We start from the raw sequence: 144179 nt of genomic DNA, 5'->3' as shown, positions 1-144179 counted from the left end.
GACTTCGTGACTTGAGTTTGTAAAGCCAACTCGGGGTCTGGAAATGTCTTGAATATGTGAACAGGCTCATGTATCGTCGGATAGCAACATCTCTGTGAATAGTTAAAGTGAGGTGAATTTTATCTTCATGAGTCCATTTCGACAGATACTTTCGCAAAAATGATTCGTCTACAAACTGAGGCATTTCGTCCATAGAAAAAGTCACATAGCACATTCGTCCACAGAAAAAATTGCACAATAAATTCGTCCATAGAAAAAACATTGAGCAAATTCGTAAATAGAAAAACTATAAAACGAATCCGTCCGTTTACTGAAACATTCACACAACAAATGGTCCACAGACACAACATTCACACAACAAAATCGTCCACGGCTGAAACATCCACTCAAAACTTGCCCGCCAACTGCCATTCGCGTTATTTGGTGTCAACAAGCTTAACTTTCCAGAAGACTTGATTCTGCCATACTTTTGGGTGGTTTGCAGTCGCGCCCTAGTGAAAGTTGAATCAGTTAACTGAAAGGTGTCTGATAACCAATCAACAGTTAACTTCATAAATGTTAAAAAAAGATATGAACATGAGTCTTACATTTACATATTTACATCGATATTTGCAATTTTCAGAAATGCTGTGTATATTGCATTACAACAAGACTGTATATATAAACACACTGTAAGCACATACAAACAAGAACACTGCCTCCAAACGACATTTTGTATTATCAAGGCCCAATCAAAATATCAGGAGACCTCTTCACCAATCCACAGTACCACTTCTGCGAGAGAACGTTATTTTTTCGGGATTATACAGTTTTAAATTATCATGTATTAAATTTTGTCGGTTTGGAGTACTTGGTGTAATTACGTAACATAACACACGTAACTGACCAATTCATCTGGATCACAATCAAGATTTCAATCTGGATCACAAAGGACACCCCAGGTGTATAAACGTCACAACTTTGGAGGTACAATGACTCATACTTTGACGATTCTAACATCACACATCTCTTGCCTGAAAATTATTTGAACAGTGTTACAACATTCAAGGCCTCAGAATAGCTTTCTAAAGTATATAACTATATCTATATATTTGAACTTTTTTGTGGTGTGTTATGCCGAGTGTAGCAGTCTCATACATCTCTTGCCTGAAAATTATTTGACCAGGGTTAGAAAATACAAGTCTTCAGAAACGCTTCCTATATTATAGATCTACATGATCATTGTATATTTTTATGGTAAACTTATGGAGGACAATTCCAAAATCTGATGCATCAATAGCAAAAATACAGCTTCATATTCTGATTGTGCCGTATAAAGTACATATTCACATGGCATTGAACTGATGTTCCAACACACGTCATGCTTACTGTTTCTACTGTGAAATACGTAACTGACATTCCATGAATTAATGTAACCATGTGATGACTTTGTGAAAGACCCCATCTGGTTTACTAGGCATTTCGACTCATAAGTATTATGAATAAAGTATAATGAACTTCCCTCATCAATGCCAGTGACAACCCTGCCTCGATTATCCGAGGAAGCACATTTCATTTGGCGTGGAAGGCCAAACAGGGGAGAAAAATATGAAATGGATAATTGAAAATAAGTAATGACACCAGGTTTCTACGAAAATGGTAAGACATTGTTGTGCTGTTCTAATAAACAAAACGTTTGTCTTCTTTTGTCACGGAAAGTGTTTCCTGTGACCTGATATTTGTAACACTCGTGATGAAAATATGAAGTTGTCCCTTCACACGATTAGAAAAGCATGTTCTCTCACATTTCCAAGTTACCAGCCCTGATGTCTTGCTTGATCTGGGGCTTGTTTCAGGATATCCTTGGTACTGATGTCCACTTGACAACAACCTTTCGTGCGGGATAAGAGGATGCGTAGCTTTTTAGTTGTACATACTGTTATGTAATAAATATAATTCCAGTTCCACGCTGTTCTGACATTACATTTATCATACATCGGTTGTTACATGCTTTATTACATTCTGTAAGTGTCAGCGTGTTCTGACATTACATTTATCATACATCAGTTATTACATGCTTTCTTACATTGTGTAAGTGTCGGTGTGTGTTCTGACATTACATTTATCATACATCAGTTGTTACATGCTTTATTACATTGTGTAAGTGTCAGCGTGTTCTCACATTACATTTATCATACATCAGTTATTACATGCTTTATTACATTGTGTAAGTGTCGGTGTGTTCTGACATTACATTTATCATACATCAGTTATTACATGCTTTCTTACATTGTGTAAGTGTCGGTGTGTGTTCTGACATTACATTTATCATACATCAGTTGTTACATGCTTTATTACATTGTGTAAGTGTAAGCGTGTTCTGACATTACATTTATCATACATCAGTTGTTACATGCTTTATTACATTGTGTAAGTGTAAGCGTGTTCTGACATTACATTTATCATACATCAGTTGTTACATGCTTTATTACATTGTGTAAGTGTCAGCGTGTTCTCACATTACATTTATCATACATCAGTTATTACATGCTTTATTACATTGTGTAAGTGTCGGTGTGTTCTGACATTACATTTATCATACATCAGTTATTACATGCTTTCTTACATTGTGTAAGTGTCAGCGTAACCAGGAAGACCATGTAATATTTTGTATTGGGCTTGAGGGTGACAATGGGTGAGGTGCCCGTATTTCTTGCCCACACATCGTCGGAACATCTAGCGTGTCCATTGTGCGATTTATTGATTATTTTCTAAAGCCCGGGTTTGATCAAAGGGGTAATTGTCTTAGACCTTTATCTGCGTCAGGTGACTCAAATATGATGGGGAAAGTTATATTCCTTGGGCGAACCAGAATAATGACCATGGGTTCGATCCAAAGACTCGGAATTGCGGGCTCGCGAGTTTCGCAAGTTGTTAATGTCTAAGACATGTATCATATTCATTTACATTTGGGAGAACCTGCCCCCATCGTCATGGAAATATAAAGAAATACATGTATATTTTATAATGGAAAAGGACATTTTGTCTACATGTACTACTGATAAAATTGAAGGACGGCTAAGGGAGATGCCATTTATATCTGAAGGTTTTTAACTTATTACTCATGCATGAAATAACAGACACCAGACCATTAACTGTTGTTATAAGACTGTAGGCGAAATGGGATGTAGGCGGAATGGGAACATGTCCATCATCGTTATATTGTCATATGCAGCTGGAAGGAGATCAGGAACTCACGCTTACTGATTTGGAACATTCCTTGTCATCGTACACCTGCGTTGTGTGATGCTGTTTACCATATCAACCACTGGTGTATGTCTGGTAGAGATTCAAGTATATATGTTTACAAGTCTTTCCTATATTGCTGAATGCATTCACTTAGATATAATTATTTCAAAGCTTCCAGATGAACAGTCAGCATACCGAAACAAACAAAATTAATAATTAGAAAAATATATAATAAATGCAAATCTGTCCAACTGTTCCTGAGAACACGGGAAATTGCGGTATGGTCATCTTAACAAAGAGCGGAAGTGTTCCAAATATGAATGAATGACCGAGTTTCGTTTAGAATATATTCACAGCCATTTGTACACGTGTCAGGCCACATTTACGTTGTGGGCGTTATCTGAAACTCGGCCCGGAGGAGTTACTTCAAAGTGATGATGAACAGTACCCATGGAGTAGCGGACTGAGCGTTAACCCGGAAAGCTGATGGTAGGTGGTTCCATGTTTGGTTGCGCCATTCCAAGAGCCGTTGCGACGTTGCAAGAAGCTACATAATGCAGCAGTGCCTGAGACTCATTAAAATGTTAAAACCTGTTGGTGTGGCTGAATTTGGTATATGAGGATGGCGGCATGGAGGGTTAGCAATGAGAAAATCCCAGGTAAACTTCTCACTAGTACACGTACACGCACGTGTATGTGTAATATTCTTCAAATGAGTCTTCACTCCAGCTCAATGACGTATATGGTGTTTCTGTCCGAGGTACCAATGGGAATACCACAACGCGATCTATAGAAAATGAAAATAATTTTTTTAAATGAAATGTTTGTTACCCAGTAAAATCAAATATCCATCACAGTAGAACCGGCCAGCATTATCTACTCATGTCAGCATTACCTATTAGACACCTTTTTTCAAATGTACTACAGAGATGTAAAAATACGGAAGGCAAAAAGAAAACGAATAGAGTTAAACATAGAGGAGTGAGTGAATGATCGAATCTCGACCAGATAATCCAGTGATCAACATAAACAGAACGGAATGTATAAGCAGCAAAATAGTGAAACAATAAGATACCATCCACGGTTATCCAGTGCTTTACTACTTTAATCTGTTGAGATTCACATCCTTGACTCGATCGGTCCTATAGATTTGTTTCGCTTTGAACAGTCGTGGGTGAGAACAGGTTCGGTGTAATTGCACGTAACAGAAGGGAGATATATTCATATTCAGTTTGTACTGAACTGAGAAACCCGCACAGCGTTGTAACCGAAAACCGGTGTAAGTGCATGAGCTGTGGTAACGTCCGCAGTGGCTGATATGACAGTTACATCCCGGTTGGTTCACACATCCGGTTATCCCAAAGTTTAGTACAGTCCCATTCATACAGTGGGACAAACAGGGTTGGAAGTAAGTCTTCCCTGATTGTCGCCCTCTCCACACTGTATGTGATGTGTACATCTCTTCATACATGCAGAGCCTTCAGCAACCCATGCTTGCCATAAAAGGTGACTATGCTTGTCGTAAGAGGCGACTAACGGGATCGGGTGGTCAGACTAGCTGACTTGGTTGACACATGTCATCGGTTCCCCATTGCGAAGATCGATGCTCATGTTGTTGATCACTGGATTGTCTGGTCCAGACTCGATTATTTACAGACCGTCGCCATATAGCTGGAATATTGCTAAGTGCGACGTAAAACTAAACTCACTCACTCACTCATACATGCAGAGACTCTAGCCATGTGACCATCTAGTAGCATCTAAAGCGGTTCGTACGTACCATGTAGCGGCGGGTAGAAGACGTAAATTAGTTGTTGTAGTTCATGCTGCCGTTTCACAGTAGCCTTCCTTTATGCACTTGATATGCAGGTAATACGGACATACACATAGTATGTGGACACGCGACAAGTTTCACATCATTTGGGCAAATACCTGGGGCCATCACTAATTCCTCGACGCATGCTCATGAAATGGTCGGAATTGTACAGTCGACTCTTCTTTCGGCTGAGATTTCTTATGAAAAGGTTTTCTTGGGTTTTTTTTTGACAGTCCATAACATCTAATATGAAGGAATGACATTAAACTCTCATAACCTAACTACAAACAAGTCATCGGTATTTCTGTCTGTGCATATACAGCTACATACCCTATTTTATCCTGCAATAATGTCAGTATCAGAAATGTTCAATGTTCACATGTTAAACCCAGGGATGTGATACGCTTTACAATGACATCATAAATTGAAGCTACAATGTGAATAACGGATTGCGTAATTTTGAATTTGGTGTTTTGAATTTTTGCTTTGAAGTAATAATGTGGTGAATATATTTCTTTTCAAAATAAAACTAAAGTACTTTGTACTTGAAATGTGTATGAAATGAGACCTGATGTCGTCACTGTGTGGCTGGAATGATGCCGATGTAAAACCCAACTCAACTCAACTCAACTCAGCTCAACTGCCTCAGCTTTGCATTGTTATATTTCTATTAGTCATTTCACAATTTCTGTTCCCTGAATTAACCTCTCAAGATGGCACACTGTGAAATACGAACTGTCATGTAATTGAACAAAATGAAGCACAACATTACAAAATTAATCAATGTTGAAATCCTGTGATACAATTTAAATGATGGAAAAAGTCCGTGGATTATGTATACAGAACTTTTTGCTCACTTTTTAAATGCTACAAAAATTGTTAAAATATCCTTTTAATGTCAATGATAAAATGAGTGTATATTGTTATATTTGAGATACACTTACTTAGTAAAGAACAGATTCTAGTACTATTGTTGGCTTTAATCCCATCCGGGATTCGAACCCACATCCTCAGCATCTAATCGACAGCACACAAAGATGATTATTAACCGAGCGTGGTAATGTTAACATGTATTGAAACAGTATTTGTACCAATGTTTGTGGTTTGAAAAGAATACGCTAAACTGATCCCGAATCTGACAGTACAGGCCGTGGTATTGTAACACGTTTAGATGTCACAGCGGCACGTGAAAGGGACATTTCTTTGGATATTCTTTTGGTGCAAACGGTTGAGATGCGTTTTCGCGGACACCTTGTATCCTCATTGCTTGATAGTAAATCGGAAACATACACTCGTGATGTAACGGAATCGTACAAATGGCACTTCTTTTGTGAAAATGAAAATGGTTTGGTACTTGTCATATATGAATTGGACACCACTCCAATTGTTAATGTAAGTAAAACGTAAGTATCAATCAGTTGGCACCAGCGACATAAAAGCTGATTGTACAAATTATTGACACACAGTTCGTTAGTGAGAACGTCGACAACAGAATTGTACATTGCTGTGGGTATTTATATATGACACTGATCCATTGTTAATGTCCAAGATACCACCAAGACCTCAATCGTGGTTGGTATAAGAACATTCTTCCAGTACCGAGTCACACCATATATTGCAAGTAGAGTCGACAAAGCTCTTTCCACATCCATGGGACACCTCAAATTGTGCAATTCTGACTATATAATAAGTAAGTTTGTTTCAGCAGTTTTCGATGTTATTAGACATCGAACTAGTCTGGACCAGACAATCCAGTGACTGTCACAATGCGATACGATGACAGAACAATGAATCAACGAAACCAATGGTAAAGTAAGTCACATATCGATTGCGGCACCTCATTAGATAATCGATTTTGTCTTCTTTATTTCAACTGAACTAAATCATTATGTAAACATTGATTTTTATTTTAAAACAAAAACAAAACAAAAACAGAAACAAGAGGAAACGATGAAGAAAATGACTATTTTAAAAAAGGAAATACATAAGTACATGGTGTTTTGACTTAGGCGAAATGTGCACACAACTTTAACGCCAATCATAAAATCAGAGTTGTGTATTATCATTAGAGATATCTTTCAGCAGTCTAGGTGCCATTACCGTTCTAACGTCGCTTTATCTTCATTCATCAAAATAGAGAAAAATACAGGCATGAACGCTCCAGCAGTACACAAGCCCTACATCCTGATCCAACTCATAACAGTCTTCTTCAGGCTTGTTTTAATATTTAATTCTTGTCGTATATAACCGAAGTAAAGTAATATTAACCTTATGGACAATACCTGCCATTGAAGCAATATCAGTTCAGTTGCAGATGAGACAGTTCCTTAACCCTTTAATCAGCGCACCTTGCAGAGTTCTATTGAGATTTATGACAATATTCTAGGGTTTACAAAGACAACAATTCAACTACTGTCATCGAGAGGCATACACTTGTTTAACGTGTCTTTAACATGTTAAACATTTACTACCAAAGGGCAGCTGTCAGTTTGCAGACGAGAGTAAAATCTAATTTCCAGCATCGCGATACAACGCCCAACAGCCAATGAAAAATATATTCCTTGAGGGAGGCGGGCACACCGCTCAAGTGGGTTGAGTACAATTGCCGATAGGTGTCGCTGGAAACAGTAGCAGACGTCTCTCTCTGACAGCGATACAATGTGTTGTGTTCTGAGCTCTACCAATGACGGGGCCATGTCAACTAAGGAATAACGCTTTTAATAGCTGTTTGTGAAATAATTAGTGACGATCGTATCGATCATGGGTCATGAGTGGTTTAATCGCACTAGCCCAAGCAAGTAGTGTGTGATACTCTCGTGGTAGCAGACAGTTGCAGTTTGTGTACACTTTCCAACTTTTAAAACTTTTACTTCGCTGTGTCGAATTCAACTTGACCATGAATGAACAGTCATATTTCCACTGGGAGTTGCTACGACAACCAATCCAGGCACCTGCTTTCGGGATGGGCTCTGGCTTTTTCGACGTTGGGAGGTGAGTTAATATACCATTCGTCCAAATTAACCTGGTACAACATGCCAATTGCTGTTCACAGGCGTTATATCCACAGAATAATGACAGACAAGAAACTAGAACACCGTTTTTACTGAAAACAACCTATGGTAGAAAACACATTTATCAAAACTGTTCTTTACTAAAAGAAAATTTCAGTATGTCATATGTAAATAAATATCTAGACTATTTAGCCCTGTATTAATAAGACAAGACACTGGTCGGTGTTTAATTTTTCGCTGAGAGATCGTCGTTAACACCAACAGAACCATTCTACTTGGGACGTTTGTCATAACTTTTCACAGTATATAGCTTCATACTAACTACTTGATGGGAGTTGTTTCATGTGAGACGTTTGAAAGACGGTTGACAGAAAACAAAACCATTGCGTGAAGCAATCACCTGTATATCGTTCTGTCATAACTGTCCTCTGGATGAATGGAACATGAAAAGCGCTGTATGTCACAATTAACCGATTAGAATACCTTTGATGTAATTGAATTCTTTAGCTACGTTTCAAAATTAAACATTTGTTATATTTTTCGTTGAATTTAATAGCATTAATTAATCATGTATTTATGTTAGTTAGCATATCAGTAATGTTTAATAATGAACCTTTTAACAACCCGGCTGAATACAATCGCTTGGGGGCAAAAGTGATATATTATCTTGAATAATGAGGACTCTTTTGATGTAGAAAGTGCCAGTTTCCGAGATTGTCAGCACATGTATGTTACTTATAACAATGTAGACACCCTAGGGCGAAGTTTGCTGACGTTTTAATATCTTTAACATCCAGGGAAATTCTCTCTGAAAGTCTATGTAAGTAAAACATTGCTGCCGTACAACCCCTAAATTATCATTACAGGAACATTTCCAGTGAAATATCTCCATAGACAAATATCTATACGGCCCAAGCATGATCGAGAAAGACACCAATGTATCGTCAAACTTTTTTGGGTGTCCCAGTATTCTCTTCATTATTTCTAAAATCCTAATACCACAGAAATATATCGCTTCTGAAGATGTCAAATATGTTCCAGATTCAACATGGATGTTTTTCTTAGATTTGGTATGAGACGAAATGATATAAAAACATCCAAAATAAAAATGACAGCGTGTTATTTTCTAATGTAAATTTCATCGTTGCCTGGGGTCAAACTATGAAATAAATATCATTTTAATGCATTTTTCTCTTAAAACAATGATGATGTGTCGACACCCCTGTGGTCCTGTGTAGTGATAGATGTAAACATAATGTTAATTATGACTACATGATGAATTCGTTCACATGCACATGGGAACACATGTGGGACTTCACACTTTCTTTGTCTATTTTGGGCAAGTATACGTGGACACTAATAGTCGTAACGTAGCAAATTCACAAAATGGTAAAATTTACGAACCTAGTGACATATAACACCATAAATTGTCACATTTCAACAAAATTATGCACCTGCATTTAAATGTGAAGAAGTGTGAAGGTAGATTTGACTTAGTTCCCCCCTGGGATAACAAAGGCGGTGTGAACGTCACATCACAAGGTAACATGTAGCGGAGACTTAGGGAGGAGGTGACACAGGGGAGAATCCGAGAAAGACCTCAAGTCTCCTTACATATATTCTCATACATGCGACAAATTGCCACTGTGCTGTCGCGACGCCTGTAACTGTTGAAACCTTAAAAGAAGGGAACGCGCTACTTTTGTCTCTTATAAATTATCAACCACGCAGAGATGATAGTTCTTTACTATTATCTAGGTATCTGAATCTGAGATAGGGTATAAATATTTTAACAAAATGTTTTGTGAATATGTTTATATAAACATAAACATGTTTCACTCACATAGATCATATTCAGGCAAAACCAATTGCATTCAAATTTATTTATGATATTCCACAGAATATACATGCAGGTAAAAAACCGTTGCTGTATGGGTATGAATAAAATTGTCAGTGTCAGACTATATGCAAATCAATAACCTTTTCCCGATTGTTTCTAAGTTCCGCTTCTAGCTAAAGATACATTTTGTGAGGACACAAAATATTACCTAAGTAATTTGTAACACTCTCACTCTGTTCAAAATAAAATGATACAATATGAACAACACACTTGTTGTTTACTATAATTATATGAGAACCGCCCTGAGGGGTTAAACGTTGAAGTATAAAATGAGAGCTCCAAGAAAATTTATCACCTGTTTCACTGGCGTATCTTAACATGTTAAATGGTTTCGTTTTGAAAAGAAATGAATCACTTGGTTTTAGATGTGGTATTAGGAACTGGCACAAGCGACATGGCCGCAGTTGTGTTATGTGTAATCTCTCAGGCTAATTCATTCAAATTAACTCAGATCTCAATTGGACAATTAATCCAGTGTTTGATCCTTAAATTTAATAATCTCCCGACTTGAATTAATTCCAGCTAGTAATTTGACAGTGTGTCATTTTCAGTATACGATGTCAATACTTTACACGCAAATCTAGAAATGGACTTTTATTATTTTGATAAACTATCCTATAAGTATCTGTTTAGGAAACAAACTACAAGTTTTAATTTATGACTTTCTGTGTAGAAAAGAATGACAAAGCGCTTCCGCAGGAGGTAACAAGATGATATATGATAGTACAGTTACGGAAGGACAATTGTTTCTACGGTAACCAAGTTGTGACATTGTGTACCCCTTAACATGAAGATAACTAGTTTAGTATATGATGCCTTTATTTGGGACTGTATGTGAATAAATTTGAAAGCTGTACATTTATATAAACGATTATCTATCAATAAAGATATACCATCATATTTCGTTACCTGTGATATTATCGAATAGGTTCTAGAAAATTGGCCATATCTGTCTCATCTTGTAAACGTGCGAAACGTTGTGATATATATTTATATATGTTACACACCAACACTATTTATATAAATCTAACTTATTGATACCAATTACACAAATATGAAGGCAGATAACGTCCCTACTTTCAGGAGTATATCCCACGGCGTGGTTCTTGACAAATCACTTGCATTATCACACGTGCCCCTGAACGTTATATAAGGAAACCTTTTATTTACAAAGAAAGAACAGTTTTGAGATGTTATTTTTGATTGATTACAGTGTCAGACCAGATGGCATGTAATGTTGTTCCGTTAAATATATGATAATGTATAACCTATAATTTGTCACATTCCATCAGATAGAAAACGCGTCAAAAACACTATGAGTAACGTATGCAAAAACTCAGGAGCTTGGGAGTTTCCAAATAGTCAACCTATTCCGATGTGGAGTTTGGAGTATAAAATGCGAAACTTTGTGTTTACTGAGCGCGGGTTTGCAAATAGTGTCGTGATTCCGTGAGCGGTTGACATGTCTGCGTTGAGCTCTCTCTCAGTCAGGCTCCGTCCCCGCTCTCCGTGGAGGGACGGCGAGGGATTCAGACGCCTTTGGCTTTAAGACGCTTGGTTGTCCAGCGTCCGCTCTGTCTCTCCCCTTCTCTCTCTCTCTCTCCCTCTCTCCTTCCCTATTCCTCGCTGGTGGTGTTATCCTAGAGGCCTCATTACCTTACAGGCATCATAGCTTGTCGAAGAACTAATGGAATTAGGGAAAGAAATTCGGAAAAGTGAGGAGGCGTATTTGTTTGAAGGGGGAAAATTGTAATTTAAATTTGCATTTTTATGAGATAAAGTGAATGTCGGGCTGTTATTTCAGTTAAAAAGTATTATTGTATTAAACATTATTTAAAAAAGGATCAAAACATCTTCATTTTTATTTGATATAATTTCACAGCAACAAAAATACACACACACACACACACACACACGCACGCACGCACGCACGCACACACACTCACATTTGCGTTATGTTTTATCTTATGAAGCATTAGCAAGCACAACATTTCTCATATCATCACCAAGTGTTTCCTAAAAATATCTCTTTTTTTTAAAAAAAACCCGGCTTGATATATGTTGAGTAGCATGTTCTAGGAGAATATTTTAGTCATATAATTTGTTATAAGATGTATACCATGATTAGAAATGTATCAAATCATCAGAAAAACACACACTGTGGACCGATACGGCCTATTCGCCTACACATATGTCAGCAGAGTTCCTAAAGCTAGGACAACCTGGTTATTATATAGTATTCAGAAAATGCTAATCTCTCGTGCCTCTTGTCTTTGTGTCCGTCCGACCTTCCCACTGTCCCTTGTCACGCCTGACATACAATGTGTGTCCTTCCACCGAGATAAATAGTCCCATCAGTAGATTTTATTGCCGTCCATGTCGACGGTGGTGGCTTCAAAACGCGGCATCTGCCTCGATGAAACACTGGCTATCTGTCTGAGAGCAGCGTCATGGCCCATTTAGACTGCTTCGTTGATACCTGCGCTCACAGAGACCTCACAAGTGCTGTGAGATACGGCCGCTCTGCCTAAATAAAATCTTCAGCCTCGACTGCAATTCTTTTTTTCCTGGATTAAAATAGTAGGAATTAATTTTCTCAAATCACATGTCAGTGTAGATAATGAACGGGTTAGTTACCATGTTGAGGGTCGCCCTTACTGGCTCGCCCACTCAGTTTTGCCATATACACAATCCACAACACAAATTTAAATGTGTATATTGATATTACGTACGACCAATGGACATTCATACCTTGCTATATACTATATATGATCTGTGGCATTTTTATGTTTAAGACTTCTGCGTGGCCATACTTTGTTTACGTAACCATTTTGTAAACATTAATTGTTCTATGAATACAAAGTGCCTCTTAAACAGACAAACTATAAACGTACTTCGTCTCAAAACTTCACAGCGAACAGATGGCCAATCTTCCTAAATAACATATCACATCGAATCGACTCAATGGTATTTAAAATCAGGCTTTCATGGTGTAGTGAGTGAGTTTGGTTTTACGCCGCTTTTAGCAATATTCTATCATGATCACGGCGGGAGACACCCGATATGGGCTTCACATATTTTACTCACGTGGGGAATCGAACCCCTGTCTTTGGAGTAACGCGCGAACGCTTTAACCACTGTGCTACAACACCGCCAATCCTTCATGATGTGCCAATTGCTGGTTGTTTCAGCTGCAGAGAGGCCATTGTTGAGTAGGTTCTGTTGAATACAATAACCCTCTGAAGGTTAATGTCTGTGGATGGTTTGATTTAAACTCATTTGAATTCCATGTGATATCTCCCCCAAGTGAAGAAGAAAGATAGACAAGTGATGCGATATGCCACTTATATGCACTACTTGTAGGGCGAGGTGAAATGGGATTTAACGCTACGTTCGAGATTTCTCAACTTACACAGCCACATGCATACACGTGCTTGTTTGTGCCGGTGTGGTCTTATGTCGGTTTAATTATGCGAGAAGACTGAGATACAATGCCCCAGTTAGACATTGATCTCTTACTAAGACATGGCCAACCCCTTAATGACAGGCAAGGTAACAACAAGTGCCATCTTTTACGTCATTAACGTCATTTGGTATGACGTTGACAGGAGCTATATCATGTAACCCTAACTGGTATCGCTTGTCTGAACTGGTGTTCATCGACGTATGCTGTCTTTAGAGGCGACTAGTGAGTGAGTTAGTTTTACGCCGCACTCAGAAATATTCCAGCATTGGTTTTGGTGCTATGACATGTTCTGTCTTAAAATAATGGCGTAATGATAGTAATTATTTTAAAACAAAACTCTTTTGGACCTTGGACTTAAAATGGTAATGAATGCAAACATAATCTCGTCACAATATGGATGGAATAATGCTGACGTTACCTAAAGCCCAGCTCAACTCAATATTCAAGCTACATAAGCTCGGAAATAATTGAGTCTGGACCACACAATCCAGTGATCAACATCTTGAGCACCGATCTACGCAACAGGGATACGATTACAGCATTCAACCAAGTCAGCGAGCCTGGCCACTCGATCTCGTTAGTCGCCTCTTGTACGACAGGCATGGGTTACTGAAGATCAATCTAACCCCGATCTTTATGGGTTAGAGGTGACTAAGTGAATGGCGATGTATCGTACCCGACACCGAACTCATGATAACCATTACTGAATGGTCTGGTCTTGCCGCTTTCGCTTTTAGGCAACGACAAACAAATATCACACCCACTTACACCCACCCATGCCATTGTCTCCGTTGTTGTCACGTCAAACGTTTTCGCGGTAATTTATGAAGATAAGCAAAAACTTAAAACAACTCCCTCAGAATTCTTGCACATTTATCATGGTGACACTAGAAGTTTAAAGCTGTGGGAATATGCTATGTTGGTAGCATTAAATGGATTTATTGCCTTAAAAAGAATCAGTTGCTTCCGACTGTCATGGGGCGGTGGGGTAGCTTAATGGTTAAAGCGTCCGCTCTTCACGACGAAGACCAGGGTTCGGTTCGATATTTTTACAACGTGTGAGCCCGATTTCTGGTGTCCCCCGCCGTGATATTTCTGGAATGTAGCTAAAAGCGGTTTAAAACTAAATTCACACAATCGCATTTGTTCGTGAGTACTGCCGCGATGAACAACCTTTTAGTACTTTCACGGCTTGTCGATTTGTGTGAATAAAACCTGAAGAGATATTTGTCTTAGACGTTTTCAACTCTTGTGAAACCCACCAGCACGGATCCTAGAAGACAGAGCACGTCTCTTTATCAGGGCGAATGCGGGTTTTGCATCTTGTCCTGTCACAGAATTCTGGCGTTCTGAAGGGACGCAACCCTGTATTGCAAACTTGTCGCGTCTAAGCGACTTCGCCACCCTTGTCTCAGACACCTACAATGAGTCATGTCAACGGTGTTCATTTAATCGGTGGAAATTTAAAACACACGATAGAGTTATTTTAGAGGCACACCCTCAACCTACTTTTAATCATCAATATTTCATTGCAATTTGAAGGTAAAGCACGTTCTATTTTCACTTGTTGTATACAAATTGGTAATTGTATATTCCATATGCGTCTGGTCGGGTTTTCTATATGACTTTGCTGTCAGAATACCAATACGGTCGTATTATCGTTGAAGCAAGCACAGTGAAACAATGACAAACTTCACGTTCTATTCTTCTATTTAGAACTAACACAAGGACATCCAACACCAAATCTTAGAGTTATAAAGCACACGGTGCTGTATATGAATAATATCAAATATGATAAAAATAATTATATACAATGAAAAATTGTTGTTGTGATTGGGCTATGCGTTTTCAGTGTCATGTTGTTTTTGCTCTTCATTGTATCGTCAGAGTGAGGAGACATGCCTTGAGGATCGGTAACTTTCCTCATACAGTTTCATTCAGTGTTGTTGTTTTTGGTTTTCGTTATGTCGTCACATAGAGGAGACATGTCTTTGGGATCAATAACTTTCCTCAACAGAAAATATACACACAGTGGTAACATTTTACATCGTTTCACTTGGCTGATATCTTGCATGGCTGCCCCATTAGTTACTGCTCTTGGACACTTTCTCTTCTTGAACTTCTCAATGTATGTATGTATGTATGTATGTATGTATGTATGTATGTATGTATGTATGCATGTATGTATGTATGTATGCATGCATGTAAGGTATCCCTACTAAGTGTTCCGTTATATGAATATGAATACACACACACACACACACACACACACACACACACACACACACACACACACACACACACACACACACACACACACACACACGCACACACACACACACACATACATACACACATATACGTGTTCAGTTATAATAATTCTACTTTATCGCAAATATATATTATTTGTCATCTGTGTTATGTGGTGATGTTAACACGTGTTCTTTAAAGGTGAGCGAGTTATGTACCATTAATCGCAGCAGTCAGAAACACAGGCAGAGGCAAGTCAACCATTCACCTGATGTTAATGTCCTACGTCTTCAGCGGGATTATACATCATAACCATATATGTATTATATAATGATATTAACGATATGGGTGTTAACGTTCTAGGCATTATTACAGCATATACACTTTGTCAACGTCATCTACATTGTCCATTACGGCCACGTTCGTGTAGGTTACACTTCAGCAATGAGTGAATGCTGTTTTGAAGGTAATATCACGCACTGCTACACCATTAACAGACTCGTAGCACGATGTGATTTTAGTGAAATCACGATTATATTGAAGTTATGTAATCCTGACATATATACATTTGTTGAATCAACTACTTCAACAGAATATTTTATCATGAGAAACGGGCTCATAGTTTGAATGACTGGTGAAATGCTAACAATTCCGATATATTTGACAATGAATATTTTTGTAAATGTAAACCAAACTCTTAAAATATATGACAAACGTCCACACCAGAGTATAATGTGTCGAAATAAGTTCCGTTTGACATAGAAGGGTTAAAACAGGTAAAAATAACATGAATTGCTCATTACAAATCACTAACTCTCTAATTCACTAAGAGGGTGAGGGTAACTATAGGTAAATATTGCTCTATCCGTTGTAACCGCATGTAAATAGTAACATTTAGTAAAATAGTAATTGTGACAGAAAACAGATAATCAGATGATGGATTATATATGTCATGTTCATAATGACATGCATGTTATTAAGTACAATGATTAAGTAAAGAAACGTTGAGGAAATATGCTGCTAACCTGATATTTGGATGCGGTATCGTAAATCAGTTTTAAATGTATTAACAAATCGCGAAGAAAATACAATGCCAAGACGAGTATGGTATTTTCATAACTATATTTCTCTACGCGGAAAAGTGACACAATCCAAAACGTAATCCGAAGATCCCCAATCCACTAAAATTGAATCTATTATATCATTCCGCCTGTACCGTACATATCATAACAGTCCACGTATATTGCAGATCCCTGAATGCGTTTAGTTATCACCATCAAACAATTATGGTGACTTCGCGGAAATGTGAGCGGATCCTGTCACGCCGATAGCACCTGTCTGTGACACTTACTAAAACATGCATGCCAGGCCAGCTGTTCTCGAAACATCCCTAACCTTACGAACTTCTTAAGCCCATTCTCAACACATTGGCTACGATCAAGGTTACGAATCCTTAGAGCTACGAACGTTTCGAGAATAAGAGCCCAGTGTATGTAAGACATGATGTGTTCTGAAAGTGTTTAACAGTAAATGTGATTCACTGTTCTGTATCTGTCCTGCCCAGTATTATCAATTTCCCAACGAAATCAATATGCGTTCAACGCCAACGTCAAAATTATTTATTCCATGCAGCAAAACTGGTATCGCCTGGTAAGTGTTTGTGATATATGTGCCATCGGTGTGACAGGATCCGCTCGCCTGTCCGCTGACTGTTTACTGTCATTATTCGATGTGGGGCGGTGTTTACTGTCGTTGTTTGTGGGGTGGTGAGGCAGTCTTGTGGTTAAGACAATGGCTCGTCACGCCGAAAACCCGGGTTCGATTCATCACATGGGTACAATATTTGAAGCCCATTTCTGGTGTTCCCCGCCGTGACATAGCTAACATATTGCTTAGTGTGGCGTAGAATCATACGAACTCACTCAGTAATTGTTTGTTGGTGATAAATGAACACATATTTTTGGCCAGCGGGAATAATACAATAGGCTCAGACTCCACTGAACGTAAAAGGAAAGATTAGCGTGAATGAAAGGATCACTAAAATCACTATTCTCAAAAAGGGTAAACATATCACCTCATCACTATGTTACCACCACACGAGTTGCATTGTAAAGTGGAACTGTTTCAGGACGTTAACCACAAACCTGTTCTGCCAAAAGCGGTAGGTTCGATATTAACAGTACTACGCCTGCTTATAAACATAACACTGCAATATCGATCAACGTTTAGATTGCGATATATTGTAAAGAAAAAGACAGCTTATATCTATACTATGGCATTATTTGAGGTCTAGTTTAGTCTGCAATTACCATTCGAAACGAGGAAAACATGACACATCCCATCCATATACTGTCTTCTGATGTGCAAGTGATTCAAACTGCATCTGCGACTTCCAAGGTAGGCAAGATGGATGTTTGACGGTTTTCTGTTCTTAAACTGTTGTGCCTTGTAAAGATTATTTCAAGGAATGATTAAAGCGTTCTTGGTGAGATCGTGGAAGTGAAGGCAGGAAGTTTTCGTTGGGTTGGTTGGTTTATTGTTTTACGAGTCTATCCAGTGATCAGCAGCATGAATCGGCGTTCGAAATACCTGTGTGACCGACCACCCGAAACGGGTTATTTTCAACACGGACTGCCAGATTCTCAAATTCACACGCCCGACAGGGGGTTAAAATTTAGACATGTATGTACGGAGATATTGTATGTTTCATGATTACAGGGCATGAGGGGTAGTCTAGGGTTTAAGGTGTTCGCTCGTCACGCTGAAGACCCTGGTTCGATTCTCCACGTGGGCAAAACTGTGTGAAGCTCATTTCTGATGTCCCTCGCCCTGATATTGCAGGAATATTGGTAAAAGCGGCGTAAACGTAAACTCACTCACTCACTCCATAATTACAAGATACAAGTCAAAGCCCTCTGCTCGTCACATTCAGTAGGTATGGCAATATCTGAAACATCCTGATCGATACAAAATGACGAGCCCATATCTCTAATCTGGTTATCCTTAACTTCATTTCGGTAGTATACGAGTTCAAAGGATGATAAGGACATTTTGGACATATACAACGTCAACATAGACAGATTTCATTAGGCTTACGGGGCAAAATTCATCTGAGGATTATTGAAATGGATCGCTGAAGATGCATTTTCAATATTCAACACACATGGAAAACGTTTCAAATCAATAAGATCACTAGATATGATTGTGTGCATGATGACTGGAGTTAATTTTATTTCAACGACACTATATGGATAGGTATGGCTAAAACATGTCCAAAAGAACGTTTTCAGAATTTTTCGGAAAAGGTTTTCGTAATATTTGAACTTGATCTCTTCTTTGACCCAAGCTGCTGACAAAAGCACCGTGGTAAAATGGTGAACCGGGACCACTCACTTAAAGTTTGATTCAACCAAGGAATTTTATTATACCATAGCTACGTATATAATCAAATAGCACGTTCAGTGTGTGTAGTTGCAATAAAAAATTGCAAATATTTAACAGCACGTGTGTTGACAGTGTGAAAGGACTGAAATGGAAACGCTATCAAAGATGGCGTCATCGGTTGACGTAATCAAAGTTAAACCCCTCCAAACCGGACTGTATCATCCTTCCAAGTGAAGTCATTTCGGGCATGGCGTCATACTGTAATTGAACAAGAAAGTTATTCGACATTTAATACATTCTGAAACTGATCATGACTGTATACTCGTAGTAGGTCAGAGTTCATACATATATTTAGTACCTACCCGTTACCATTAAAAATGCGTGCTTGTTCACAGTCTAATTAATAAACACGTAGTAAATATGACCAGTTATTACCTATATAATTTTATGCAAGGCTTGTGTAAAAGGCTTGTGCCAAGACCATGTATTGTCAATGGATTCAGTGCATTTCAAGTGGACTGTTTATTTTTTGTACCAAATGTTTCGTTTCTCGATGAAGCAAGTACAAGGTTCTGTTTACATGAGATGTATATTCTCAATGGTGTCAAACGCTTTTGAAACACGGAAACATTATTGCAAATGCCCACGACGCAAAGTTATGTTACGTACACCTTTGCGGAACAAAGTAGGTTAGATAAAAACAAAAACGGCATTTCTTAAAGTACTAGTGCTATCTTGTGGTATGCATATAAGGCGTAAACCCGGAACAACAAGTATACAACGAGGATACTTAAACAGCATCTCCACTCGGTTCGCAGATTTGGCAGTACGTAGTAAACATGTGCTGTGAGTGAGAGCATATGTGTCAACAGTTTAGACTAGCATGTAGTCTCTGAAATGGACATATTTTACGGTTCATAAATTACAGTCATAATATTTTCAGAAATTGAGGACTTCTAGATTTGCCACATATTTAAAACTTGCATGGTTATTCTTGGATATATATCATTAAGAAATTAGGGGATATTCCATTTTGCGAGCATACCACTAGCCAATGGCAATGCATATGAGAAAAAGGAATACATATCCATACACATGAATCATTTTCAAAGGAATGGAATAAATTGAGACGTTTTCCTTTAACTTCTCTTCATCATCTGTTTCTTTCTTGGCTTCATCATTTGCATTTTATCAGTCTTATAAATACTTTTTTAAAATAGAAACAGAAAAGATTTATTTCCGTATACGACTAGTGTTGGTGGGCTGGTCCCGGCTACAACTCTACATGTGTGTTTCCTTATGAACTTGAGCGTTTTAACATCTGCGGTTACCTCATTTCTAGCAACCTAGGTTGACTGAAGGTAACCATTGTTAATGAAGCCTATCTCAGGGCAGAACCTGAAATAGAACATACAAAACGCAGACTTCGACAGAATACCAAATGGCTGCCAGAAGCTGAACGTCTACAGCTACAGTCTGACCCCATTATCTCGAATGCGCCCACATCTCGATCTTTCTTTGAGGTCTCACCCACCTCACTATATTGACGCACTCATTATCGCGTACATCTGTATATATTGCTACAGCTGGAGGTTAACCAGTGTTTTATTGCTTAATAACATTACCATTATACCGTTTCTCAGTAATGAACTAAATACGGAATAAATACTCTTAAAACAAAAATCAACATCAATGTTGAATTGTTCATCCTGCATTTAAGAATTTACGTCAACAATCGAATGTCACACTTTGGGGACTCCTATCAAAATACATGAGTGTAATGCACACGATTTTATTGTGTACGTGGTTGAAGTGCGTCTGTTTACGATTGAAATCATTTATATTCAACAAAAAATGAAGAGTTAAAAACACCCCAATATTCAATAATCAGGTATTAAATGGATCATAATATAAACTACCGAATATTGAAATATTAAATATTGAAGATTGGGATGGTCCTGAACTTTTTTGCTGAGTGTGTAAAGGTAACGACAAAGGCAATGACAAGAGTGATGACCCCAAGAGAAGGGCAGTGTTTGTCCGCAGGGTTGTTCATAGTTGAAAAGAAACAGTAAGGGTTGACTTTCCTTTGCATGTGTTTGTTAAATTCCCACGAAAATGGATCAGGACACACTCATCTTAACTAATCGACTCCACTGTTTCCTTACCCTGTTTTACCGCACAAGATCTTTAGCTCAAGTAGTTGCTCTTAGATTTACAAACTTTCTTAATATTTCTCCAAAGTAAAGGATAAATGGATAAACTTGTGAAATCTCCTGTGTCTATGTTCTCTGCTGTGTTATTATTTATATGCATAGGAGGCTGCTTGGTAATAACTCCCTGTTGTGCCTAAATAATGCCTGTTCTCTACAATGAGGGTCGCACACAGTTTCCTAACTTGATAAATCTGTATTAGTGGTTACAACAACCGGTACGAAATGAATATCAGAACATGTGCTCTCATGTACTAACTTTTGAATTACTGTCCATAGTGGGACAACCTTTAGCTTGAAATACAATATTCATAACCTGAGAATGTAATTGAGTGAGTTTAATTTTACGCCGCTTTTAGCAATATTCCTGCAATATCACGGCGGGGGACACCAGAAAATGGACTTCACTCATTGTACCCATGTGGGGAATCGAACCCGGGTCTTCGGCATGACGAGCGAACGCTTTAACCAATAGGCTACCCCACCGCCCCTAAGAATGTAAGATCAGTTTCATTACAACATCTAATTTTAACTTATACGCCTCCATTCACATGCACTTAGTCGTGAACATGTCTAGTTAGGTGGTACATGTATTTAGGTTGAAAAATGCCAATTTCCTGAGTGGTAACGAAAGCGTATATAGAAAGAACGATAAAAATGATAGTTCGGTTAGGAATAATACACGTGGATAAACATGCTTTTTATGGGTTTACATTGCTGTTATTTGCGAATATATTTAACAGATACTTAAAACTGTCTTCCAATTCAGTAGTTTCGTTGCTGTCAAAATATTCACACAGACAAAAATGTACGAAGTGCTGACAATCAGTCAGCCTGGAATACACGAGGGTACCGTTGCATAGCGTGACGGTGTCGCTATGCTCTCGGGAACGTGGCACGATCGCTGTGTGGAGTTTCTCGCCCTTCGTGCGCATGATGGACTCGCGGAGATCCGTTAGCGCGACCAAATGAGCAATGGTGCTTAGCGTAACACTCTGTGGTCTCTTTGACAATTGCCTAAACAGTTCCGAAGCGGCCTTATAAATAACAGATCCTTCATTCCGAATCACTTTCTGTTAGAACAGACAGAGATGCAACATATCGATGTTCAGAGATCCAATTTGAGTGGGTTTCGAAAATGACTGTGTGCAGAGACGACCCACTTAGTATTAGCTGCGTTTTTCACAACACGCATAATTTGAAATATGTTGTTATTGACACCATTTCTGAAAAGAATGCTGATGCTGATATTTTAGTCTCTTCTATCCACCTCGTCTTGCTCCGAGTACCTTAATTCACCATTAAATGAATTTGTGTGAGTTTACTTTGTCACCGCTTTGAACAATATTCCAGCAATATCACGGCAGGGGCTACTAAAAATAAACTTCAGAAATACAATGTGAAATACGCTTGAAAGCTGAACAAACCTGTTCATCTCCTTTGTCCCACAATTCTGACATGTGTTTAACAGTTGAACGTGTTTTCGTTCTAAATGTAGTATTTTTTTTTTTGAAATGGCGATATCAATGTGCTGTGTTTCGGCGACTCGTTCAAACCTAGTAACTTTTTTGTATTGTCATTTTCAAATATGATCAGTCTTCAGTTGTATGTTTTCCTTTGCAAGGCAGTTTATGTGCCGTTATGTTGATATACGTACAGTGAACGTTGTAAACCCGTAGCCTAGATCCCGAAAGGTGTTGGAAATCGATGCAGTTAACCTTGATCTTATTCCAGTGTGTTGGACCCAAGAAGATCCGGGGTTAGAAGTGGTCTTCAGTAACTAATGCTTGTCGTTAAGGGTGACTAACGGGATCGGGTGGTCAGGCTTGCTGACATACATCGTAACACAATTGCGTAGATGGATGTTCGTACTATTGATCACTGGGTGTCTGGTTCAGACTCGATTATTTACAGACCGACGTTATGTAGCTGGACTATAGCTGAGTCGGCGTAAACAAACCAATATTGTGTGTGACGGGCACATGCAATACCAGGCAGTAGCGCACTCCATGTCACCCCCAACTGACGTATGATTACGTTTCAAATAATCGATTTTGAGATGGCACTGATTAGTAGTAAAAGTATGTCCGACGCCATAGGTTACGATGGTATTTATTTATTTATTTATTTATTTATTTTCCTTTAGGCCGTAATCAGGAATATTCCAGTTAATAGATAGCGGCCTGCATAAATAATCGGGTTTGGACAAACCGGTGATTAATATTCCAACGGCATGAGAATAAGGTAATATACATTCAGCGAGGTCATCTAAGCTGATCAGCCTATCCTTTTACGAGCCAGAGTTGTTGTAAATATACATATATATACAGGGAGTGTTTATTGTACAGTGATCATTAGCCATGTGATAAATGTGTGTAATGTAATCCCTTACATGACATACGCTCTTTTAATGGTATAAACCATCATAACTACAGAATGCTAAATGAGAATATAACTCCACAAAACATCGTTGCAAAAATAGAACTATTCTATCATTTTATGATCAAAACTAAGTTTCGCAGAATTTCATGTGCATTTGATGATAAAAGTCAAGATTGTTTATTGTTTAATAAATTTGTGTATGTATGTCGATGTTCATAAAATAGTCTATGTATTCGTTCCGTTTTACTCATCTATTGATGAGCTTGTGAACACAACTATGCATATACCTGCATATATCTGACATCACCTTTGGCTAATGGAATCAAAGGATTTAAGAACACGACAGAGCATAGCTGTCAATGAGGGGGACACGGACACCAGTTCATTGGAATGTGGTGTGTGTGACTCCAAGTCGCAGTGACACGATGTGTGGGACCAAATGTTTACACTTTCATTTCTCAAGCATCTAGTTAAATAAATGCGGCAAAACCCCATCCATAATCACAAAAAAATGTCACAAACCCATGAAAATTCAAATACATTTTCGCCTGAAAAAGTATTGAAACATATGGTACAGATAAAATTGGGGGAAAATCATAATAGTACATATTCCAAGGCGTTTGCACTAACAATACTACAAATGTGACTGCGGTTACTGACTAATAATATAGACCCACAAGTCCACACTGTTAACAACGACATGCTGATAATGCTGTGGGCGACAGTAGTCACCAGGCACGAACATGTTCAACGCGTTGTTTTACATCTGAAGCTGCAACATAATAATGCATCTGCTATAATTAATACCAGCAATATACTCTAACTTGCTCTCGGAGAACAGATGATGTAAATAGCAAACTGAGGTTGAAATCTATAAGCAATCACCAATCACACGCCGTGTTAAAACACCCCTAACTACCATGAATTATCATCATATCTACATCAAACCTATCGTCACACATTATGAACATTATACCCTATGTGATAACCTATGTACTACATATAACACTTCCAGGTTGCCACGGTATTGTAACGAGCCAATTAGTTGGTGCACTCTTTGTGTTGACAACTCGCATACACACACGCTTTAATGTCTCCTCACCATATTTGTAAGGCTGACATTAAGTGTTGACGAAACCACTCAGTCTGAGCAAAAAAATCTCCACCAATTCATTACTCCACAAATTTCTTAAACCTCAACTCTCGCCACATCGAGGATATAACACTTTGACAACCCCCGTATACGCTACAGATTTGTTGTTTCCCATAAATCTAACCAATATTAGCCAATATTCATAACGTAGCCTGCACAAAAGGTGGTTTGATTCACGGCCTACATGTTTACTCCTAGCAATCTGTTCAAGCACGGAGATCCCTTAAAAAACTACTGTTCTTACTATTGTTAACGCAGCTCTTGTGTTGAAGTATAAACAAGAAACATACATGTTTCATTTAGGTAGAATTCTTAAGATTCGTTTCACTTCAAGCTCTAGTAGTAATACATATAGAATTACTAACCGACAACTATTTTCAATAGTAACATGGCTGACGTTGTGACTGTTTAAGTATGTGCAAAGCATGATATACGATAAAAGTTACATGTAATATGAAAAACGTCTTTGTGTAACTGTTTAACGGTCTAATGAACCTCACTGGACTGAAATAAAACATACGATCGTATATAAAATCATCTGACATTTTGGTTCTACTCATGATATTACCCTTAGTGAACGTCAAACGTCCCCGTGTAAGGTACTGCACCTGAAAGCTAGCGCTGTTTTGGTCTAGTCTAGTTGTTTGTTCCTAGTTGACGACCCTGTGATACATGACAAAAAAAATATTTTTCGAAATGAATTTTGATCCTATCGCATTGTAAACCTGAAAGAATGTATTATACTTAGAGAAGATTAAATGACCGGTGTAACTAAACTATAAAGATCAGAACACAGTAAGATCGACTGGTGGTTGTAATTTGTTATTATATTTATAGAAATTAAATGACAGATATAACTGTTATACACGGTACAAATAAGACAACCGTAAGATCAATTCCTGTTCGTAATTTGGCATTTTATTTCTCGAAAAATAAACTATGTGTATAGCTGTAATAAAGGATAAAAATAAGACCACCGTAAGATCGATTCGTGTTTGTATTTTGATATATTATCACAGAAAATTGTATGATATATATAAAGGATAAAAATATGAACACTGCAAGATGAATTCGTGGTTGTGTTTTCCTATTCGATGCATGTAGAAGATGGTACGTGTCTAAAATTCAATGAAGGATTATGCACTACGTCATGGGATATCGCTAAAGCACAAAGTCGCGCCTTAGCCTCAGCTACATACATAACATTTACCTGAACAAAGTGCAGTCTAAATGAATAAACTGCGTTAAATACAAGACTATATTCGTGGCAAGTCCGGGATGAGATGGTTTTACATAAAACATGCTAGAAAACCCACAAAGTCTGTTTAGTATTAAATATTGAGAAAACGAGTAACAATTTATCTTAAAATCGGGCTTAAACATACAGTTTCATCCATTTCATTGTTGATTGCTGTACCGCGTGAACCCACCGTAGTCCTGTTGTATTGACTCAGGTGGAATAAGACTACTTTTAACTCGAGGTCCGCGAATTCTAATTAGCTAGATTCGCGCAGATTTACACCTCTCAGTCTCTCTGATGTGCTGACGATTTCGCTCGATTGTGCAATTTATTTGCCGTCCCCACTAAATCCGAGTCCATCAGCTGAGGCTGATGCATACACCAACAGCTGCACGTGCATATACGACGCCGGAGAATTTGGAGATGGGAAGGGCTGCCATTGAGATATAATCCCCTGGAAACTGGTTCATATACTGTCGATAGAACTGTAAAACCGATTTAGCTATTCGCTCCATTATAACGCACTCAGGGGATCCCTTGAAATTCCCCATTTAACCAATTCCAAGATTCTATAATATTCGGCTATAAGGACACCAAGGGGTTTTGGTATTCGGTTATAACGAACTGGAAGTTCTGAGAGTTCTGAAATTCATAACTCCACATTTGAACTCAGTTCAGTGTTAATGAGAAAGTATTGCTTCAGTGCCACTGCCAAAAGACATGAACATGTTCGGCAATTTTTCGTGTTCTTCATGAAATGCATGGTGTGTTTTTTCCTATATTTTCTGAGACTAATTATGCTTTGTTTTGTTTTAAATCCCACTTCCATGGAATATCCCTAAGGAAAAGGGGTTGTATAATAACATATACAGTCGAACCCCGTTTACCCGGACGTTTTGGTTTCACTCGAAAATCGTCCGGATAGCGAGACGTCCGGTTAACTGGATCACACATATAAACACATTCAAAGAAATACCTATTTGTCAGAGTACATATATGTGCACTCATAAACAAATATGCGTCATCGGTATTAATGCTTATTTTCCCTTGGACCATCTTTAGAATGCTCTATAGTGTAACATTAAGTGCATGCTTATATAAATAACCCGCCCTCCATACTGGCAGTAACATAATAGATCTCCAGATGAAGCAGGTACAAAAAATGACGCAGCATTTCAACAGGCTGTGATATATAGCGTTGTTACACAGGATGACGATGAATAACAGACACCGGTATCAATATGTGCGTACTTTTCTTCTTTGTTGAATTTCCTTCTCTATAGCAACAAGAACATTTGTTCGATTATGTTCTCAGTGTTTTGCAGCATGAGACGCTACGAGAAAGGTACAAGGTGTGAATATAGTTCGATTATCTGACGAAACAGATTCTGGGGCGTTAAAGGCAAAAGAGCTGGGACTTGATATGAACAGATCATTGAAACAAACTGTATTTCTGGAGCATGTCTTTTGTTTTTTTGTTTTTTTTTGTTTGTTTTTTCTTATTGACATTATTTTGCATGTTTTCTATATTTTCCCAAACAAAAGTGCAAACAATCAACTGGTCACACATTGATCTCAGCTTTTCTCTCATTGTGTCAGTTGTCAAGCAAGGATGATAGTGACTGCTTCATGGCACGTGGAAAATTTAGAAATGATTTTTTATTGGCAGCGAAAATGACCTTCGCTCCGGATTTAAGTGGACGCGCTGGTGCGTCTAAACAAAGTGCTTCCATAGCATCTTACAGTATATCTATTTAATGTTGTCGCGGCCTATAAATGAATTAGTTGCATCATAAGAGGCTTCTAGTGGTATCGCTTCACACTTTTCTCATACTGAAAGGTTGAACCGTGGCCTACTTAAAATACAAGCTTTAACCACAGGTTTACCTACCCCGGATTGCATGAGAAACCAAAAAGCTTTGAGGTAATGCGTCAAACAGTCTGCCAACCAAAACCTTCACTTTAGCATAATGTTGGTAGATGCAGTCAAACATTATCTTACATTGTGCATAACTCCCAATATATGGCTTATTCTCCAACTGAGGCCCGACAATACCATTGGCACCCCGAACGCAAAGGGCTGTCTTACAACCACAAACAGTCTCCGTCTACCAATTCTGTGATATCGTCATATTCCCACGGTTCCGTGAAGGTGTTTTCCTCGTAGATATAACCGTTAGCGACCAACCAGCGAATAACAGTAGGTGTATATATACCTTTATCGAGCTACATGTATGTTGACATCAGTTTCGAATCGGACTTAAAATGCCCTCAGCTGGTATATTACAGAGCATCGATAAGCCGCGTGTACGGAATCACTGTACAGTCATGCGTCTCTGGGTGACAGAGATCAGAGTGATAGCGACAGCGTTGGACAGTATAGGAGATGAGGCGCTACATTCCCATGTAATATGGAGGAAGTGTTTTAACTTGTAAGAAAACGGACATTAAACAAATATCAGTTTGTCAGTTCTCTACATACACTCACACTCACATACACAGTAGGTAACCGGCAGCAGCACATGCATACACATCACACGTAGTGAGCATACACACACGCGCGTTTCATGTAGTTCAACACGTGCACACACGCCGTAGATAACGCTGGACTAATGCACACACGTTTCATGTAGTTCAACATGTGCACACACGCCGTAGATGACGCTGGACTAATGCACACACGTTTCATGTAGTTCAACACGTGCACACACGCCGTAGATGACGCTGGACTAATGCACACACGTTTCATGTAGTTCAACACGTGCACACACGCCGTAGATGACGCTGGACTAATGCACACACGTTTCATGTAGTTCAACACGTGCACACACGCCGTAGATGACGCTGGACTAATGCACACACGTTTCATGTAGTTCAACACGTGCACACACGCCGTAGATGACGCTGGATTAATGCACACACGTTTCATCACTTGTTTGACAGCGACATTAGAATCCATGTCGAAACGTCGACTTTCACAATGAAGAAGTTGTATATAAATAAGACGTTTCATCATCCTTCATCACATCACCTACGAAAATGCCCATCAAGGAAGAAACACGTTGAGTGTAGTTCGATACATGCACACACGTTAAACGCAGTTCGACACAGCCACTTTGTTTCGCAGTTGTTATGTTAGTTTAGTTTATTATTACCGTAGTTAACTGAAATTTAGTTACACCAATAACTTTGACTAAAATATACAGCTAGTGACAGGGACCAAACAAACAGTTATATATCCGCCATTTCTTTATAAGCGTTTCTATGCTTAATGTGCGTTGAGCATAATGTCCCGACATAACATCACCATACTGGATATTCCTCTGATGAATACTGTCACGGGTCAATGAATCAATGCAGTGATAACAATACCTATCACTGAACTAGCTACGACTTAACACTGAACTATCTGTGAACAGACTATAGATGTAACATAGTGGGTGGATTTACCGCTATATACATTTTCCAGTTCATGTATACTTATTACCATGATAATAACCCACACGCGCCATGACGTCATGCTCAAAGCAATGGATTGTGTAATGACGCACGTGCATGCGAACCGTCGACAGAGAGTTTTCGTGTAACGGTGTTTAACGGCGTTGGTAGACTAACAACACCTCTTCGAAATGAACATATTTTATAGAAAATATAATAAGAAGCCCGAGACTTTCTTCATTTTCAGATCTAGACTTGCGTTGGATTTCGTGGATATATTTGTTTCGGGATCTGTATGACAGACTACGGTGTTGGTGGTGATGGCATTTCATGTTGAATACGAACATCTGCATGCGGTGATAAGTCAGATAGATATTTATAGTACGACCTGGGTTGTGTAGACACTTTGACACTAAGCTGCATTGTCAAATATCTGAATATGACGCATACAAATAGTACATTTTCTTTATCAGTTGTCGATGCGCAATATAAGCATAAGGAAAAAAAACTCGAAAATCCTTTCAGAAAGACGGCATTCACAGTTGGTAATAATCTTTTACATTTTTACTGTGACAAAAATATTCAGGACAACATGACTCTGATGTTTAAATCTCTATTCTGTTTCCCCAACTTATGCGTATGATGACATATTCATGAGGGGATATCAATTGTCCAAACTCCACCTTCGCAGAACACCAGGGGTCGAGTTGCCACATTGATTGGTGGTCAATATCATGTTTTGTACACAACAAAGAAGGGACCCAACTCGTGTAATGTTGACTACACAGTGTTGAAAGAAATGATCAAGTGTAGTCTATGATGAATATGCAACTACCAAGGAACCGTGTATATTTTATGATGATTGAAAAGCATTAAAGAAACCGATCACGTGTTATGATGAATAATACCTAACAATGAAGGAATCGAGCACGTGTTACGATGAACACCTAGCACCGAAGAACCCGATCATAGTTTATGATGAATACACAACATAAAAGAAACGGATCACATGTTTTCATAAATACCTACCACTGAAGGAACCGAGCACGTGTTATGACAAATACTTAACACTGAAGAAACCGTGAACCCTTTGTTCAATTTTAATCATGAAGGTGACTTTTAGAATGTTTTCTTACCTTATAATATAAAAGTGGGCGTTAGTATTCTCCTTTAGCACTGAAGCAACCTATCGCATATAACGATAAACACAAAGGCTGCACTTTCCATGGGCATACGATATGTCACGGGGCAGAATTTAAAACTGTATTGTAGTTTCACAACGAATATTAATATCATTATTGTTATCTGGATTAAGAGACAATTTCATATGATTATCGTCTTGCCATAATTTCGTTTTGTGACCGTCGGTAATGATTCAATGTAAAGACTTGTTATCTCGTAGTTCTTGGTTGGCATTTTCTGACCAAAGGGACATGTGCTGATGTACCAATTTCGCTTTTAATTAACCAGGACCTAGGTGGCAAATCTAATGAAGAATCGAACAGGCCCCTAGTAAGCAAACGAAGTTGGTAGAAAAAGTCCGACCGTTAACTTTGAAGTTAGGAATGGGATTGGAGCGGCCTAGGGTCCGGTATTGACACGCACCTTACACCACACGTGAACAAAGCGAGAAAATAAGCTGGGCAATTTTCTACCGTGTGCCTTCGCATTCCAAAGTAGTCCATCTAATCAGGGCTTTTAATCCGCGTATCAGCATCAGAAATGATGCAAAACTGTGTAGATACAATCTGGGAGCCGTGTGCAAATTCTGGGAGAGATGTTTGGGAATTAAACTGAGATGTGTGGTATGTGTCCACGACTTGTTAAATTGTTTTAGAAATTTACTAACACGTCCATTTGATTTCGATTTTCTTTGAAATGAAAACTGTCTGAGACAGCTGGCGTTGAATGCCAATGCGCGGCAGTACCTGTTGGAGCGGGCCGCCCTCTCGAGATCAGTCACAGGTGGAAACGACCGAACACACCTACAACACTAGGATACCTCGCAAAACAAACTAAACAATTAGTCGCTAGAAGGACTCGCAGTTAAGTAGGATAGGAAACAACTCTGTAGCGTTGTAGTGACAGTATTACCTCGGGTAGTAAACTTTGTCAGCTGTTTTTAACAGTATGAGTAATTCTTCTGAGACTGACATGTTCAAGTCATTCCCACCGTGTACTGTCTACAGTTACGGATTAACACTAAACACGTGTTATGTATTTTTCTGGTACTTCTCCAAGAGGCATTCCGTTTATGTGTTTATTATGCGGTATCACATCATGGTCAAGGATATAAATCACGAATAACCTGATAGGAAGCAATTTAACACCAAATAGAAGATTTAGTTGTATTACCTTTACACTCATGTGAGACGTAATGGCATAATGTGTAAGATAGGATAACGTAAACACTTTAATGATTCTGTTGTCTAGGCTTTGGTTGAACACTTTCACGTAATTTTAATTTCATATACAGAATGTGAATTTTATAGCCTAAGGAGTGTAGAACCTATATGTTAATATGCAGGCAATAAGTAGCTATAACACATTTATTACTGTGAATATGTGTATGTACTTGACCGCTCAAACAGGTACCACGTTTTCACAGGGCTGTCCAATAATGTTATGCATTGTTCCTTGGCCTCTTAGTTTGAATAATTTGCCATGTTAAAGTCTACATCCACAGCGATTATGTTATATACCGTAGAGAAATGTGATTGGATATTAGGATTGCAGTGAACCACGATAGACGTGGTATATATGCCTGTAATTACCATATGGTGATATTGTCAAACAAACCAAACTCGACTGATTACAGGATCTGATAAAAAATATGATTGTGCAATAAATATTAAAATGTTTTTCGTTGTTCTTACTTGTACATATATATGCTCTCTGTTTCAAAGCATTCTTCTGATGAAGGATTACGGGTATACAGCGAAACGTTGTGTTCCTCATATTATAGAAATTGACGTCAATAAAATTCTCATACTTATGACAAAGGTTGAACGCTTGCTGAGAATGAAGGCAGAATATTAAACTACTCTTGTTAAAGCACATTGTCAAGGCGAACAAATAAGACGTCAGCAGGCAGAAGATACATGTTGACTGAAATTAATCGCCGGAACAAAGTCTGTCTGTGTACATAGTGGTATGTATTGTATATTAAATACCAAGCAAGGAAGTGAATAGATATATATCGTGCAATAAACCTTACCCAACATATCGTAAAGTATATATGTTATAACCCATGAAAATCGATAGAGCCTCATAAGCCCCATACTTGACGGTGCAATGTGTATTCGGCCCTTCAGTTTATGCAGACTAATTACTTACTGAAGACCCAATGCTTCCGTATCGTGTGAAAAGGAGGACATGTTCTGATGACTTTGAAACTGCCAGCGTGCAATATCGTGTAATGATACGTTACCCTTACCGAACACAATGCTCACGAGCTCTCACCTGCTATTGAACTAAACGTGGTGCTCACCACTCGGAAATTTAAGATGTCGTTATTCCCTGAAATCTGCGTCACGGACACCAAATTCACTCGCCAAAGGTTTGTAAATGATCTTTGGGAAGAAGGGGACAAGGAGTTTGATGAGGTGACTGGTGAACATATGCGCACGGCATGTCTCGTAAATCTTAAAATGCGTCTTGAACATTTTGTGTTATAAGGTAATGCTTACATACTGATAACATATAACGCTGATTTACCATTACGGACCAAAACAGTTAAATGGCCATTAAAGCATTAAAGTAGAATGATTGCTCACGTTAATCATATGTCATCCGGGTATTTTCCATCAGCACGCTGTGCACATTTATTTGTTTCGAGTTTGTCAGATTTCCATCACACTGGACGAGGCATCCTGCGACCCCGGGCACGAAATAGTTAATTGTATACGTTATATTGTGTGTAGAGAACATACTTTAATGGGTTTCAGTGTGTAATGAAATTTCTTATTGCAGAAAAATGCTTGTAGGACCATGATGTGTTTTCAAGTGCCTCACGTTTATTGGATGTCATGTCCTATTGCCATTTCGTGAACATGTACCGCATATGGACAAAACTATATCTTAGAAGACGTTACTATTTTGGTTAAAAAAAGGGTCACATGACAAATGTCACGTGACACCGCTTGCGAGCCCGAGTTCTACCTTTACAGAGAACACGTTCACAAAATGGATGAAAACTGCACTAGACACAGTCAAACTTGTGTTGAGATTAATCATGTTGTTTTATAACAGTTAAACACAACATTGTGCGTCGTGAAGCAGCAAGAGAACACTTGCTCTATCTGCAAATTGTGTGAGTTACGGTTGCTACCTGTAAAGCAGAACATGCTTACGTTTCTTACGACACCCGGAGTCACTAAATTTTCGCTAAATCACCACTCTCTAAATTGTTGAGTGACAGTTTATCGACTGTTGTTTTGTGTTAGTTTACGGACTTACAGCATCCAGTAATCCACGTTCCGTCCGCTTACACATCGCACACGCACACGCACACGCACACGCACACGCACACGCACCCTCGCCCGCGTAAGATATAATAACCTGTTAACCCAGGTTAATCAAACTATCGGGATCCTGCGGTCAGGTCTGCTATTTGGGTCGGTATATAATATCGAATCCAAACTGCGTGCATGTATGCTATTGATGAAATATTTCGAAGTGCACCGTTAAACACCAAACATAAGATGAGGTAATAAAAGTTTATATATTTTAAAAAATCTTTTTATTTCCCAGATGTTCGTATACATTATGTAACACTTGCTCATATAAAGCGTACATACACATATGCCTCCATTCCTAGATCATACAGTAGCTTTCAAGGTGTTCTATATATTCCCATTACATGTATTCTGATGTCAACAATCCAGCTATTTATAATTTATAGTTCTATATATTCTCATTACATGTGTTCTAATGTCAACAATCCAGTTATTATAACTTATAGTTCTATATATTCTCATTACATGTATTCTGATGTTAACAATCCAGTTATTATAATTTGTAGTTCTATATGTTCCCATTACATGTATTCTTATGTCTACAATTCAACTATTATAATTTATACATTTAATATTTGCATATCAGTAAGCAAAGTGTAAAAAGATGACCAAAAAGCGGAAAAATAGGCTGACTATTATTTGTAAACACTTTTTTGTATATTTAAAGAGAAGTTGATTTATTAGGAAAAAGAAAAAGACTGGTATGTTGAGTGCAACGTATTTATGTGCACTGTAAAGTATGATGTGGTTTAAACATATTTATTGTACAATTACAGGATTGTTTAAGTCCTGCGACCTATATAAATATCGCACCAGTAATACACAAATCACAAATGAAAACTAGTTCAATCAAGGTAGAAATAGATGCTAGATGGACGATGATATGATGGACGTGTGTCATGCAATGCACTCAATATCCAACCTGTCTCGCCTTTCAGTCACTAAATTCATCAAAAGAACGCTGAATTATTAAAAATATTTTATACAGTAGAGCACCTGTAACACATCAATAACACCCTGCACACACAGCAAGTTTTACATTGTGTCACATTATGAACAGCTGTACACTATATATAAAGTAAGACACACAACCCAGTATACATGTATCATAGACGTTATATATGATAAATTGTTTGAAGGATATGTCGTTTTATTTTTATATGAATGACAAACGAAATGGTGTCAGATATGTGGAATATATTATTAATCCATGATAATTGATCTCAGTTATTCATTTACCATAAACGTAAAAAAAATCGAGCAGGAGATTTTGAATGCTTAGAATTGAGTTTACACCGTGGAAATGTCAAAGCAGCATGGACATTTGGTATGACATTCCTCAGTCACTGAACAATAACATTTAGCCTCCCGTGTCACGTGCATTATATGTAGCTCCAAACACGTGTTTAATTTCACCTCTTATTCATTTGTAATTATATTTTTTTTATCAGTTTACTTCACTTAAGAGAGGCGTACCCTCTTTGTTCGTGTGTTTATATCTAAGATGTCTTGAACATACGAATCTATATTTTGTACGTTAATAATATAGATAATTTAAGTAGAGCATATTGCACTGACCTTAACCTTGCTCCAAGATGGTACTGAATGCTGAGCCCATGGGTGTATATTCATTCTATCCTTCGAAGAGGCAAGTCTAGACGTACCAGTCCGTTAGAGGAATATGTATATTTTATAGAAATTATCATTTAAACTATTACCTTAGAGAGTATAACATGTGCAAGTCTATACTGACCTATACTTTGTACAACATTCTTGCTTTGGTTTCTTGTTCATGCATGCAGCATATGTCTTTTAACCAGACATTGGTCAACAATACCTAAGTCTAATGTAATCTCTCATTGTCTACACTACTGTGACTCTCCTAGGCGCATGGACATCTGAAACAAAAGACTGATTTGAAAGGATAAGTGCGCACAATATGCAATATATATATATATATATGTGTGATGTATTCCCTATAAAATATTAATTATAAATGCAATTAATATATTTATCCGTTACGTACGTGTTACTTTAAATTTGTATTCCATGCATTGCAGTACCTTAAAATCTTGTATATTTTGAAGAGTATACGTTATTTATAACATATAACGGTGTCAGCAAAACCTGCCTAAAACAATTTGACCTAGCTCGTTCGAGCATAATGTTACACACACCCATGTAGAGGAATGCAACATGTTTCCGGCCCTATGGTTTTTTTTAAATGAATATACATTAAAGTATATTAAAGTTCCGTTTCAATTCTCCACTGTTGGATGTAGTCAGGTTAGCGGGAGCTAACGATGGTTATAAAATAGTGATCGGCCTGTGGTTATTATGAGACATTAAAGCCACGGGGACTATCCCTCAATAGACATCCGGCCAGTATTGTATAAGTGTGTACATGTCTATAGAGCCACTGAGCGATATACGCTGCTGTCAACCACCGCCGTCCGTTCAGGTCACCGTGACCTGGCGCTATTTTCCGGGATTTCTCAGTAGCAGGAAGTTGGACACATTCGACGATGTTAGCAAGTGAACGACACATTTACAAAACGCTTGTCGGACTAAAAACAGATTAGATGCTTTGGCCTAACGTCTCGTTACCTTATTTAGGCGACACGTGACGCTGTCACCGGCTTTTTGACTGCCTCTGTTATTTATAGTAAATAGGTCTGCTCTCGTTTTTAAACTAAAACGATTATGCAGGCATGCGGTAATTAAACAGTGAAAGCAATGAAAAGATGATGAACTAAAAGATGATGAATCTTAATAACCACACAACTTAAGAATATAACTGGAAGATGCTCTTATGATTTGTTGGTAAATATATGTCAGTTATATTTCAGCATACAAGATTTATTCATAATAAATACAGACTGATAAAACAAACTATTCACTCATGGATGATGACCAAATATTAAACAAACAAGAAACAGAGACATAATTGTTCCATAGTGATGTATTCGATATTGGTCGTGCCTTTGGCTTTGCGTTTGCCGTATTCAGGGGATTTTTTTGCGTCTGGAAACGTTTAGAACGTTTTGGCCAAATTCAGTTTTCAGTGGTGTATACTTTCTTTTGACTGACGGTTTGGACACATCGAAACGTAAAATTCGTGTTATAGTTATTTGTCTCTTATTATTGATCAATACAAACAACAACGTTGATACCATTTACCAAGAAGTTAAAAATACTTATTCTTGTCTTAGTGATCATCCAACATAAGTTTCACTGCTTTATATTCGTATACAAAGGTGTTCCTCCAATAACTTTGGTTGGTTTGTTGTTTTACGCCTCACCCAGCAATATTCCTGCTATATGGCGGCGGTCTGTAAATAGTCGCGTCTGGATCAGACAATCCAGTGATCAGCATCATGAACATCGCTCTGCGCAGAAGGGATGTAATGACATGTGTCAACCAAATACGTCAGAAATATGTCGGTTCAATAACAGATGTTAAGATGTTTGAAAACTTGTTAAATCCCACGAACAAGGGTATAACGAAACTTCACATTACTTGACTGGCTTCAGCGTTCCAAGCGAGGGAGTCTGGTTCCCTTGCGCCTAACTCCACAACTGCAGCGCCTCGAACCGTGTAACAAGTAATGCGGAGTCTAAGTTTACTTAGGCTGATGTGTAAGTTTAGACGCTGGTACATTCAATAACTTACGGACGAGACTGAGTCTCTATTTAACTGAAATGGCGAGCTGAAAACTATACCTTTAGTCAGATGTTGACCTAGACTAACATTTAGTCTGTAAATGAACATGTATACAGCTGCAGAAAAAAAATCTTAAATATTTTTTTAGAAGACATTAAAAATCTAGCCCAGGTACTTTCCGAAGGTTCCGGTTCTACTCCCCACATTGGTACAATGTGTAAAATCATTTCCGGTGTCCCCGCCATGATATTGCTGGCATATTGCTAAAAGCGGCGTAAAACCCAAGTCACTCACATGTTCAAATGTTTCAGTTTTGCCTTTACACGGCAGGCTACTCTTATCATTAATCAAAGTCAAAGGGAAACCACTGTTGTATCAACTCTACTAAAATTCTCAAAAACATGTAAGCTTAATCCTTCGAGAGATGAATGTGACAAGTTAGATAACTTTCTTCATTAAACTGTTGTAATCTTCACGTGCCACACATTCCAGACTTGCAAGGGCTACTTTTGGTATATTTGTGTAACAGACTGATGTTGAGCAAAATACGCCAGGCCATAGCTGATCTCACCAATCTGACACACCAAGTGAAAACAGACAGAGAGACGACCACAGGGCGCAGGTTGTACAGACTGGCTTCAGGGATGGGTAAACTAAAGGGTTCATTTAGTTTATTTATTTAATCAGCGTGGTTTACATGCGTGAGTGAGTGAATTAGTAAGTCCTTTTTACGCCGCTTTATGTATTATTCAATCAATACCGTAACGGGTGAGTGAGTGAGTGAGTTTAGTTTTACGCCGCTTTTTAGCAATATTCCAGCAATATCACGGCGGGGGACACCAGAAAATGGGCTTCACACATTGTACCCATGTTGGGAATCGAACCCGGGTCTTCGGTGTGACGAGCGAACGCTTTAACCACTAGGCTACCCCAACGCCCCATATCATAACGGGGGAATATCCGGGGTTTGGGCGTGACGAGCGATAAATGTGTATTTTCTGTGGTGTGTGAAAGCGTACAGTATCACGCCAAGGAAGATACTTCTTCAAATGATGTCACGGATGCATATGTTGGCTTTTACATCCCAGTCTTTGGTCCATTATCTACTGTTACTCAAATGTGCTCCTTTCTACCCAAACCAATAGCGTAAGGCTGTCTTGATTCGAAACTTGATGAACTATTCTTCCCGCACTAATAATGTACTGTCTTGATCCGAACACTTGACGATCCATTCTACCCAAACCAATAGCGTAAGTCTTTCTTGATTCGAAACCTTGGTGAACCATTCTATCCGAATCAATAACGCACCGCTACTCTGCTGATTCGAAAACTTGATGAATAATTATATCCGGACCACAAAGCACCCCTGCCTTCATTCAAAAACTTGATGAGCCATTCTACCCGAATCGACAATGCACTCCTGCCTTGATTAGGTAACTGGACGATCCATTCTACCCAGATAAATAGCGTAAGGCCGTCTTGATTCGAAATCTTGGTGAACCATTCTACCCGAATCAATAACGCACTCCTGGATGATCAGGTAACTTGACGATCCATTCTACCCAGACTAATAGCGTAAGGCTGTCTTGATTCGAAATCTTGGTGGACCGTGCATTCTACCCGAACCAGTAAGGCACTGTTGCCTTGATTCGAAAATTTGATGAACAATTCTACCCAAACCAATAACGCACTGTTGCATTGATTCGGAAACTGTATTAACCATTCTACCTGCACCACAAAGCACCCTTGCCTTGATTAGCAAACTTGAAGAACCGTTTCACACGGATCACTGGCACACAGCTTCTTTGATTAAAAATAATGACATGTTATCGTTTGACCACTAAATTGGACCAAGGCAGTTCTCCCTTGAACTACATGATTGGATTGGAAAGTATATTTGTATACGAATTTTCGGAGATTCGGGTACCTGGACATGTTCATATCTTTTACACCTTTTTTCTAATATTTGGAATTATAATATAAACACGTACAAAATGTAACAAAGTGATTGTGTCATTGGTAGAGCGAAATAGTCTCCAAATTAATCCATCCAATCGGACTGGCTATGCCTGAAGGTTACGAGGGTAAATCAAAGACTACGTAGACTGTGTTCTCAATGCCCAGTGTTCGTGATTAACGAGATATTTAGTCTTCACAACACATTGAGGTATGATATTTCTAACCAAAGTGCAGTAAATGATAAACGATCCGTCATTTGGTACCTTTTGGATAGTGTTGTGCCCCCACAGATAATACCATATACGGTATGTTGAGAATGGCATTGGATGAAATTCCCGTCATAATCAGCAGTCACACATTTTGTTGCTTGGTTTGGATTTAGACAGGGGCTGTTTTTTAAGGACACACCGTTTTGATCTTACAAGAACATTGTCTCCAGATATTCAAGTTGGTACTGTTTACGGTATATTGGGACCTGACACTTGTGTGACCATTCAGTCTTTAGTTTGGACCCATGGCATCGTGTATGAATAAGGGAATGTCTAATACAATAAGTTACGTTCTTATGATTACATCACCTGAAATGAAAGGTTGTGGGCAGCGTCTCCAACACAAGCTCTTCCAGGCAACATGAAAGTGGGGTGATGGGGAGGGCAATAATTTTAACAAGCGATTGTAATTCCATTTTTTCATGAACTTCAATATCAATGTGTGATTCTAGTTGACTTCTTTCAATGTCACACACGAAATATTTCCTGCATATGTTGTTTCCTGCACTTGTGATGCATTTATTGTCGATCTTGTGTTTCTTGAGGGTACCAAGATAAAAGGTTATGCAAAATTGGAAATGTGAGACTGGAACATAGCCAAACCAAAGTGCTTGAGCTTGACAGATAAAGTAAAAGCAAAACATAAGGATAACTGTATTGGGATCGTGTTCTTGGTGATTCTACTTACTTTTACCTAGCACTAGCCCATTCACCATCCGAAACTTGAAATTAGAAACTAAGCAGTTTCAGTTTATTACAAAAGGGTGAAATACCATAAAAAGAAATCCCCATGAAGCTTTACTATCCAGGCCGGGCAGTGACTGGCGAGGTTTACTGTCCCAACAGGATTTTACTAGCTATTGGCTAGCGGGCCTGTGGCTATATCGCACACTGGGTAGAGCCACCTCTACTCTTATCTACACTGAACACCTCGGGTCATTGACAGAAACATTGCACTTTTTTCTACTTTAGTTTCATCTACGGAGAAAACAACGCAGACGAAAAAAAAAATATGTGTACACTTCTTTTAGCTTTCAAGTATATTTGAAGGGTGACATTTTATTCTCTCACGTATATTTGCTGTTCATCGAGTACACAGCACAGACCATGCCCCAACTTCGATTCCATACAAAGTAGATGACCAATGAACAATATGGAAAAAAACCAACACCCCCCCCTCCCCCCCAACACACACACCCAAAAAAACAAAAAACAAAATAAAACAAAAAAACCCCCAAAAAACAACAAACAAAAAAAACAACCCAAAACAAACAAACAAATCAAACAAATCAAAACAAAACAAACAAAACAAAAAACCAACAAAACAAAAACAAAAACAAAAACGACAAAACAATAAAAACAAACAAAAATACCGAAGTTGGTCATTTTTAAAAGAAAAATCATCGTTATAACATGTGGCCAAAGGAAACCGCTTGAGTCAAACTAACGTGTCACTGTGAAGAGAACCGAAAATAATCAATTCTAAGGTTAACCGTAGGCTTGAGACAATGACAGGTGCGCTGAAAGCCGAGGTTGCCGTTACGTGTTTTGCTCGCCCACAATGCTGAGTGCGGTTTACGGTACGCTCAGACGGTCGGTCCGGCCTACAAATAACTGACCCAGTTTTTCCACAGACATACACACTATGCAACAGTCTCGTCGCCGGGAAACAGCCGTTACGGTCCGTTACGCATCAATTACGTAACATGACATTGCACAGGCGACCTCGCGCGACCGCAGCAAGTGTAACACACGCCCCTCGGAGAATGACCCGAAGTGAACTTTAAAGATCTGCTGTTCCCCTCGAGCTTGAATTTCAGATGAACGTTCGTCGTTGTAGATAACAAACGCATTGTACCCATGGCCTGTTTATAATGACATTCGACTGGTGTTTTTTTCCTCAAAATTGCGTTAAAAACTGTCAAAATCACGTTGAAATTCAAAAGTTGCTGTTATCTACTAGATCAGGGTCTAGAAATGATTATAGTAACTGTAACAAAAAAATCCGTGAAGAGTTTACATTTCTTTAACAATACCATAGTCCACTTCCTCGTCTCCTTAGGCAGTGATGTAACACGTGATTCAAGATAAGGCCGTGATAGAGTCTACCCTACATTTCTCGTGTCCTCGGGTTCGTAACCTGGAAAAGTACTTGTAACGACACGATAAACTCAAAACGTGATTTCGTCACCACCAGTTATCAACACTGGCAGATTTCTTGTCTATTTTGAATCTGGTGAAGGATTAATTATTAATAGAAAGTTATCCAATAGTGCAGCTTTAAATCAAGCTCTTCTCCAATCGAAACTGGTCGGTATCGCAACGTCTGTTCGCTTCGCTGCATGACATCGGTAGTGCGATGCGGACAGATTGTTTTGATCTGTTTTAGCCTTGATTGACCCCCCCTGGAACTGTCAGTGCCTTGGTCGATGGCGAGGGACCCCACGGAATCGTGTGGCACCCCCGGGAGTAGAGTTGGTGCCCACTGATGTCCTCTAAGACCGAGAAAGGGGACGGGTAAGATCGCGACTCGCCTTCATCTTGCCATATCACTGCGTCGCTTTTGACAGTACTAGTCAGTAGTTTCGGGCGGACACGCATGACAAGCCCCTAAGACTTGGTGTCACCCTGATAACAGTAAAATTTATGGTATATTGCAGGCACAGGGACACAGACATTGATCAGGGGGAGGGCATGTCCGTGGTCCATGATCGCGTCCATACACGGTAAGTTTGTTTACACTAACCCACTCACACTAAAGCGCGCCATTTTTGGGATTCCGGTAAACGCATGCTCCTTCCTTCCCACGTGGGACGTGAAGCACGCGAGGTGTACGCGACACCAGTTCTTAATTACCGACTCCCTGCTCGTTATGTAACCGAACGATACAAAGTGGTACAAAGTGGAACGAAACACGCCATTACCCCCGCCATGTGTAGCCTGACATACAGAACTAACGCAATGTTAAACTTGTGGTGACCTATAAAGAAATAGTTGTATATGTGACGTAATAATCAACAATAAACAAAAATCACTGCCTCAGATGTGCAGTTCTTGGATAGTCAGTAGTAATACAGTATTCTAAGATGTTACATTATTGAAGCATGAAATTTGCCTGATCAAACAACAATGTATACATATTGTATTACATGGGGATACACTTACAGTCACCAGGAGGGGTGTTGTGACCTTTAGGTAGGTAATTATGAAATATGGGGACGACTGATATTGTTTTTATCTCCCACCTACAATGCTAGTGACAATTGTAAACATCCAGTATCTAGTTGTTAGTGTAAGTACAAATGTATGTGTACTTAATGTGAAATTAGTACTGTTCATAGTGATGATCATGTACATTTCTTGTAGTAATGGAGTACATATTATCATTAAACATGAATTGAAACCTTTGAATGTGATTAACATGCAACACTGAATTTTACCTGAAATTTAGGAAAAAAGCTCCAGCCTAACCTAGCTAAATACCATTTATTTTGAATTTCATTTGCTGCCTGATTTAGCGTTATTATATTAAACTTAGCATAGATGTAACACATGGCATATTTCATAATATCATGAGTAATGTATGTTCTCGTATATCTTATCTGTGATGATACAGATGATCTGATATCTGCACAATCATGATGAAATGACATTTTATCCAAATTACTTCTTTGTTTTGTTGATACAGAGAATTATGTCATACTGGCTTGTGATATATTAATGAAGGAAACATAAGTTCACAAGGAGTAATTGGGGCATTCTATTGATTAGGTGCTTGATCTCATGCTCAAGATGTGGGTTCCAGTCACCACATGAATACATGTGTGCAGTCGATTTCAGGTGCCCCCAGCTGTGACATTTTTGAATGTTGCTGAAAGTGATGAAATACCTTATTCATACACTCACTCATTAAGTACATAATATCTAAAGTGCTGTGACAAATTTATACAAACCTTAAAGTCTTTAATGTTTTGAAAACATATGGGCAATCTGGGGGGCCTTATAAATAACCTTGGTGTGTTCCCACCTTTTTGGAGCATTGTTATGCATTTTTACATATTTAAGGGACGACACAAATCATTTATTGTATCTACATATATCACAGACTTTAAGAAGGACAGATACTAGTACACTCTGTTATTAGGTATTGCCAATGAAATTACTGGATTTTAATCTTATATCGATTCAAACTTAAAATGATCATTAAGGAGTACATTGACTTTGTGACCAAACTTTCATGTGTACATTTGAGACTGAATGCTACAATTTGATTATTTGATTACACTTGAAATCAGTTTCAGTTCATAGTTGTTTTATGAAAAGAATATGCATTGGAATGCATCTTATGTTAATGCTTTTGCTAGATTTGTTCTTGCGGGGAAACTTAATATTGTTTCAGTTGGGTTTTTTTTCCTTTAAATTACAAATGATATCATAACCGAGCTAGTATCAAACTCATAGATAACATATTGTTACTTGTTTGGTATTTTAATAAAAAAGGCATTTGGATTTTTTCTACAGCCCCTTGGATGTGCTAATAAATGTTGTTGTATCCATTGTCAATTTTTATGTGTACTGGATGCAGGAATTTGTGTCGTGTAAATCTCTGTTTACATGACTGCTAACCTGTCTCTAACAGTCACTTACATGTGACAGAGCGTTGCATGGGTAACATTTGGTGTCGCCAGATTGTGAAGTGATGTGTTTTTACCCAATGAACAGTTACCATCTGTACATCTTCTTACTGAAGACATTGTCAACGAGTGGGGTTCGAGGATTGTGAAGGTTACAGTGACATGGCTCCTGGTCCACTCTAACTTAGGACATCTTTCTCTGAGGTAAAGCAAAACCCATTGGTGCATAGTTCTGTGGGTGTAACAATCCAGTGTGTGTGACTGATATACAATACCTAGTGTCACAACATAGTGTGACATGAGGTCACTATATACTACATGGTGTGATATAAGGTAGATGTTTACAACATAGTGTAATATGAGGTCACTATATAATCTATCGTGTGATATAAGGTTGTTGTTTACAACATAGTATAATATGAGGTAACTATATGATATATGGTATGATATAAGGTTGTTGTTTACAACATAGTATAATATGAGGTCACTACATACTATATGGTGTGATTTATGGTTCATGTTTACAACATAGTGTGATATGAGGTCACTATATAATATATGGTGTGATATAAGGTTGATGATTACAACATAGTGTGATATAAGGTCACTATACTATATGGTGTGATATAAGGTTGATGTTTGCAACATAGTGTGATATGAGGTCACTATATAATATATGGTGTGATATAAGGTTGATGATTACAACATAGTGTGATATAAGGTCACTATTACTTTATAGTGTGAAGGTTGCAGTGTTCGATCACTGGCAGTTTCATATCAAACGGTGCTAAAATATGGCACTTGCTGGTCTCTGCCTGGTGTTCAGCATTAACGGGTACATAAAGGAATGGTAGGTTTGGAGTCAGTATATGTCTGAGTGGGGTATTCATGTGTAAATGGTATCTCTGTGAGGAGACACTATAAAACTGGCTGTAGTCTGTGCTAGTACAAGCAGTCACACCTACACATGCATGCACATTGTCATATGAGTGAAATATTTGTAAGCGCGACATTCACTCCATCTCATGTAGTGTGATTTATGTACTGTTAACAACATAGTGATAGGATGTCACTTAGTACTTGTAGTGTGATATAAGGTTACTGTTTATATCACTGTGTGATATGAGGTCACTATTCATATTGTGAAATATGGTTACTGTTTAGAACATTGTGTGATATGAGGTGGCTATTTATATTGTGAAATAAGGTTACTGTTTAGAACATTGTGTGATATAACATCACTATTTACTTTATATATAGTATGATGTGAGATCATTGTGTCATATGTATTGTAATATTAGGATCACAGTTTTTCAACATCATGTCACATATGGTCACTGCTATGTTGTGTGACTTTAGCTCACCATTTGATGCTTGGTGTATAAATAAGGGTTGCTAAAGCACAGCCAGTCTAAAAGACAGCATTCGACTGATAGTATTCAAATTTGTTTGTAGCATTAAAGATACTTTGTCCTGCATTTGAGAAGATACGTGTTTGCCACATGTGTGGCAGAGTCAACTTTGTATATAGTCAACTTTGTGTATAAAAGTGTTTCTGCTGACTACACATTGTAATATGAGGGACGCCATTATGTACAGTTGTGGATCTGGGTCTGCCTATGATGCAGGTTTGTGTTGTACATCCCTTTATTGTATCAGGTGTGCTGAAGAGGTATGTTGTTTGTAGACATGGAGACACAGGTACCGATACCTTGAAGTGTATTGTTTGGCTGGAAAATCTTTACTGCGATCTAATGGAAATCAAATATTATTTGACAATCCAAAGGCTTTAAAGTGAATATGTATGTGTGAAATAAGTCATGTCTATGATTCTGCAGTAATTTTAGTAGCTTGATTCTACTTTAATATTCTTGTTTTAGCTTCTGTCAGCAGTTAATCATTTTGATACTTTTTGTCTTCTTATCTTGAAAAGTGGGTAATTTATTTTAAAACAGTTTCAAAAGTATTTCAGTCATAGCATGATCAGATAAGTATGTTACATACACAAATATATTTTACTGAGGCCAGACCAATTTTATGTCTTGATTTACATATATTTACCCTCAGAAAACCTAAACACAGGAGGGAAAAATGAAAAAAAATATAAATAAAATTGCAAGTCAAAGTTATGTTCCTTCTAAATGCTAAAAGTATTTGACTGTGGGAAATATATGAAGTGGAGGGCAAAAAAAAATTTTTAAAGAAGTTTTCTTGGAAGCTTTTTGAGGGGGCCAATAAGAACATCAGGATTTAATTTTTTGAGCATGGAAAGTTTTCTTATTCTTGAGAAAATATGACCAGCTGATCCGTAAAACATGAAATAAAATTGGTCTGGCCTTAGTTACCCTTTTAACTCTTTATCCAGATAATGCTGATTATGGTCACGACACAAACAGTGTTTTGGTTCCTGCAAGGTCAAGGTAGTCATAATATTAAGGTACAAATACGACCAACAATGCCAGATAATGTTTCTAGTGCAGATACTTTCCAGCATGGGTCAGACATGTGACAAGCTGTAGGTGTGTTCATGTTGAGTTCACTTTCGAAGATAGATACATGATATCTTTGCTTTTCGGGACAAAATAAGGTTACTGGGTGTGTTTGTACTGGTTTAGTGGTGCATGAATTTATGTTAACAGTGAAGTGTATACCAAGTTTTGTCAAAGTGTGTCACCATGATGTGTAGAAAAAGCTTGAGGTGGTGCAGGTCTGCTGTGCTTACTACAGAATTAATGTGTAATGAGAGTGTGTGTGAGGGAGGGAGTGAGTTTGGTTTTACGCCTCTTGCGGCTATATTTCAGCAATGTTATGGCAGGGGACACCAGAAGTATAGAGAAAGTCGTTGCTGCTTTGACATATTTTTTAATAAGTGACGAATGAATGAATGAATGAAGGAAGGAATGGACTGAACTTGTAGTACCCAAACTGGAGCAAATATTACTTATTTCTGTTCAAGCTCATGCATGTAGCAGCTATAAAAATTCCAAGTCCCATGCTGGGATTTAAACCACAAACCCAGGCTGAAGTCGGACGCCTTGTCCACATGACCAAAGAGGTTATCTCCCTTAGCAAGCTGACATGGTAAGTGTGTCATCTGTGGGAGAACTCCAAACCCTGCTACACTGACAAGGTAAGGATGTCATCTGTGGGATGACTCCATTGCCTGCTACAATGACAAGGTTAGGATGACGTCTGTGGGATGATTTGACGTTCTGCTACACTGACAAGGTAAGGATGTCATCTGTGGGATGACTCCCACACCCTGCTACGCTGACAAGGCTAGGATGTCATCTATGGGATGACTCCACCTCCTGCTACACTGACAAGGTTAGGATGTCATCTGTGGGATGACTCCATTCCCTGCTACAGTGACAAGGTTAGGATGTCATCTGTGGGATGACTCCATTCCCTGCTACACTGACAAGGTTAGGATGTCATCTGTGGGGTGACTCCACTTCCTGCTACACTGACAAGGTTAGGATGTCATCTGTGGGGTGACTCCATTCCCTGCTACACTGACAAGGTTAGGATGTCATCTGTGGGATGACTCCATTCCCTGCTACACTGACAAGGTCAGGATGTCATCTGTGGGTGACTCCATTCCCTGCTACACTGACAAGGTTAGGATGTCATCTGTGGGATGACTCCATTCCCTGCTACACTGACAAGGTAAGGATGTCATCTGTGGGGTGACTCCACTTCCTGCTACACTGACAAGGTAAGGATGTCATCTGTGGGATGACTCCACCTCCTGCTACAGTGACAAGGTTAGGATGTCATCTGTGGGATGATTTGACGTTCTGCTACACTGACAAGGTTAGGATGTCATCTGTGGGATGATTTGACGTTCTGCTACACTGACAAGGTTAGGATGTCATCTGTGGGATGATTTGACGTTCTGCTACACTGACAAGGTTAGGATGTCATCTGTGGGATGACTCCATTCCCTGCTACACTGACAAGGTTAGGATGTCATCTGTGGGGTGACTCCACTTCCTGTTACACTGACAAGATCAGGATGTCATCTGTGGGGTGACTCCACTTCCTGTTACACTAACAAGATCAGATTGTCATCTGTGGGTGACTCCATTCCCTGCTACACTGACAAGGTTAGGATGTCATCTGTGGGATGACTCCATTCCCTGCTACACTGACAAGGTAAGGATGTCATCTGTGGGGTGACTCCACTTCCTGCTACACTGACAAGGTTAGGATGTCATCTGTGGGATGACTCCACCTCCTGCTACAGTGACAAGGTTAAGATGTCATCTGTGGGATGATTTGACGTTCTGCTACACTGACAAGGTTAGGATGTCATCTGTGGGATGATTTGACGTTCTGCTACACTGACAAGGTAAGGATGTCATCTGTGGGATGATTTGACGTTCTGCTACACTGACAAGGTTAGGATGTCATCTGTGGGATGACTCCATTCCCTGCTACACTGACAAGGTTAGGATGTCATCTGTGGGGTGACTCCACTTCCTGTTACACTGACAAGATCAGGATGTCATCTGTGGGGTGACTCCACTTCCTGTTACACTAACAAGATCAGATTGTCATCTGTGGGTGACTCCACTTCTTGCTACACTGACAAGGTAAGGATGTCATCTGTGGGATGACTCCACACCCTGCTACAGTGACAAGGTAAGGATGTCATCTGTGGGATGACTCCACACCCTGCTACAGTGACAAGGTGAGGATGTCATCTATGTCATAACTCCATGCGCTGCCACAATCACACACACATGCAGTCATGCAAACACACCCATCTGTTATGGAAGTTCATGAGAGGACTGCTCAGTGAAGGCAGAGATATCACATTGTATTGTGCATGTGTATCGTCAGCAGGTGTATGCTCTACATTAAACTTTGTGTTTGAACTATTGAACTGAAACTTTATTTATGCTCAGTGTCGGTGACTGACTGTGATTAAGGATAGGCTCAGGCAGCATCAACTAAGCAAAGGTGCATGAGATATGCAGCCAAATATCTCATTATGCTTCAAAGGACTCAATATCATTTTGACAATGTTGTTCATAACTGTGAAACAAAGTTTTATCATCTATCATGTAGTCATATATATGTGGTTCTTGATATGATAGCTGACAGTGATATGTTTTTTATTCATGCAGCAATATAAATTGCCAGAAAAGTTGAAACATTGTTGCATTCCAGTGGACTGTTTTGGTATTTGCAGAAAATACTGGGGGAAATAACATCATATGATTCTATGATTGCCTGCTGTTAATGTGTAAATAAGAAAACAGAACTAACAGTGGATAACAGAGTTTTACCTGGACTGATAAACCTAGGGTTCCAAGTATCCTTGCAGGCAATACGAGGTTCTTATGATGAAACGGTTTAGAGAACTGGATACTTTGATAGTTTCTTTACAGCCAGGAATGAATCATTGATCATGTGGACTGATGGGTGAAATGATGCAGAAACAACCAAACACTTAGCTAATTCATAGAATTTGTGGGTACAGTGAATGCTCTCTGGACGCAGTGAATATTTTTCTGTATCCATTCTCTACATTTGAGTGTATAGGATGCACATTAGTATGTCAGATGAAACCTTGGGATAACATGTTCCGGCTATTTGCAATTAGACATATTACAGTCAAGTTCTTATGAGTCTAGTGTTGGCATCTCGATTATTATGCATAACTCATAGTACCTGTTGGTTGCAACCATTTTTTCTACCATCATAGACATATATCTATGACTCGAATACATCAGTAAGTCGAATTTATTACTTGCTCCCCAGCATTTTGACTCATCAGGATTTGACTGTGTTTGGTTTTGAGGAATTGAGATTTTTTCAAATAATATTGATAAATAATGATAAAATTGCATGATAAAAAAAAATCAGTGAAAAAACAGAGTATGACATAAAAACTTAGATTGTTGCTGTTTTTGTTTTTGTTTGAGGAAATATTTGTTGTGATGGTTGAGATATCAGTCTTTGCCAGTTGGATATGATGACAATGATCAACCATGCTGGTGAGCCTGACTGATTAAATGCCTCTTAGATACCTTAGTGAATGTTTGGGAGTAAACAGAATATCCTCTATCCATGTCTTGCTCTCTGTCAGAGTTAACACAGTTAAGTCCAAACAGTTAATGAAAATACGAATAGACTGGGGAAATATTATCTTATTGGAAAAATGTAGCTTCATTTGACAGAGGTTGCTTGAGTTTGACAGTATTTTGAGTATGAATAGACACAATCGTTTCTTGTCAATAATGATTGAAAATCCCGTAGCATAAATGCTTTATATTGATGCAAATTTGCAGCTGAATGTTGATATTGCACCCATAATTTAATGTGACATCATTGATTTTTATATGAGGTCCTGTTTTCTTGTGAATGACTTGTCAGTAGAAGGTACTTGAAAAAACCCATAAGAGTGTTAAGTCCAGGAGTCAGAGCCTGGCTACATGCAATAGGTATTTGGCACCATTGTGTGAGCTGTAGTTTACTGTGGGCTGCTCTCTTGGAGAGGGACACCCACATTACCAAAGGAGAACTGTTCTTGATACTGAATTACATGAGGGACAATCCGTTGAATGAAGTAAGTGTCATCCCAAGTGGCACTCCTCCCACAGCATTGCAAAGAGTCAAGGGAGATAACTTTTCATTGTACATTGGTGGCTTTGTAAATGCGTTTAATTGTTTCAAGGTGAGTATATGATGAGATCAGGTTTTGTTGACGTGTGTTCTACAGATATCCTTTTAAAGTATTCGTTCTTCTATACCCTCATTGAGAGCAATGTGTGCTCCCTGGGTTTGCTGGGCAGTGGGGTAGCCTAATGGTTAAAGCATTCACTTATTACCCCAAAGACCCAGGTTCGATTCCCTGCATTGGTACAATGTTAAGTCCATTTCTTGATATTGCTGGAATATTGCTAAAGGCAGTGTAAAACTAAATTCTTTAATTCACTCTGTGTTTGTGTTGAATTATCTTTTGCCAGTTTGGTTTTACGGAGTTTATTTTGCTGCTCTTCTCACTACTCCATACCATCATGATTTCTTTCTGTCTGTATGTTATATTTCTCTCAAAGGCATTGTGTGTTGTTATTTTTCAGTGGTCACCAGTCGAATGCTCAGTCTCAATTGTTTGCCACCGCTGGTTGTTCACCTGCGTCCTACAAGGATGCCTGGATCTTTGACATGGCCAACCCAGCCAAGCATAGGTGGGTCCACACTTTCATTGTGTGCAGATAGCAGCAGTGTCCATAACTACTAGTATTGGCAGACATAGTCATGGCCAGGGGCCCGTTTCACGAAACTCTCGTAAGCCTAAGATCTCGTAACTTTTCTCGTAGCATCCATATCTCCTGTGTTACAGTATAGGAGGTACAATGGCTACGAGAAAACTTACGAGATCTTAGGCTTACGAGCGTTTTGTGAAACGGGCCCCTGGTTTGTTTAAGATGTTTCTGCATTGAAAGAAACGGTATAAAACCACTCAATCACTCATTCACTCACTCACCAATACATGGTGAAACTGACTGTTTTTTCCTTAAAGGTAAAGTTAGTGGTGCAATGCCCATTTCCGATGTACCCTCCTGTGATATTGCCGGCATATTGTTTCCAGTGGCATTAAGCCTCACACTCACTCACTCACTCACTCACTCACTCACTCACCCACCATCTCAATCACTCACTCACTCACTCACTCACTCAGCGCATTGCATCTATAAAGGTGATTCCTAGTGTCCATGTTAAGGCTGATGTGCCAGGTACTGTGACACACTGACTAATTCTCTGATACCGCCTGCCTGTATCGATCCGTCACACACAGATGAAAATATTGAGGTTTGCAGCAGTCAGTTAAGGCTCTTTAAGTGGTTAAACTCCAAGTGTGCCTTGAATTAACAAAGAGCAGAAAATTCAATTTCTGGAGATTGTCCCCTCGTCGTAGCATCTATCTTGAAGTGGTGGCAGGAGTAATCAGCCGAGATCGGGTTGCCTGGTTACCTCTATATTCCTGCTAATCTTTTGGATCCATTGTTAACTCCTTTGTAGAGTGTGTGACCCATGTTTGACATTTTTTGGGCGACTGCATGAAAATTTCAAAAGGTTAACTGGGATGTTCTCTGAATATTGGGTTATCAAGGTCAGGGTCAATAAACTACTTCCCGATTAATAACTGCATGCAGTTCTATTCCATAGGAGGATGATGTGTCTCCTTGGACAAATTTCAAGATCATCATTGCTGAAATAAAATTTTAATGCTTTCTGGGATGAGATAAAAGAAAGTTTTCAAAGAACCATTGTATGTTATGATTGTCATTCAGAATCATGTCGATAAATGAAGTGAACAGAAAGTGATCATTATGATGAAAGTCGTGCAGGTTTTGATGAGAATATTTGAGCGGCCAGTTTTTATTCTGGAGGGGCACTGGTATTTTTTATGGAAACTTGATATTTTCAGCCATAAATGAAAAAATAGATATGTTATAATATAAACTTTGCAGCTGAATACATACTGTTTAAACATATCTTTTGACTATGTCTTTTTGACGGATTCTTTTCAGTATTGTGTGAATTTTTCAAGAAAACACACATAGAGACAGGCACAGACACGTGTGCAGGTACACAAAATGTCTAATGGTTGATCTCTGAGATCTACACTAAGTAAACTTAGGTTTACAAATGTGACAAAAGAGATATAACAAAGACAAAAAAAACAAAATGACATTATTACTGCAGAATATTGTATGTTTTACAATTAGGTGAAATGAAAAATATGTGTGATTTTATCTCTGCTGTTCTTAAGAGATGGTAAATAAAGTCTTTATTGTACCAAAAATAACGATATATCATATATCATTCAGTATTGTTTTGCAGTCTGTGACGCTTTGACCTATAACTTGGAGCAGTTTAATCAGGAAGTTGAAATTACAGAATAGAAATTCAGCCTCCTACATTGACTTTTAGGCCAGTTATTGAAGAATGGACAGCCTGACATATGTTTGACATATATTGATCTTAAAAAATCGGATTGCTAGCATAGTTTGGAAATGTCATGGGTGGCAGAACAGCTGAAATGTTTATGAAGATAACCAGTTTTATGTTTCCCTGTGCAACAAGATTTTGTTAGTCTGATTGTTATTTAAAGCTACACATAGCAATATTACAACTATGTGATGGACCAGATGATCCAGTGATAAACGTAATGAGCAGAAATCTATGCAGTTAGGATATTATGAAATGCTTGAATCAAGTCAGCAATCCTGACCATCCAAACCTGTTAATTGCTCTATACAGGTATAGGTTGATGAAACCAAGGCCAAGGTTTTCAAAGCTCTCTTAGCACTAAAATAGTCATAAGTTAATGTTAGTGTTTGGTACTTACGACTGTCTTAGCACTAAGAGAGCATTGAATGTCTAGGCCTAGGATACTGTAACAGTATCACCCATGAAGATCTAGGTTAGATCTTCAGCAACCCATGTTTGCTGAGTTGGTGACATGCTGCACAGTGAGATGATCTTCATGCCAGTGATCACTGGATCGTCTGTTCCACACTTCATATTTTACAAACTGCCACCAAAAAGCTGGAATATTTGCTGGTGTTAATCAACAAACAATATAAACACAACAGAATCAGTGTTACTAAATCTGGTCATATTCTTCTTTCTTTTCCCCTATTTCAAATGCAATACATAATGTACTGATTTATATCAAACTATCCCCAAATGGTTGAAATTGTAAATATTTAGATGTAAATATTCCCCAAGTGAATAAAAAGCAATATTGCCCCTAGTCATATGGACATTTTCACCTATTTAACAGGGATTATTAATGGTAAAGACAGGTTCTTGATGGCACCAGGTACCATGTGGCATCAACATACTGTGAACATTTGCTTCCAGGAGGGAATATAAAACATCCATTTCAAGTGATGATAAATGTGCTGTGGGTGTAGACTGCTGTCAGCCATTAAAACCCAGGTTTGGCTTGACATTTATGATACTAGGGTTACCGAGTGAGAATGTCCATGCCCTGTATTGCAGAGACACTGAAACAGTGACCTTGAAACAACTGCAGTAGCCTGTGGATGCCTTATCAGTAATGTTAAGGATTTGCCGGCCTTGAAAAATGAAATCATAATGTTTTGCACTTTTTCAGTTTTTGGTGTCTTTTGATTTCTAATGAATTTCAATTGAAAATTTGATCATTTTGCGGAAAATGATGTCAAATGCAATTTGTTATTTTTACCTGGTCCATGCATTCCTGAATTTTTCAGATAAACAATTGATTAGACTTTGGGTTTATGACAGGTGCCCCCAGTGGGACTGGACACACTTACCTTTTAGCAAACGCCTGATATCATCACTAATCACATGCTCTGTCCCACATGCCTATATCTATCTATCTGCGGCCTGGAATCTAATCTACAAATTTCCTATTTCTTACGGATGGACAAGTGGTGTCTATTTTACTGCAGTTTTTTGAAAGTCTGACCGTATTTCTCGCTTCTACGACAATGATATAACATCTCATTGCATGCCCTCCTCAGAGACATTTATGGTTAATGGCTAAAATGAAAAATTGTTTGATATTCATATACTGGCTAACATCTAGAATGAACATATTTTACAGAAAATTCTTCATAGAATAAAATAAGAATGAACTTGGTGCTCATGTTCAGAAACTGCAGTAGGCTGCCAGTTGTTGTGAACTTACATGGGATGCACTGGACATGTTTGTTGCTCCTTTCTTAATCTGGAAAGACATATTTTCCTGTTGCTTTACAAAAGAGAGAAGAAGAAAAAGGCACAAAAATACAAACAGATAAAATGACATTTTTACTGCAAATTATCATCAGCTGTTTTACAATTGGTAAACAAGCCGGGTGAAATTTTATCTCAGCCATCCATAAGAGATGTTAAATAGTCTTTATTGTACCCAAAATAAAAGGAATCCAACATCAGAACGCTTTTGCCAGCTTTACAAAATTCACATTAGAGCGCAACTTTCAAAAGCTATACAGAACTCGTTTTGAAATGGTGACTTCCTTTCCTGCCTATACGTTGAAATATGTTCAACGAAAGTTCACAATTCAAAATAGGAAAATTTTTATAAAACAGCATTCTGGAAAGTCTATTAGATGGTTGATAATGTGTCAAATACTTCTTCATGACTACAGTGTCTCTTGGGTGTTAAAAAGTGACTTTAAATTTAAACTCACTCACTCTTGGGTTTTAATGTTATCCCACTGATGCGAGGTAGACAATGATTTTGACAGAATCAGATTTACACTCCATGATTGTCTTTCAGAATACCACATGTTAACCTTTCAAATTTGCATGATTAGTGAATGCGTTTTGACTGTCTCTTTCCTGATGTGGTAAGCGAGTGAGTTTAATTTAGGTCACGTTGATCTGGTGAAGGACACTCTGATTGGTCGGATGAAAGCTCATTGTAACATAGCACACAATAGCATGTCTTCAGACGTCTGTTCAGCAGTATTTAGGGTAAAGATTCTATTTTGATGGGATTGATCTTGCTATGGATGAAAATTTTACAAAGGAATTTTCATTTCTTCAGTCACATTGTCATGATGGTTTGTACACAAATTAATCTATCTCCGAGACCCTAGCGTATAAATTATTCAAAGAAATGTGTTTTGGCAAGTCTAGATTGCCTCAGCTTCAATAAATGCATTCTCCTGGGCACCATTTGAATATTGCTTGTTGTTTGTAGATATAACAGTTTATTTCTGGGACTAAATACTTGTCAAATCAGAAATGAAGACTGTAGGTTATGCACTGTACTCATGTGGAGAAATAGAACTTAAACCGCTGGCTTTATGTGATCACACTATAACTCACTAAGCAGCCTTCTGCACCAGTTGCCTTTTGAATCATGGCTCTGTATTCTCAGTGTTTTATATTTTGACAAAAAGGCTTCTGTCCATTTTTTCCAACCTTCTGAAAGACTGGAACCTGTTTGTCTTCCATCTATTGACTGTGGCTAGGCATTAATGAATTCTACACTAAAGTTACTTTCTTATTGTCATCTTTGTGAACATATAAGCAGATCTGGTTGTCATTTCTTACTGCGGGTCATGCAGATTACATGTGAATTAGATGCTCACAATGGCTGTCTCGTACTGATAAAATAATTCCATTGACGGGCATCCTAAATTTCCCATGAAGGATCTTGCTGATCTGTGATAGCTAAGCCTCAAAGGTTTCTGTTTTGTTTGCTGTGTCTTACATATGGAAATATATAAGGGTGACATTTTATTTAAAGTCCATTCTTCCAACTTCTCCTAACTAAACAGTAACAGCCAAAGGATCGAGTGTAAAAATTAAGGCTAACCAGCTTCAGTGCCATAGAGAATAGTGATGTCATTTCATTATGATGTCATGGTAATCAATGACATCACAATGGCCTACAAAGAATTTGTTTTCATTGTTGCAGTAACTCTAAGGAAACCCTAGGGTATGCTGACCCCATATTTATTTGCAAGTGCTGATTGGTGGTCTTGTTGATAGTGTGGTGCTGGAAAGGGATTGTTATCTCCACTCACAACTTACTTCTGTCTTTAGCTATTTTTCTTAACAGTAATCCGTTAAATGTTTTCATTTTCCCAAATTCACACATTACCCATTAAGTTGTATGCAGGGTCCTTTGATGTGCTTCACCATATCTATCATGTAAGTTGGAGAATTCCCCCTGACAATGCCTGTTTGAAATATGAAGGCTCATTTATCACCGAGGAAACTGTCAGCAGGATTGTAATGCATCTAAAACTATGGTAAGCAGAATATATTTTTATGATTGAGTGAGCAGTTATGGTTTTAATCTGTGTTTCATCAAGCAAAATCATGATGGTGACACTAGAAATGGTCTTTACACATTGTACATATATGGAAAATCATCATGCTCCAGCTTTAGCAACCCCTTCCTGTGCTGAACTGCAAAAAAATTTGAAATACTGAAAAACATAAATGCATTATTACCTTTTTCAATATTTCAAATTTCAAAACTAACCCAGCCTCACATTAATTTTATTTATGCCCTTGTTGAGCTATTTGTTTAAGGCATCTGTTTAATGTCAACAGATGTGATGTAGTTGTTTGAATTGTGGATGGTAGAGCTTATCACAGTGGTTTTCATTGTCTGTACATACAAAGGACAATAAAATCATGTGATGGCACATGTTTGGTAGATAAATTGATTGACTATCTTGTAATATATTTTTTAAACCTTAAACAACTAAACTTGCTGGATATTAACTGCCATTTAAATAAAATTGACACATGTTGTTGATGTCATAACTTATTCACAAGACAGTCCAAGAAGTCTTCAGCCAAACAGTTTTGTTTAGTGGACAAAAATCAGCACTTTTCATTCATATTTCCTATGAATAAATTCCTCGTATGAATTATTGTGACATTTTGTCCTTTGTGCCAAATATTTTGATTTAAATTCATTGTTTTTCGGCAAATTATCTCCAAGATGTGATTTGCTTGAATATTCATCACTGGAAAATGAGAGCAATTATTTTGCTTCATTAGTCCATATGTTGGGGGTAAATCCAAGCAGATCAAAGTGACTTAATAAAACTGTGAGCAGTTAACCCCCAAAGTTGGCAAAGGGAACTACAGGGTTAAATTGACTAGCTCTTAATAATAATCAATGAATGATTTGTTGTGTAGCTAGGCTGACTGACCGTTGGGAGGGGAAAATCCAATTAACCCAAGAGGCGTCTCTCTTTGGCAGTGATGATTACTTTCTACAGAAAATAACCACTGATGACATCGTGTGATTTAATAATGATAGGGACAAGCCTGTCGCTCAACTTCTTATGTCCTCGATGTCCCTAGAGCCGCAGCGGCCTCCGAACAAATTCACGTCTTTGTGTGTGAAATTAGTTTATCAACATACAAACTATCTGAATAATCTAATTACTCAATTATTGAAATAGAGTGGAAATAAATTACCAGCTTGTTAGAGACCATACTAATCTAATCAGGAGCTGAAAATGAAGTGAACGCTCCAACCCTTCTGTTTCTAGTGTGGTAATGGAGTGAAATACAGATAGATATTGTGGAGAATATGGCAGCATTTATTCTGAGTAATGGCATCACTTGATTAGGGCTTAGGTCGAAAATACTTCCCAACACTTAAATTTGTGAATTAAGTTGGAAACCGAACACTAATCAAGTGTTGTTGGATCTTGGAGTCATCCGAGGCAAATTTATCACATGGTTGACCGGAGGGATTTTGTCCATAAGCATATAAGTTAAGAGCGGAAGGGAATGTCATTTTGGGGAAGACGGTTTATGTTGTGTTGATGGTAAGCAGGTCAGAATTGTCTGTCAAGCAGAGCGGTGGTACCGAGAATGTTTCATGTGTTGGCCAACTGCACTGTTTCTGCTCATTTTGAACCCAAATTTCAACATTCCTGGTGAGTTCTGTTTAAATTGGTTTATATGAATTGATTAGTTTGAAATATGGGTTTATTTGAAAATAAATCTCAGAGCCATTACAGCATGTATTGTCATTGCTAATGATCATGTTGCTTTGATGCTGATTGTACTTGACTGCCATTTTTGGTTCTATTTAATCTTGATGTTTTCATTAGTTTTGATGCTTTGGAAATATAAGTAAGAACTAATAGTTGTCTTGTTAATATGTCATAAATCTGAAATGGTTTGAGCAAGTCCCTGTTTGTAAATTTAAATTCTATTTTATTTTGATAATTTGCAGAAATTTTCACTAGATGAACTAAAATTAAACAATAATGACTTTGCAAGTCTTGATGTTTTTCATTATTTGCGATGGTTTGGTCTTTAGTCCATGTTTGCAAATTTAAATTCGTAAATTACAGAAACTTTCATTGGCATGACCAGTATAAAAATGGTAATGGGCTCGGTCAGTATTTGGTTTTAGGCATCATGTTGTTTGCTTTCATATGAGTAGGAGTGGGAATCAGTGCAGGGGTTTAAAAATATTTTGAAAAGCCACTTGCCACAGGGCAAGTGACTTCAAGAAAGTAACTTGTGCTGAGTAATTTTCCACATGCCATGATTTTATGACACAGTGAGTGATGTTAATGTTTACTGGGCTATATATCGAAGAGTGATAATTTGACTCTCTACTAGCTCTATTTTATTATTATTGCGAATTTAATGGCTTCATTATTGGCAGATAGGAAATTAAATCCAAGATTATTTGCAGTAGTAGAGATTATCTAGTAGTCCTTGGACAAGTAAGCTACCATTATTACATTGCCCGAAATGAAAACTGACTTGTGCTGGGCGTCGGGCAATAGGATTTTTTAACCCCTGCAGTGTAATGATAAGATAATTACTGTTTTTACTGCACAAGTACATAGAGGCAGCAGTGATTACAAATTATAGTACTGATATAACAAAAGTCGAAACTGAGTATAAACTGGGCTGATCCATCATATGTTTTGAACTGAACATTTTTACCTTTTTTTGGTTCATCTTTAGCATGGTAATCTCAATAAATATAAAGGTTCCATGCCATAATTATTTCATGTTGATATTTTTAGATTTGTTTCCATTAAATCTTGATGTTCATAGATTTGTATCAATATGGTATTAATATTCCTAGATTTGATCAGTGCAGTCAGTTATCGGCGTGTTAATGTACACATCGTGTTCTGCAGGTATTTAAGCCAGTATTGCTTGTGTGGTTTGAAGCCCTTCATACACACATGTATATATGTATACTAGGTCTTGAAGGTGTATTAGTGAGTTAAGTTTTACGCCGCTTTTAGCAATATTCCAGCAATATCACAGCGGGGGACACCAGAAAATGGGCTTCACACTTTGTACCCATGTGGGGAATTGAACCCGGGTCTTCGGCTTGACGAGCGAACGCCTTAACCACTGCGCGACCCCACCGCCCCTAAAGGTGTATTAAATGATAATAAATTTATGATAACATGTATAATTGTATGTGATCGTGAGAGATGAAGAATTTTGTGGTTGATTAAGACAGTAAATGTTTTAAATGTTTTAGGCAGCACAACAATAGTTATTGTACGAATAGTTTAGTGTGATGAGAGGAGATGTACAAAATCTTGTCATGAATGTTTTGGTGTCTATAATGTCAGATTCAGGAATTAATGTCTTAAAATTAAAATTTGCAATGTTTATCTCATTTTAGGTAAGTTTCTTTAAAGCTGCGATATGCCAAATACCCCTATTAAGATCTGCCTCTGTTTTGAGCATCATGAGAACTTGAATAATAAGACCAGGCAAGATGGCACTTTTGAGAAAAACATTCAAATTGTGTGCTTCATTTTAGTGACTTGAACATTTAACTAATAGAGAAAAATGAGGAGAATCCTCAAGAGGTAATTCAAAGAGAAGCTCAATGCTTTTTTTCTGTTTTTGAATGTTGATTAAACTGATTTTTTTTTTTTATCATGCATATATCACTTTTTCTCAAAGTTTAGTTCAGAGAAGTGGAATGATTAATTTTTTAATAACTTTTGTCCTTAGGCCAAACCAATTTTATTTCTTGTTTAACAGGGCTGTCGGTCGTATTTTTGTCAAGAAAATTAAAACTTGATTTTCCCAGCTCAGAAAATATAATGCTACTGTTAATGTGACGTAACTGAAATACTCTTGAAATCAGTGTGAAACCTGAACTCAACTAATTTTGGGTTAAAATATACAAGCCAAAAGAATTAACATGAAAACTCGTTTTTGCTTCTACTTGTGATTTTTATTTTCATTCCCTTTCCCCTGCCCTTTGGTTTCCTGAAGACAGAATCCATAAAACAAGAAATATAATTGCACAAGGGCATGACTTGGTCTCAGCACTTGACCATGGTCAAGTTATTGCTTCAGTATTTGTGATAGCCATATAACTGAATTATTGACTGTATAAGAATATTTTAAAATAATTGTTGAGGCATCTGGTGTATAAGTAACTATGTGTGCATTTTGAAAGCCACTGTCACTGAAGTAGACTGAAACTAGTGCTGTCATGACAAATTTTTCACTTGAGTGACATATTAATGTTATACTTTAATGTTAAACAGTATTAATCTGTACATGCATTACAATGTCGTGTTTGTATGTGCAAAGATAAATAAAGGCTGATATATGAGTCTGTGTTTGCATGTGTGTGTATGTCTGTGTGTTTGCACAAATCTAAATATTAATTGAATGCTTATGAATGAATGTGTATTACATGTGTATGCATGTCTCTGTCTGTCTGTCTGTTTATCTATGTACGAGCACTTGTGCAAAGATTAATATGGGCTTATTTATATGAAGCTTGCATGTGTTCTGCGCATGTGTGCCTGCAAACGTGTGTGCATGCATATGTGTGTGTCGTAGAAATACGTAAACATTTTTTGAAACTAGAATGTTTTTCTGTGGCGTCTTATGGCTGTACGAGGTTGGCCTGATCCATCATGGCTACTTCCGGGGATTGTAAGAACAGAGACGATTGTGTTGTGCTCTGTCATCTAGCTGTGCGTAAACTTCTTGATGCACAGCATGTCATGGAGGTAGGAAATGAACTGAAGATCAACATGCATACAGACAGTCTTAAACCTAGTGTGAAAAATGATCTGAGCAAAAATGTCTCCATGTTTTCTTGACTGAGTAAACATGGGGTTAAAGTGCTGTATAACTGGTGGACAGCTGACTGAAGTTTCATGTGGTTTTTGTGACATGCTCATCCTTCTTATGTTAATGAATTGTTTATTGGCCAGAGAAGTAACAGAACCAGTAATCTGGGAAAGTTAGAAGAAGTGGAGTTCATGGCTTCTGCTGAATGCTGGGAAACCAGTGTTCATGTTTTTTATAGGTTTCAAATGTTGTGTTATTGGTGATGTTATCACACATTGTGTGATGTATTAATAGAGTGTGTGATGTATGAATACAGTGTCACATGAATTCTTACAGTGTGATGTATTAATACAGTGTGTGATGTATGAATACAGTGTTGGGTGAATTCATACAGTGTGATGTATGAATACAGTGGCAGGTGAATTCATACAGTATGATGTATTAGTACATTGTGTGATGTATGAATACAGTGTAGCTTTGTGTGATGTGTTACTACATCATGTGGTGTATTCATGCACCATGTGATGTACCCATACATTGTGTGATGTATACATCATGTGATGTGCCCATACATTGTGTAGTGTATTCATGCACCATGTGATGTACCCATATATTGTGTGATGTATTCATGCATCATGTGATGTACCCATACGTTGTGTTATGTATTTCAAGCTGTATCAGTTCATACTGTATGTGATGTAATTACACATGTATGTAAGCATTGTGTAATGCCCTCATAAAGTGTGAGATGTGTTTCAGCAGCGTGATGATGTATCCATTCCTCATGAGAGATACACCATGCATTGTGTAATATATGCATACCTCATGTAATATATCCCTTGCATTGTGTAATATACCCAGTGCATTGTGTAATATACCCAGTGCATTGTGTAATATACCCAGTGCATTGTGTAATATACCCAGTGCATTGTGTAATATACCCAGTGCATTGTGTAATATACCCAGTGCATTGTGTAATATACCCAGTGCATTGTGTAATATACCCAGTGCATTGTGTAATATACCCAGTGCATTGTGTAATATACCCAGTGCATTGTGTAATATACCCAGTGCATTGTGTAATATACCCAGTGCATTGTGTAATATACCCAGTGCATTGTGTAATATACCCAGTGCATTGTGTAATATACCCAGTGCATTGTGTAATATACCCAGTGCATTGTGTAATATACCCAGTGCATTGTGTAATATACCCAGTGCATTGTGTAATATACCCAGTGCATTGTGTAATATACCCAGTGCATTGTGTGATGTATCCATGATTCATGTAATATACCCCACGCATTGTGTGATGTACCTATGCCTCATGTGATGTACTCCATGCATTGGATGATGTATGCATGCATTGTGTGATGTACCTATGCCTCATGTGATGTACTCCATGCATTGGATGATGTATCCATGCATTGTGGGATGTACCTATGCCTCATGTGATGTACTCCATGCATTGTGTGATGTACCTATGCCTCATGTGATGTACTCCATGCATTGTGTGATGTACCTATGCCTCATGTGATGTACTCCATGCATTGTGTGATGTACCTATGCCTCATGTGATGTACTCCATGCATTGTGTGATGTACCTATGCCTCATGTGATGTACTCCATGCATTGTGTGATGTACCTATGCCTCATGTGATGTACTCCATGCATTGTGTGATGTACCTATGCCTCATGTGATGTACTCCATGCATTGATTGCTGTATCCATGCATTGCATGATGTGTTCATGCATTGTGGGATGTACCCTATGCATTGTGGGATGTACCCTATGCATTGTGGGACGTACCTATGCCTCATGTGATGTACTCCATGCATTGGATGATGTATGCATGCATTGTGGGACGTACCCTATGCATTGTGGGACGTACCTATACCTCATGTGATATACTCCATGCATTGGATGATGTATGCATGCATTGATGTACCCCATGCATTGTGTGATGTACCTATGCCTCATGTGATGTACTCCATGCATTGATTGCTGTATCCATGCATTGCATGATGTGTTCATGCATTGTGGGATGTACCCTATGCATTGTGGGATGTACCCTATGCATTGTGGGACGTACCTATGCCTCATGTGATATACTCCATGCATTGGATGATGTATGCATGCATTGTGGGATGTACCCTATGCATTGTGGGATGTACCTATACCTCATGTGATATACTCCATGCATTGGATGATGTATGCATGCATTGATGTACCCCATGCATTGTGTGATGTACCTATGCCTCATGTGATGTACTCCATGCATTGATTGCTGTATCCATGCATTGCATGATGTGTGCATGCATTGTGGGATGTACCCTATGCATTGTGGGATGTACCCTATGCATTGTGGGATGTACCCTATGCATTGTGGGACGTACCTATACCTCATGTGATATACTCCATGCATTGGATGATGTATGCATGCATTGATGTACCCCATGCATTGTGTGATGTATGTATGCATGGTGTGATGTATACATGCAGTATGATGATGTATTTTATAAATGCAGTGTGTGTATCATCTCTTCATACAAGGACAGAATATGCCTTCCTTTAGTTTATTTCAAATGCAGCATGTGAAACTTCAACATAAAGTTCAAGCTTGTCATTATTTGCCTATCTTACTGAGAGAAGGGTTGTTAAAAACAAATTCATTAATGTGTATAGGTTTTATGCAGAGAGTCCCATTTCATTAAGCATTCTCAGATGGGAACTCCTCAGTATGGATGCATTTTGGTGCAAGTCTAACAGAGAGAGATTTGTTTTGAATCTAAATGTTGATGAACATCCTGTACAAAGTAAACCTTGATTTAGAATACTTTGAAAATGCTTTGATATTGATAAAAATGTTCACTTCAACTAACATCACAGAATTAGTGTGGTCAGTGATGTAGAGCCTTTACTGGGGTGATGCAACAAAACTTGCCCCTCAACATTTCTCACTAAATTCAGATTTCGATTTTGTTATCTTGCATTTAAAAACTTATCATCAAATGTGATAATGTTATTTGAATGTGTGTTCCAAACACATGAAATAATACTGCACTGATCACATCACTTTCACATCACACAGACCACATTACAAAACCAAAAAACATTGCATTATGTCAGAGACCATATACCGATATATGAAGCTGACATGCTATGGTATAACTCACTCACTCACTCACTCACTCACTCACTCACTCACTCCTTTGTAAATGATGAACAGCAGGGTCCTATCTGAAAATGTCATCCACATTATGTTTGGCAATGATATGATTTGGCATAAATGATTGATGAACATCTTTTCACATTGATGTTTTTAAAAGTTGAATGTTCAAATAAAAACTTAAAAAAATCAAACAGTTTTCTTGCAAATATTGCTTCTATGGGTTATGTTCATTGAATTCATTCAAACAAAAACCTTAGTTGAGATCACCGTTGGTCATAATGCCGTCCTTTTTCTCCAAATTGAATTTCTTGAATGTCTATTGCATGGTAAGTTGCTAGTATGTGTACTGCATATGTCACTTAATTTTCTCAGTAAGGATGAAAGGGATGGGTTATGTCATAATAAGTGTATCATTGTTATTGAAGGATAAAAAGGTGGACACACAAGTGACCCAGACAGTTATCATGAATGGACAATCTTTTTTCATTTTCCGAAAGGTTGCATTGCCTTTCCTTCTTGCGCGCTCGCTCACTGCCAAATAATCCGAGAGCCACTTAGCTCACTGATTGATTAAAAAGCAAATCCCATCCATATGAGAACCATCAATCACATTTCTCTAGTCCAAGGATCAACTTGATTTCTCGATGCCAGTTGGATAGGAAATTTATTCATAGGTACCTCATGCCTGTAAATTGTTGACTGTGGCTCTTTCTCCTCATCCATCAAATCTAGAGAGAGACCCGGTTGAGATGCTGACTGACTGGATCTAAACATGGAATACACATAGTATACAGCAATGCTGGCTGGCTGTACCTAGACATGCTATACACATAATATACAGCAATACTAGCTGGCTGGATCTAAACATGGAATATGAAGCATTATTATTCATCCGTGGAAGATAATGCAGAGTAATATTTTTATGGAATATTGTGCTAGAGTAATACTGCTTGAAGTATGATGTCATAATGGTTTACAGTTATGATGTCACAATTATAATATTTCAGCCACAGTGGTGTTAGACCTTGCATGACTAATGTGGAAAGCTGAGAGTAGCCACAGTGTGGGCCATTTCTATCAAAATATGTTGGAATGTAATAAACAGAATACATGTACTAAACTCGTTTCCGTTAAGTACCATTTTTATTAAGCTTGTGAAAGATTAAGTATTACATGGCAGCCATTTTGTATACTTTATATATCAGCACAGCTGATGATGTAGATCTAAACATTCAAGACACAAAGTACTCAGTGATATTGACTCCGGATCTAAACATATATTGCACAGAGTATGTACCACATTTGGCAACTCTCTGGATTGAAACATGTAGCAAACTTAGTGTACAACTTTCTGAATCTAAACATGTAATATGCAACATATACCACATTTGGCAGCTCTCGTGACAGAAATATGTAACAGGCAAAGTGTACAGTATTTTCACATCTGTCCAAATCTACACATGCAATATGCAGAGTATACAACTTTTTCATCTCCATGGATTGAAATATGTAACAACACAGTGCGTGTTTTGCATCTGTCTGAATGTAAATGTGATACCAGAGTATACAACTTCTAGCAGCTGTCTGGATTGAAACAAGGAATACCCTTTTGATACAACTTTTTGCGTATTTATGGATCTAATCATGTGATACACAGAGTAAGCAACATTTAGCATGTAATAAATCATATTATACAACATTTAACAACTGGCTGGATCAGAAGATGTAGTACATAGAGCATACAATCTACAGCAACTGGATGAATCTAAAATAGTCTGAGCAGAGTATACAACTTTTTGTCATCAGTCTCAGTCTAAACATGTAACACAGATAGTGTACTACATTTGGCAACTGTCTGGATCTACCTTTCAGTCTTGGGTACAGTTACACCCAAGTATAATGCACACACACCCCATAGAGGAGTGAGGATTTTGGAAATAAATAATTAGACATGTGTCTTGTCTAAGAAGGAACTACATAATATCCTTTCAGTGAATTCAGGTATTAATGAATCTGTATTAACAAACTTAGTCAATAAAAAAAATAGACTTTGAACAAAACATTCCAAAATATAGTTTTTGGACAAGTCACCATCATCAAAATTGGAAATTCACCAATCAGGTTAAGAGTTATGGCTACTGTAATTCTCTTCCTTTCTTGTGTCAGTATTGTTAACTTTTGATACAATAACAATCCTGGATGATGAAGACAATCTTACATCAGCAACATTGTTGTTACATTATTGTTACATTGTAATTGAGCTATTTCAAACAAGAAGCCACATTTGACCGTGCAATATCACAGCAGGGGTCATTGGAAAATTTGATCACAATATGTTGTACATGGCTGAAGTATGGATTCAAACGATTGAATCCCTTTGTTTCATTATTTGGTCTGTTACTATGTAAATTGGTCATATTTTTTCATGGAAATAAAATCCACATGTGTAACAGTTAATAGCTATATAGGGCTTACTACAAAATACTATATATCTATTTGTGATTTATTTTGTCTGTTTTAGCATTGAGTGTTAATAAACATTGAGGTAACTTGTTTTCAAATAACTTAAACCCTTATTAACAAGGTATTGTTACAGAAATGAATTTATTTGACCAGGGAGAAATTGTAATTTGCCAGAATTAAAGTACACAAGAAACATCATACTCATCGATCACTGACTCACTGGTCTGCAGCAGATGTTTTTCATAAACTTGTTACATTCGAAGATAAATCCAAGCTTTGATTATATAAAGTCTTACGAGTATCTGTTTGGTTATCAAGGCAGTGTATAGTTGTGAAAATTTTAATGTTTATGCAAATTATAAATCTCCACGTATAGACAAATATTTGTTGAAAAACTAAGTATGGTTTTGGTGAAAACAATGAGAAATGTTGCATTCAAATCTAAATATCTACGAATATTTGTTGAAATACTAAATATTGTTTTGTTAAAAATATCAAACTTGTTTTCATTTTATGTACAATATAATGGTATCATGTTTTGTTTGCTGATATTTGGCTGAAATACAAATAAATGGAATGTTTTAAAATAAAGAGAATTGTTTGTGCAAGGATGGGGTGAAGACAGCTTGAACTGAACTGACACTCACTAAACACTAAAGAAGTTCCCATGAACATGTGTCCTTAAATGCTACCATTGATCTTGTTGAGAATTGATGATGTGAAACAACTAGCAGGTATCATCAGAACTTTATTATTGAATTACTTGAAACACAAACAACAGCCTTCGTAAAGAGATATTTGTGTACTCTGACAAGCAAAAAAGCTAGCGCTTTACAAAAAGTTTACTTCTTTCCATAATTCAAGCTCAACAGCATTTGTTTTCAATGTAAATTGATTGCTTTGGAGGAGGTGCCCACCCTCCTGTCAATAACTCATTGCCAAGAGTATTGGTGTTGCAATTCATCATTCATCAAATGAGCTACGACAATCTTGCTTACGGCAAGAAACTACCACATTGGTGCAAGCATTCAATAAAGAAGATATAGCTCAATAAAAATGTCTGGTTTTGTAGCTTTAGGTCGTCTTTTGTTGTTGTGAACATCAGCGGACGCTAGAAGAGGTAAAACTGGTGACGATGTGGGCAGAGAGGAAGCTGTTAGTGGTGTCAATGTCGCACTTATTCTCGTATCAGTGCACTCAGCTGAGACAGGCATGTGCAAGGCCTCACTCCAAGGAAGTAGCAACATTTTCTGTTTCCGTCACTGGGAACAGAATTAGCGTTCATGACTAAGTGTCAATAGACATGTAGTTTTTACAACTTGAGTCACCTTTCACATTGGTGTATTGAGCTGTGGATTGTGTGTGTGCGTGGGGTGAAGGTAGGGGTAGGGAAAGGCCTTTGGGCAGTGCCCATGTCATGAACTCTTTCAATAGTTGATTGACACTAAATCAGTTCTAAGGGTTTTCGCAATAAATGCAACTGCATTTCCATTAAGACTTGCTGGATTGATGGATATGTTTTGAAATTCATGCCTTTCCAAATTGTTTATATACTCTTAAAAAAAATAGGGGAACTTCTTTTTTTATTAAAAATATTTAGGAGATTTATCAGAGACAATCAATGTTGATATGATATTATTGAATGTTTTGAGAGTGCATCACCATTTGCACTTCTTACAACCATAGTTATTTGGAATGTAGTCACTTTTGAAAGATGATTGGTGTGTGGCATGTATTTTGCATGTATGTGATTTTTTTTTAAAACAAATGACTAGAAACAAACACTAACAAATATGTGATGCAAGATGAGTGTCAGAGTCAATGTTATAAGTGACTTCTAGACCTTCTTGAAAAAAACGTCAAAATCAAGAATGGGACACCATGCATGTGTATGGGGCTACTGCATTGTGCACATGCATATCATACGTTGTGTTTAGGAGTGGTTATAGAGGGAAATGGTGGTGCATTCATAAGATGTCTGTCCTTGAAACGTTTGTTAACATTTACACTTAATCCAAATTGAAAGTTCATGTTCCTTTACTATTTTGAAAAGTATATGAGTTTTCTTAATGATTTGAAATACAGGGCCACAGCATTTTCTCTAATCAAAAAAAACATTCTACTGATGTTATGTTTATAGTAAAACTCCAGATATACCACATTTGTTGTGATAATTTCAGATCTTAATTAAACAAAAATTGTGTTTTCAACAAGTGGTTAAGCTACATCTGGAGCCATTTTACACCTTCATTGACAATACATGTTATGCATGTGCAGGTGTTCACACATTTTGGGTAGTCTTTCCTTTGCCTTCAACCATTCACTTCAATGTTTCAAATAGTTGTCAGGTTTTCCAGTTTCACATTTGATTATTTCAAATAGTTGTCAGGTTTTCCAGTTTGACGTTTGATTATTTTGAATAGTCGACAATTTTTCCAGTTTCACATTTGATTGTTTCAAATAGTTATCAGGTTTTCCAGTTTGACATTTGATTGTTTCAAATAGTTGACAATTTTTCCAGTTTCACATTTAATTGTTTAAAATGGGTGTCATGTTTTCCAGTTTGACATTTGATTATTTCAAATAGCTGTCAGGTTTTCCAGTTTCACATTTGATTGTTTCAAATAGTTGTCAGGTTGCTTGTTTCACGTTTCATTACTTAAAATGGGTGTCAGGTTTTCCAGTTTCACATTTCACTGTTTCGAATAGTTGTCAGGTTTTCCAGTTTTACTTTTCGTTGTTTCAAAAAGTTGTTGTAACCAACATGTTGCGTTGGTATTGACACTCAGACATTACCAAGCACATATTAATATTTCACACTACAAAAGTGGAGAAAATCCGGAGTATACACCAGGAGATGATCAAATGTGAAAACTGCTATGTATTTTTGAAAGATAATCTTATAATCACCAAGTTTTGGGTGTATTTGTGATTGTCAGTAAGTCTCATATTTTTAACAGCTTCCTGCAGCTGTTACATAAGTTAGAACATATATATCGATGAAGGCTACTGACTTCAAACAACCTGAAACATTAGCCGTGTGCTCAGATGTCCTTGATCACTGATGCATAGAGATCTTGTGCTGCTTTTATACAAAACATTCTGCAGTTTTGGATTTTAGTTCAGAAGAAATAAGTCAGCAGGAGTGTATTTGTGAGTATTTATGTTTTTTTTTATGATGTTATCACAAAAATATTGTACTATTTTTCTGTGATTAATATTGAGTGAGTGAGTATAATTTTATGCTGCTGTTAGCATCATTCCACCCATATCTTGGCAGGGGACACCAGAAATGGGCTTAACACATTGTAGTTATGTGGAGAATCAAACTGGGTTGTCAGTGTGACGAGCAAATGCTTCAACTGCTAACCTACCCCACCGTCCGTTTATTAAGCAGAACTAGCCCTAGGGCTAATTGTTATAATTTTCTGGCTACTGAAGCTTGTAAGAATTTAATGAAAGCTTTTCAAGAATTCATGTGACTGGCAGCTGGCTGTGTTTCCTTAAAAATACATTCAAGATTTAGATTTGTAGCTCGGTCACATGTGTTGTGGTTGAAATGCGTTGAAACTGTGTTTCACAGAGAAACTATTTCATGGTTCAATCATGCCTGAGAGTGTGAAAATTATGTGTGTTGTTCTGCATTTCAGACAAACTTGTCATTGTTTTGTTTTATTAAATCACTGAACAATCATAACAGCTTATTTTTTAATGTTTATGTTAATGTTTGCTTGTTGAACAGTGCTTGGTGAATTTGTAAGTCCATGACTTTTCTCTTGCTCAATCCAGAGCCTAGGAACATTGTTTAGATATTGCACTAAAACAAACGAATAGATATTATGATAGTATATGTAATACCTCAATAGATATAAACATAAACAAAGTATTGACGTTCATAACTTATGGCTAGTGAGAGTGATGATGATTTTAGGGGAGGTCACCTATTTTGTTCTAGGGAGGTTAAGGTGGGTTATGAATTTGGTACACATGTACTAGAGGGGTCATCATAGATTTTGTACATGACATGGAGGAGTTTGAGGTGGGGGAGGTATTACATTCAAAGTGTACATGCATTTCCATAAGAATCGTCATGAATGAATGGTCCCTAACACAAAAAAATGTTCATGCTTATATACAAAATGTACAGGATACAGTTCAACTAGTAAGGCCGTTAATCTTATTGCCATCAGATAACGCATGTTCTTGTTGAGAAAAGGTTGTTTCAAATCTTTAACCTTGTAAACACTGATCATTTCACCAATTAGCTGAAGGCATTTGTGTCACAGGTTGTAATAAAGTTGTCACTGTCATTCATGTGACATGGGACTTGATAATAAAGTCACATGTAGTGGGTGCTGCCATATGAGATAATACTGCCTTTATCTCTCACATAGGACATCCTTGACACACATTTGCCAGGTCTACTGCAAACTCACCACACCACCCGGTGTGAGGAGTTCCTTCTCTTTCATCATCACGCAAGTTGTAGATGGTAAACACAGTAAGTGAAGGACCAATACAACAAACACCGACAGATAACAAGGATGTGTTTGACCTCTAAAGAAGCTTCACATACATGACAGCATGCATTTGAAAGCTGGGTTTGATTTTAGACATATTCACTGGATAATTTCAAGATGTGACAATAAAGAATGTGTTGCCTTTTCAAGGCAGATTTTATTTGCATGATCTGTCCTAACATCTTCAGTACTTGTTTATTCTACAGATGTTGTAGGTCCCAAGTTGTATGCTTGTTTAAATTACAACATTATGTATACATATTTAAGCTAATAACCTATGTATACTTGCTCAAGTTACAAACTCATGTCATCATCATAATAATTTCTCTAAAGTATATTGCTTTCAGTTCCCTTTGTACTTGGTCAACCAAAGTGGTTTAGCATAGACACAATTTTAACATTGTTGGTTCTTTAATTCACAGCTTCTCGTGTACATGATCAAACGTTTGTGGACAAACAGTTGTTATCTGTTATGAACATGATGAAGATGTTATTGTTTTGATATGTAGGATATGGGTACCCAACTGCACATAAAATACTTTCATTGTTTCCAGTATCCTAGAGATGAGGAAGGAGAAGTCACGAGATGCAGCGCGGTCCCGCCGTGGGAAGGAAAACTATGAGTTCTATGAGTTGGCCAAGTTACTTCCCCTGCCAGCAGCCATCACAAGCCAGTTGGACAAGGCATCTATCATCCGGCTCTCCATCAGCTATCTCAAACTCCGTGACTTCTCAGGGCATGGAGATCCTCCGTGGGTTAGAGATGGTCCACCACCTAATAAATCTGTGAAAGGTGAGGCAAGAAGCACTCATAGGACCTTTAGAATAAACTGCTGAAGTCCAGAGATATAAGCTTTGCTTTGGATTTTTGGATATGTGAACAGTCTTCATTTTCCTACTAGTCATGTGAACATCTGTAAATAATATAAGACAACTTTATCTTCAACACAAGACATCATTCGAGTATTTACTGTGTTTTTGTAATGCATTCCCTCTCATTTTAATGCCATTGTCCGAAATCCTAGGATGCCCCAAAACAGAAAATCCTTTGATAATTTATAAATAAACTTCTTTATGTTAATTGTGAGGATTTATTTTGAGTTATTGTGCAGATTTAAAATTTACTCTTGACAATATTGCAGGAAAAATGCTGTGAGAACAGCAGCAATTGGCTCAGCTTATTTTACTCATATAGGGAACTGACTCTGGGCCCTACCTGTAATGAGTAGAAACTTTAACTGCTTGACTATCCTACTGCCCTGAAAGTCCTGATTTGTTTGTTTGACTATCTTAGCACTGTGATTATTGCAAGCCTACTTCCTGGTTCTGAATGTCATAGGACTTATTCTTAGTGCACATGAACCAAAGTTTTCTCAAGCAAATTGTAGATTTTTCCTTCCATTATTTGTGTATGTGGAAGACATTTCTGAATGAACTGTCCTTTGTATAATGATATCTGAGATTGAATTTCTTTACATACAAATATTATATACACATTTAGATGACTAACGCAAACCTTTTACAACACAGAGTCATTTTCCAATTTCCAGTCATCACGTTATACATATCACACATATTACCATATTGAAATCAGTGACTGCCCTGTATAAACATGCGGAACAATCAGTTGGTATGTCAAAGCAGAACAATCCGTTGGTAAAGAAGCATTATGTCAATGGCAGGTTGAGCAAACTGATATGACGTTACCAAAGACGTTAGCGTCTAGACTGCAGTCTGATCAGATATTGGCCAAGTAGATGTTGTTAGGTTAAAGTGTGCTTGAATAGATTGCCCCAGGTCTGTTTCCATGTGTGCTGATTTATTGCCACTTAGTTAAAGAATGAGACAGCATCATGGTAAATTCACACCAAATTGAGCAGAACGCCAAATGATGGCTGCAAGTGTCCTGCTCTCTCTCTCACCATTCAGGGCGCCCTTAGCCAATCAGAAACATTCTCTGGTAGTCATGTGGCAACATTCCACAAAGAGGCTCTCCCAAAGGGGGCTGGTTAAGTGCAAGATAAAGGTGGCATAAAAACATATAAACGTAAGCATGATGATACAGGTTTCGCAATTTACGGTTATAACATCGACATATTTTAGATTTTTTGGTGTCGTATTGTAGCAACTTTAGGGATATTAAATCAGAGTTTGTAAATTGATTGTTTCATGATTTCTGACTTAGAAATTTTGATGTAGGTTAGTTATGTCAGTTTATTAAAGATCTGTTGAAGGTGATAGATTGTAGTGTTTTATGACACTTTCTTGAATAGCAGTTCAAGAATGGCATATTATTTACTTCCTGATCTCCACAGAGTGATATACTCATTTGTTTCTGATCTCTACAGTGTTATACTGTTATGTATATCACTTGAAAAGATTCAACCAGAGGGATATATTGTTTAGTTTCTGATCTCTACAGCAGTATACTCTTATATTTCACTTTTTTAAAGATCCATCCAGGGAGATATACTGTTTTGTTTCTGATCTCTCGGGAGTAATATGCTCTTATATTTCACTTTTTTAAAGATCCATCCAGGGAGATATACTGTTTTGTTTCTGATCTCTCCGGAGTAATATGCTCTTATGTTTCACTTTTTTGAACATACACTTAGAGTGATATACTCTTTCATGTTCCTTTTTGAGGGATCCACATTGAGTGATCACACTTTATTCACTTTCTTGAAGATGATTTGAAGTGAAATGGTCATTTTACATTGCTTTCTAGAAGGTCCATACAGAATTAGAATTTTATGTCATTTTCTGAGGGCGATATTTCCATTATATCACACTTTGGAGAATCTACTTCTGGTCATATAGTTAATATGCTCTGTTCTTCCAAATTTCAGTTCTTTGTTAAGCAACTTGTTAGAAGATTCTGATCAGATTATTTTTAAACAAAATTTACACTTTCAGAAATTGCATTGTTTCACATTCATTGATGTATGTCTTTGAACATATAAACAGGATAAGGCCTCAGTATGAATACTAATATGATTGTATCATTGTTAAGAACGTAACATTTTGATCCAACAAGTCACAAATCAATGCTTTTAGAGATATGACTTGCTTCATGCCAGTTCAGGTAACCCCTGTTGGGCCTCTTCTTTAGTGTGCACTTGATATCCAGTTTTTTAAAATATATTTGAAATTACCCAGGATTAAACTTGCTAATCAGCTGTGTTGAGTAACAGGACTCAGAATAGACCTACAGCATTTGCCGTAAATCACACGGTAGCCAGATAGCACCAATCGTTTGTTTTGTGTGTATTTTGGGGGATCCAAATCTCCAGACAAGCCTGCAGTGATAAGGCCGCCTTGACTGACACCTTTGTCAAATGATATCATGGTGATTCTGATTCTATACAAGATTTTTGTATCTGATGACTCTTTCATATGATAACAAGTTAAAGCCTGTTGTTTAATGGGTGTGTTTCTTGCTGTCATTTGTGGAATAGTTTGATGCATTTCCTAAATGCATACATTTTCTTGTAATAACACTCAGTTTTGGGGGGGACAGTTGAGACTGTCATTCAAAGTACATTTTACTTGTATGCTCATTCATTAACCACATTGTATATTTTTCCATCCAGTATTTCTGTAGGCTTTCATTTAAGGTACTTACATGCTCATTCATTGTCTAAGGTTAGAAGTGATATGATGCATCATCAGAGAGAGCAAAGATTCCTCCTAGGCTTGGGATAAACTAGATTTTAACTACAGTGTCTCTTCAGAGATTTTACTTTTTTCTTTCTGTTTACTTTCCTATTGTGCACTGAAAAAGATGAAAAACAGATTCGAACTAGAAGTGTTGATGTGATGAAATACATATTGCAATATATATACATGTATTTAGTGGCTAACAGGGACAGATACGTTTTTTTGACAAAGAGGGGTAGGGTGCACATTCTTGAGTAAGTGGGGATGCATATTTCATTTTCATGATCATTTCAATGGTCATTTAATAAACTTTCACCACAAATGTGTGTGTGTGTGTGTGCTCCCTTGCACCCCTCTTCTGGATCTGCTTTTGACTAAGTTATTTTTGTTGAATTTGTTTCCAGTGAAGATCATGAGGCCCCTTCTTCTTATGGATTGCATAGATCAGTGCTTATACTGTTGATCACTGAATTGTCTGGTTCAGACTTCATAATTTACAGATTCCCACCATTTGGTTTGAATATTGCTGAGTGTGGCATAAAAGTCACTCACTCATTGTAAAGAGGTTGATTTACACTGTGACAAGGTGATCCCAATTGTGTACGCTTTTGCATAGGCGATGAACGATCACCTTGGTAAAGAATATATGCATGAAAGTCATATATACTCACACAACCATGCACTCGCTCTCATTCACTCACTTTGCATCCTCCTGTCAGATCGGAAGTTTTTCTACCTTTAATATTTAAATATTTACTGCTTACCGACAATACCCATTACAAAAGCAATAATTGTTAGATAAGAAAATTCCTGTCAGTAAGACTGAATATCTCTGAATGAAATCATCCAAAATAATGAAATCTAAATAGTTAAAGGTAGCTTCATCAGAATATACCATCAAAATGTCCAATAAACAATTCCCTAACACCATGTGTGAATGGGATATAAAGATCTCCACGACCGATTCCTTGGCAGCGATAGTAGCTCAGCAGTTTTTGTGAATGACATGGTTTGCCCATTCATGTAACTACAGCTGATAAGGGACATTTTCTGATATGGACTATAAGTTAAAGATCTTGGCAGGAGATACTAAGGTAACCACACTATTGCCACGCCAAGAAAAGCAAGTCTCCCCAGAAAACTCCCCCTCCTAGATAAACTGGGTGGTGATAAGGGGATATTTAGTGGTTGAGTTTTGACATTTATGACCATCATCACAGCCGGTTTAAGTTGGCGTCCTTTGGCTTGTTGGCATCAAGGCAAATTGAGTGAGGGTGGCGGTGAACTCACAAAGTCAAGATTCTAAATTAATAAGCTTCTCCCTGCGATTTCACTCCCAAGTTAGGGATGATAAACAGTCCCATGGTAAAAGAAGATAACTTTGTTGGTCCAGCGATGTGAGAATTACTGCATAATAAAACATTTTAACTTCACGGATATTACGAATGATAACTGTTTATTGAGAAAGCAATTGCCCTCCAATCTCCTCGTCTTTGCTCTCCAGAACTCTTCTTTGGTGGTAAATAGCGCCAAGATGATCAAATACTCATATTTCTGGTGGAATTGTTTTTATTTTAGATTGATTCTCAGATTTAGTATTGTTGGAAACTAGTTTTTCGGGTTTTGTGTTAGTTTGGTTTTGTTCAGATGAAATTGAGCGTGTTTTACTTTTCAATCAACTTGATAATACTTGGAATTTACTTCCAAAGAGATTATTTTTTGAGAAACAATTTGACTTAACAAGGTTTAGTTTTAATGGAATTAGTTTTTATATTTTTCCATTTAACTATATCTGCATCTTGTTTTTCTATATTTCATGCTTAAAGTGAAGTTTTAAAAATGACTCTAATTACACATAAAACTTTGATAGAGGTTTAGTTAATTTTATTGACTGCTATATTTACGAATTCAGCTCTTATTTTCTATTATGAAATAAACCATCCAGCAATAATTCTAAGCTATGTCAAGTTTTGAGTAAATCCCTTTGGCACTTTTGTATTATTTTGGCTTAGTTTATCAAGTATGTTTCGTGTGAGTAGAGATAATCATATGCATAGAAGTAATATCGGATTATGGATTATAATTATAATTAGGGGTTATGATTATAATTATAGTTTGTGTTATATTAAAAAAAGCATTCAAGAAATATACTTTCTTAATTCTGCATGAAACAAGTATATGTATGTTTTCAGTCAAATAAATGTTCAGTCAGCAGTTCTTTACTTTATCTTGAGACTGATCCTATTTAGCATGGAACGTGTTAGCATTATATAAGTACCAAAATTGATATAAGATAAAATTAGTTGTAATAGATACTTGTAATTTGTGAAACTTTTTTTATTTCTGATCTATTTTGATTTTTTAATTTTTGAATTCTGGGGGAGGTGAAATTGGGTTACTTTGGATTGTTTCACACATACATCCACGTGCATGTGTGTGTATGTGTGACTGCTTGTACTAGACTAAAGGCTGGTCTTATAGACCTAGCTCACTGAGATACCATGCCATAGTTAAGCATGGTATCTTGGCATGAATATCACACTCAGACACATTATACTGACTCTGAGCCAATCAGCCCTTGTTGTACCCATAAATGCCAAGCACCAGTCGAGGACCAAAAAGTACCATATGTTTTTTGTGTGGGTGGGGATCAAACCAGTTGCCTTTGCTCTGTGGGCAGATGCTTTAAGCACTACAAAAATGGAGGTGGTTTTATTTAAAATTGCCCTTCATATCAGACTTTTTGGTTTTAATCTGCACATTTAGTGTAATAAAGATTGGCATTGTCTGAAGTGATAAATGTCAGAAACCTGCATTGTGCGGGGATCTCCTCTCACAATAAGCTGATACAACAGGAATCCTATTCAAGGTGGCATTAAAACCATCCACTCACTCACTCATCATCTTTACATTCAAAGGCCACCGCCCACAATGCTACTTAGTGCAAACAGGGACATACCCTGGAAAATGAACAGGTGCTTTTTTTGATTGTGAATGAGTCACAGTGTGAGCACTGGCAGATGCTATATGAATACAGTTAAAAATTTGTGAATTAGTTTGTGTATGTTGTGCTTATTATTTTCATTTTAAGTGTATCACAAACTAACTTTGTCATAGTGTTGAAATATGTTAAGGTACAAACATGATTACTTCTGTATGTCTTCCAAATAACTTTAAGTATAGCATGGCTGCTGAGAAATGTCAGCAGTGGTACTGCACAGAGGTACCCCAGATACCTTTCTATATGTAGCATGGTGTGGACTGAAGCAGTAGGTGATATCCTTACTTTTTCAGCTTGCTGAAGGGGTTAACCTCTTTGGTTATGTGAACATCGGATCAGAATTCCATGGTTCATGGTCTGTGTGTGGGATGTGGAAATGTTATGGCCTCTATATGTACACAAAGATAAAGCATAAAGTTATGCACATTGTAAAATTTTACCCATTTTATCCAGTGTCTTTCTTGCATGCATGCATTTCATTGCATGTCAGTATTAAAGATAAAAACATTAGACACAACCCTTAAAATTAGTGATTACAATATATATTTGAAATATAGTTGATAATCATTCACCAGAAGTCCTCTGATAAATCAATTGTGGCTTTGGTTTCCAGTTACTAACACTAAATATATGTTTGTATTGCATACAAGAAAGTGTGATTATTTTGAACTTGAATAAGGCTCTTTGATAAAAGCATAGATATGACACGATGTAAAGACGTTGCCTTCAGATTTATGGGTGTTTTTCGTTAGCCACTAATATATTCTTGCAATAAAATCTGTACCAAATCTTCCTCAAAGCTAAATAATTTATAGATGAGTATATCATGGCCAGTCCTCTTCTTGAAGCAGTAAAATGGTCATGGTACGTCAGTCATTTAATCATATAAATCAACAGCCCCTTTTGCTTGAATTCAAAGGAAACTCATAACGATGCTTTATTAATCATTAATTCCATCAGAATCATGCTGTTTGACATTGTATATTCAGATTATTACCTATTAGTGTCAGAAATGTCACCATTTTTGTTTTTGTGTGTTTTATTTCTGCTATCAAGGCCTATGATGACAGTATGGCTGCACAGTTGGAGTGTCCTGGAGGCATGAGGCTGATTCATGTCACCTAACATTCCCCTGGTGACAGTATGCCATAGACAGGCCACAGTTTAGCATATAGTGGCGGACAGTCCTCTGGTTTGGGCAGACACTGAAATTATGTTTTTGTTGGACGAAATTTGGCGTATAATTGATCAGACGCTCTTGACTGTAGCCCTGTCTCGGTGCCTTTGGTCAAGAATTGGCGTTAATTGGAAGTCGTGCTCGGGGAATGAAACAGAATTAGGTGTTTCTTTGATAATTATGATAACCGAGTTCTGTTAATGAAGGATTTTGAGTAGTACATTGTCTTGTTTGAACAGTCCAAATTAACACTGTCAGGTATCCTGATAAGATGGCCATGATGACACTGTTTCAGAATGGTCCTGCAATTTAGGTAAAGTGAATGCCGAATTTTTGGATGTGACAAAGTGTAGTTTGAGTTTTTGTTGCAACAAGAGTTGATTGTTAGTAACTATTTGCGTCTCTCAGTCAAAAAGATTTGGTTGTTTTGAATACAACATAAAACACTAATTGAACAACTTGAAAAACCTACTGACCTGATCAAGTTGCAAATAGAAGAATTTGTACCTCAAAAAGGATGTAAGGATTTGCCATATGGGAAGTGAAGTCATTTCGGACTCACTCAAGAGTAGGGGGGCGTCCGAATGGTAAAAGAATGATGAGGATCCAGGTTTGATTCCATAGTTAAGTACAGTGTGTAAAGTGTGCCTCTGGTCCTTCTGTTGCTGATATATTGTACCCTTCACATGGTGTTTGGAGCAGGTCTTCACCGACTTTACCATAAATTAAACTGCATTTATTTTTTGTTGCAGGGCCATCAAGACGAAGGAACTTGTCTGCAGTTGCCATGGAGATCTTTGAAACACATCAGGGGACACACATATTGCAGGTATCTATAGTATTTATTGATATGGGACTAGATGTAAATGTATAACTGCTGGCAATGTTGCAGGAGTACAGGAGTACTTTATCACAGTAGCATTATGAACACTTACACCAAGAACTTAAGATGAGATGGTTGAGCTTGGAGTTATTTCACCAGACATAATGTTGAACATAGTATCTTTGAAGATTTTATTCTTGGGTCAGGTGATACTGAAGTTATATCACCAGACACAGTGCTCAGCCTAGTATCTTTAGAGTGTTTATTCTTGGGTCAGGCGATATTGAAGTTATTTCATCAGACACAATGCTCAACCCAGTATCTTTAAAGTGTTTATTCTTAAAGGAATGTTTAGTGTCTTGGACATAACAATGTCGTGATTAATATCAATGACATCTGATATTTCGCCCATTATTAACATCAATGTCCAATTATGTCTTGACACAGTTGGAAGTGCAGTTTTGAGAATTATCAATACTTTCCTTCTAGTGTAGCCCACAAACCCAGGCTTACCGAACCTTCTTTTTTAAAAATCATTACAAAGATGGTATTGTTGCTTTTTATTCTGAACCAGGAATTCAGATGCCATCCTCAAAAATATTTTAAGGAAGTGAAAAAGATGCAGCTAGAGGTCATTACACAAAATTGTGAAGAAATTTTTATGTCAACCTTAACATGTTTTATAGTCTGTTTGCAGTGAAAGCGTACCGATGAATTTCACTTTAAACAAAAAGGTAAATCAAATAAAGTGAAATTAAGATTGTGAATCCCCATAGTTTTACCTTGTCACCTGCACATTTAAATTTCAGAATTTGATTCAACTTAGGATAAACGTTATTTTACAAACGATCATAGATACAAAACACTATTTCTGGTTTGTATTACAAGGGTTAAATGCAGTAGTTGGAACAGTAGTTGAAACAAATGCACGTGCAGTATGTGATAAGTCTTAACTTAGACCAACCCTGCTTGTTTTAGGTTTTTCATTTACTGTGTCTACACCCTTGTAATACAAACCAGTAATAGTAGTTTGAAACTATGATCGTTTGTTAAACAACTTTCATCTTAAGTTGAATAAGATCCTGAGATTTAAATGTTCAATTGGGCATGGTAAAATCAGCGGGATTTGCAGTCATAATTCAACTTTATTTGATTTAAGTTTTTGTGTATAGTGAAATTCATCAGTATGTTTTCATTTGAAAACAGACTATAAGTCAGAGAAATCCCTCGAGTCCATTGATTCCTAAATATAATCGACAGATCTCTATGATTTCTCCATTATGTAATCAGATAGTGTATATTTTCCTCTCAATGAAAAACCTCTGGCTGGGATGAAGTTTTTGAAGTTGCGTTTGTTAGTCTAAATAGCAATGGGTGGCCCTTTATGAGGACAATCAGTGGACCATTCACCAAAGTGACCCTAGTGCAGCTGTTCTGAAGAGTCCTATTCGTGACTGTCTCAGCACTGTTGTTGATGTATGGAGGACAGTCCTTGTGCTGGTTCCACTAAGTGACCTTGGCATTAAGACATTCATAACTCAAAGTGGCAATCCTTTAAGCGATCTTAACGCTACAAATGAGAAATAAGCTCTGTTCCACAAGGGGCAGTGTGGAAGCCAAGTGGTTGAAGTGTTAACTCGTCACACCGATTACATGGGTTCATTTCCCCACAAGAGTACAATTTTTTGAGCTGGTTGCTGCTGTCTCCTGCTGTGATATTGCTGGGATCTTTTTAAAACTGAACTCACTGTCTCACTGTTCCACAAAGTGACCTGAGTGCTAAGGTCAGTTTTATTGACCATGTATTGTTGCTACACATACCTTAGCCTTGCTTTAAGAACCATGCATGTGCAGTAATTATATCCTTTAAAGAGGCAAGTCTAGAAAAGTGAACCCCAGTCAATTATTGATGATTTTTTTTTAGAAATCATCATATAAACTATTAAGTATTACCTTAAAGACTTGTGCAAGTCTACATATATCTCTAAAGGAAACTGTGCATATGAGTGAGTGAGTTTAGCCATATTCTGCACTCTGCAATATTTCAGCTATATGGCCATGATCTGTAAATAATCGACCAGACAATCTAGTGATCAACAGCATGCGCATCAATCTCTGCAACTTGGAACCAATCACATGTGTCAACCAAGTCAACCTGATCACCCAATCTAATTAGTTGCCTCTTACAACAAGCTTAGTCACCTTTTATGGCAAGCATGGTTGTTGAAGACCTATTCTACCCTGGATCTTCTCGGGTCACTGTGCATATGATATCAAACTCATGGTGACTTGAATGACTGTTATTTATGTGGCTGAATTTCATTTTGCCGTAGTTGAATCCATGGCCTAAAATATACTAAAGAACACCCACTTCTTTTATGTTACCAGAATTGATATGTATCAAGGTGTAAATGAGACAACCCATTTTTTTCATGTTACTAGTATTTATCTGTCTGTGATTAACAGATAAATAATATTAATATGAAAGAATGAAGAGTTCCTTAAATTTGTTTAAGTAGTTTATCTAACACAAAATTAATTTGCAGAAGAAAGTGTTTGTTCATGTGTAATTAAACAACAGGTGAAAATTTTGTCAGCTGTTTCATTTAGAATTGTTACTACCAAATATGGAAAGCTTTGTTCATTTGGAAATATGAATACCTTGAAAAAAATGTTATGTTTATTTTGACAATATAATAATGCATTGATATACTTAAATTATTCACTGTTAAGTAAATATCTTAATATGGAACGTATATGGTAATTCTGTTTACAAATATTGAAAATATTGAAGAACTCTATGCAAAATAAACAAAATATGTAAATATTATCACTGTCTAAACTATTAATTATTTGCAGTTTGTACAAATATACACAATATATATTACAGGTAGGTAAAAGGTCAAAAGATATTCACATTCTGACAGCCTAGGAAATTGAATCTTGGCAGCATTGTTTCCAAGAGGATGATAAGGCCACAGAGAGCCATTACACGGCACAAATCCCCCCCAACCCCCTTTCCGTTGTATCCCCTCTCTATCCACTGTGGTTCACTCATTGGTTTTCTGTCAAGCTTGTCTGATCACTTGTTGCGTCAGTGCCACTACGGATTTTGTCTTATTACTATTCAATTTGCATATTAATTGAACGAATGCAGACGATTTTTATGGACAGCTTGGAAATACCAAGCTAATGTGCGATTTCCAGTTATGATAGTGTAAATCAGCTCTCATAAAATACAGAGAAATATTTGAGGAGTGATTTAAAGTGTAATTTAATCTGCCAGTGTTAACTCTTTCTTGTAGCAGGCATAGATTGGCAGTTAAGAATCAATTTAGCTTTATGTCCTTATTCAGGCCTTTGCCATTACACTCGGATGGGATTTTCAAGCCCACGGAGATTGAGAAAAACGCTGGAATGAGAGATTCTCTGAGATTTGTGTGGTTTTATTTTAGGGTTGTTTACATATTTGTACTTTATATAAACAGAAAACATGTCAGACTACAAGTATGTGACAGCTTTGGGTTTGGGTTTTTATGTCCGACATAGCTATAATTATTGTTGAATCACTAGGAGAATATTTAATGCTTAAAAGTGGCGTTTTTATGCTCTGAGATGAATTTAGTCGTCACTTCTTCATGACAGAAACTATTTCATTTGCATGAAACATTAATTTTTGCGAAACATTCGTCAGTTTTGTGGAAATGAACACAAAATTATATTTTGCAGAATGTGTTAGTCAGTTCTTCTGTACAAAGAAATGCGATGTTATAAGAATGTTTTGTTTTATTGACCCAAACAGTATTATTCAATAAAATCTACTGACTATAAAAAATACATTCTTTCGCAACAGTATGCTGCTTCCCCCAAAATATTTGATTACATTGTGAAAAATAGATGAATTCAAAAGCTCCAGTCATTTCTGCCATCGAACAGAGTGGCCAAATTGTTTTTGGCTTTATTGAAATTTCATCAAAACACCCGAGATTAATCAACTCTATCAATTTGGAATAACTTCGCCTCTCAAAGGTACTTGCAGCTCCTCCCCGTAATTTCTTTCCACCTTCCACTTTACTCAAGGATTCTCGTATTTAGGATCTTGAAATTGTCGGAGAAACAAATTTATACACATAGCCCCATGAGGACAGGACGTGAACGGAATTCTCCTACGAATGCACATTTCTCCATGGGTTGAGTCAAGACGTTTTTGCCGGGAAGGGAGAAGTCTCGGAATGAAGGGCTTTAATCAGAAGAACATTAATAACCATGTTGGAAACGGCGAATGGCATTTGTATTAAAGTGTTGATAGATTGCCTCATGAGGGACCCTTCCTAATTAGCTGCATAATCAAATTTGAGCGAGTCATTATTGTTTGCGGCATCGACAATGAATTAACTTCAAAGGTGCTTGTCTCTCGTTGAACCATCATGACCCACGAAATCGGGACAGGAAATACACTGTAGCGGAAACGTCCACTGCTGCCACGGTATTGCAATCTAGTTTGGTTAGGTAACCTACGACATTGTAAATGAATTTGTTTCTGCCTTTTTTTCATGTAGCAGTTGTTTATTATTCAGATTTCATTTTCGAGTGAAAGCAAAGAGGGAACCTGGAGGAAAAGTTGTCACTGGAAGTGCAACGAAACTCGCCAGGAATTGTTTGGATAATTCAATCGAGGTGTTGTAACGAGGTGCCGTAATGATTTGTCCCTGAGATTATGTTTCTCATTATCAGCTGTTTATACCTTGTGATTGATTGCTTTCAATTGTGCACGGCTGCGTGAAATCTTGTTAGATTTCCTCAAATTTATCGAGCTCGACTTGGCCCTTTTTCAGATAATAGTTTGCAGATTGACTTAGTAGCGCGAATGGAGCTAGGGGTGTCACTCACACTAATGCCACGGAATAATTGAAAAAATCAATTTTATTTCCTCTTTTGCAATTCAGATTTGTGTTTTATAGCCCAATCTTATGTTTTTGGCCTTTAGAGTAGGATTTTCTATACATTTTATTGGCTTGCTAATCTACTCTTCTAGCACAATGGTTGTTTAATTACCATAAAGATAGGAAGGCGGGCTCCATGTTTGCTAAAATGTAATAACATCTTTTCCTAGCTTTCTTAGGTGTATCCTGCGCCACCATAAAGCTTTATCAGTTATCTTTATTGAATCCATGAGGAGTGGTCCAACATACGTAGTATGGTTGTTAGTGCAATGTTCAATGTCGTATACAATATCTTTTTCAAATCTTTGAGACTTTAATCTCTGATTATTATGGACAATGATTTTTTAGTCTCTGTATATTTGATAGTTATAAAATGTGTGCAAATTTTACGAATGTTTTGTTAAAAAGGCTACTGAGAGGGAAACTCAATTAAATCAATTTCCTTAATATGCTTGATCAAAGTAATATTGAGGTTCCGACAACACTCAGTTTAAAAATAGGGTAGGATAGGTTTTGCTTTGTTCTGTCTTATTATGCCCCCAAATTTTTTACAGGTGGGCTTTTTGCTTTGAAACAAAACCCCACCAATGTAGGTTCCACAGCTGGTTTAGGGCTAGATTTGTAATCAGAACCAGGTAATGTTTTAATTCTCTTTACAAAGTATTGTTTAATGATACATAGATGAAACAGACATAATTAGAAGTCAATATGATGTTGAGATTGGAATTTTGAAGGGTAGGTTCCACAGCTGGTTTAGGGCTAGATTTGTAATCAGAACCAGGTAATGTTTTAATTCTCTTTACAAAGTATTGTTTAATGATACATAGATGAAACAGACATAATTAGAAGTCAATATGATGTTGAGATTGGAATTTTGAAACAGATTTGATACTTGGATGCTTTAGGTGGCAACTCTTTGCTAAAAATCCACAGATACAGTTTCCTTCTTATGGGTGTGTGATGAAACAGTATTAAACCAAATGCTGTACTGTTGTTGCTGTGGAATTCACCTATACGTTTACAGTCTGATTATTCTGCTAAAACACTAACCATATATTACTTCCACCATTTTGAAAAAAAAAGATTCCTGTTCTCAATGAATAACTAACAAAAACCAGCACAATAAACAGTTTAAAATCCATCAAATTATGATATATTTACTTTCTTGATGACCAGGAAGTGTGTTTTCAATTTCTCTGTTTTTGAAGGTTAGTAAGTAGCGATTAGTTGTGAATCTATGGGCTTTAGCCTGATGTTTGGCTTAGAAATCCATCGCAGGTGAGCAAATAGAAAGGTCACCAGACACGCTCAGTAAGGAGGGGAGACAAATACACACAGACAGACAAAAACGCTTCTCAGAATGTAAAGTCTCACTTAACGATGCCATGTCAACGAGACTTCTTAATCAGGGAGCTCTCCTTCCATGCATGGAACAGCTTCCTTGAGCCAAAAATATTACTGTGGTGCAGCAGCTACAGTGTCCAAGATAGTTTTACATCAGTTTTAGGGTAGTCAGTCCTTTGCTGAAGTCCTGGGAGAAAGCCAGTTAAAATTGAAATGTTTGTCAAAATGTTTGCCTAATGTTAGTTTGGAATGTTTACATTGAAAGAAGATGTGAGATTTTACCAGGGCTTCGAAAAGTTTTATCTCATTTGTGAGATGTGATGTCTGGGTTTGATGGAACTATTCTCACCCTGACTCAGGATTTCTTAACACTATCACAATGGCTTTTATGTCATGTTATGTTAAAATTTTATCAACAACATTAAACCATATGATAGGTATATATTTTTAGAATTGCAAATAGTGAGTCCTTCGTTACATGTTGAAATACCATGTGTAAACCTTGTATATTGTCCAATTTTTGAAAAGAGAAAATTCCAGAATAAATTTTAAATAAGTTTGTTAAGAAAGCCAGCTGATCCCAGTTAATCACAACCTCTTTGATGAATAGGCCTGATAAAGTGGTCTAGCGTTTCAAGCATTTACACATCATACTGAAAACCATGTTCACTATGCATGTCTGTAAAGATAACATACATATTCTCAAAAACACTCCAAACATAGAGACCAGAGAGAGATATCTGTGTCAGGGATGCCACTTTTCCCATTGTTTCTTCTTGCTAAAAAATTAAAGCTGATTTCCATACCATTCGTGTCGTATTCATGAGTGAGTGAGTGAGTTTAATTTTACGCTGCACTCAGCAATATTCCAGCTATATGGCAGCGGTCTGTAAATAATCGAGTGTGGACCAGACAATCCAGTGATCAACAACATGAGCATCGATCTGAGCAATTTGGAACTGATGACATGTGTCAACCAAGTCAGCGAGTCTGACGACCCGATCCCATTAGTCGCCTCTTACGACAAGCATAATCGCCTTTTATGGCAAGCATGGGTTGCTGATGGCCTATTCTACCTGGGGACCTTCACGGGTCTGTATTCGTGAGAGTATGAGGGCCACATAAAGGTATGGCAGGCTTCTGGGTAGGCCTGTAAATTTAAATTATTACTGTGAAATATTGATTTTCTTTGCAAAAGTTTCATTGTAACAGTTACTTAAATTTATTACCAGGGAGACTTATTTTTAAACAGTTAATAAAACAGTTCCTGGACTGATCAAGGAATTTTGAAAGGAGGGGGTTTGAACTCTCTGAACCTGCATTGGCTCTGCCAACACAACACCCCTCTGGATCTGCTAATGGCTTTGTCACAGTAGGGGACACCAGAAATGGGTTTCACGCATTGTACTCATTTGGGGAATCGAACACGGGCCTTCGGCGTGAGGAGCAAACACTTTAACCACGCTAGGCTACCCCTAGAAAAGATGTCAAATAGGACTGTAAGACTACTGTCCACACAGTGTAAACCCCACATGTAGTTGTGCCTCTCCCCGTTTCCATCAGCTCTACACTTTCCACTGGCCTTGACATACCTACCTGTAATGGCGACATACATATTCTCCAATAAACCCAAACCAGAGACAACAATCTGTCATGGGATGTCACGCTTCCTCTTGTTTCAAATATGATCACACAAAAAAAGATTGAAAGCTCATTTCCATAGCAAAGACAGAAAGAAAACCTGTGTTGAAATGCAGTGTTGACAAGGGTCTGTGACAGAATAAGAGTTAGTTGGACAAATATTGAAACAAATTCACCTCTATTTGCATGAACTACATACATGTCTTTGAGCTCATCTTACGGACATTGACAAATTCCAGAGCAATTTAGGCTTTTGCAAACTCCCTGTTGCCAACATGTTATCAAGTGAAGTTTCTGAGATTTTAATGAATTTACTAAATCAGTGTTATCTGACGGGCTGGTAGATTATAGAAACAGGAACTTGTTTCAGCCGGTGGGGTTTTGTTATCAAGCTCAGTATAATGGCACAGATTGTTTCAGTATTCTCATATTTTATGGGACTGGTGCGGTAGCCTAGTTGTTAAAGTATTTGCTAGTCCAGCCAAAGACACAGGTTTGATTCCCCAAACCTATTTTGTGGTGTTCGATGCCATGGTATTGCTGTAATATTGCTAAATGCAAAGTTAGGAAAAAGTCTCTCACCCACAAATGATAACAATAATATGTAATAGTGAGTGAGCGATTTTAGTTTATGTTGCACTTAGCAATATTCCAATAACATGACGGTGGTCTGTAAACATTCGAGTTTCAGGTGAAATATTATGGATCTTTGTTATCATTTTACAAAAGTTATTCTGATACATTTCCATAATTACAACATTATGGCTCACCTGTTCATATGAGAGGATAAGTGAAAACAGTGTTAACTGTCAGTCTTCTAAAGCTGAAATGTGTAGTGTCAAAGGACATTTCGGCTATCTTGTTCATGCAGACAGCCATGTTGATAAAACTGACATTAATCTTGACAACTCCAAGTGGCCACACACATGCATGCATCACAAGCACAATAATCACGAATCCCACAATATAACCCCATTTCATTTCACCTCATCTACTGAGTGTTAGGATCCCATTCTACGATTTAGATGGTTTTAGCTATTTATGAGTCAAGATATGGTATTTGTGTTAAATGCTTCAATTCTCTTTCCAAGTGGCAATCTGAGTGTGGTTGCTATATATGATAGTAACTTACTGCATTGCCAGTAATTTAACTGGATTTAATGCAAGTCATACTGATTAAAATCTGAATAAATTAACGAGAAAAGATTAATGAAAGAAGATCGCATATACAATGAACATCTTTTATATTTGTGTATTTGCTGTGAAATGCCACCCTGAGAAATATTCCATCTCCCAGGTGTATTGCAGCCACACCTTTTGTAATCTGATGTAGTAATTGCGTGATTAAATAGCATATTTACCGGGAAATTTCAGATTTGTTGACTTGGTGTTTCTGGTGTTATGTCCACCCAGTAATGATTGTGCATTGGGAAAAAATATTAATATTCATTACTGCATGTATATTGTGCACCCACCTTACATAAATGTGTTTTTGTAAAAGTGCGCACTATACACAAGCAAAAAATGATTATAATTTAGCTTCTGATAGTCATAGATTCAACCCAGATCTTTAACATAATTCCTCTGAGTATCTTTTGATATCAGATACATCAAAATGCGAAGTTTTAATGATGGGTGTTGATACAAGACACCAGGGTAGTATTTTATGTATCATTCAGAATCATCCTACCAACTTTGTAAGTGTTACACAATAATAGTCATTGACTTGAGTGTAAAAAGTACACCTTATCAGCTGTAGTCACTGGTCGTTAGTGGCTGGCTGGGATATAAGCGCTGTAGCATCACTTTACTGTGATGTCATGGTAACCAATGGTCTGTGATACAATTTAATAAAAACTGTATCTAATTTTAGACCTTGCTATATTCCATCAAGTGATACGTCCAACAGATTCCTGTTTTGGATGATAAGTAGGATTTCTGTTGTGTTTGGTAAATGTAAGTAAAATCAGTTTGAATGCCAATACCCCATTTATCTTTATACATGCATGCACGCGCGCACGCACGCACACACGCACGCACGCACACACGCACACGCACACACACACACACACACACACACACGCACACACACTTTTATCATGAAAGTTTATTAAATGACCATAGAGACCCTCGTGAGATTGAAGTGTGTATCCTCATTTCTCAAGAGAGTGCATAACTTTAGCTGTGTTGTATTGGTAGCATTATACTGATACAACCTCATATCAACAAACATTCATAGCTACCATACCTGACTATTTGTGACTTTAAATCTTTTCACTGTTACGAAAACGTGTATGCTTTTTGTAACATAATAATCTTTTAAGACTTGTTAATAGATTTGTAATATTGTCTATTTCAGTCACTGGATGGATTTGCCTTTGCACTTGCAAATGATGGCCGATTCCTGTACATATCAGAAACAGTGTCTATATACCTTGGTCTTTCACAGGTAAGAACCCAATCAGTATATGAGTAATGTTCAGTACAATGCATGACTGGCATAGCATATGACCTGGACATGGTCATGGTGAAAACACTATCTCACAACTGGATATCAAGCGCATGCTGTACCACATGCTGATTGGCTGTGTTTCTGGATACTACAGACTGTCATCAACTGTATCATGTTTGGTATCTAGGTCAATATTTTTATTCAATAAAATGAAGTATCTTTATAGTAGTTTATCCTATTTGGGGAAGGTTAAAATCATAATTAATGTATTTTGGACATACAAAATACACAAAGAAAACATCTTCTGAATTAAAAAAAAACAGTTTGTAGATTTATTTTTTCCAGTTTTGAGAGGCAGGTGATTTAAACCATATTTTGGTGGTCTTTTGATCTCCTATCTGTTTAACTTTACATTCAGATTCATTTTTATCTATCACCAAATAAGTTTGATTTGGAACATTTCTGACAAACGTGACTTTATGAGTGGTATTGTTTGAAATGTATTTTAGGGGTTGGAGCATTTGGGATCAACATGGAAAGCTGCATTTATTTGTTTTAGTTTATATTTGATGGTTGGTTAATGTACCTTTCTTTTTCTTTACACTCATATCATTATTGGTGCTGAGAGCATGTCAGGATATGTCAGTATGACCAGATATGCTGACACGCTTTAGTAGAAAACATGATGTGGTTCAGATGTGTGTCTGCATGCACATTGTAGACCTGTGACCAGCCATATGTTAATTAATTCCTCATACCATACCTAGAAGACACTGTGTTGAAGGCACACAGATGCAGACAGTCAAATAATGTGCCTTACCGATTACAGAATGTGGGCTTATGTTCAAATTCAACCAAACAATACTGTGTGTTTTCAAGTTAGATGGGGCACCGAAACCTTAGCCTTAGTTCAAACCCTAATCCAGTAAGATTCAGAAGTCAGTGTTCAATCACTGTAGAAAGTATGTTTAAAATCTGAAAGTTTGTCAGTTGGAATGGACTTCACTATGAAATGAATATTTACAGAACACAATGCTGTGAATTTTCTTCTTGTTTTGACATTAAATAGACAAATGATCATCCATGGCAGAGAAAAACCAAAGCAAAGATGTTCGATCTTGTTGAAATAAGACTCTACTGTTGAAGTAATCTTGTAAATAGATGAAGGAAGGTTGCAAATAAATTCAAACACTGCTTTTGGAGTGTCCAAGAAGAGAAATGGGTTCTAGATTTATGGTAACAAATGATTGATCTTGGTTCTGATATGGAGAGGAAAAGTAGTCCTAATCAAGGCAGATAAAACCAGCAAAACAGCTTTTAGGAGAGCTGTTGATAAATAACAGCCATCAACTCCACAAACAAACGTTACCAAAATTGTCCAAATCACTTTTGTCATCGAAAATGGTGGAAAATTAATCAAATCTAATTCGATGATGCCTCCCATGGTGCTGCAGTTGATTGCGAAGATGCCGAAAATTAATAATATCAGAGTTATCAATCTTTAGAAAGAAATAACATTACAAGCCGTGGAGTCATTTAAATGGGACTTAATCAAATTCCAGAAACAAAGTCCACCCCTCCATGATGTTTCTATAACCCAGTAAACTGGTTGATTTGCGGAGTTTTGCCGAGATCGTCATCTCCAGAGACTCCATGTTTAAAACTCTAGGCACATTCTGTCGGCATGGTAGAAGAACGATGAGAGGGAATTGTGGGCTTTTAGTTTATTGGCCCAGGGGGAACCAGGTAATGAGACCTTCAATTGTCAGTTGGCAGGTCCCAGGGAGCACTTCATTCGGGGCCTTGACATCACGGGATTAATCGCCCCCTGAGACGTTCCGACTGCAAATGGAAACCTCTTGAGCCAAGGTCTGCCCCTGACAGGCCCATAATTGTCATCAGTGCACCCTTGCGGGGCCCCGAGATTGACCCGCCAATCAATTAACAGTTGGTTTCAGGTCTCATTGTACCTGCCGATAATGACCTCTACTTCTGTATACGTTTAGTGGCAGACCATCACTCAGGATGCTTTCTCAACTTAAAAATTTGGGAATGTGTATGTTTAGAGACTACCTCATTGTCACGATACAATCACTAGCATTAAGAGAATGTTTTTATGAAATGAGATGCTGTTCCCCTGGTGACAATTTTTCATGATCTTGATACTCATCGTAGCTTGATCTGAAGTTTGATGTCTTAGAATTTTTAACTTTGAAAGTTTCATTTATGAGAAATTACACTTCGCAGGGATTTTGTGCAACATGAGGAACTGCTATGGTTGTAGTTCACATTACTATACAGCATGGGTTGTCATGACTGATGTGACACAGCTGTCAAGTTTTAATTTATAGATTGTACTTTATAGTAGAGATATTCGATAATGTGATTTGGTTTATGCTTTTCGAAATGCCTCTACCATGTACATTTTGAGTAAAGATCAGATGATGAATTGTCCCAGATACTTGTTTGCCCAGTTGTACAAATATTGCCTTGGAAGAATTACAAATTATGTTATCTTAAAAAAATGTGTTTCATAATCATAAGTCCAGACAGTATCTCATTGATTTTATTCATCCCACTGTGCCGGAACTAGATTTATCAATTTAAATTAATTATTGAATTTTCAATTTAAGAGGTTTATTTGGTCCTGTCAACATAATGTATTTTCAGCGAGTGTAGATGGTCTGTTCATTACCAATTCGGGGCAGTGGGGTAGCCTAGTGGTCAAAGTGTTCAATTCTCCGCGTGGGTACACTGTGTGCAGCACAATTTCTGGTGTCTGTGATGTTGCTGGAATATTGCTAAAGTGGAGTAAAACCATGTTGCCACTCTCGCTCTGTTATCAATCCCGTATTACAACTCTTATGTTATGAATAAAGAGTTACTTGTAACAGCAAAGTGTTTCATAACATTTCCAGGGGCATTTTCACAAACAATTAAATCACAGATTTGAACAGTAAGTAGGAATAAACCAATCGGCATGGAACAAACCTCCCCTGAATTACTTCCCCTGAGGTAATATCACTCTGTAAGAGATTGTATCTGATTTGTGTATGTACATATTCATACTGATTATCTACAAATGTAACACTCATCTTTGAACATTTTCTCATATATCAGTAGATTTCCTAGTCTGTCAAACAGACTCAAAACAAATATACCCAATGGACCCCATGTAAAGTCTGTCTCACAGTCCCTGAACCATATGATTTTACCTACTGCCAAGCCTTCTCTGCAGTGCTAAAGCCTTATGTGAAGTCTAGATTTCCTCAGGTTCTGAAGTCTGCCTGGACTTCTTTCCAATTAAAATGGTTTGTTTGTTACTATCCAAATTATATATATTCAGAGACTAAGCATTCGTCTAACCATGCAAGTCTAGAAGGTGTGACAAGTGTAGATTACCTCAGTCTCTGAAAATGAAAAAAGTCTTTGCTGCTTTTCATTGTATTTATGATTTCAATTTTAAAAACTTTTATTTACTGAAAAATAGGTTCATTTCAGAGACTAGCCATTAGTCTATAAATTTAAGGGAATCAGTGTGTCATTATTAATTCTATATCATGAAATACCAAGTGTGATCCAGCAGTTAGTGGTGAAGTTAGTTGGAAATTTAGAAATGATTGTGTTAAGGAAATACAAATGAATTAAAAAAACAGTATAATTACTTCTCACAAACCTTGTCTGAATTATTTATAATTTTGTAAACTTGAATAATGGATGTGATTTATGTCAAGTGTCATGTGACTTACTGAATATTAAATAGGCTGTATTTATTCTAAAATCAACACAATGTGATTCATTATGCTTCATCCTCTCTGTGCACCTGTCATTTGGTGATCAAAAAGTGTTCACGGTCATATAGCTATCACCAGATTTATCTCTTGTAAATAGTTTGTACAAAGAAACTACTCATTTTCAAAAATATGAAATTAGTACGGATATGTTTCTTGGAGACTGTAAGCATCATAAATCTTTTTCATTCAGATTTGGCTGTGGTCATTGAAAGTAGTACTTGTGATTGGTTGAAGCTCATGTGACTGTAATTCAGATATGATCAATCTGCTGGCTTCGGGTCACGTCTCATTTGCATAATCTTCTGAATTTGACAAGAGGAGGTCATCAATTCTTCTCACTGAGCTTTGCAGCTTGTGGAATATGTGAAGGAATGTTAATTCAATTTGTGATATAGAATTTTATTGAATTATTCTCTGAATTATTATAAGTTAATGTTAATGTATGGCACTTACGGCTATCTTAGCACTGTGAGAGCTTTGAAAATCTATACACCGTTAACTAAATGATTTGTAAAGATAGTTCTACATATAGTTCTAGGATGGAACAGTACCATCCTGAATATTTTCAGTGGAATTCCTTTTTATTAAATAGAATGTGGAAAGGATATGCTTATTTTAAAAACTGGAATTAAATTCATAGTTTTTTCATGAAGCATTACTAGCAGACTGTCCATAGCCACTTCAGCGACTGTTGATCACTTGACAAAGATATCTTAATGTCAGTTCAGCCGTATCGCGTGAAAGTACATCCTATCAATACAATCCAATTTTGGTTAAACAGGAATGACAGTCTGCCATTCCTGACCATCTTGATTAACAAAATGGTGGAAACAACAGGAATAGTGCACCCAAGGACCGCCATATCTGCAGTGTAATGACTGAGAAGGGAACAGATTGTCAGTTAGTCCATGTACGAACAGTGAAGTAGATAAAGTCATTACTCATGAACATCACAGCCACAGCCATGACTGTCAGGGGTCTCCATGCAGTGATGTAACCGGGAGATCAAACTGCCTTTTTCTGACTCACTTAGTGTCAGTGTCACCTTAACTGGTTACTATAATGTTACTGGGACAACTAGTTGATGCATATCATTGTAACGTTCAACATTTTTTCACCGAAGTGATGCATGATAGTCACTGTTGCATACTATTAAATATCAGAACTATCCTGCAACAGTGTGTTGATTTCCGAAGTGACAAGTCAACAGTTCTGCAAGTGTTCAGAGTTTGCATGCAGGCCATCAGTTTCTTGCAGTTGATGAGTATGGAAGCCACTGGGATTATGAGCCATCAGTTTCTTGCAGTTGATGAGTATGGAAGCCACTGGGATTATGAGCCATCAGTTTCATGCTATGATCTGTACAGTTTCCTGCAGTTGATGAGTATGGAAGCCACTGGGATTATGAGCCATCAGTTTCTTGCAGTTGATGAGTATGGAAGCCACTGGGATTATGAGCCATCAGTTTCTTGCTATGATTTGTACAGTTTCTTGCAGTTGATGAGTATGGACGCCACTGGGATTATGAGCCATCAGTTTCTTGCAGTTGATGAGTATGGACGCCACTGGGATTATGAGCCATCAGTTTCTTGCTATGATTTGTACAGTTTCTTGCAGTTGATGAGTATGGACGCCACTGGGATTATGAGCCATCAGTTTCTTGCAGTTGATGAGTATAGAAGCCACTGGGATTATGAGCCATCAGTTTCTTGCAGTTGATGAGTATGGAAGCCACTGGGATTATGAGCCATCAGTTTCTTGCAGTTGATGAGTATGGAAGCCACTGGGATTATGAGCCATCAGTTTCATGCTATGATTTGTGCAGTTTCCTGCAGTTGATGAGTATGGAAGCCACTGGGATTATGAGCCATCAGTTTCATGCTATGATTTGTACAGTTTCCTGCAGTTGTTGAAATTTTTGTATGCAGATCATTAGGACAATGTGTTTTTGGTTTCTTGCAGGTGTTTGGGATGATGGGTTATCAGTTTCCTGCTGTGGTGGTTGTAGGCATTTGAGGAAACAGTTTCCTACAACTGTCGACAGTTGTAGGTGCAGGTCTGGAAGATGATGAGCCACAAGTTGACTTAAGCTGATGAAGCTATAAATGCTGTGTTTCAGGTTGAGATGACTGGCAGCAGTGTGTTCGACTATGTGCATCAACAGGACCACCCTGAACTGGCAGAGCAGCTGGGTCTCTGTCTTCCACAAAGTGAGTTGTTACAACAACACTTGTAGGATAGTAAACAACACAGACTGAATTCAGACTGTGAAATAAGACCATGTGTGTTTGTATGCATGCACCTTGTGTCGTTGAGAGTTAGCTTACCGTATTCATGATCTTAGAAGTCCTGTAAAATAAGAGTGAGGGAATGAGTTTAGTTTTATGCTGCACTCAGCAGTATACCAGCTATATGGCAGTGATATGTAAATTATTGAGTCTGGTCCAAACAATCCAGTGATCAACAATGTGAGCATCGATCTACGTAATTGAGTCTGACCAATGTTACATTGCTCAAGTGATGCCTTGTAATTCTTGATATTCACTGAAATGAGACATTAAGATACAGATAAAATATTATATGTGGAGGTTTTAAATTCAGCTAGGAAATGAGTAAAATATGGATTTTAACTTTGTTCTTTTAATGTGTCAGTTAGGAACAAATGTTAGTATATTTATTTTTAAATGTGCACTTTTGTGTATGGAAATAGTTTATGATAATATCCGGAAACACTTGTGACATGGCAAGTGTCTGCAGAATACCAATTGGGATCATGCATATTCTGACCAGTCAGAACGAACAATAAAAGTCGCATTTTGTAATAGTAATGAAATTATTCAGCATATAGTCTTAAATTAATTATTGTTAGTGCTCTTGTTTTGGTATAGGCTGAGTCAACAGTTCGGTTGCTTTCCACACGTAACTGTTTTATTTTGTTCAAGCATTCACTTGCTTGTTGCCTTGTACAAGTAGACGCTGAGTGGAAGAAAATGAATGCTCTGTATGATCATAAACTGTTGTATGAAGTAACAATAAAGGCAAGATAGTATTTTTTAGAAGTTGTTTAGTAACAGTAAGTGAGTATGGTTTCACATCGCTTTTAGCAATATTCCAGCAATATTATTGTGAGGGGACACCAGCTACGGACTTAACACAACGTACAAATGTGGGAAATCGAACACAGGTGGTCAGTGTGAATGCTTTAACTAATGGGCTACCTCCCTACCCCTCGTAACAGTAAAGACGAGGTCATTTTAATATGACAAAAGTAGAATAAAGAAAGAAGCATAAGAAAAAGTATCTCACATTTTCGGAAGGAGAGTGTGAGTTAAACTGGACTTAGCAAGAGCCATCTGGCATCCAGTACATACAACTATCTCATATGATTCAAGGAAAGTTTGGAATGAAAAAAAGTTTTTTTGATTTACAGCAGAAGTTGTAAGTTTGGAAACCCTAAAACTGAACAAAGAAGCATAGCGTAGTTTGTTTTTTTCAGGACCCTGACTAGAAATGCTTTGTTTTGACTGAGACCCATAAAATATGTATGCATTGACTAAGTGTTCAGGGTCCAAACTTGCAAATCATGATGAAAAATGTTTGCTTTTAGCGCAGACCCACAGGAGCTAGACAAATTATGGCAAATTATGTTCCTTTTTACATTATCCCTTGTAGTTAGTATCATAAGTCTCTTCAAAAACCTTGTAATATTTTCTTTAGAAGTGCTGTTATGATACCAAGCTTAGGCCATTATTGAGCAAGTGTTGCCTCACGATCATACTGACTGAAAAATGTTTCTGGTTTTGTGTAATGGATTATTCTCCCACAGACATATCAGGCAGCAACATCCCATCCCCTGGGTCCACATCAGATGAAGGCTCCTGCACCTCCAATGCACCAAGATCAGGCAGTCCACCATTACATGACAGAGGTAGGTACCACCCAGCTCTAAGATCCCCAATCACACAATACATGGACCTTACATGACAGAGGTAGGTACCACCCAGCTCTCATCTCCCCAGTCACACAATACATGGACAGTACATGACAGAGGTAGGTACCATCCACCTCTCATCTCCCCAATCACACAATACATGGACCTTACATGACAGAGGTAGGTACCACCCAGCTCTCATCTCCCCAATCACACAATACATGGGCAGTACACGACAGAGGTAGGTACCACCTAGCTCTCATCTCCCCAATCACACTATACACGGATGTTACATGACAGAGGTAGGTACCACCCACCTCTCATGTCCCCAGTCACACAATACATGGAAATTACACGACAGAGGTAGGTACCACCCAGCTCTAAGATCCCCAGTCACACAATACATGGTCATTACGTGACAGAGGTAGGTACCACCCAGCTCTAAGATCCCCAATCACACAATACATGGTCATTACGTGACAGAGGTAGGTACCACCCAGCTCTAAGATCCCCAATCACACAATACATGGTCATTACGTGACAGAGGTAGGTACCACCCAGCTCTAAGATCCCCAATCACACAATACATGGTCATTACGTGACAGAGGTAGGTACCACCCAGCTCTAAGATCCCCAATCACACAATACATGGTCATTACGTGGCAGAGGTAGGTACCACCCAGCTCTAAGATCCCCAATCACACAATACATGGTCATTACGTGACAGAGGGAGGTACCACCCACCTCTAAGATCCCCAATCACACAATACATGGTCATTACGTGACAGAGGTAGGTACCACCCAGCTCTAAGATCCCCAATCACACAATACATGGACGTTACAGGATAGCGGTAGGTACCACCCAGCTCTAAGATCCCCAATCACACAATACATGGTCATTACGTGACAGAGGTAGGTACCACCCACCTCTCATCTCCCCTATCACACAATACATGGTCATTACGTGACAGAGGTAGGTACCACCCAGCTCTAAGATCCCCAATCACACAATACATGGTCATTACATGACAGAGGTAGGTACCACCCACCTCTCATCTCCCCAATCACACAATACATGGTCATTACATGACAGAGGTAGGTACCACCCACCTCTCATCTCCCCAATCACACAATACATGGTCATTACATGACAGAGGTAGGTACCACCCACCTCTCATCTCCCCAATCACACAATACATGGTCATTACATGACAGAGGTAGGTACCACCCACCTCTCATCTCCCCTATCACACAATACATGGTCATTACGTGACAGAGGTAGGTACCACCCAGCTCTAAGATCCCCAATCACACAATACATGGTCATTACATGACAGAGGTAGGTACCACCCACCTCTCATCTCCCCAATCACACAATACATGGTCATTACGTGACAGAGGTAGGTACCACCCAGCTCTAAGATCCCCAATCACACAATACATGGTCATTACATGACAGAGGTAGGTACCACCCACCTCTCATCTCCCCTATCACACAATACATGGTCATTACGTGACAGAGGTAGGTACCACCCAGCTCTAAGATCCCCAATCACACAATACATGGTCATTACATGACAGAGGTAGGTACCACCCACCTCTCATCTCCCCAATCACACAATACATGGTCATTACATGACAGAGGTAGGTACCACCCACCTCTCATCTCCCCTATCACACAATACATGGACGTTACAGGATAGAGGTAGGTACCACCCAGCTCTAAGATCCCCAATCACACAATACATGGACGTTACAGGATAGAGGTAGGTACCACCCACCTCTCATCTCCCCAATCACACAATACATGGACGTTACAGGATAGAGGTAGGTACCACCCAGCTCTAAGATCCCCAATCACACAATACATGGACGTTACAGGATAGAGGTAGGTACCACCCAGCTCTAAGATCCCCAATCACACAATACATGGATAGAGGATAGAGGTATGGTTCAAATACTGTAATAAAACTGCAGTGGTAGCTACAGTATAGTCATTATTTAGACCACAGTCCTAAGTTTGTGTTTTATTTTTCAGGTTATGTAATGAATCCTAGTCCCAACAAAGGCTATGATCGGTGTTTTTGTTTGCGCATGAAGTCAACTCTGACCAAACGAGGAGTACACGTAAAGTGTGCTGGGTACAGGGTAAGCAGGATAGTAGTTTCCTGACAGCTACTTAGCATGTCACCTGTAAATTTCAGACTGTCTAATGAACTATGGATAATGAATATAAAAAAAAATAGTGTTGGTGTGGATATCTATCACAGAACAACATGGTGCAGGTGACTTATACTGTAAACTGCTATTTGCTGCATACAGTTGCATACCTTGGTAGTACCAGGATCCAGTTCTTAGTGTTACGAATACCATGTCTGGGACAAGGACTTCCCTTGCATGGTAGTCTGCTGTCCCACTGTATTTAATTAAAATGCTCTTTGTTGTATATTGTAACTGGTTCACTCACAACGAAACAGTGTGCCTTGTTCTTCATACGCTATGACCCTTCTGTTTTGTCAATGTCAGAACTGCACAATTTTCTTGAGTATTGTAAAATTTGTCTTGATATTGATATTTATGTGTTTTGCATTTACAGGTTGTTCATATTGTTGGACAGCACCGTCCCCAGTTTTCGTTTTCGGTGAACCGCAAACATCCACCACCAGTCCTGGGGTTCATAGGCCTTGGTATTGCCCTTCCCCCTCCTACGATCACAGAACTGAGAATTGACAATGATACCTTTGTCATGAGATTATCACCTGACTTCAAAATCATCTATTGTGAGCCTATGTGAGTTTAGTGATAATGGTCACTGCCAGATGTGCATACACTACTGTTACGGCTTTAGGTTGTTGAGAGGCATGTAGAAGTTGGTATTCAGGAATATGACAAAATGTTCTGGATGTCAGCTTCTTCTTTATTATTTACAAAACGTTTCTGGGCTATTTCTTATTCCCCTCCCTATCATGTGGATAATGAAGGGGCAAGAAATAGCCCAGAAACATTGTGTAAACAATAAAGAACTTGACATCCATAACATTTTGTCTTATTCCTGTTATGGCTTTGTCAGACAATGGTATTTGGTAAGAGATGTGTTGATGCTTGGTAAGAGAATTGTTTTTGTGTAATGGATATGTAAGGGTGTGATAAGATATGTATTGTGTTAGTAATAAATATATAGGGGCATGACAGGATTAAGTGATAGATATACAGGGGTGTGATATGAGAATTATACTGGTGTAAAGTAATAGATGTATGAGTATATGCAATAGATATATGGGGGTGTTATGAGAGATGTATTGGTGTATGGTAAAAGGTGCAGTTATGTATGATAAGGGTGTATCAATGTATATACATATATACACCATATTGCCTAATCAGTAATATCAGAGAACATATTTCTTTAAAATATCTCTCAAAGCCCCACAATTTCTGTCACCACTGTCATATATCTCACACCAAATATTGATAACAAAATTTCTAACCATTGTAGTGTCTCTGACCTGATGGACATACAGGCCGATGACCTAACCAATGGCCTCCTCTATGACTTCTGCCATACTGCAGACCTCCACAAGCTCAGGAAGGCACATGTAGACTGTAAGTTCATAGATATTGCTTGTAGTATACATTGCTTCACAGTTATTAGGGTGCTGGGCTAGCCTGTTCGTGTTTGCTCATCTTACCGATGTCTGTGAAGATCTGTGTTTGAACTAGGCTTCAGTAACTCATATTTGAGACGGGTAATGGAATTTGGTGGCCAGACTCTCAAGCTTAGTTGACACATCATTGTGTTGCAATTGCATAGACTATTGTTCATGCTGATCACTGGATTGTTTGTTCCGACTTATTTACTGGAATATTGCTTTGTGCGACTTTAAACTACAAACAAACAAAATAAATGTTGGTGTCCTGACATGTCTTTTGGAAGCCTGTGGTTGATATTCACCATCATGTTGTATCTAGTATTTAGCTAGAAGCGGCATAAAACCCAAGCTTGCTGCTGAATAAGACAAACTTTGACTTTTGAATACAGGTGGCACAAGATGCCAACCCCAAGTATCAATGCTTTTTGCAATATGAGTTTTTGTTATATTTTTCAAAGAAATTCCTATTGTTTCATATGGATTCTCTTTCCAAGTTGGTTTTGCTATCGTGTAAAACTAGTCTTGTTCAAATGAAATAATGCTATCAGATTTGGCATGTTTTCTTGTGGGCCCGTGAAGATCTGGGTTAGAATAGGTCTTCAGCAACCCATGCCTGCCGTCAAAAACGACTGCATTTGTCCTAATAGGCCACTAACGGGATCGGGTGGTCAGACTCACAGACTTGGTTGACACATGTCATCGGTTTCCAGTTGTGCAGATCGATGCTCATGCTGTTGATCCCTGGGTTCTCTGGTGACTCGATTATTTACAGACTGCTACCATATAGCAGGACTGAGTGCGGCATAAAACTAAACTCTTACTCTGTTTCCTTGTGATTTGTGGTTTAGGAACTCTAGCTTGGGCACCAACAGGTTGTGTTTTATTTTGTCTTCCATACCTCCTCTGTTGCAGGTTTTTGAGTGTTTCATTTACTTTATTTCATTTATTTTTAGATCCAAAGTCACCAGAAATCAAACATTCATGACAATTCTTGTTATCTTTTTCAGTGTTGGCCAAAGGTCAAGTGTTGTCAGAGTATTATCGAGTGATGAATCGACATGGAGGCTACGTGTGGATCCAGACGTGTGCCACAACACTCTTTAATTCGAAAAGTATTGATGACCAAAATATCATTACGATTAACTATGTCCTGAGGTAAGACCGAGATGCAATTTTCATGGCAACAAATATTTTATGATTTAACATTACATTATCACATTAGACAAAATATAATGAGAAAAAGACCATTTGTCAAAGCCTCCACATTACTGAATCTTGAAACACTGAGGTTGAAAAATTCAACACACACTCATTGATGGTAGTTGTGTTGTTCAAATTGCAGTTCTTTCATTTTCATGTGTGTGCATAGTGTGGGGATATATTTTGTGATTACATTCCACTTATTGTGGTTATTGTTTGGTCGGAAGAATTTGATATGTGCATTTAATTTCCTAAATATAAGCATATTTATCCCTTTAATCCCTGTGAAGCATATGACTCTAAGTGGCCAGAACAAGATGTCTGTTCTGTGATGTTTCAGTGGTGTAGAGAATGACCGGTTGGTGTTAGATTCATGGCAGCTAAACGGCAGGAGGACCCTGGGGCCTGACCCCTCAGACCACAGTGACCCAGGGGAACTTGGATCTGATCCAGGTAAGAGAGATGGGGGTTTTACATCTATTTTTCAGTCCATTTCAAGTTGCATGTACAGACAGAAAGCTGACATGTGTTGGCAGTTACATCATCAAGTTAATGAACATAATTGAATGAAAGTTGGATGAAAGTGATATAACTGTAATGGATACATTAGTTTGAGTAAGTCAGTTTGTATAAGTGTTTTATTAAAATGTCAGAGTAGTGCATATAAGTGATCCCATTTCCTAGTGAATGTAACATGTAACTGAATCTTTCAATGTAACATATGTCCTTAAGCAATATAAAAAAAAATCCTGCAAAAGCTATGTCTTGATGTTTAATGTTTGAAGTATCGATGAATCTCTGTATTGATATACATGAGGTTATGACATAGCTCGCTTCTTCTCAGAATCACTTCACTGATGAAGCTGAAACCTCAAATAAATGTTCCAATCAATAGATGCATTGTCCTTTTCATAAATTCATTACATTTTCTTTGAATCATTGGGATGTTTGGGATGTTGTCTGAAATTGGTAGAATTCACAATTCTACATTTCCATATTAGCAATGTTATACAATATTACATACGTAAGTGTGGATTAAAAAGTTGGTGACATTTGATTTCTAAATTTTGTCAGTATTTTCATTCAGAATGTATGAAGGAAGTATTTGATTTTCAATGTTAAGAGTAGTTTGTGTAGTGGTAACTCTTATATAGGTGAGCTACTGAACCCTTCAACTTGAGTCTACTTGTTTCCTTTGTTGTGTTGTAATACTGAAGCTGCTATTTTCTGCACCAGTATCCGAAACTTTAACACTTGTTTTGTTTACTTTATGCGTGGTATTTTTCCTGTTGTGTATGTATCAGTTGAATGAGAAAAGTGAGTGAAGTAATGGTAACCTATCTGCCCCAACTTCACCTGTCACAGGTAGGGTATAGTATGAGTATGAGTATAAGGTACAACTGTTGTAATGAAACTTGCATTATTAAATATTGTTTCTGGGGACATGCAAATTGCACTAGGAAATAACATAAGAGTGAAACTGATAGATATGATAGAAGAAAGAATTGTACAGGGTGATATCATAGAAGTCCAAAATGGCATGTTCCAACAGTTTTTATCTCCCGGGGTATTTAGGGTTACTATGATATTTCAAAGATATGAAGATATGAATTTGGAAGACGTGATATAAAGCATTGATACTACACGTCTCTGCTCTTGTTCTAGTACCATCAGTTACACTCATCTCAGAATAATCCTTGTATCCAGGACTTGAAGTTTGTCAAAAGTAACAGGAATCCTAATAGTTAAAATGTTCTTTCTTCTTGCCAGAGACTTGGGTTCAATTCCCCTCATCACATTGAAGAACCCAGTTAAATTCCCCAAATGGATACAATGTGTGATGCTAATTTTAGGTGTCGCGCATAGTGATTTTGCCAGAATATTGCTTAAAGAAGAGTGAAACTGTACACACTCACTCAAACTGGTCAGAGAGAGAATTAGGCCACCACAAGTTTGCATAGGTTGGACTGGAACATTACATGAAATGATACAACTAGAATATTGCTGACTGTGCACAAAACACTCCTCCATTATATGATGTTTAATTTTCCGTACTGCTATCAGTGTTTTCAGCATATGCACAATCGGCAGACAGACAGAGCCCTGAGATGTGCAGCCATATTGACAACCATTTGTCAGGGCTGGATGGCTATGAGATGGCCATGGGATTTTGACATGTATCTCCCATGGGTAAAACTGTTGTTGTATAGCACTACCACAAGAGGGCACAAATTTCACTCTCGTTTCACTATGACATTGTACTGAGAACTGTCTCAGTTCTAATTTTTTTTTTGTAGAGCAAGGTCGTGTCAGTCATTTCCTTTATGTACAGGATGAGCTTTATCTTTAGGGAATAAAGGGGTAATTAAATGTTTTGTGGAATATGCTTTTACATCTTTTTGAAGTAGGATTTAGATATTTATGGTCTAAATTGGACTTGTTTTAATCACAACTTGCCAGTAACACATGCCGTTGACATTAGGTAGTGGAATAGCCTAGTGGTTAAGTGTTTGCTCATGAAACCGAAAACCCCGGGTTCTTGACCCTGCATGTGCTCAGTTCTTGAGTTCGTCACTGTAATATTGCTAAAATTAGCATAACACTGTTCTCACTCTCCCACTCACTTTAAAGGTCATTAATATTCGTGAAAAGATTTCAAGTTGCTTTGTTATTTCTCATTCATTTGGCAAGTCTGTATTTGTAAGACACATACTCAGGTGTTTGTGACGACATGCTTGTTGTATTGTCCAGTACAACATGTCTGGATGAAACAAGGGGGTGGCAAAGCATGTCAGTGACAGGACACCTGAGAATATATGTGTGCATTTGTTTGGTGATTGGGTATCATTTTCTGTTACATTACACTTCTTATGTGACAATTGCATGTTGAATATTTGGGAGATTATTTGGTTTCTGTCCAGATTATTGTAGACAGTAATTGTTTTTGTTTGGTTTACAGATCAAGTGTCATTTAAAACAACAACTGACATGCTATTACTAATGCCTTTTGACACTTGTGGATCTAACGTGAAATATCAAAGTTGTTGTGTTAGAAAGAGGATTTATTCCCACAAGCATATTTATTCTGTAAAGTTTGAAGAGATGTACACCCAAAAGAGTTAAGGCCCTTTATGTGATTGTTTGGTTGTGAAATTCCAGTGTCTTTTGTCTCTTGTATTATGAAGAGCATGACCACAGTGAACAAATGTTTACTTGTATACCACATAAAAAGTTCAGCCATTCATTGGGGATTGACAGTGAAAATATATCTGTAAACCAAACAAAAGCATTAATTGCCATGTGTGTATTTTTTGTTGTTTGGGCACAATTTGATTTGCAACAAGAAAGGTGAAAGTGCACATTTGGGTGTGAATGCACAAGTAGTCATAACATTAAGTTGCTTATAATTTATAAAAGTTGACTTTGTTTTTGTGAAAAGTATTGCTATATTATAAATATGTAAAAACTTCCATGCACAGCATAGTTTTCATTATGTTCTTTCTGTTCAGTAATGGCTTCCCTGACAATGTTCCATTTTCTGATTGTGTTGGTAGCTATGATTTGCAGCTGATGCTTTTGTCTCCAAACTGAATTTTAGCATTCTCTTGTAGATGGCAGCAGTCCAGTTGACAGAGAGAACAGAACAAACAGCAACAGCAAATCTGAGAGTGTGGGACCTACTTCTGACCAGGACGACCGACTCAAATCTCCGTCCAGCAATGCATTAGGCGAGATGGAAGACCTTGGTAGTGATACACACAACAGCAAAGCTGAGCTTGATCGTGTGTTCTCTGACGAGTCTACCTGTACAGTTGTAGATAGGGTAGATTCAGTTCGGGATGCAAAATTCAGCAGACGCAAGATGGAAAAACCTCGCAAGCGGAAGAAGGAGTTTGAACTTGAGGACGACGACACTGATAAGGAGAGTGGCATGATGAAATCGCATAGGATTATCAGTGAGGAAGCACTCTGTGACTTTGTGGGCAATAATGTGGCTCACGACCTATCACCAGGGTCCCAAAGCCCAGACATAGGTCCAGTAAGTATGACCTCGGCCACTCCACAGGACCTGTCCCTCAAGGCAAACTCTGTAAGCAACCAGTCTGTGGCCATACACGGTGAAGTTCATTCTGACTGGAAAAGGGGAAAGGACATGGACTGCAATAATGCAGTCACTCCCAACTCTGTGAAGGAACTAGAGGCTGTCATGAACCGCCATCTTCCTTCTGTTACTAACCAAAGTGAATCCACTCAACAATTACGCTTTAGTGGTCAGTCTGCACAAAAAAAATCCACAATACAGTGGATAGGTTCCCAACATTCTAGTAACAATACCGGGGAGGCTCTCCCGGCTACAAATCTGCTCAGAACCATCTATGCCAATCGTGAATCTGTCATCCGCACAAACACACGACCAGCCAGTAATTATTACAATGAAATGCCAGTGAACATGCTGACCCCACCGGGCAGTGATGCATTCAAAGAACAGCAGCAACAACAGCAGCCATCATTCATCTCCACAAAGCCATCAGTAGCCAGTGGCAACCACTATCCCAACTCCACCATGCCAAACTACACCACCTCCCCTCTCTCTGTCTCTATGCCCAGTACCGCAGTAGACTCCTACGGCATGACTCCACCATCATCTGTGTCACCTCGAGACAAACTTCAGTCACCTTTTGGTGACGTTGGAACATATAATGAATCAGGGTCAGCGTCTTGTGGAAACCTTGCTCCTGACTCTTCCTCTTCCAGACTGGCGGCCAAACAAGCATATCAGTTGTCATCATCATCCTCGGAGTTCTCCTCCTCAAAGTCAACCGCATCATCGTCATCAGCAACAGCATACTACAGCATGTCATCCTTTCATAACAATCATACGTATCCTGAAGTCAACCACAATGGCTCCACAGGGATTAACTCGTATGAGCCGTGTTCTCGGTCAGTACTGTCATGGTACCCGGTTTCGTATTCATCATAACATTGGTAATATAACCTGTTTATCTCATGGTTCCGGTGTACAATATTCTGCTACAGTATGGTATGTCTAGTCCTCAGCCAGACAATATACTGACATTTGTCAAGCTTTAGAACACCAATCCACACAGGTTCTTGGTGAAGACCTCTGGAAGTCAAGGATCCTTTTATAAAGCAAACATATATTTTTGGGTTTTAAACAACAATATCGAAGCCTCTGACATAAAACTTGTTATATCTATATGAGTCTTGTTAAAATGATGATGCTGTCGTAGGTTACCATGAAATGAAGGAAAGGTCAACTGCACAGTACATGGAGTAGTTAATATTCATGACTTGAAACTGCTGCTGTCAGCTTGAAGGGGTGAGCATGCATCTGTGTCAAATGATGTGTGTATGAGGACTGATGTATTGTACATGGGCATCCATCACTAACAATTTACTGTCCCACATATTTTATTAGATGCATGTTTGTCACATCAAAATGAAAGTATTCTGTTTGTCATTGTTGTGATGTTCATGCAGATGTAGGTGTATTGCATAATTGCTCGATGATAACACATTTGGCCAAATGTCATCTTTCCTTAATGTGGCATGGGGGAGCCTCGTGGTTAAACCATTTGCTTGTCTCTCTGAAGGCTTCAGCTGTCACTTGCCGTGATAATGCTGGAATAATTCTATACATGACATAAAACCAAACTCACATATTCTCTCTTTTAGTACATTAGGCTGTTTTCCTGAATCAAAAAGCTACAGACGTCACCAGTGTCACATGTCAAGGTCAAACAAACCACAAAGTGAAAGAAGACATGCCTGTACACACAATTTACTGAATATGGTACAAATGTAAAACTGGCATTGACTGTACAGTACTTAGTATAGCTTAAATGTAAATGTCATTGGTTAAGTCATTTTAGCTCATCTTTGACCAAAACATTGCAAATCACGACATCACATGATGTCAGTGTCAGCTGTATGCAAGATTATGTTGATCACATGATCATCTTATTCAAGTAGTGAAGATAATTATGTAATGATGTTGATCTTGTGATCATGTGTCTCTAAGGATTAAGAAACATGCTTTATTTTCAAGAAACTAAGAAAGAAGAATTAAAACTTTGCCTTTGCCTGAGATCCTAAGAATCACTCAGTCGTTTTTGTTTCATGTAACCTGTGCTCCTGTTCCTGATTTTCTCAGGGGTATTGCATTCTCTGAAACTAAGCAGTGCAAGATAAACAAATCCACTTCTGGTGTAAACTAACTGGAACTTAATCAGTTATATCTTGCTTTAACTTTTCCGCATGCTCTGTATGTAGAAATATGGTTTACTTCCAAGCATTCTTCCTGTAAATTGCCTTTAAATATCTTGTGATAAACTTTTATGAACGTAGGTGCAAAGTCATAGTATTGTTGTGAGGATTGGATTCTTATGAATTAAAGTACATAAAGAGAGGTCGCATGTATTCCTTCACGATCTTTAACAGAATGACAAACTTATATATTTCTTGATTTCTTGGATTTAATACAAGACACTATTATGGATGACAACTTCTTTAATTCTTTTAACACGATGTTTCAAGGCTAATTCTTGCCCCTTCGTCAGGTGGATCAGGTGGATCACCTGACGAAGGAGCAAGAATTAGCCTTGAAGTGTCGTGTTAAAAGAATTAAAGAAGTTGTCATCCATAATAGTGTCTTGTATTACCTCACCAACTTCTAAATGCCTTTGAAGAATTTCTTGGATTTATTTACCAAAAGTCAAATATAATAGGATAATGAAAAATACCTATTTGCCCTTTCTTCAGCAAGTGCACATGTACATGTATATGTATAAGTTATTTACTCTTCTAAAATTGTCTGCCATGTGAATGATTAATTATTCTATGTTATGTGGTTAACATGAAGTTGTAACTGTCTGCTTCTATATATGAATATCTAACAAGCTACACATAATCATAGACTACCTATCCTGAATGAATGAAAGGTAGTTACCACAAGCTTTAGGCAAGGGACTTACAACATTCATTTACATGAGCTGTGTCCATTATTTCTTAAGTTCCTTTGTTGTGAAGGCAGTGGCGTTAAGGGGACATGATGTAATCTGTTTGTGATGTCATAAACAGTGGATTATGTCATATGATATTTGTCATGACAAAACATTGCCATTATACTATGTCACACAAGATAATTCTACTTCATGGGTAATATTAGTGCAGTTGTTTTAGAGAGTATTGATTTTAACTTTTCGATATGTTTGGGTTCACAAATGTGTAAAGTTTTTCTTGATGTGTCCTTCTTACCATGCACACAAGTTTATTGAAACTATGTCAGATGCTTGTTGAGTTTCTCTTTTAAAGTTTCTTGATTTCACCAAAGAGTCAATACATGTTGTACATATTTCCCTTAATAATCTCTGATGACAGGTAATCTGAAGATTTTTATAGGATATTATGTGGTATTTGACATCAACAGGTATGATAAAAAAGGAATGTTCTCAACATAACAGATGCAGAATATTTTAAGCATGTTTATTTTATTTTAATTAATAAACACACAATTTGTTTTGAATTTCTATAGTCAAGAGTGTTTGCTGTACTTTCTCAATATGGAAAGAAGGAAGAAGAAAAATAATATTTCTGATGTTGAAAATGATAATAACGATTCTGTCAAGTTTTAAGACCTTTCGGGTTACAATGTCCTGTACACCGAGACAAATGTTATCATCTGTTTATTTTTCCTTTTTATGAAGAGAGAACTGGAATTGAAAATGTGATAAATATGATTTCCATTTACCAAAGTCACATGCAATGGACTGGTTTGAGTGTAAACTCCTTGTTAAACCATCCATGCTGATGATAATGATTGTAGCCAAACAATAGCAGAGCCAAAGGGTGACTATGTAGTGTTAGTGTAGAAATGAGCTAGTGGTAGTAATTCCTTTCACTGTTTAGTGTTCAAGTGTAATCACATACACATAGTTCATGTCTAGGCATGTGCTGTAGATTTTGTTGAAGTAATGTGCCTCTCCTTGTCCACTAATATCCTGCTATTTTACAAAGATATGCCCAATGTTACAGCACTGACAAAAACTGAACTAGTAAGTAATTGTGTTTTGGTCTTTGAGTTTTGGAAGTGTGGATATTATACTAAGAGAAAAAATAAGGGATTGCATAAAATTTCAGATTTTAAGCATGTCAGACATTCAGTTTAGACGAAGAAAGTCAGTATTAAGTCTGTCCCCCACGTCCTCGTGCAACAGGCAACATGTGGGTATACTTTCAGCCTGTGTCCTTATTGTGTATATATACTGTGGGAAACAAATAAAGGATCACATGAAAGCATATGTGTTCCTTTATTGTTTTTTTTCAGGTTTCTTCACAAGCTTAGCAACACAAAGTTGGTGAAGTATCCCCAGGGGGAGAAAAAAAAAAAAGAGAGGAAAACTTGTCCTTCCATATGATCCCCTATTTTTTTCCCACAGTTCATATCAGACAATAGATGCGATCCTTTACTTTTTCCTTCAGTATATTTACTGTTTGCTGGCCATAGTGATAAGAATGACAATTCAAAGAAGCAGATATAATAAAGGGTTGTCCTTAAGAGGCAACTAAAACTGTACAAGAATAGTTTAGACATTTGGCAGGTAAGGAAGTGTGATTGAAATATTTCAAACACTGTTATTTCAAATCTGTGATCTAAACATTGACACACATTACAGTGTTTAGACACACATTATTTTGATCAAAAAAATATTACATGCATGTGATATGTCAGAAATGCAAGTGACTGGTTTTCTTTGGCCATTATTGTGTCATAACACAGGTGAGTTTAAGTGTGTCATAGTGGTTCAAGTGTTCACTTGTCTCTAAATTCTATTGTTTGATTTCCAGTTTGGTACCAAGTGTGAAGGCTGTTTCTTGTGTTGCCCACCGGTGATACAGCTGGAATGTTGCAAAATGCATTCAGCACAGGTAAAAACCTTGTTGTCAGGTACAAACATGTCTGTATAAATGATACAAGATTCCTCCTGCATTTCTGATTATGCATTAGATCGTGTTTGCTCATCTAAAGCAAGTACATTGTTTGAAATTTTATGCATTTACTTGTAAGTCCTACAAAAGAAAAGAAGGGTTGTGATGTATGCATTTCACATGAAACATTATTTTTGCATTTGAAATCCTTGAAAGCATTTATTACTAGGTTCATGGAATACAGTGTACTAAACCTTCATTGTTGTACAGTGTATGTAATTGCACTCCAAGGTATTGTACTATGTAGATCATTGAATCATATAATATCTTAGCATAATTCATTAGTTTGTAGTTAGGGGGAGAGTCAATGAAATTGACCCCAAGTATGCTATTTATACAAGATGCATTGTAATTAGGATATGCTTTATCCTCAAACTTTATGAGGCTAAATTTCAGCTCCTTTGGATTTGTTCCAATGAATCGTATCCATTCCGGACACAACAATGGCAGTTCTAGACAAGCATTTGTTCTTAACAATTCATGGCATTGTGGTTTGTTGTTGGCATTTTTGAGTTTACTATGTTTAGCAATGTTATGGTTTCTTGTTACGGAGTGCAGTAATGCTTACTTCATGACAGTGTTATAAACACAGTAAGCATGATTTCAAAGATTAAAGGCGTAAAGAATGCGGGTTTGTGTTTACTGTCACAAAGTTTCATTATGCAACTGAAAAAAATCAATATTTTCTATATCATTTAGGCCAAACCCATTGATATTTGACCATGGGTCTGAGGGGGTAGGGGGCTTGGAGTACTGGACATACATACTGTCAAGGTTTTACAAACACCCAAGTACTGTCCACTGGACATGTCGAATATCCTGAAAATTATTATCAGATACAAAGCAAAAAAAATTAGTCCCTTTTACAGAGACAAATTATTAGCAATAATGGCAGAGAATGGCTGTTTAAAATTCAAGCTCAAGACTTTACTTTCCCCTACCCCCATCTCTCCTGTTGCACATATTAAATGGTTCATCCCTTTTAACTCCAGGAGAGGAAGGAAGTAATTTGTGTTATAGATATTTAGTATACCACCTTGCTTCATCCTATTTCTCTTCAGCATTGTGGGAATATATGAAGTTTGCTTCTGTTGTTACGGCATAGGTTCCAATATCAGTTTGATTTACAGAGCAAATTGGTACCATTCAGTGTTTAGGAAGCTTGCCTAATAATGTTATTTGTTTTTGTTAAATACATGTAAATTTTATTAAACATTGCTTTAAGCAGAGTAATGCTTATTCTCTGCATAACCGTAAGGTGTTACAAGTGATCAAAGAAACAACGCATCAGTGCCCATGTAGGAAAACTTTAACTGATGATTTTTGTGTTCATTTTGAAACAATTAAATTACATGGAATATCAATGGTCTAGTCACATAGGCTTATAAAGTCAATGCAGAAATGTTAACACATTGTCCATAGTGCTAAATTCATCAGTAATTCATTCTAAAACAATTATTTTTATCAATATGTTTCGTAGTATCTATTTTACAAGCAAAAACATACTCTTATTTTAGAGTAGGAAAATATGCATTTCCTATATTGAAATAGCTATTTAGTGCATTTTAAATGAATCTATATCATTTACACTTTTACCAAAAGAAGCTGTTACACTAGGAATGAATGATTTCTTGTTGTTATGCGTGTGACTGAGTATGTATGATGTTACAGTGTTTCATAAGTGTGAGTGAAGAGACATATTATATGTATAATCATGAAATAAGAGCGTGACACAGCAATATTTTTGCAACAAGCCATAAGTACCATTGCTATATGTAAGTAGAATATTTGTTCATGCATACACAATGTACAGATCATCAAAATATCGGAACACCATTAACTTGTGTGTTATCTCCAAGCCTACATGGGGGCCAAATATTTGCTGTTTAATGTATGTCATTATCCAAACCTGTGGCTATTTGCCATGAATAAATTATATAAAAATATCAGTATATTGTTGGTTGTTTTATACACTGGAACAGTGCTTGCCATGACAGACTGGTACCTTTAAGAATTGACTGTGTATTTCTTTCGTTGCATTGAGGTATGAAACTAAAAACCATTGTGCAAACTGTATGAATGTATGTATGTATGAAATGTTTCCAGTGAACCAATTAGGCTGCCAGAATTTTAATGAACACAATAAAAACTTAATTATTAGTGGTTGAATGTATTGCTGCAGGAGATCATGTTTTGATTCTCCAATGGGAAATTAGCAACAAAACCTATCTCGCTCACTCACCCAAGACAATCACCAGTACAGATAAAGAAATCCCAGTGTACTTCACAGGGTTAGGAGAAACCAGTTGTCCTCTGTGCTTCATCAGTTTGTTGTGTTAAAGTGAAATTATGTTCACTGGGACACTTCAGGTTCAATCATTTTAAGTGGAATGATTAGTCAGAGGGTACAAAAATCGTTGAAATGTTAAACATGCTAAGTATCAAAGTAATGATGGTATGTAGATCCAGCACCATTTCTGAACTGGGTGAGTTAGCAGAGTCTTAAGCAGAATGTGAACCAGGCAAACCAGGACTGGCAGACTGTGGGCTACTACACACAATGATGTCTGAACATCTGAACCAAGTCAGCTAAGAAGTGAGTAAGGCCCACTATGCACAGGCAGGTCTGAACTGGACCAGCTAGGGACTGAGAAAGTAAGGCCTACTAAACAAACAGGTCTGAACTGGACCATCTAGTGGCTGAGAAAGTAAGGGCTACCTTACAAACAGGTCTGAACTGTACCAGCTAGGGTTTGAGAAAGTAAGGGCTACTTTACAAACAGGACAGCTAGGAACTGAGACTATAAGGACTACTTTACAGACATGTCTGAACCAGGTCAGCAGTGACTTTGACAGTGATGCCTAATATGCATAAGCAGGTCTGAACCAGTCCAGCAAGGAACTGAGAGTGTAAGGCCTACTTTACATAGATCTGAACCAAGCCAGCCAGGTCTGGGGAGGAAAGGTCTACTATACATAGATAGTCTGAACGGGACCAGTTATGTACTGAGGTAGTATGGCCTGCTGTGCATATTCAGGTTGGAACCACCTCAGCTAAGAAGTGCAAGAATAAGGCCTCATGCATAGCTAGGTCTGAACCAGGTCAGTCACATACTGTGAGAGTTAGGCCTATACATAGAAAGGTCTAAAGCAGACCAGATGCAGGCATGAAAGAGTAAGGCCCACAATGCATGGCCAGACCTAAACCAGGTCAGCCAGGGCCTGTGAGAGAGGCCTACTATGAACAGGCAGGCCTGAACCAGATCAACAATGAGAAACTCAGCCAACTATGCATAATCAGGTCTGAACCAGTCCAGCTAGGGTCTGAGAGAGGTCTGCCTTAAATAGACAGGTCTGAACCATGTCTGAGAGAGAGTAAGGAATTGCATAGACAGGTCTCAACAACACCAGTTAGGAACTCAGCAAAAGATACTATCCATAATCAGGTCTGAACCAAGTTAGCAACAACTGAGAGAATGAGACCTACTATGCATGCTCACGTCTGAACCAGGTCAGCAACATAAGAGAGGCCTAGTATGCATAGGCAGGTTGGAAATGAGTACACGGCAGACACATTAATATATTCTAGGGGATAACCAGGTTTGAAGTAGGCCCACCAAGAACTGAGACAGTAAGGCCTACTATGCATAGTTAGGTCTGAACCTAGGCAGGTCTGATACCAAATTTATGCATCATGAAATCTCATTTTACAACTAATGTAATCACTGGAATTTAATTAAAGGACAAACAAGGGTGCATCTCTCAATCTTTTCAATAAAATTATCTGTGATTTCCCTTCATACTTTTGTTTATTACTTTCACAATATTTGGGTCAACAAAAATTCACTTCTAACTTATGCATGTGAAAACCAAGTTCTTGAAACATTATAGTATGTTGTTCGCATTTCATTTTACTGGTAGAAGTGGATGTAAGGTGTTATATATAGATTAATAGACTCATTTGATTGGATGTTTTGGTGTTCATCCCAAATCATGTTTATTTATGCATTTTTAAACACTCTCAGTCTCATTCACAAACTGTGCCAACACGTTTGCAGAAGCACCTGTAACACCCCAAAGTTAAAGAAAATTAAACCTGATTTCTTATTAGGGCAAACCTGTAGCTGCATAGGAATTCTCATGATGCTCATCTACACTTATCTGTTCTTTCTTTATGAAATTATAATACTGTCATCTGGCTTCTTTATCTACTTTTGAGAGGCAACCTTATCATGAATATATTGTGCAGTGAATACAACCAGGGATACTCTACAACAGTGATACTTTCTTTACCATTTTACTAATTAACGTGTGCCTCCTCATGCTCCAACGCACACAGTGACTTGGCTTGTTCCCAAGCGCAACTTCAGTTGTGTTTAACAGAAGAAATCATGTAAAAGAGCGCAGGAGTATCACGAGAACGTGTTAACATCAGCTGTCCTTTTATAAAATCAACTTTGAGACATTTTTGTTTACATTAATAATTAATTCAGACATCTTATGGAATGGAATAGACATTAACAAAATGTTAACTGACACTCTGCCCTCAGAAATAAAGTGTAAAACTGTCACAAAGCGTTCTAAAACACCTTTCCTGAAATAATAAGATCAACAAGAAAGAAAGAAGTTATGGAACTATAACCCTCAAGCATCAATGGTGAATCAGATCAGATCGGCAATATGTCATACTTTTCACACACCTCAGTTACGCCCTAACAATTTTTTAAGTCATAAAACTGTCACTATTACTTGCAAATACCTTTCAACTAAAGGTATGTTTTCCTTCTAAGAATTAAACGAATGTGTGAAAGAAGTTTTTATTGGCACAATTTAGTCTATCTTCGCAGTGAATCGAGAACAGAAGCCAGTGAACTGTAACATGCCGACTTGAAACTTTACTACAAATCTACTGTCCTAATACGGACACTAATACCAATTATTTGACTTAAACTGAAGTGACAAAATAGTTAACCTATCTTTTACATGTAGGATTTCAGTTGTTACAACACTCAGCGAACTTAATCAGCTGTTGAAAATAAACAAGGCTCAATCTTAAATACTGGATCCGTGAAGGTCCCGGGGTGGAATAGGCCTTCAGCACCCCATACTTGCCATAAAACTATTAAAAGGCGACTATGCTTGTCGTAAGAGGCGACTAACGGGATCGGATGGTCAAACTCGCTGACTTAGTTGACACATGTCGTCGGTTCCCAGTTCCGCAGATCGATGCTTATGTTGTTGATCACGGGATTGTCTGGGGCCCGTTTCACAAAGACAAATATCTCGTAACTTTTCTCGTAGCATTTGCACCTCCTTTGTTACAGTATGCCAGGTACAAGAGCTACGAGAAAAGTTACGAGATCTTAGGCTGTGTGAAGCGGGCCCCTGGTCCAGACTCGAGTATTTACAGACCGCCGCCATATAACTGAAATATTGCTGAGTGCAGTGTAAAACTAAACTCACTCACTCACTCATTTAAATACTGCGCTGCCACCATATTGGCTAGACTGGTTACGTAACGACCCGAGACATATACGTTCAACGGCTTTTCGAGAACTTTCTTCTCCCCACCTCCCAACCCCCATCTTTTAGGTCATAGAACTGAGTTTACGCCATAGCCGACCAAAAGGTGTTAAAGTGTAATGCATAAGAAGTATAGCTATTTTTATCACTATTGTTATTAGACCATAAATTATAATTGTTAATCAATGTTCGAATTAGGCGTTTTGATGTGACATGTTTTCCGGTCTAGTTTTCCTGTTTCACTTTTGCAATGACAGGTGCTTGCAAAGCTCCACGCATCGCATGTTGTATGATTGACGTATCGTAAACATCTGTAACGTTGCGAAGAGCCTTCACTCAATGTTTCTCATTTCAGGAGCGGCATATCAGTATGCTCGAGTTCGACGGCATATACAATTGTTAAACCAACACAGACAAAAGAACTAGAAAGCTCTCATACCTTGAGCGATCGAAATACCCATGCACGGTATGCCATTCAAACATTTACCTGCTTCTGTTTTAGAGGAGGGCTCTTGGAATTTCGAGATCAGTCATACCTCCATGGAAATAGCTGTATGATGAGTGTATGCTTATACTTACGTTATATTAAATAAATTTATTAATATAACGTGAACTTACGTATATTCAGTGTCACATTCATTCTCGTTAACTGTTTCTCTTTCACATTTTTTGACTCGTAAGAAACATCCGTTGGTATCTTCATAATGGCAATAAATTTCTTAAATGAAGAAGATAACTGCATTCAAAACATAACTCACCGGTAAGAATTTCCTGTTTCAAAGTATCGTCTGAAAACCTATGATCTGATGATATGTACTGTAATTGGAAAGACTTCCGCCTGCATCGCACCTAAAATTTAATTCCTGCCAAATCATACATCATCTGAATATATATTCATCATCTGATAAAAGTCCTATACAGTCATAGGGTCATGTCTTGACTGTATAGGACCGCATCGCGGCTCTCGGCTACTGATAACTAAGGTTTAGTTTTAACTTGTTTCCTTCGTTGTATCTGAACAAACTCAAAGGCATATCCAACTTTTAAGAATGCCACTGAAAGAAATACTTCCTTGTCTTTTAATTTAGGGGGGATACATGTGGAAGTCTTACGGCTTGAGTAACCTCTAAATTGAATTGCTGCCTTTTCTTTTCCATGAAGCACATTTTTACTGTCCTTTTCATTTGTCCTTTCAACCATTCAGTTTGCACGGTAAGTCGGCACTATCAGAGCGTCTCTTGAGCATGGAAGTAGGGAAAGTATCTGTTCCATCAGTGAAAACATTATGTTTTCTATTTTTCAGACAAAGTGCACAAGTCATTTTGCATTTGCACTCATTATACGGAACCCACCGATACAAAACTTGCCATTTCATTTGGAATGAATGGGCCAATGTTTTGTTCTCAGTTTTAACATCGGTCGGCGTATCAATGGCTTTGGATAGTAATATTCCAGTTATTAAATTAGAACTGTTATCACTTGGCAATGGTTTTGGCTTTTTCTCTACCAGTTTTTTATTTTGCTTCAAAAACTACATGACTTTCCACACCACATTTTGTTTTGATAACAGCACACTGTCTTGAAATATGTGAAAATATTAAAGAAGTTGAAGAGGTATGTTTTGATTGATACAAGTCAAATTATTTTTCTAGTGTGCCAATCAGACCCACCAGGTTAAGCAACCATGCATCACTTTTAACTATCATGCTCCAATGGTGCAAGGACACTGTCTACATTAGACCTGACAACGTATGTCAGGATATGAAACAGCATGTCTTCACAGGGTCGTGTGTTAAGTCAGTTAGTAAATACTTTCAGGTCAACATTCAGACTTACTGCATCACATAGAGCAGATGAAATAGAACCTTTAGGAGATGTGTAATTACGAGTAGTATCATTATGTTAATGGTGACATGTTAATTTATATACTAATGCAGAGGTTTATTTATAACTGTTTGTCCCTAACTGTTTTAAAATCATAGATGCTAAAATTTGATGTCACTGACACAGAGTCTGATGCAGAAGGTGTCTAACTGATTCAGGAACAATTTCCTGATATTATTGTTATGTAATGAACATTTATGTGATGTATTGTGTATACTAATTCTGTGTGTCTTTACAATTACACATGTTTTCCCCATGTTTTAGGGAATGGAGGAATCAGAAATTGATCAGGAGACCATTATAGGCAGAAGACAGTATGTGGAACAACTCAAAGAATTTATCACGGAATACCAAGATAAGATATCATCCTTGCTACAGACGTTGTCTTGGACACCAGAACATTTTGCAAAGGTAAGCTTGTTATGAGAGATCTGTTACCATGTTACAGACTTGACATAGCGTTAACAGCGATGAGAAGTCTTTCTCTGAAATGGAACAAATATGCTGGAATGGATGAGAGTCATGATACTTTGTAAAGTTGTATTTCATACTGTCATGTTTATATGGACCAGTTTGACCTTGAATAAAGCTGTGAAAGCTGTCAAAATCCGCATCTGTCCAATCTGGCAAGTTGTCAACATCGGCATAAAGTCTCAGTCCCCTCCATGACTTGTACTTTTATCATAAGCTCTACAATCCTGTCTAAACGGGATTATTTTTCCTTATCCTGAGTCATGCTTAATTGCTTTTCTCCTAGTGGAATACCTGAAATCCCTTGAAGTTCCCTTCTAAAAGAAGGGGACGTAAAAATACACTCACCCACAAGTAGCCTCCCTTTACCCATGCACATGTTCAGCTGATGTGCCATGATTGTCACTCTCTGCCTATCAACTGACTACGGCGGCTGGAGGCGATAAGTTCTTCAATTATTTTGGTCCTTTAACTAAATTTATGTTGTATGTGGTATTTGGCTTAGTATATACATCATATTTTATCAATTTTGTGATTATTGTGTCTTTATTTAGCATGCATTTCATCAACTGAGACTTAAGTCTCAGACTTAGTCTCAGTTGATGAAATCGTGTCTACAGTGTAGATTATGGCTGTCAGCTGTTGACCCGCACTTAGTTTGTCCAGCGCATAAGCCCACATGTTCTTCTGATATTCGTTGTAAATTTTGCATCTGAATTATCTGATTCAGAATTTACTTTATATACTCGGTCTGTTTACAGATGTGCAAGGGACAGGCAACGTCGGCTTGCATTTGCCATGTCTAAAGCGGGTGATTTAAATTCGGGTAACCATTTATCTGTTTCTGCTGAGATTCATTCTAGTGATACGTCTGGCATTTCTCACTGGTTATGTCTGGGGTCCAGTGAGTCATCCCCTAAACCACAGAAGAGATCTTCTTCAGAGACAGGGCCGTCACAGTCTAGATCATTGAGCGAGGTCCTCTTCTTCCAAATCATTGCAGAATCAACATTCTTCAATGAAGAAATCGTTTGAAAGAACGAACCACCGTTGATTCTACGCAGCGAGCAAGATATCAACAAACGTAGTCAACGTGTGTCGTCATCTAGATTGACCCTGACGGCATCCTTTCGAAGATGGTCAGACAACGCGGACTTCATCAGCAACCTCGATCATCGCAGCAGACAACTCTACAAATCGACCGTCACTACACTCAACGCAGCCGTTCGATGCAGCACCTTCATGCAGCAGTTTACGACGCAGATGATGAGCTTAATGGAGCGGTGGTTTGAAGAAGAAAGAAGACTGCACTCGTCAACAATGTTGATTGCAGCTCAGCGTGAGCACTCATCTAGATATGCACTCACACCTGAAGATGAAGAGGAGGCGTGTACACACACCCGCTCGAGAAGATCATCGCCAGAGTCCCTGTCATCTTGCCGCAGTCCAGAGAGAGCTCCACCCACGCCGAGTGAGTGCACGTGCACAAGTGGTGATTCTCGCTCGCTTGTGATTCTCTACCGAGTGTTGTTGCTGGAGGAAGCCCTCTTTTTGGACTCTGAAGTCACATCATCGATCACGAATGGCTTGGACTTGGTCTCACCATCCAAGGATTTCAATGAAGTTAATACTTATAAGATGAAGTATGACGACATCGATATGCTAACATTCCTGCCGATAGCTCCAATATCCACGATTCCTGAGACGTTATCTACGGCGCTCAAGTCAGCAACCAAGTTTCAACAATAACATGTGCCGTCGTTCAGCACTCATTGCTTCCTTCTTCATGACATGGAGCACTTCATCAGAGCACCAGATGGAGATGAAACGTATAAAGTCAGATCCTACAAGTTAGATGACAAGAGGTTTGCTCAACTCGACACCACTACGAGAGGCACCTTCTTCGGACTAGCTCAATCTAGAACCATCAACGAGACTCCCATTGCATAGTTCAGCAATCCTGCCAATGAGGAAGAGAGAATGATCCTGTCAGGGCTTATCACTCAGAAGAAGAATCAGCAATTTAGGTCCAAACACCTCACCTCTACTACTGCGGGTCTGAATCTACTTCATCGGCATGGTCTCCTGTCTGCCGCATCATGGAGTGAGAACTTCACGAAGCCCCTATATATGAAGCTCTTTCTACCTGGACGACTGCATACTAGCGCATCAAGAAAAAAATCAACTCACAATACAGTTAGACTTCAGCATCAGGCTACTAACACAACTGGGATGGTTGGTAAATCATCTGAAGTCGGAATTGGAACCTCAACAAGATCTCAGGTTCCTCGGGATTTGTTTCATCACAACATTGAATCAGATTGTTGTCCTAGAGGACTGGTGGGTCAAGATTGATAACATGATAAAGCAAGCACTACTCTCTCCATTAACACTTCGACAATGGCAGTGTCAGCACAAGATATGACCAGAAGAAGAAGACTACAGCTGCATCCGTTACAACGCTTCTTGAATCTTCATCTCAACAACAGAGGTCAGATTCTGCTCCCAGACAGTGTGAAGCCCTTTCTACTTTGGTTGACTCGCTGATCAATTGTCTGCGCAGGGATTTATGTGTTAGAGCTGGCATTCAACAAGCATCTCTACGTAGATGCATCTCTGCAAGGATAGGGAACGAGGTAGCAGAAGGGATCTGGAGATCAAGCTCTTCACATCAACCAGTTGGAGATAAAAGCGGTCATTCATGCCATCCATCACTGGTCGACAACACTGAGAGACAAGCTACTGATGATTCACACAGAAAACTCATCTCTACATAAACAAGGGTCAATGAGACTACACCTGATGTTTCAACTCTTTGACATAGTCGGCGGTCTGAATTTCCAAATAAAAGCATGTCACATACCAGGAGCCTGCAACATCATGGCAGATGCCCTATCTCGTCCTCTTCATCCGTCACCAACAGAGTGGATGCTGCATCGGGAGGCGTTTAAGCTTATCAGCCAGATATTCGGATCGCTTCAGTTAGACTTATTTGCAACAAGGTTCAACAAACAGGCAACAACTTCATGTCATTGGTACCACTACCAGACCGGTTAGCCTGGGTAACAGATACTCTTAGCATCCCATGGGAAGGACTAAATGAGTTTGCGTTTCCCCCTCCAGTACTGCTACCAAAGGTCATCGAGAAGATCAAACAAAGTGCCTACAGCTGATTTTGGTTGCGCCTTACTGGCCAACGAGAAATTGGTTTCCAACTCACCAGTGCTACAACTACCAGATTAGAAGAATCTTCTCCTCCATACCCACACGAAACAGGCACACGGCAACCCATCTGCGTTCCGACTTCACATGTGGACCGTATCAAGACCTGCTTAAAATACAGGATCTCTTATCACGTGACTTGTTGAAGCCAGACACTTTGCGGAGTATAATCATGAAAAGTCCATGCGCATATCTCGAACAGACTAGCATGAGTGATTATGACCCTGTACTCATAATGAAGATACTTGTACATGAAGAAGGGTTGCAACTAGTCTTGATTGCTATATCTTGACATTCAGTTGCATCAGAAACTAGCAGGACGCTAGTTACTTTTGATGTCATTATGTGCCAGTCAACAAAGCCTTCCGCAGAAGACAGGTTCGACTGGATGTGATCCCCCCCAGAATCTACAATGAATATTAGAAGAACAGGACCAAATCATTGCTGTTACAAGTTCCCGAAGGCTGGGGGGAAATATTGGACATAGTGTTCACAGCCAGCAGAATCCAGCGTGGCCTGACTTCGTCAGATTCTGTAAGCAATTAAGCTTGAGTCAGGATAAGGAAAAATATGTAATTTTCTTAATAAAATTGATATTTCATACTTATCCTGACTCATAACGAAAACCCTCCCAGCCGCCCCTGGTACACTGAATTCCTATAATTCTCATGTCGGGCGAGTAATAAGGAGAGAGTGACAATCATGGCTGATCACCTGACTATGTGCACTGGTAAAGGGAGGCTACTCGTGGGTGAGTGCATTTTTATGTCTGCTTCTTTTGGAGGGGAACTTCAGGGGATTTCAGGTATTCCTCTACCTTCGCTAGGGAAGATTAGATAAGCGGTTAAGCATGACTCTGGATAAGTATGTTATGGTAAGACAAACTACTCTAATTGCGGTTTGATGAAATGTGACCTGCTATGCAAAACGACATCAAATTGGAAGTGATGAATATCTTTTTATTTTTGCTAATTTACTTTTCAGAAGGAGGACAGAGTTGTCTGCCCCTTTGACAGCAGCCATGTTATGCCAGCCTCGTCCCTGAAGAAACACACTGAAGTGTGTCAGTACACCTCTCAAGGATGTCCCAAGGATGAAGTGGTAATGGTTTTATAACTTCAACACTTTAAAGGTCAAATTGTTAGCACTGTGGTAGCCTAGTCTTTCACATGAAAGGCCCAGGTTTGATTTCCCACATGGGTACAGTGTATGAAGCTCATTTCCCATGTCCCTCTCTCTTGATAGTGCTGGAATATGGCTAAAACTAAAGCAGGTACAGCCATACTCACTAGCTCACCTGTCTCCCTCAAGTACACTTACATCATGTCCTGCTTGTCAAGTGGTGGGGTGACCTAGTGGTTAGAGTGTTTGCTTGTCAGACTGAAGACCTGGGTTCAATTCCCTATGTGGGTACAATGTGTGAAACCCATTTCTGATGTTCCCTGCCATGATACTGCTGGAATATTGCTAAAGCGTCAGAAAATATACTTACCCACCCACCCTTCTTGTCACAATAAGCAAGTATCAATCATAATAATTAACATTGAACTTGTGAACGTGCTACTCCCAGGTGTAGTCATAATTACCAGCAGTATATTCCAGATTTTGATCATGATCTCTCAGACATTTATTTTCATTATGTGTGTTTGCAAGAAACTCGGGGTATGTTTGACATGCTTTATTTGAACAGTAATAACTTTTGTGATGTTTCTCATACAGCATCTTCAGCTGCTGGAGGGACCACATGTACCAGAGAACTCTATTTTCCAGCCAGTCAAACTAGGTAAATGAAATTCATGTACACTGCAACATTTACAGGAATTATGCTTCAGCTGTTTCAGATATATTTGAAAAAATTAATTATCATACTTCTTAAATAAAATTTCACATAGACTCTGTTACCATTAGAGCTGTAATATGTTAGACCTTGTGCATTGTGTAGATGATTTGTAACTGATTAATCATGTCCCTGGTTGTACATTTTTTACAGATGCAGAAATTATCAACAAGATAGTTTGGAAAGGTAATAGTACCAAGGCCTTTGTGTTTTTTTGTGTCAGTAAACATCTGTGGTATGGTTGGCAGAGTTGCATCCCTTAGACTTTATTTGCACTACAAGATCATTATAACACTGAGGTATAACAAGTTATAAGTTATAACATCTGAACCTGCTCATAGGCTGATATTTGACCACTGTTAGCTGATATTCAACCCCAAGCTTGTGTCAAATTGCCAGAATTCAAATTTATTTTTCTAATTCAAGTTTATGTTTCTAATTCATGGTATGATAGTTGCAACAAACATATACATAGTTGAGATATCTTCCACTTATAACAGGAACAGTGTGAAGAAATAGACCTCATTTTGTTGAATGGACTGTGTCAGTATTTGTATGAGTAATGCAGAATAAGTGTACAAATATAAAAAGTACAGTCAAACCCCGTTGTGTCGAACTCGTCGGGTCCAAGGGGAAAGTTCGACTTATCCGAGTGTTCGACACATCCGTCAGCATTGAAAAGACCAAGAACCAACACGACCACGGTGCATAACACATCGTTATTTTGCAGTAGGATACACATACGAACAATATATCTTTGCAATAAACGTTTACGGCAGTATTGATCTTTAAATTACAAGATATACCAATGTAAATCATATCAATTCAATCACTTTATTTGTCATGGCAAATAAATATGCATACAAAAAGATAAGAACAAGAATAATTTCACAAACTCACAAGCGATCCCATTTACTTGACAGCACTAATTCATTTTCAGTCAGTATAAAAAGTTGTATGGTTCATACACACGGAATCGGAATGTACATACGTGTACATGTGGGGAATTTATCTCTTTAAAAAACCCGAAATTACAGTCTGTTTGGTGTTCGGGCATGGCATCACAGCAGACGTCAGTGTCACATGCTTCAACAAATCTGATAAGGGTGTCGAGGGCGGCCCATGCTGCAGCTAGGGTAGGGGTGATCCTACACCTTAAATACTAAACCAACATCAATTTAGATAATCCAACTCTGTTTTCCTCACTTCTCATTTTGTATTTTCAAGGAAATCACATGACCGCTAACATAGACTGTCACATGACAACAACATGCGCCATTGTTTGTTTAGAGATATCCTGTCGGTCCGTGATCAATGTGTCACTGGTAACAACTTAATTATGGTTAATTGTTTGAGGAAAGTTCAGTTTTTAAGTGTGCTGACAATGTGTGTATAGATGCGTAGTTAAACATGTCACTTGATTGTTGAGTCCGTTAATCGTTACTTTTGATCTTTAGGTAGCATGTTTATGAGGATGACTTCCGATTGCGCGACTGAAGTTTTCAGTTGCAACAACCAGCTTTGACAGTTCGAGACAAAAGGGTAAATTTGTACTTGTTAGAGCCTTTGGGGACCCTAAAATGAGTTCGACACAACCAGGAATTCGACACATCTAGTTCGACACATCAGGGTAAAAATAATGATAAATATAAGGAAATCGGCAGGGACCGAGATGTCAGTTCGACACATCCGAGAATTCGTCTCAACCGAGTTCGAGACAATGGGGTTCGACTGTATCTAGATTTGAATAAGATTGAAAAAAAATCCTAAATTGTCAGAAACTGATTGTTCTTGTCCATTGCTTGGTTTGGAATTCTAGATTAATCCTAAAACCTCATGCGTGTCATCGTCCTTGACAAATAAGATTATTCTCAAGTTTTTTATGAAGAGGAACAGCTTTATGAGTGTATCTTTTTTTCTTCATTATCATGTTCCCCATAATAAAGAAATCGACTTCCCACTTTGTAGGTTTATCACTTCTAAATGCCTTTCAAGACCTTTACAGTCTTTACCGTCTTATATACAGTTGGTCTGAACCTTGTACATATGAATAATGCTGGTGTTGAGTGTGTGTGCTGCCTAAACCATGGTAACAAAGGTCAGATCGGACTGTTGCAGCGTCGACGGGACCTCGTCCGATGCCAGTGAGTCAGGATGACTACATGGTGTACTTCTCCCCGAGTGAACGTCAGGCCATCTACCAGTATGTGGCGGAGAAAGCTAAACCAGCCAATGACTTGCTGAACGTGGAAAAGGATGAATTCCTCACCATCGATTGGCAGGCTGTTGTTAAGAAGGGTGCAATATCTTTTTATTGTTTTTTTGATTGTTTAATTCTGCACTGAGGAATATTCCAGCTATATGACAGTAATCATGTATGGACCTAACCATCCATCAACTAAAAGCATCATCATCAATATGCAGTTGGGATACGATGACATGTGTCAACCAAGCCTGACACCTCACTCCCCAAATTGTTAGTCATGTATCCGCTAAGCATGGGTTGCTGAAGACCAGATCTAACCTGGATCTTCACTGGTAGGTGTTATATCTGTATCTGTAGGCATTCCTGGTTTAATGGATTGCATGATAAGGTGAAGGGGTCAATGGCATGTCTATGTTCCTATTTTTGTGTGAATTGCTGTTCATTGCATCCATTGCTGTATTTTCAGGTCCAGACCGAATTACCTGGAATATTGTTGGGTGGGGTGTTGGACAGTAAACATATCCATGTTATATCTGTTATGTTATCTGATACAGTCAACGCATGTGTTAAAACTTCTCTAAATCATTAAAGGCAGTAATCTATCACATCACCTCAGCCTAAACCTCAGCCAACCTGTACATGTTGACAGTGAAACAGTGTTAGTGTTGATGTTGTAAGCAACCTGTGAAGATCTGGGTTAGAATTGATCTTCACTAACCCATACTTGTCATAAAAGGCGACTAACGGGATCAGGTGGTCAGGCTTGCTGACTTGTTGACACATGTCATCAGTTCCCAGTTGTGCAGATCAGTGCTCATGCTGTTGATTCCTGGATTGTCTGTCTCAGGCTCAATTATTTACACACCGCCACCATATAGCTGGAATATTGCTGAGTGCAACATAAACTAAATCACTCACTCACTGATAATCAAGCAACAGCCTGGTTCCAGTGGGAGGGAAACCTGCAGTTACTCTTACCATCAAGCATGATGAATGGCAGTGTTTCTCGATCAAAGTTACATGTCACCACGTAAAATATTTTTAAGGCCCCATTGAGGCCAACGAATTGAAAGCCAGATGATTTCCCTACAAAATGAGCTATAAATGGTCACAATCGAATCACTATTTCCAAAGTTGTACGCCATGAATCATCAAAAACAGCCACCTCCACAATTTCACGCCAAAATCGTGAATCACCCAATACGGTGAAAACACACCTTTTAAATTATTTTATTAATTCCAGCCACGTTGACAGCACCAGCTTTGGGCTGGATTTGATCAGCTGCCTCGAGTCAGAAAACTTATTGCAACATCTACATGTCATTTTCTCGACAGTAAGCAAGCATTTTCACCTAAAACGCCGGCAGTCCTACTCACTTGTTGGCCATAAGTGACCTTGACATTCAAGTGAACTGAGCGGATCCGCACAAGCAGACTCAGGCCATCCGATTGGCCATCCCCGTTGTATATTTTATTTCCAACCAGTTCGATGGCCCGAGTCTGTTTGTGAAAAAATATTTACGCAGTGACATGTAACTTTGATCGAGGAGAGGGTGGTTTCTTCGTACTAGAGTAGAGTCTGTACACTTATATGTCTTTTGAACGCTGTTTCTAAGTGATACAAGTCTCTGTGGAAGCAACTGAAGTTTAGAATGGCTGTCCTTGCAGGTGGCTTGCCCAAGGATAGGCCGAAGAACAAGTACGAAATGCTGGCTGAGTTACGAGACATGAAGCGGCGTAGACAGTCTTACCGTGCCAAAAACGTTCACATCACAAAGAAATCTTACACAGAGGTGAAAATTACTACATGCCACACTAATTTACACAATGTTTTACAGAGATTCTATCAAAATACTAAAATACATTAGAGTGTCTGGAATAGTTTGCTGAAAGAGCCTTTGAAACCATATAAGGATTTCTCCAGACTACTCCAGCCTGTGTATCCAACTGTTCATTATGACACTGTTTAGTATTTAACTACTATAAATGGTCACTTTCAATCAGTTAACTCCTGTTCACCTTTCTATTTAGTGCTAATGTTACGTATTAAATGGGAATAGTATCTCTCAAGAACTGATGCTGTGATTATCTTTTCACCACACAACAGATGTGAAAATATGTCTGGTATCGTGTATGTTATTGGTAGATACAAGCCGTATAACACATGCTGTGTATGTGTTGTAGATTATCCGTGAGGTGATACAGAACCAGATCAAGATGCTGGCTGGTGCAGATACAGAAGAGTCTGTGAAGGAGACCTCAGACAGCGCCCTGGAGGAGTCACATAGGGAAGCCTCCACATCAAGGTACAATGCTGACTAGGGGTGACCATTGAGGGGGAAAGAACTATTGTGATAGCAATGGTCTATTGCAACCAGCTATTGCAATACTGTTGCAATAATATTTTTTTCTGAAGTAATTGCACGCTGTTTTAATAAGTGCCAAGAAATTTGAAACCCAGATCAAGTTTGGTTTAGGGGTAACAGTGGCAGTTAGTCAAAGTGAAGGAATCAGGTACTTTCCGTATTTGGCACTGTGCATTTTTCAGCAGAAGTCACTTACCAAACTATTGATTGTCACACATCCTATTGATGCATAGGTTTTTGTTTCTGCAATTGATTAATAGCTATTGGAGACTCAACAATTGTTCGATGCATTATCACAGCCCTAATGCCTCCATCAATGTATGTTGTAATAACCAATGTAATAGATCAGAGTGAGTGAGTGAGTTTAGTTTTACGCCGCACTCATCAATATTCCAGCTATATGACGGTGGTCTGTAAATAATCGAGTCTGGACCAGACAATCCAGTGGTCAACAACATGAGCATTGATCTGGGCAACTGGGAACCGATGACATGTCCCAACCAAGTCAGCAAGCCTGACAACCCGATCCTGTTAGTCACCTTTTACAACAAGCATAGTTGCCTTTTATGGCAAGCATCAGTTGCTGAAGGCCTATTCTACCCTGGGACCTTCACGGTCGTAATAGATCAGATGGTACCCTACTACATGGCTGGAATGTGATCTCTAGTTTGACTGACCAAGGCCATATGATGTAGAGGGAATATTGCAGATTGTGATTCAAAACAACAAACACCTTAGGATGCACTCTTTGTATATGTTATATGTTCTATATTGTATAATGACTGTATTGAGATTTATGTTGTATCCTGATAGCTCTCTCATGGTTTTGGTTTTTGCTGTCATCTTTGACTTGATTCTAGCAAACAGCAGTCTGCTGATCCTTGTTTAATTCAGGCAGGACTACTGACAATCAGTTGTGGACAACCACTTTATAATAATGGCATGCTCGTAATGCGCTATTCTCCATGTGTAACCTGCTCAAAGCACAAGACCTAGAAGTATAACAAAACAGACACTAAGAGAGAACATGAGAATAAGATATATATTGAACACACTTAAATCTAATTTCTAGGTTGTGGGATAGCCAATTGGTCACAGCATTTGCCTGTTATGCTGAAGGCCCATGTTTGATTCCCAACATTGATACACAGAGTGGTGTCCCCAGCCATGATGTTGCTGAAATATTGTGAAAAGCAGCATTAGAACTTACTCACTCACAATGAATAATTCCTTATCAATATGACAGGTAAAATTTTCCTTGCCGTGCAGCAAATATTTCTGAATCATTAAGTCTAAGCAGTAAGTCACTGACAGTTTGTTCTTTTTCAGATTTGGTGACATGCCAGATACGAGAGAAAGAGATCAGGAGAAAAGGAGAGATCGAGGAAGGAGTAGAGATCGAGAGAGGAGCAGAGACCGAGAGAGGAGCAGAGATCGAGAAAGGAGCAGAGACCGAGAGAGGAGCAGAGACCGAGAGAGGAGACGATATCAGAAGGAGGGTGCAGAGAGGGATGGACGTAGGCACCGAAGAATGGAAGAAGATAGGGATGAACGTAGGAGATATGACCGTGATAGATCATCTCGAAAACATCAGCGCCGACAATGGTCACGTGACAGAAGTGAGTCTTGTGGTCGTGAAGGGTCACGTGGGAGAGGAGACATCGAGGGGTCTGTGGGAGTGGAGACCAACTCACAATCACAGGACGGGTCCAGGATGGAGAGGAAGACTGGGAGGGATGGAGGAGACATGATATCCAATCAGGAGGGAGATGATGCTTATGCTATTTTGGAAAGAGAAATGCTTAGTGCCAAAGATGATGGTGATGTTACAACATTGAGAGTATCATCTTTGGGGGTAGAAGATGGCGAGCTGGATGCTGATTCTCTTGAAGGTGAGCGCTCAAGGTCCCGGAAACACAAACACAAGCATAAGCATAAACATAAACACAAGCATAAACACAGGCGAGGATCAGATCTTGTCGTGGCCAGTGAGTAGCAGGCATACCTACATGGTGTTACGGAGAGAATCTTGTGATGCTGTGAAACAACCAACTCCAGTGAATAAATAATTCAAACAAATGGACATCCTGTCTTCCATGGTATTTTTTCATCAGAAAATGTCAATAGCTTCTGTTGTGAGGCATGGGATATGACAAGGTCTTTGCTGTTTTTAGTCTTGTGACAGACGGACGTGGAGATCAAACTTACCAAGTAGAACTCTCTCAAACAGGAGATTTTGGACTTTATCAAATACAATATTTCTATCACAGCTTGCAGTTTTTATAAAAGGGTTTTTCCTGTTTGACTAGATAGGCTTCTGTTTGGCTATGACCCAGCAGCAGACTTTAAGTTTGCAACATCAGAGAGTTGAAATTCTTTCAACATCCGTACTGATATATTTATATTCCTGTAGATATATAGCCCGGTATTAATGTAGGGATAATTCAGGTCCTTGTCATTTTGTAGTATCAGAAGATATGTTTGTAAATGAATTTGTGACATTTCGTAATGCTTTTTAACAGTGCATTTGAAGACCACATGATGAAAATATTGATTCAGTCATACTCATAAGTATACATGCTCATTTGTGGTAGTGGAGAATGCAGCTGTGTTGGAGTTATCTCCCTTTGTACAGTTCCTCTGTTAGGTTTGTGACAAAACGTATGAGCTCAGCAATCTATGTATCTGATGTTCCTTTAGTGGATAGTGTATTCTGGGTGTATTGGTCCAGGAATCCTTGTAATGTTTACAAATACCTTTATCTTCAGTGAGTTACACTGAAGTTTGAGGATCTATGCCATGAAGAATAGTTTTATAGAACTATTAAAAGCATAATGCCCCTCAGCTAAGCTTGTAAGAGGCTTCAGATTTGATTAAATGTACAATTTAGAGGCTGCTGTCATATAGAGCATCCAGCCAGCAGAACTGATGTCTGACTACTCCGCTTGGGATCATTGTAATATTTTGTTATCAATATGTTACTTTTGACTTGATAACATTAATCAAGTATGCTGGATAAATCTGGTTTAGAATTTGTCTTCAGCAACCCATGCTTGTTGTAAGAGGTGACTTACAGGATTAGGAGGTCATCCTCGCGGACTTGACTGACACAAATTGTCTGTATCCCAATTGCATAGGTCGATGATATTGCTGTTGATAAGTGGACTGTCAAACATTACCATTACAGATTACCGCCATGTACCCATAGTATTGTTGACATGGACATTAAACATTACACACAAAAAGTAACTGAGTTGCAAAAATGAGGTGCATCTCTCCAAATGTCCTACTACCGTCTCGGATCTGCTTCTTAAACTCTTGAGTCCCTTCCATCAAGTGGGGCGGTGTAGTCTAGTGCTTAGAGTGTTCGCTTGTGACACCGGAGACCCGAGTTCGATTGCCCACGTGTACAATGTGTGAAGGCCATTTTCTGGAGTCCCCCTGCCGTGATGTTGCTGGAATATTGCTAAGAGTGACGTAAATCTAAACTCACTCACTCTTCCTTCAAATGGAATGTATTCCGTTTCTCCAACCTTGATTATGGATTTGTATATATCAGGCCCTTATCTACTGCCTCTAGCCTCATGACAGCTCCCTTGTATGTAAACCCTTCACATGGATCATGGGTATTGGGGATTTATGTCAATATGTACACAATAGAGGATATCCAACTCTAGTCTACAATGTTTGGACAGGACTCGAGCCATGAAATTAAGAATTGTCTGGCTCATTTTCTCTTTTGTTTTATATTTTTACAGAAGGTAACTTATTTCTGTGAAACTTTATTTCTGTGTAAAAATTGAAACAAAATAAGATATTATGCAACTTATTTTTGGTGATGTCAAGTTTTGCTAGTGTGCATTTTATATGATATATCCTATTAGATATGACTTCACAGCTTGCTAAGAGAAATTAGTAGATTGAAATTTTTGTCATCCTATCTTGGAAAAATCAGACTGGCTAACTTGAGAGACAGCATTTTATATCGAGTTGGATATGCTTTTTCAACTCCAGCATAGTATCTGAGTGGGCTAGTACATCAAAACTAGCACACGTTCAAACTAATACGTGTGTCCATGCACGCACTCACACTGGGTATATATACATGTATATTGATCTTCAGTCTGACATCAAACCTAATTTCATTGAACTCTAATTGTTTCATCACCAGATGAAGGTAAACCTCTGAACCAGTGGTACTGCTGCCATTTTGGGCAAGAGAATAAACTGTCAGCGATAGTGCTGTTTTGCATAAGTATGTGTACTTTATCTTCCCAAGGGTAGATGACAGTGCAAAATGACTTGGTGACCTTCGTGGGAATGTACTGACTGACCTGTCCAGCACCTCGATTTGGGAGATAAGAGTGTTTGTAGAGTGTTGGGGTTATCTGCGGTGTCCCGAAGGGGAGGTCCCAAATGTAAACACTGCCCGGCTTTCTGACCTGTGGCTGGACAAACAAAGCTCTGACTATCATAGCCCAACACGACTGGTACAGATAACATATTTATGTAGGTTGTTAAGTGTTGACAATCTTAGATATGCGATAGGCAATCAGGTCTCCTTTTGTACAATAGCATATGTGTTTGCACTTGGAGAAAGTCAAGTTTCTTCTTCTTGACTTGTGTGTTAAAAATGACTATACTCAGTCGACACAGAAATTTTATCTATTTCAACAATGTTCCCATTAGTATTTCCCATGTGCATGTATGGTTGAAAGCTACGCCACTTTCTACCTCAAATACATATTGAATACTTTTTGAAAGTGCAGTGTGTAACTGAACAGTTAAATTAAATGTTTCAGAATCCTTTTTTGTATAAATGTTACCGCCATTTTTTGAGCAATGACAATGTTAAATGTTACATTTAACTAGATGTTCAGAATCAAAGTCACTGAAGGACATGATTGATCTTTTCATGTTTATAACTTTCCGATTTTGTCACTGGATTCAAGCAGGAAATGCTACATTTGTGTATGTTTCCAGTGAAAGTGAGTGAGTGAGTGAGTTAATATTTAACGTCACATCGGCAATATCTCAGCCATATTGTGACGAGAACATTTAGCAAAGAAAAGGACTATATGTATATTATGAAATCTGTCGGCAAAGGACAGTAAAACAACTAGGATATCACAATTTGAATTAAAACTAGCATAGAAAGTTAAAACTAACATCACTATTCGGACAATACAACATAAAAATAGGCTATAGATTGCCAACACCTGAAGGTAGATCACCATACTAGGGACCATGGGGACTTACAGTACGTTTGCTACCTGCATGGACCCTAGTTGGATTTACATCGTCCCCTCAGCCGTTAGCAATTTAGTCCCATCTAGCCAAAAATTAAAAATACACATATGCTACGATTAAAAACAGTGGAAGTCTAAACGTACAGGAAATGTTTTGGGACTTACATACCCTCTCAGGAGGACAATAATTTTACGGTACTTCAACCCCCTTTGAGGGTACAGCCACTAACAATTCAAGTTACTAATCTAAACTACCATGAATTAAAATGCAGCTATCTACAGAAGATAATATTCAAAATTCAATGATGAAATCAATTTCTTTTAAAAATCCAAGAATTAAATGAGAACTTACGCTGTTAAAAAGGTCCTTCATTGTTTTGACATCGAAATATTTATCCCTTATGATGGAGAATTCAACACAGTCAAGCAGGATATGCTTGACCGTGGTTCTCTCATCACAAGGGATACAAAACGGAGGATCTTCACCTTTCAATAGGTATGAATGAGTATATCTAGTATGGCCAATACAACATCGCCGCATGATTACCTCTTCAAATCTGGACTGACAACCCAAGTAGGAATAACCAATATAGGGTTTTATTTCATGTAATTTATTGATGCCTACCTGGGTGTCCCACTTCTTCTGCATCAGATCACGGATATAAGATCTAATGTTAGCTTTATAATCAGTGTATGGAATAAGAAGTGGTGTCACAGATTTGTTGAGTGCTGCCTTAGCAGCAAGATCGGCTATTGTGTTACCAGAAATGCCTACGTGACTGGGTAACCAACAGAAGACGATGTCGTATTGGCCAGTAGCAAGATCATTATACAATTCAATCCAGTGAAAGGATCATCAGTGGTGACATATAGACAGCAGTTTGCTGTCTGTAGTTCAACTGTAGCGAACCCGAGAACTAGGATCATGGGTTCAGATCTGTGATCTATTGTAGGTTTGTGTGCACCATACCCATGTTAGTGGTTTTATCAAACATCCAAGACCTGCATGACCTGTTACTTTCCCATTGTTTTTGACCTGACAACCCAAGATGTATAAGTCTATAGAGCTGGGTACATGAACCATTCCTAAAAAGGACATCAGAACTGATAGCGATGGGTCAGTCAAGATTCTGTCTCCATGGTTTAGACCCTTCACAATATCTGGTTTTATGATAAATAACTGCCACTAAGTTTCATGTTAATGTAAAGTTAATAGCAGTAATTGAATTCAGTGGCTCTATATGGTTTATCCAAGTTGCCATTAATCTTTGGAATATGTTGACTCTTAATGAAGGATATGTAATTGACCTACTGAGGTTTAGTGTCGCAATTCTTTGGGCCAAAGACACTAATGGTCTCATGTCTTTTATGGATGAGTTATGTAGCTGTATGTTGCAATACCAGAATTAAATGTGTCATTTTTGGGCACAGCATGCTGTATTCTTTCCTCTATGCAGCATTGACAACATAGAAATTGTGAATAGTCAGGAACCTTCTTAAGCTTAAACATGAAGAGCACTGGACGACTGGACTGGACCCTTTGCTGTTAACTCGATATCTTAGTGAAAACTGTCTAGCATTGTCACTTGCATCTCCTGAAATGACAATTTGTAGTGGAGGTCTCTCGAAAGCAAAGGGACACAACTGGGATTAATGATGAAGATGCTTGGATGGATTAGCAGTGGAGCGGTCAGAGACAGTGGGTGGAAATGACAACCTCGGACCTAGATTTTTCAAAGCTCTCCTAGTGTTAAGATGGTTGTAAGTGACATATAGTTATATTAACTTACAGCTTTCTTGGCCCTAAGTGAGCCTTGAAAATCTAGGCTCTGGTTCATAGACAGAGACCTGGGCCCACTTGCACAGAGCAATCTTAGTGCTAAGCACTGTAGAGCTAAGATCACTTTGTACAAGTCAGTGATGGATACAGCTTTATGAGAATAGGGGATTGTGTGCCTTTGCACTCATCCCACCTCCGGATCCACCTATGGATCCACCTATCCACCCATTATGCTTTGTGGTTTTAGATGTTGGATGGTCCACAAGAAAGCCACCACTCCTTGTTCTATGTTCAAAAATAGGTTTGAGAATAGGCCTTCAGCAACTCATGCTTGCCGTAAAAGGTGACTAACGGGATCGGGTTGTCAGGCTTGGTGACTTGGTTGGGACATGTCATCCGTTCCGAGTTGTCCAGATCGATGCTCATGTTGTTGATCACTGGATTGTCTGGTCCACACTCAATTATTTGCAGACTCCCGCCATATAGCTGGAATATTGCTGAGTGCAGCAGTACAATGTATAAACCCAGTATCAAAATGGAAAATCAGATAACAAAAGACAGAAACATTGCTCAAATAGTTATTTATTTCAATTTTTTTCTGTACAAATTCCCATGCTCCACATACATAAAATATATTGTGGTAAATATAGTTCTTAATACAATCGTACACTTGGAGTTGGCTGTATTTGATCAGGTAGCCAGTTTCAGCCAGGACCATTCTTACAGCAAAGTACTGTGAACAATTTCATGAAGAGATAAGTTAAATGTGTGGTAATACACAGCAGGAGTTTATCATGACGAAGGAGTGCAAACAGCAGTGGTGGTGACGGCAACAACGGTTTGGATACAGCAGCAGTCTAGTCTCTCCTACAGGATAGCATTGGGGGATCTAGCATGATACAAAAATGGGATAATACTCACACTTACTCTGAGGTATATTATAGTGTATATGAAAAAGCTTTTTACAGTTGAATATAAAACTATGCTGTTGATATGAAGAATGCTAGAATGGTTTCAAGGCACTTGGTACTGACATACTTATGGAGGTCAGTTAAGGCATATGCTGTTCATTGCTTGGTTCGTATCCATGGTTACACCACTACACTAGAGAGGGAATAGAGGCTGACAAATGGGTTGGCTTGGGAGTAGATAGCTCATAATAAGATTTCAAGAAATATATTGCATTACCTATGAAATAATTCAAACTGCAGTGAAATCTCAGGTTTGTAAATGAACAAAACCAACATAATTGATTCCTGAAATTGTCGGCAGGTGCTTTAGAAAAAGGGAAGGATGCACGTTAACACAATTAGAAAGAAAAAGTCAAGTAAAAAACTTTGAGGAAACAATCCAGGCCCAAAATGAAACAATCAATTGAATCCATTACAACAAATGACTGAACAGTTTTATTCATGTGCAGGATTAGTACACTTCCATAATTAAAAATAATAATAATAATGTGTACATGAAGAACTTATCATACTCCTAAATTACTGATTATCATATCCAAAATGTTTTGTTATACGCAGTGATCTTATTGTGAATGACACAAAATCAATGATTCTGCAATAGCCTCTATGGTACAAAAAAGGTTTCCATGGTTACTGACAGTTTCTATAGATGATTATTCTTAACCCTGGACACATCTTCCCGAGTATTTTAGTCTTAAATCAGACAAGACTTTTTACTCAATATATTGACAAATACTGTACTCATGGAAGCTAATCAACAGAAATGGATCAGATGAATACAGAAACATTTGTCTACATGTACCAACCTATTGATTACAAAGTTACAGTACAAACCAAACAGAACAACTGAAAGTGTTACAGCAATAATTAAAATACACCTAAAAACTGATAATGTTAGTACATTTGCCATTTACATTCTTTGGTTGGCTGAAATAAATTTCTTTGCAGTAGTTGTAAGGAAGACATACTTAACAGTTTGGCAAGATATAAGTATGCACAACATCAAGACAACTTGGAGAAAATAAAAACGACTCAACTGAAGACTGACAGACATTAACTCACAATTTTGCATCTGGGAAATGTAAACATGCTTTTGGCTGATCATGTATTGACAAACAGAAGCCCGATAAGGACTAAAATACAATAAAAGTTATTCCACCAAAACCAGGTGAGATCATGCGACCAGCGCAATTCTTCTCCCTTCGGTGGGTTTTTATTCAAAAGGGGAAGTATTATCAAACTGGAGTTTGACATTGTCCATTTCAACCAACCATTGTGTTAAGTACAAAAAGAGCTATACTTGAGCGTAATAGAAAATGTACATCTCTCTGTCACAGACATTGCATGCCAACACATCTGGGTCACTCCTCTACAATGAGAACCTAGTAGCTGTGACCATTTAGCAAGTGACAGTTCTCTCTGCGTTGGGTACAGTAGCTCTCCACACAAGAACACTTCAGGACAATTTGCCATTGAACAGGCACCAAAATGATAATGAGTATGATTTGGCTGGAGATCCCTCTCTAGAGCTGAATTGATCCATTCAATAATACTGACCTAGTTGGCAGCAAACGCTGTATGATCCCCTGGAAGCTGAGACTGAAAATATGATATGCCATTCTGATGGACATTGAATGATTAAGGGAAAACAAAGCACCTTTGAGCAATTGAACTGGGACTCAGCTCTATACAAAATGTAAGTTTGTATGCAAGTATGCAAGCATGTATGCAAGTATGCAAGCAAGTATGTATGCATGTAAGTATGCAAGTAAATATGCATGTATGTATGTCTGTCTGTCTGTGTCTGTCTGAGTTTATCTTATTTTTTTGTTAAAGCTTAAATGCAACAAATTTGGAGGTATGTAATGCCATGTCTGACCACAGGCAAACTGTATCTCAAACTGGGTTGTGCAGCAGAAAGAAACTGACCGGTTTTCATGAATGCAAACAAAGCAAACAAAGGCTGGCAACATACTGCCCTCGCTTCGATAAATATTTTTCATGTCAAAATAAAATATCGCCACCATCAAAGGTACACTCCTATTTCAGATTTCCAAACCCATGTTAAAAAATTACCCAGGTGAAACAAACTTTATTCAACATTCTAATGCATGTTATATCAGATCGTTCTTCGCCTCCATTCCCCCCTGCCAGCTTCTGGTTCAACGGAGTAAAGGAATAGGAGAGTGTTATACTTATTGAATTACGTGTCTGCCATACATAATATTTCTGGAGTTATATACCTCCGCTGCTCCATTCTCCCAATAAGCCAGACATGTTTTTACGTATAGTAAATTTTATAAAATTTCTCATATACAATGATAAATGCTAAATATAAACTTCAACAGGTTCATGGTAAAATTAGGCACATGGTATTTCTTTTTAATTTGTACTTATTCGTTTTCAATCACTCTGTTGAACAGGAAGCTGGCAGGGGGAATGAAGGCGAAGAACAATCTGAGTACCATGAGTTGTGCTTAAAATGTTGAATAAAATATATTTCATGTAAGTAATCATTAAACATGGGGTTGGAAATCTGAGAGCACAATCAAGTGAGGAAATGGGAGTGTACCTTTGGTAGCGGTGATATTCTATTTTGATGTGAAAAATATTTTTCGAACCAAAGCGAGGAAGTATGTTACCAACCTTTGCTTGCTTCGCTCACATTTAAGACTGGTCTTAATCTCTACACTGTGCTACCCTATCTGTGCTACAATTTGCCTGTGGTCTGACGATAGTGAAACAGTTTGCTGAACAACAAACTACTGCTCCTCCTAAAACTTAAAAATTCTTCTAGCCGTATCAACAAATAAATAATATGAGGTAAACTGGTTGTAGCTTATGGGTCAGTGCCAAATACCCTAGTGAGAGAGTGAGTGAGTGAGTTTAGTATTACACTACTTTTAGCAATACTTCAGCAATATCATGGTGGAGGGCACCAGAAATGAGTTTCACATTGTACCCACGTGGGGAATCAAACCCAGGTCTTCGGTGTGACGAGTGAATGCTTTATCCACAAGGCTACTCTACTGCTCTGGTCAGAGAGGGGATCTCCCAAAGATGGCACGTGATCTGAAGAAACAAAGCTGTGAAGAAAGCACTGTACCCAACGCCTCCACTCGCCAAGACGAGAGAGCACCCCATACCAAACACGGCACTGAGGTTCTGAGGAAGAACGACTTCATAACTCAACTTTCAGATCACTCAGGTCTATGGCAAAGCAGAGATAAAAAAAGGGACATAACAATTACCAGGAGAGCAATATAAAGTCATAATGTAATTTCTTGTTCACATGATCAGTACAAACCAATTGTCTATTTCCACTGTCAGAGAATAAGGTACCTGGAATACGACTTTGTTGAAACAAAACCAGCGTTTGACTAACATTCATCACATTCTGAGCTGATGGTACCTTCTTATATTTCTGTACCAAGACATAATTTCTGTATATTTTGAGTTAGAACAAAAATCATTCAAAGATTCTACTTGAATGTTGCTTTATAAGGTAAATAATTTGTGAATATAAATGTTCCCATACATATGTATGCCACTACTGAAGGCCTAGCTATCACATGAGTTAAAATCTTCAAAAGTGCATGTAAATTCTCATGTTAAAATCTGTTAAGAACACACTTCTAGCTGTTATGATGTGATATGTTAACAACAGTAAAATAACAAAAGATATGTTGCAAATATTCACACTATACCAGATTCAACAAATCCAATCACATTGATTACAACATTAACAGAGGTCAGAGTCCAGTTAAAGAAAAGAAGCAATAGTAGTGTTTCAATGGTTGGGAGTCTATGCTGATGTATGGACATGACAGCAGTCTAAGTGCTATGGTAACTTAGTGAAACAGGGCCATGATACAGGAACATTTACTCATTGAAATATGTAAGCAGACAACTCAGATGAACACTGTATACAGGTTGTTGTCAGGAACTAGTATCTATCTGTTCAAGTCCATCTTAAACGAATGGTTATGGAAACATTTCTGAAAAGTGTTACATTATAATGTCAAAAACTATTTGAATTTCATAACTGTTCCATATGATTCCATCACTTTAACTCACTGACTCGCCACCTAAACCCACATATTACACCTAGAAATGTGAATTCCTTCACACAGTATTTAGTACAATTTACAAGTGTTTCTTTACAACGCCAAGGAAATTACATACTTAACCACACCCTGTTTTTACAAACTACCTAATTTCCTTTCAACAAATTTCCCTCATCCTCTTTACTGTCTTAAGTCCTGTCAGTGCCATGTGTACAATCACAGAAACCTCAACTCTACTAAGTGCAGCTCACAATGGGTGACAAGTCCATCATGAATATCTTTGACTTTCCACACTGTACAGATGATCCTATTTCAGAGTGTTTGTAGAGTACCAACAGTGTATGGAAACCAGGTACTGTGTTAATGCCAGCTTTCAAAGACTGAAGTTTGATTGTATGAAATCTATCTGACAGTATTCACATGGAAGTGGAAGCTAACTGCTAGCATAGATGCTACCATACTGGGTTGACTTTGGACACATACAAAAAGGTGTCAGCATATTAAATATCTAGATATGTGAATATATTTTGGTTGCTGCTACTGCTGGTTTGCTTTGCTACTCTACAATTAAATATAATATTATATTTTCCATAAATGTACAAAATGTTTCTTTCTATACAGTTATTAAGCTACTAGCTTAATTCAGCAGTACTTGCTTTGACCTTTAACTTGAAACAAATTTGACAAGTAATTAAAAAATAATTTTCATCATTTTGCAAAAATTAGATCAATTTCAGTATGTAAACAAAATATAATGTATAATTTATAATGATTATGTCCTTTTCGAGATCAAATTTTAGCAGATTATTATCAAATCCTCACAAAATCTTATATTTCAGACAGAAAGGACAGACGGGATTTCTTTGGTTAGAAAGGTAATATCTACTATCTCAAGTCCAATTCTGCGGTCTTGATATGTACAAATAATAAAACCACTTGATCAATGCTAATAAAAATCACTGTGTGCACAACAAGCACAGACTAATGTTGTGCCTCCTAAAAGGCACAAATTGATGATCACAGCTGAAAATAGATCAGGCAAAACCATTTTCCTGCTTCTAGACTTGCTCCTTGTCTACTTATCACCAACTGAAAAAGTCATCAACATCTACTGTCATATTTGCTTCCAACTTCCATCACAGCACAGTACTATCGTCCTCTCTTGCCCTGCTCAAGCAGGAAGAGTAAAATAGTTATTTATTTTGGTATATATTATGTAAACCATCTTGACCAGATGGAAGTGAGTATAGCTGCCGTACATGTGTAAGTCTTCAACAGTGTTTTTGTCTGCATTGTGTCTCACAGGTCTGTGTAGCCGTTCTCAGTGATGACCTGGTTTGCATTAAGAAGTCACAGTTCTATATTACAGGTCTAACCACAAAATGAAAAAAGAAAATATATTATACAATCTAATATCATTTTCAAAGAAACCAAATCAATCCTTAATCTTACTTTGTTTTTAAATAGCTATGAAAAGAAAATAATTACTTACACATAATCTCATTTTGTTCTATTTTAACTTTCTTCAGCAATATTCTGTCTAAAAATAAAGACAATTATTTTTGGATAATTCCATTAGAGTAGAAAAATACTTTGCTATTGATCTGAATAATATGAAATTGCAAGTTACTTCTAATCCTGTGTGTTGTTTAAATGACTGATGACATAGCTTGTTATTAAAGGTCAATTCCTGGCACTGAGAACATCCAA

General features: G+C 38.0%; 2 protein-coding genes across 2 annotated transcripts; both read left to right on the top strand.

Annotated features, from left to right (window-relative positions):
* The first annotated feature begins 42201 nt into the window (after positions 1 to 42201).
* LOC137294075 (protein trachealess-like) lies at positions 42202 to 109957 on the top strand. The gene is made up of 14 exons (XM_067825009.1): positions 42202 to 42407; positions 42551 to 42616; positions 51619 to 51726; positions 72826 to 73064; positions 80862 to 80938; positions 91220 to 91309; positions 97226 to 97316; positions 98933 to 99034; positions 101076 to 101185; positions 101634 to 101827; positions 102531 to 102637; positions 103692 to 103839; positions 104225 to 104337; positions 107496 to 109957. Exons 1-14 carry the CDS (start codon positions 42379 to 42381, stop codon positions 108863 to 108865), a joined length of 2844 nt encoding a protein of 947 aa, XP_067681110.1. The 5' UTR covers positions 42202 to 42378; the 3' UTR covers positions 108866 to 109957.
* An 8683-nt stretch (positions 109958 to 118640) lies between these two features.
* Positions 118641 to 132487, top strand: LOC137295125 (U11/U12 small nuclear ribonucleoprotein 48 kDa protein-like). The gene is made up of 9 exons (XM_067826447.1): positions 118641 to 118882; positions 120565 to 120711; positions 124978 to 125094; positions 125713 to 125776; positions 125984 to 126016; positions 127949 to 128128; positions 129705 to 129829; positions 130221 to 130342; positions 131732 to 132487. The coding sequence occupies exons 2-9, from the start codon at positions 120568 to 120570 to the stop codon at positions 132396 to 132398; spliced, it is 1452 nt and encodes a 483-aa protein (XP_067682548.1). The 5' UTR covers positions 118641 to 118882; positions 120565 to 120567; the 3' UTR covers positions 132399 to 132487.
* The last annotated feature ends 11692 nt before the right edge of the window (positions 132488 to 144179 follow it).

Source organism: Haliotis asinina, chromosome 8 (genome assembly GCF_037392515.1).
Source record: "Haliotis asinina isolate JCU_RB_2024 chromosome 8, JCU_Hal_asi_v2, whole genome shotgun sequence".
Classification (NCBI taxonomy): Eukaryota; Metazoa; Mollusca; class Gastropoda; order Lepetellida; family Haliotidae; genus Haliotis; species Haliotis asinina.
Note: the sequence above shows the minus strand (reverse complement) of the source record. Positions and strands in the feature narration are given on the sequence as shown.

Bases quoted from the DNA above. Each gene is read 5' to 3' on its own strand.
- LOC137294075 (XM_067825009.1), top strand. From the start codon at position 42,379: ATGTCCTCTAAGACCGAGAAAGGGGACGG. The intron at 51,727-72,825 runs GTGGGTCCACAC...CATTGTTTCCAG, and splicing joins GCCAACCCAGCCAAGCATAG to TATCCTAGAGATGAGGAAGG. The intron at 103,840-104,224 runs GTAAGACCGAGA...GTGATGTTTCAG, and splicing joins ACGATTAACTATGTCCTGAG to TGGTGTAGAGAATGACCGGT.
- LOC137295125 (XM_067826447.1), top strand. From the start codon at position 120,568: ATGGAGGAATCAGAAATTGATCAGGAGACCATTATAGGCAGAAGACAG. The intron at 126,017-127,948 runs GTAATAGTACCA...GGACTGTTGCAG, and splicing joins CAACAAGATAGTTTGGAAAG to CGTCGACGGGACCTCGTCCG. The intron at 129,830-130,220 runs GTGAAAATTACT...TATGTGTTGTAG, and splicing joins CAAAGAAATCTTACACAGAG to ATTATCCGTGAGGTGATACA.